The sequence below is a fragment of the Cavia porcellus genome, unplaced genomic scaffold (assembly GCF_034190915.1).
Source record: "Cavia porcellus strain 051 isolate PalLab524CR breed Dunkin Hartley unplaced genomic scaffold, mCavPor4.1 scaffold_8, whole genome shotgun sequence".
Lineage (NCBI taxonomy): Eukaryota > Metazoa > Chordata > Mammalia > Rodentia > Caviidae > Cavia > Cavia porcellus.
In genome coordinates this window covers 75,825,702-75,969,880 of record NW_026947491.1, presented here as the reverse complement: position 1 = coordinate 75,969,880, position 144,179 = coordinate 75,825,702, and the positions used below count along the sequence as shown (strand labels likewise).

At 35.1% G+C, this 144,179-nt stretch overlaps 1 protein-coding gene across 1 annotated transcript; it reads left to right on the top strand.

Moving 5' to 3' along the window:
- Positions 1-48,427: 48,427 nt before the first annotated feature.
- Slc6a15 (solute carrier family 6 member 15) lies at positions 48,428-105,245 on the top strand. Its single transcript, XM_063255229.1, has 12 exons — positions 48,428-48,587; positions 72,065-72,531; positions 74,527-74,684; positions 75,063-75,189; positions 76,276-76,457; positions 83,712-83,822; positions 86,682-86,923; positions 87,025-87,217; positions 88,701-88,893; positions 91,689-91,848; positions 101,857-102,019; positions 103,870-105,245. Exons 2-12 carry the CDS (start codon positions 72,243-72,245, stop codon positions 104,251-104,253), a joined length of 2,202 nt encoding a protein of 733 aa, XP_063111299.1. The 5' UTR covers positions 48,428-48,587; positions 72,065-72,242; the 3' UTR covers positions 104,254-105,245.
- Positions 105,246-144,179: the final 38,934 nt, after the last annotated feature.

Below are 144,179 nucleotides of genomic sequence, written 5' to 3'. Positions count from 1 at the left end.
AAAAAAAAAAACAACTTTTAAAATGCAATTGTAGGACTAATACATAGGAGCAGGTGATTCTGTGGCCCCAAGGAAGGTTTTGAAGAATTTGCATATAGGAGTAATTTATCTCAACATCAAAATCACAGAATAATCAAAATATGAAATTGTAGAAGCAAATTATAGAGAGTTTAGTTTTGGATGGGAGGATTTTTCCTTTTGTTCATCTATGGCTGCTTAGATATATTATGATATTGGACTCTAATTGAGCTTTGTATCTTTTCCTATCCTATTAATCTATAATTCTTTTTTTTTAATTTGGGCCATGTCTTATATTTTCACTGTATTATACAGTGTTATATATGTGATACAGAAGATGAACAAATTAATACTCAATGAACTTACACAATTTCTATTCAGCTGTCATTATATAACAGCTTTGTTCAACACTTTTCTTGTGTTTTATTTTTTGTAAAGGTTTCTCAGATATTGAGCAGTGTCAAACCCTCTGCTGCTTTTTATCTGGTCTGTCTCTCCATCTTATATTTCTAGGTGGCCAAGAAACCAATGTTTATTAATTTTAAGCAATTTTATGAGACCCAATTGTTAGCTATTTTTTCATTGCTGGCAAAAATACCTGACACCCTCAAGCTAAGGAAAAAAGGTTTATTTTAGCTCACAGTTTGTAGAAGTTTTAGTTCATAGCTGTCTGCTGGCTCCAAGACAGGGGAGCATAAGAGGAGAAACAGTCTGTGACACAGCAGGCAAAATGCAACAGTGTTCCTTCTATTTTATCTTTTTATTCCATCCAGGCTGTAAGCCTACACAGAATGGGTCTTCTTTCTTTAGGAAGTCCATCATCCACAGTCATAATTATGTGAGACCAATCAGTGCACTAAATAAGTATCACATATCCATGACCCGGTCAGTACCTAAGGCTCTACAGATGAGTGCATACAGCTTTGGGGAACATTTAAATATATGCAATAGCACCAGTTATACTAGATATAAAATTAAGCATATTCTTAGCATTATGATGTGCTCTCTATTTGGTAGAAAAAGTTATAATTAACATGGAGGTAAATTTCACATACTTAAGTATGTATTCATGATGTGTATACTGGCAGGAAAAAATACTGCTGGTACCAAATGAAAATAGAATGGGAACAAGACAGGTGGTAGAGGTCTGTTCTCATCAAAAGGAGAAGCTATTCAGTCTGTTCTTTTGACAGAACTACATAAGGTACCCCTTTCCGAAAGTGGCCAAAAGCCCAGGCTTTGATCTGCCTGTTGGAAGATCAGACTAATAATTTATGTGATGCAGCATTACGAGAGATATTTACTATTGAGTAGCAAATAGAAAAATGATTAAACTTTAACTTCGAACTTGTTCAATTGATGTTTAATGAAGAAGAAAAGATTGCTGATAATTTATTATATTTTCTTATTTCTCTAATTATTGTTGTTACTGTTTTGGACTTTCTAGCAAAATGTCACAGTTAGAAATGGAATAATAAAGAAAATAAAAATTCAAGCACAGTGTAGCTTTCATTTTACTTACAATTAAACTTGCTAGGAAAAAAGTCTAGCATTTCTGATTGTTCCTAAAGTTATTTTCTTGTCTACCTCATGAAATTTTATGCTGTCTTATCAGACCTGGGATCAGACCACTAACTTGAAATATAACTGTGAATAAAACAAGTAACTCAGCCTCACGGGATAACTCCATGGGAGAGAAGCACAAATTAAGCACAATAAATAACTAAATAATGTAATTCTTAAAAATGCAATAAATGTTAAAAGTACAAATAGGAGAAGTGAGAGGAATGTAATTTTAAGCAAGGTGGTCTAGGATGAGGGACGTTTTTCCATGGTAGAGTGACTGCTAGAATTCATGCTCTGCACTTCAATAAATATTAAAATAAAACAATACAATCTATGATAAAAGCAGAGTTGGAGGACGAGAGAACAAGAATTCAAACAAGAACGTTTCCGGCAGAAGGATCAGGCACTGCACATGTCCTACTAAGAGTGAAGCAAGCCTGGGGTATCCAAGAGCAGGAAGAAATGCAATGCCTTGGGAACTGAGTGATTACTAAAAAGAGAGAACTACACAAGCCTTGCTCAGTGTATTACAGGATGGAGGTGGAATAAATAAAGACATTTGATAGAGTTTGATTTTACAATGAATGAACTGGAAAAACACTGGAGTTTTCTAAGCATGACAGTACTTTCAAGATATTATTTTGGCCACTATGATAAATTAAGTGTAGAATGACAAGGGAAGCATCATGAGGCAGCTGAAGTAATACAGCTGAGAGACACAGGATTTCACACCAGGCAGTGGAGAAGGACAGGATGCAAAGTAAGTTCCTAGATGTACCTTGAAGGTTTGTTAATAGTTTAAATTTGGTTAAATGGTTTAATTTTCACTTAGCCATTAAATTCTTTTTGGGGGGCTGATTTTTGAGACAGGGTCTCACTGTGCGGTTCAGGCTGGCCTTGGGCTCACTTTGTAGCACAGGCTGGTCTTGAACTTGCCAGTTTCTATCTGCCTCAACCTCCCAAGTGCTGGGATTAGAGGAGTGCGCCACCACACCTGGTTTTGTTTAGCCATTAAATTCTTAAGGTGATCATATAACGCTAAATTGCATTGTCTCCTAAGTGGATGATGAGGTGCATAGTTTATCTAGCACTTTGTCATAACTATAATGTGTCTAGCTAATGTCCCTGTAAAATTGTACCAACAGGATACTACTGAGAAAAATTTTAAAAAGTATATCTGAGTTGAGACATAAAGACACAAAAATTAGTGTAATATATGTAACTTTTGATCTCACAAATTTTAAAGTTTATATACAATCAGCACAAAATGAAATGTCCAGTACTTTGATAAATGTAAACTCTATATCATAAGGAAAAACCAAATAATAAAGCTCCCGTATCTGACACCAACTGGACATATGTGCCTAGTTTTGACCTTCTTTTGGTAAAAATATGCATTTTAATTTTGATTTTGGAGAATGTATTTTTCCCTAAAGTAAGATAACAAATTGACACAAGTTTTGATTTCAATCTTAAACTGAAAATTAATTTACTTATATTAGCTTAATTTTACCTTTTTATATTTTTATCTAAACCCAATAATATGTTAAAATAATGCATCCAAGAAATCAGGGAATATTTCCAGTCAAAAGTCAACCAAAGGATCTTATTTGCATTATTGGAAATAACCACATATTTCATATACAGGCTTAGCCTACATGACCTTTAACTTGATATTTACATTTCATTGTAATTGAAACCAGGATTATTATGATTAAAATAATATGCATAATATTCTTAACTATACATGATAAATTTGAGATATTTAGGGCATTGAACACAATAATTAGAGATACGTTTTCATAGTACTTCATGTAACACAATAGTTAAGTTTAAAAATACTTTTGAAACATACACTTTTTCAAAATCTGAGTTTATTGGAAAATTTTATAATTGCTATTCTAAAAATCACCTGCTGCAAGGCTTATAGAATACATATTATGAAAAAATCAAAAAAGTATTTCATATATATCTTTCTAGGGATTTTTGGTTTTTCTATTTTTGCCCTTCAATTCCAAACCAAATATTTTTTTAAAAAAACTTTACTTTTAAGTATTTATTATCAAGTGGAAAATAATGCAAATGGCACCACATGGAAATGTTATAAACTTTTAACCTTCTCAACAATCCGGACAGTAAAGACTGAATGCGGTCTACAAGCGTCTGAAAGGCCCATCCCTATCTGCTTACTATGAAACTGTTCAGTGCATGCCTACTCGGACAGCAACTGGACTCACAAAGCTCACATAACCCTGCACACTTATTTACAGTGATGGGTTGCACAGGAGTAGCTCATCGTACTTGCAGGACCTGCATCTCTGCTAGGTAATATTTTCTTACAATTTCCCACCTTCTCTGAGAATGAAAATCACCCTGAGAAGAAACCCAAGATCGAGGTTTGTGTTTCTCTAATTGCGTAGACATCTCTCATGCCTCCAGATATTTTTACTTCTGAGACAGCCTGCAGTTCTGCTTGCCAACATGACTCTTGTCACAAATTTGTCAGCAGCTGGTATGATCATAAGCCAGTTTTTATGTAAATCAGTGATCTTTCTAATCAATTTTTAACTATAAAATTAAAATTTTAAACTTTTTGAGCAAATTATTTTTCAAAGAGACTAAATAATGTATCAAATCTATTGCTTTGGTTTGATTCACATTATACTAACTCTGATTTTAACAACTACTGGTCTTTCTATTATGCCAAATAAAGTTTTCTCATACACGTGTGTTTCATAAGGTGTGATACAGTTCATTTCTGTTGAAAGATTCATTTTACCTTCTTTGAGCTAATAGACCTAAAAATGAGACAATTTTATTCACTAAAATATAGTGATATTAGCATATTTTTGTACTACTGTTTTAAAGGCAGTATGTTCACATCAGTAATTTATTTAGAAAAGCAAAATACCACAAGATAAAATTGCTACTTTTAATTTCAATGTTAATCAATCCTTTTAGTTGCCTGAGCCAATGTTTTTTAAACTACACATTAAGCAACTATGAAGTGTATTTAGATTTTCTTTTATTTTTTTTTAAGTCATGGTCTCTCTATATACTTTAGGCTACCTTTGAACTCACTACATAGCCCAGGCTGGCCTTGAACTCATGATGACCCTCCGCTCCAGCCTCCTGGGTGCTGGAATTATAGGGGTCTGCCAGCATTCCTAGCTTCTACTTATTTTCAAAATGCAAGTTATTTTATTATTGTTCCCCACAATAACCAGTATGCTGAGGTTTAGGCATAATACTTATTTCTGATGAGTTCCTATCCTATGGTTGTACTTATGGGTATATGAAACTATTTTTCCTTTTTTTTTTTTTTTGCCCTGGAGCATAATAATACTTCAAAGATGAAGAGACTTGATTTTTACCACAGAACAAGGAAAAATCCTTATTGTTATATTTAAGTCTTGATAATACCCAATTTTTTCACAAACACAACTAGCTGTATCTTTAGGTTCTTTAGATCCACGGTGATTAGGAATAATTGTGAATTTAAAATTTCAAAGATCACGCAAAACATATCTGTCACTCAATATTATGGATACTTCAAACATATATCGACTATACTATAAAACATAAATATGTTAAGTTAAAATGTATAAAACTATTCCAGTCTCATCCCTTTAAAATTTACATTGTGAAATTAATCTTTACTATTGAGTTTTTTAAAGGATATTTTTGATAATCTGGGTAGTAGTTTTTATTAACAAATTTGCACTTTAACTTTGTATATCTGATACAGTAACAATTCATAGCTTGCTTTGGAATATACCAGAAGTCAAAATTTAAAAAATTGCGTTAGTACTGACACTATCACTTGTTTTTGTTTCCAGAGTCATTGTCCTCTTCTGGTTCCCTACATTTTTTTTTTTTTTTTGGTGAAACTCTACATATAGGCAAAAGCTTACCATAAACCAGATCCTTCATATACATTGACTGAATAAATGAGAGAATGAGAATGAAAATTATTTCTTTCCTTGTCATTGTATTAACAATGAATTTTTTACCGATAAATTATTATACTGATCTTTTTTTCACTGTAAACCTATTCACTATTACTCCTTTAATTTCGTGACATTTTACTTCTGTTAATTTTTTTCTTAACTCTAATGAAACCAACATGGAATCGTCAATGGAGGTCAATAGAATAATTTGTTTCTTTCATCTTACCTTCATTCTTCCCTTTCCATGATGATTCCTTCTCATAATTTCTCCTTCATTTTTTCAAGTACATTTCTTTTATCCTTGTATAAGTAATTGCTTAAGTTTAAAAAGCATGCATTCTGCTTGTGTACTAATGTTCTTCCACCCTTCATTCAAATTACTGTTCCTCTCAATATCTAGGTCAAACTGAATGTTAGCCTCAAAAATATTAACTTGCAGAAAGTTAGTGCAATGTGCATAGAAGCACACTTAGATTACTTATTTGTAATTTTACTCTCTACTACGTAGCCATGTGACTATTAGCAAATTATCACCTTTCTGACCTGCAGAGTTTTCAGTCAACTGGATCTGATTTCTGAGGTTGAGGAAGAATTTGGTCTGGAGGCTGAATATACTGAATACTGAACATACCCTGCTCTAAAAGTCAGATTAGAACCTTCTAGCTAGATGATAGTTTTGATGGACACACTTAGGAAAGGTGACACAGAGTATAACAACAAAATCCTTTCATCTCCCGGAAGAGAGGTTTGTTTTGTTTTGTCTGGAAAAATAAAGAAAGAAGCAGAAGCTCAGCAAGCCTGTTGGTTCTATGCCAAGCACTTGTGATACTTACTTTTTACAGCAAGACTTAATGGAATAGAAATGGAATGACTGATAAATTGTTTTCATTCATTATTAATGACTCATGAGTGGGATAAGCTTGTGCCTACAAAGAGAAGATCATTAAAGCATGCCAGAGGATAAGATCAGAATTGCCCATCAGAAATGCTAGATGTTGAAACACATAGGTATGAAAATCAGGGGTGAGAAACCCAGGATTCAGAAAATATTTCAGATTCTTTAAGTGCTTGTGTTCTATTAGATTATTACTTACATATACTCTGCCTTTTTCCTCCATTTTATGGAAGAAATGTCTTTTTCTGTCTTTATATGATGGTTGATCAAATGACTTGCTTCAGCCAAGAAATTATAGGCAGTTACAATAGTTTGCAATTCTAGCTCTGGCCCTACGGGTCATAAAGCTTCTCTTGGCCCTGTCTGCCTTCTGGCCTTTTGCCATGAGAAGTTCATGTTTGAGGACTACTGATCCCAGAGTGGCTGAGAGACATGTGAAGCAGTATTGACTGAAGTTAGAAGCAATGGAGCCAAGTCAGCTTAATAAGATAATTACCAAATGCAACAGAGATATGAAAATAAGAATTGTAGTTTTCACATTGTGAATTGGGAATGATTCATCTTACACAATTACTGCTGCAGTTATTGACGACTTTGTGCTAATAATTTGTTTCTCAAATTAGTACTATCTTCTAATTGAATCTTTCCGTTCTCTATTTATTTCTTCTGTGTTATAATATTTCTAAGTGTGATTTTTATTTTATCTGACAATCAAAAATGGACAGAGCTGTGCAAGTAAATGTAGAGGAACCCTTCAATGTTGATTTCAGCACAATCAAATAGAAGAGAATATAAGTGATGAGAAAAAGCAAAATTTGATATAAAAGTCTGTTTAGATGGATAGAAACTAACAGAGTTCAAAAATTATCCACAAGAGAAGCAAATAAAAATATCAAGTGATTACAATAGGACCAACTCAGGATAAAGTCATGTAAAAATATGGGAATGGAAAAAATTTTGGCAAAGCTGTTTTACAACCATACATTGTTTTATGACTCGCATAAAACTCATGTTTTGTGTATGATCCCAAAACCCTCACAGGCAGCTCAAAATAGCATCTTATCAAAAATGGTTATCCACTGCTTTTCCCTGAAATTGTGTTATTTTTCCTCTCTCTTCTTAAAATTCTGCAAATTAATTTGTCTGAAGTCCATCAAAGCACCAATACTTATGCACTACTAAATTTTAAAAATGTTGGAATCAATTTTAAAATGACTGAACATTGTTATTTTCAAAGGAAATATAATCTTCTTAGTTACACGTCCTACAACAATCAAAGTATTTCTAAGAAATACAGCCCCTCATAAGTGTGATTGGACTGTGGCATCTCAACTTAGAATAAAAATAGTCTTGTTTTTATTAGAGACCAGCTTAAGTAGAGTTTTATCCATGTAAAATCTGAAACACTGAAACTCACTTACATTTAGAACCCTTTCTTTTATAAGCTTGATATATAGCAGAAGCAATGTGTTTCTTTTCAGGTGTATTTTCAAAAGACCTTGGTGCTCCTTCCATTCAGCCCTTAGTTGATTCTCTTCCCCTTGTTTGGTGATGGGCAGTATCAACTTTCAATTATTCAGACTTTGGCAAATAAGAACAAACCTATAATCTTTTTCATGAAATACAATATAATTAAACTCAAATTTCTTTAGAATTTTCTTTGGTTTTGTGTTTCTCAGAAGTGTTCTTTTCCTAATTTTGTATTATTTCAAAATGTTAGCCCCTCTTCTTAAACCACTGTAAAGGTCACTCTGGTGCTAAATTATGTTTAGTGTAAAAAATAAACATATGGTTATTTGTCCAGTATTTTCTTCCTCAAACTCATTTGATTGCCTAGTTTTAGAGCCTTAAGTCCCAAATCTTAGCATTGTGATCAAGCAAATATTCAGGAGATGTTTTAATTGCTTTTGTAATCTTTTATCTTACTACAATCACTTTTTAATTTTCTTCTTATTGGTACAATGCACTCTCACAAGGCTATGCTTTTGTTAGAATTATTATCTTATTTAAAATGTCCTAGGGCCATGTCAAGTCTACAGCTTAGTCATTAAGGACAAAAACTCAGAAGCCAGGCCCATTTGGAGAAAATCTGTCACTTTCCATTAAACCAAATATGTATTTGCTGCTGGCACAGAGTTTCTACTCAGTTAATCCAAGCTGAATAAAAGTACATGTCCATAAATATGCAAAAAAGTAACAAATGTATTCAAACTATATGCCAGTTATCCACCTAAAAAAGTAAGAGTGGGCATTGGGTATTTGAATTCCTATGAAAGGATTACAGCCAGGTATGTTGGCACTTGTCTATGAAGCCAGCACTCAAAGCAGGAGGCAGGAAGATTACCTTGAGTTCAAGACCAGCCTAGACTATATAGCAAGCCTGAGGCTAGTCTAAACTACATAGTGAGACCCAGTTTTAGAGAAATAAAAGACTTATACTCACAAATAAAGATAAAAGAAATAGCAGGAAGGTAAACAGCCACAAGTCAGCTGCCGTGAGATTCAGAATCCAGATACTAGCACACAACAATTTGGTGGAGAAAAGAAGGAAGGAAATTGATCCTCAGGACTTCAGAAGGATCTGAAGGGAGAATTGGAATTGCCACAGAAAAAATAACCTGTGAAAGAAAATGCATCAGAATCACAGCACACTTCAACACAAACTCTTAAGTCAAAGGAAGCTTATAGTGAAATATTTAATCCCCAAAAGGAAACAATCTCCAACCCAGATTGATGTACACTGCAAAATTATATGTGAAAATTGATGGAGAAATAAGATTCTTCCATTACGAACACCTGAATAAGTTCACTACTTCCAAATCAGCACTCCAAAAATTCTAAGACATTGTAGAAAAAGACATTGAAGGCCACAATTCCATGAATCCGAATAGAATGAATCCACCAGTCAATTAAACAGAGATTAAAGAAAGAGAATGAACAATAGGAAAATAATATGACAAAGATAAGTCAATGCCTATCAGTAATAACCATCAACACGAATGGTCTCAATTCACCAATCAAAAGAAATAGATTGACCCCATAGATCAAGAAACCAGATACAACTATGTGTTGCATACAAGAAACACATTTAACTCAAGAAAAATTTATAGGCTGAAAGCCAAAGAATAGAGAAAAATATTCCATATGACAGCAACCCAGAAATCAATAGAGTTACTATTCTATTTGAAGTCAAATTAGATTTCAAGTCAAGATTTATCAGAAGAGGAAAAAGGTCACTGTATACTTGTTAAGAGAATAATAATTGTAAACATACATGCAGTAAATACTGGCAACACTGAACCATATAAAAATAATGGACCTGAAAAATCAGATAAACAGTAAAATAATTGCAATGGGGAACCTCAATACCCCATTGTCACAAATAGACCAACTCTGCACAATATCAAAAAAGATATATCAGAGCTGAATCAGACCTTTGCATAAATGAACTTAGATATGCACAGAGGATTCCACACCACAAGAGAATATACATTCTTCTGAACTTCACATGAGACTTTTCCAAATGAGATGGCACTCTAGCTCATAGAACATACTAAAGTGAATGCAAAAGGAATTGGAATTGTCTCATGCATATTATCAGGGCATAGTACAATTAAATTGAAAGTCATGGCAAAAGAAACTATAAAAATTGCAAAAACACAAGGAAATTAAATAATACCCTCCTATGCACCAAAGACCCACAGATGAATTAAAGAAAACATTGGACATTTTCTACAATTAAACAATCATGCCAAGACAGCATAATAGAGCTTAAGAGAAAAATGAAAGCAATTCAAGGAGATAAATTTATAGTGGTCAATTCCCCCATTGAAAAAACATGATAAGTTCAAATAATTCAGTGTTAAACGTCAAAGTATAAGAAAAACAAGAGCAATTTAAACCCAAAATATGTATATGTAAATTATAACTATCAGAGCACAAATTAATGCAATTAAGACTCAGAAATCAATACAAAGGATCAATGAATGGAAGAGTTTATTGTACAAATGATTAAATAAAATAGACAAATTTAGGTAACCTTATAAAGAAAAGAAAACATTCAAATTCATACAATTAGGAATCCAAAAGACTATCAATGCCTATCTCAAAAACCTGTTCTCTAATGACATGTAAAACAGAATAAATGATCAGATTTCTAGACACATTATCAAAGCTATTATCAACAAGTTATAACAATTCTAGATAACCCAATATGTAAGTTAAACTTAAGAAGTAATTAAAAATTACCAACATATAAAGGTACAGGTTGTAATGGATTCACTGCTAAATTCTACAAAACATTTAGGGATGACACAATGCCACTACTCCTGAAAATCTTTAATGGAATTCAAAAGGACGCATTACTCCCAAAGTTATTGCTAGAAAGAAGTGTTAACCTGATATCAAAACCAGAAAAGGATCAAGCCCAATAAAGAAAAAAAAGGCAATCTCCTTAATGAACATAGATATGCAAGTCGTCTGTGAGATACTGGCAAACACAATGCAGCAATTCATCAGAAAGATTATACAGCACAAGCAAATATGATTCATCTCAGGGATTCAGGCTTGAACACCTGCAAATCAATAGTGTAATACACTGCATTAAGAGAACAAAGGACAAAAAAACACATGATTTCATTAGATGCAAAAAGAGCATTTGACAAAGTCCACCCACTTATGAAAAAAAAAATCCCTACAGAAAACTGGGATAGAAAGTCTTTTATCTTAATATGATTAATACCTTCTATCACAAACCAATAACCAAGATTACACTAAGTGATCAAAAACTGAAAACTTTCACTCTAAATTCAGAGAGAAAGCAAGGATTCCATTATCTCCTCTACTGTTCAAAATTGTTCTGGGAACATAAGCCAGGTCAATTAGAGAAGAAAAAAAAATGATAGAAAAGAAGTTAAATTATCATTATTTGCTGATGACATGATACTCTACCTGAAGATTCCAAAAAGTCTACTAAAAAACTCATAGGTTTAATAACCTAATTCAGCAGCAAAACTCAACATTCAAAAATTAATAATATTCTTGTACATGAATAACCTCACTGAGAGAGGAATTGGGGAAAACACATCTTTCCCAATGGCATTAAGAAAACTGAAATATGTAGGAATCAGTCTCACAAAGAAAGTGAACATACTTTGCATTGAAAACTACAGTATTCTGAAAAAACAAAAAGAAATTAATTCAATTGCCAACTTCTTTTCCCTCCCTAAAGAATGAAGGTAGAGCTGAAAAATCCTGTCATACTGTGATCTAATCTAACTATACCACCATCTTTCTCTTGGCCAGCCCTTACTCTGCATATGTATAAGAGCCCGCCAAAAGTATTTTATTTAGGAAAAAAGCTCTATTACTCAGTAAATTTGAAGGAAATTAGGAAATCCTCATCAGGACTTGGAATCAGAAATCAAATAAACTACATATAGTACTTTAATGTTAGATGTAATAAACTACATAGTTTTAAAAACATAAGTTTAATGAATTACATAAGGTTAATAAACTACATACAGTAGTTTAGTGCTAAAGTATATACAATAGTAAAATCTTAAGGATAGAAACTAAATGATTGGTATGTCAGTGTTTGTTAAAACCTTCCTTAAATTTTTCTGTAGATTTGTAATATGCTTTCATATATATTAACCACTAATTTTAAAAATTAGAGATTAGCCTGGGGTATACCTCAGTGGCACAAGTGCCTGCCTGGCAAGCATGAGGTTATGAGTTTGATCCATAGTACCAAAAACATTATAGATTAAATTACTCAGGTCAATCACTTTTTCCTGATTTTCAAGTGATAATTTTTTTTTGTACTGGGAATCAAACTCAGAACCTCATGCTTGCCAGGCCGGTGCTGTACTGCTGAGTTAAATCCCCAGCCCTCAAGCATTTGTTTAAACTCTTCATTCATCAACATTTATTCGTTGACATTTTCTTATGACAACTTTTGATGCTTAAAATTATTATTTACTGTGAGCATGGCTTAAAGTGTTCTTATGTTATTCACTGAATTATTTTAATTTTCAAACTCAAAATTCCCCATAGTTAATGGGTTGGAGGTGTTTCATACTACCTCCTATTTCCTTTTGATATAACTCTGTCTCTTTGTAATCACTTCTGTCAAAATATTTTTCCAAGTTCATCTTTTATCAACTTTGTGCTGCACCTATATGCAGCCATTTTTTTTCAGAAAAAAAAAACAAAAAAAAACAGATTTAATGAAGAATAGCATTTTAAAACGATGTAATAGGAAGCTTTTTGCTAGCCCTGTATTTGCTTCTAGGCTTTTATATTTAAATAAACCTCATGAAAATCTACTAAATTATACTGCATATATATGTATATTTAAATTTTGCATTTAAATAATGAGTTATTCTGATATCTGCAATTTCACTCCAACGTAAGATTCTTCTTTGAGAAAATACTTTTCACACTTGCATATTTTAGCATGCTTCACCACTAGAGAAATGTTGCCTCTCAACATCAGTGTATTTCTGCATTATTCAAATTATATCATACACTATATGTATAATGCAATGGAGGACTTCTGTGGAAGATGGTGATGTAATCACAAGCAATTAACTCCTTGGATCTTCACTGTAATAATTAAATGAAATATAAACAAGGAGTTCCTGAATATGAACTGAAAACTAAAGATGATATTAAAAATCACTATAAATGCACCTTGCTAGGGGGCTAGATGGAGAGTCACTATGGAGAAATCAGATCACATGCTAGAATATGACAACATGGAGAGGGCCCGATGAACGGATATTGATTCTTATTGATTCTTATTCACCAAGGTGGTAACTGAAGGGGAAAATAAGACTAGGAAGAAGAAGGAAAAGTGCGAGTGGAGAGCTGAAGCCCAGCGCACTCCCTGAGAACCATTCCACACTGTACTAGGCACGTGGAGGATCCAAGGTTGCGCTGAAACAGTGGCTGCTGATAACGGGAGTCGGTGAATCCAGGTCCCTTAACAGGAGGATGCAGTGCAGAGTGCAGTGAGCAGTGGCTCCAAGGGGAAGAGCTATCTTGGCTCTTGGTGACTGCTGGAAATTGGGGCCCTGTGAAGCAGCCAAAGCCACCTGGCCATGCTGGAGGAGTCTGCAAGAAGATCATACACCAGGGTTCCGAAGCTGGACACCATGCAGTTTTCTGACCAATCTACGCTGTGCTGGGAGTGCAGTGAAGACATGCAGTACAGTGTGCAGTGGATCCAAGAGGAAGATCTGCACTGATTCCCAGTGAGTGCTAGGGATTGGGTCCCACAGCTGCTGTCACTAGCTGGAAGACATCTTGGAATTGGGCAGAGCCTGGCACCAGTGACACAGAGAGGACTGGTGGAGGACATCTTGGAGTTTGGCAGAGCCCAGCACTGCACTGACATCAGATAGTCATCCCTGGCACAGACAGCCTGGAGTTGGGAAGAGCCTGGCACAACAGTGACATTAGTCAGCTGCCCATAGCGCAGAGAGAACTGGCAGGGTCTCCTGGGGCTGAACTACGCCTCTGGTTGGGATCCAATAAGCAGGTACAAAATTGTCGTGACTCTGTGACATCCACAAGGTACAACCAAATTTGTGGATTTATTGGCTCAGAGGCTCAAGGCTAGCCTGCACTATCCCTGCATCCCTGAGTGTATCTCCTCAGATAACAGTAAATTGGGGAGGGCAGCAAAACTTCAGTCATCATGCTTCAGAAAGACTCTAAGCAATATGGAGAGGGCCAGAGGCCCCCAGGACACACCAGTCTGAAAGAAACAAGAAACATGACAAGAGATAGAAATTTTAAAAAATCTCCAGTAGGTGAACCTGGGAAATTAAGCCCAGGAAAAGTAAATACAGAAGAGAACCAGTGCAGTAACCATCCAATACTAGACACAGTATCAGCAGACATAAAGAAATACCTTTGTGACCTCCTAGATGAATTTAAAACTGTACTTCTGATCTGAGTGAGGCAAGGTATAAACAGATTAATTAAAGAAATGATAAGCCCTTCCCAAGAGACACAGATGGAAGAACAGAGGAAATCAGAAAAGAAAAAGAGACCTTTGATGAAGAATTTAAACATAACCTAGAATACATGAAAAAGATCCAAAGAAATTACCAGGAAACTAAAAACTCCATTGAAAACTGGCCTTGACAGAAACTAAAGTTAGCCTCTTGAAACTTGAAGAGAGATTTACATTATATGATTTTGAAAGAAAAGACCCTTAAAAATAATGAGGAACCAGAAAGAAAAAATGCAAAGGCTAGAAGATAACAAAAGGATACTAACTTAAGAACAAAGCACATGAGTGAAGAAGGAGGAGTAACAAAAAGTGAACTACAAAGAATATTCACAGATATAATAAAGGAAAACTTCCCAAGCATAGGAAGAAAAGAAATGATACCCAGATAAATGAGGCATACCGAACTCCAGCCACCTACAACCCAAACAGATCTAAATCCACACATATAATAATCAAGATTCCAGAAATCCAAAAGAAGAGAATACTAAAAGCAGCCAGGGAAAAGAAGCAGATTACCTACAATGGAAAAATTATCAAAATACAACAGACTTACCAACACAAACTCTCAAATCGAGAAGAACCTGCAGGGAAATAGTCCAAGCCCTGAAAGGAAATAATTTGCAAACAAGACTGATATACCTAGAAAAACTCTGCTTCAAAATGAATGCAGATATAAGATGTTTCCAAGACAAGAAGGAACTGTGGGAGCTCATGGCCACCAACACAACCCTACAGAGAGTGCTGAAGGACATTCCAGAGAGAGCGGAAGGGATACCAGGATTCCAGCAACAATGGCAGAGAGGCCTCAATGAATGGGGCAGACAGTGGAATGAGGGAGTAAGGTGGACAAATTATAGCAGTAAAGTGGAGTAGCAGAAAAGAGGTAGAGATGGTAAGCTATAATCTTTAATATAGATAGCCTTGATACACTAAAATAAAAAAAAACAGGCAGAGTAGATTAGTAGGTAGGCTCCATTGAGATGCTCTAAATGGGAAATATACTCATCCCAAAGAATGGTTAATAAACTGAAAGTCAAAGATGAGAAAGCAAAGCTATATGTGACAGGAAACCAAAGAGAAATAGGGACAACTCATCCACCAGCCGCAGATAGATTGGAAAGCTATGATACTTTTGGGCAATGTAGAACTACACAGCTGGAAGGAAGGAAAATACTATGACTTTAGTGAGTAAAGGAGTACAGCTCAAGATCAAGCTCAGGGCTAGAAAGGTTCAGCAACACTCAGATAGACAATGGGCTGGACCCCTAATCTAAAAATTAAAGGTGCTAGTGAGACCCAAAACATACAAAGCATCCTGAGAAGCGGAAAGGTGAAAAATAGCCGAAAAAAGGAAGGCAGAGGACATTGTTAATAGTGTATCAGGATTTAAAAGTCACAGTAGTCTTATCACTCTGTTTAGTTTGATTTTATTTTGTTCTAGTCTGGCCACTAAATATCAGGTTAGAGGGCACAGACCTCTAACCCAAAAATAGCAGGTTATACCATGGTAACTATCCTTAATTTCCTATTAACTTAAGCTGAAACTTTGTATTACTTACATTGTCTTACTATGACTGATCTTATTTGAATCTGGTTTGTTAGACCTCAGTTTTGCCTTGGCTGATTATATTTGAATTTGGTAAGCCTGATAGTATCAAGCCTAAAAGGAGAGGCAACTACTCTGAAGATGACAAGATGTAATAGACATCCATACCAGTTTTGATTTTTAACTGCTCTCAAATACCACAATGTTTTCAAAGTTGTGTTTTTATAAAAATCGCTATGTAATACTATGCTTAATTATATTAAGCCTGATGATGTTGACAAGTCTATTGAAAATAACAAAAGAAAGCATAATAACTATGATAGATCACCTAATATTGTGGTCTAATGTGTCTTTTTTTCATTGCATGTTTTTCTAGGAATTTGTTTTGTTGTCTTGTTATCATCTGCTTTTCCCTATAATACAGAGAGAATAGATATACATGTTGAAATTCACACATGGGAAGAATTTTTTTAAACTATTTATGGGAACAGAGTATATAATGCATGATGTAATGAACAGATACTCTGAATAAGAAGAGACACTAAGAAACCCAATGCTAATTATGTAACATTATGATATAAAATCTAGCAATACTATTATTCACTGTTCAGAGTGATATTAGTCCAGTCTCTTAAGTTCAATTTCAACATACATAAAGATAAGGACAGTTACTATGAAGAAAATGAGAGACATTATGGTAGTCATTATTGCATCATCCTCTAATGATTTGATTAGTTCTATAATATGCAGTATGTATTCAATGTGTGTGAAGATGGGGACAACTATTTGGAAGAAAACTAGAGACAATAAGATAGACAGTGAGGATCTCCACTGGACTTGCTTTGAAATCTGTATTTCTTTAAATTGTTTCTTTATGAACTGTTCTGTTTTGATATGTATAAGATAAAAATAATTGTGTAGGGCTGATAACCATATTACTAAAGCATTTTTTTTTTTGGATCATTGAGTAGAACTGTTGGCAGTGTCACTATTTGAATGTCACTTTGTATGCTTTAATTTTGTAACCCGAACAACTATTTCTAAAATGACAATATGTAACTTATCAATTAGTATTTCTTACTGTTTATTTTTCTGTAATTCTTTATTGTTTCTATCCTTTTTTTCTGTTTTTGTTCCTCTTTAAATAATAAAAAATAAAAATCACTATAAAGAACTTTAACAATACAGCAAAGAGAGGCACAAAGTAGATTCTATTCTCTCTGAAACTGTTTATCGTTTTAAAAAATAAAGATAAAAAACGTTTTATTTTGTATTTTTTGAGTCAATATCTTGCTATATAATTCAGGCTGTCTTGAACTCATTATGTATTCAGGGTTGGCCTCAAACTTTGGGTGTTCTCCCTATCTCAGCCTCCTGAGTGATGGGAGTGCAGGTGTGCAACACAATACCCTGAAAGATAAATCATTTTTTGAGTATCTCAAATGCCTGCTGTCCTGTAGGGCAATTGTCAAATTCTCAATGAACTATGGGGTGGAATTTCATGAGACAAAATCATTCTACATTGTTCTAACTGTTCTCAAACTGCTGGGTTCAAGTGATATTCCCACATCAGCCTTCTTAGTAGCTGGGACTACAGGCAAGAATATTTACTCCTGGCTTGAGCTTCCAATATAATTATTTTTTTTCCCAATTTTTTCTCATCCTCTTCCTTTCTCCATATTTCCATTTCTTAGTCTCCTTCCCTTTTGTAAAAGATCTATCTCTCTATTTCCTATTATAGCTCATCTATTAATATTTTGATTTCTAAAATAAGGGATGCCATGAGATTTTTTTAACTTTTGTGTATGATTTATTTCATGTAACACTGCACTCTCAAGGCATATCTATTTTCCTACAAATGATGCAAGATTATCCTTCCTTATGGTGGTGTACTATTGTAGTCATATAAATTTTTTTATCCATTCACCTGTTGAGATAGGTGGAAATTCCTTCCAATATTTAACTTTTATGAATTTTATGGCTACAAGCATAAGAATGCATGCATCATTGTAATATGGTGGGGTTTTTTAAATAAATCTTTTTGGAAGAAATCTAGAGGAGAATAGCTGAGTGAAATAGAATTTCTATTTCTAGTTTGTCAAGGAATCTTCATACTGACTTTCATACTGTTTGTACTAGTTTACATTCCCACTAACAATATAGAATGCTGGTTTCTTTTCCCTTGAAACTTCATCAGCATTTGCTATTATTTGTCTTCTTAATGATAGTTATTCTTTCTTGAGTAACATCGCATCCAGGTTTTGTTTCATTTCATATTTCTTGAGTGACCAGAGAGATTGAACAATTTTTAATGAATCTTTTTCAGAAAAGTGTCTATTCATTTCACTTGCCCTTTTTTGATTGAGTCTTTTTAAAGGTTCTTTATATGGGGGCTGGGGATTTAGCTCAGCGGCATAAGTGCCTGCTTTGCAAGCAGGCTGCTGTGAGTTTGATTCCCAGTACTGACTTTTTTTAGTAGTCCTCTGTCCAAGGAGTAGCTGGAAAACTTTATTCCACTCCATATGTTGTCTTTTCACTGTGTTGGTTGTTTCCTTTGCAGTGCAAAAGCTTTTTAATTTAATATGATCTTATTTGCTGATTCTTGATGTTATTTCTGTGCTTTGAGCCTCTGTTTAAAAAGTCCTGTCTTATGTCTTTAAAATATTTACCTATCATAATTTTCACATATTCTATTTTTAATTTTATTTGAAGAAAAACTAAACACAACAGAAAATAGGTAGAAATAATACATATGTTCAGAGAAAAAAGTAAACAGTAAGAAATCACTAGTTGATATTTACATAGTGTTGTTTTACAAAAGGGTTGTTCAAGGTACAAAAATGGAATATGTAAAGTGGGAATTCAAACACCAAGACAACAAACAGTTCTATTCGACTATCCAACAAAATCTTAGTGACATGGTTGTCAGTCCTATACACTTAAGCATACATGCAATTATTCATGTCTTCATTTATGTTTAGATTAAACAAACTAAAGCAGGTTAAAATCATTCTGAACAAAGAATAATAGTATTGCTGGATTTCACATCATGGCACTCCATGATCAGCACTGGGAACTGTAGTGTCTTTTTTTTTTTAATTTAAAACAAGACTAAACATAACAGAAAAATGGGCAGAAATAACACATAATTTCAAAGAAAAAAATAAACAGTAAGAAATCACTAGATGATGATTACAGATTGTCTTCTTATAAAGTTATTCAAGATACTAAAGTGGAGCATGTAAAGTGGGGATTCAAACAGTGAGATTGCAACCAGTTCTGTTCAACTATCCAACAAAAACTTAGAAATATGGTTATCAACCCTATACACTTAAACATACAGGCAGTTATCCATGTCTTCAATTATGGTGAGATTGAATAAACCCAAGCAGGCTAATATCACTCTGAACAAAGAATAATACTATTTCTGTGTTTCACATTATGACACACCAGGATCTGGCACTGGGTATTTTAGTGTCTGTTCAATTCATCATGTCATAAGATCAGTTCTCATAAGATTATACACACACAGGAGTCTTAACATGTATTTCTAACCTTTCTATATTAGAGGGAGGAACAAAAAAAGCAATGCAAAACAAAATATGTTCCTATAAATACATGAAATGAAATAAACATACAAGACCACTGTACAAAGAGTTCTAGCATGGTTCCTGTGTTGTCTCTTGTTATCTCCAAGAGAATTGGCTATATCATCAGACATAGTATAATTGAATATATCAGTACATAACAGTATTAATAAAAACACAACTTTGTAAATAGTATAGAACTTCAAAAACCAGTAGTTATCAAAACAGAATGTGTATTGCAGAGTCTTGTCATCTTCAGTGTAGTTGCCTATACTCTCAGATTTGATACTATCAATCATACCAGTTTTGAATAAAATCTTCTCTGTCTCATTTCTATTATGCTCTTTTTTGCCATCAGTTGTCTGTTTATCTTCCTCATTCTGTTTTCTGTTCCATTCATTGAGGCCTCTCTGCAACTGTTCCTGGAGTCCTAGTACTTTTCTCTCTCTGTAGAATGCCCTACTTATTCTTTGTAGAGTTGGATTGATGATTGTGAGTTTCCCAAGATCCTCTTTGTCTTGGAAGCATCTTGTTCCTCCATTAATTTCTAGAGACAGTTTAGCAGGCTATATCAATCTGGGATGGAGATTATTTTCTTTCAGGGTGTGGAATATTTCCCTCTAGGTTCCTCTTGACTTGATAATTTGTGTCAAGAAGTCTGCCATAATTCTGATGGGCCTTCCTCTACAGGTTATCTGTTTCTTGTCTCTAACAGCTTTTAATATTCTTTTCTTATATTGAATTTCTGGGATTTTGATTATTATATGCCTGGGTGTAACTCTATTTTGGTTGTAGGTGGCTGGAGTTCTGTATGCCTCATATATCAGAATATCATTTCCTTTTCCTATGTTTGGGAAGTTTTCCTTAATTATTTCTGTGAATAACCTTTGTAGTTTCTTTGCTTGTACCCCATCTTCTTCATTCACATTCTTTATTCTCAATTTATAGATCCTTTTGTCGTCTTCTAGGCTTTATATTGTTACTGTTTGTTTCCTTGTTATTTTTAAAAACTTTTCCCTTTCATACTCCCACATTGCAAAATTGCCCTCCAGCTTGGATAATCTATCCTTAGTTTCTTTCAAACTGATTTGCCATCTTTCCATAGAGTTTTTAATTTCCTGGTGATCTCTTTGAATCTGATTCATGTATTCTATATTTTTTAAATATTCTTCATCAAATGGTTCTCTCCTTTGAGTTCCTCCCTTTTTCCATCTCTGCTTGAGAGGTATTTAGTATCTCTTTTATTAATCTTCTTGTATCTTGCTTTATTTGGCTAAATATTTTACTTTTGAACCCGTCTATGTGGGTCTGAATATATCTTTTTATATCCACTGGCGCTGTGTCTGATATTCCATGTTTGCTGTTCTCATTTTCCTTTGTATTTACCTGTCCTGGGTCAATGTTCTCAGGATTGGGGCTTGGGGACTTTTTGTTGTTGCCTCCTCTTCCCATCGTTTTTGCTTCTTCAGGAGGTCCCAGTTTCTTTCATTGTTGATTACAATTCTTATGAAGCATGCTGGCTAGATGACCCTTCCCACTGTCATGTGCTAGTGAGTTGCAGACAGAGACAGCATATGCTGGCCCCTCCCCTCTGGATCAGTCAAACTGCTGTGGCCTGCACTGTATTATTTTGTACCACCTCCCCTCTAGATCAGTCAAACTTCTGAGGCTATACTGGGGTAGTGTGGTTAGTGTGCCACCACTGTAGGGACTTGATTTCGGATAACCTGTTGGGTCTCAGCCAAGTCACGTGACCCAGGCCTAACTCACTCTACCCATCCCATTCGGAAAGGGAACAATCGTCTGAAGTCACTGCTGCCCCTTGTATTTGCCAGTTCTGCCCAGTCCCAGAATGTTGTCTGCCAGAGCTCCCCTATTTATGGGTGGTTCCACTCCCTGTCACTCACCATAGTTTGATGTAGGCACTCTGCCAACTCAACTCTCTTTTCGGCTCACTGACCCCCAAACTCAATGTAACTGTGCCTTCAGTGAGTCGAAGTGGCAGGACCTTGGACAGCTCAGCAAGTCATAGTGGGACCTCGGCAAGTCACAGTGGGACTTTGGATGGTTGGCAAGTCGCCTTAATATCTTCTTGGGATGAGAGTTCATCTCCCTCTGTTTGGGACTCTCTGCTCTGTATTATGTTGAATTCTAAGTTGATTATCTCAGGGAGCCTCTGTAGCCAGTTGTTATCTATCCGCCATCTTTGCTCCTCCATCCAATCCTCTCAGCATATTCTTTCTGAAAACAAAATGCGTGTGAATGTTTTAACATTTAGATCTTTGACTCATTTTGTTTTTAGTTTCATACATGATGTGCTGTATCATTCTAGATTTAATCTTAGGCATGTATAGCTAGTTTTGCAGAACGATTTATTAAAGAGGCTATCTCTTGTCTAGCACATGTTTTTGTTTTCACTCCTTTGTCAGGGATCAGAGGACTAAGAATGTAGTTCAGTGGCACAGCACCTGTGAGTTTGATCCCTGGTACCAAAAAAGAAAACAGAAAAAAAATCAGATAGCTGAATGTACCTTGGGTTGTTTCTGCTTATTCTCCTCTGTCACACTGATTTGTATGACCTCTTTGAGTAGGTACCATACTCCTTTGTTTGCTTGTTTATTTGATTGTAGAGACAGGGTTTTGACACAATTCAGGCTGGCCTTGAACACATGGTGATCCTTGGCTGCCCAAGTGCTGGAATCACATGCACACATCACCACACCCACAAGTGCCCTGTTCCCTTGATCACTATAGTTTTGTAATACAATTTGAACTGTGAGATTGTGATGTCTTCTGCTTTGCTTTTGTTATACAAGATTCTACTTTCTACTTTAAGTCTATTCTGGTTTCATATGAATTTTTGAATTGTTTTCTCTAGATTTGTGAGGAATGCTGTTGGTATTCTGATTGGGATAGTTTTAAATCTGTATATTAGTCTTGAAAGCCTGGCCATTTGAAGACAGTAGACAACATACAGCAACTTTTAGACAGCTGAAAGTGTAGTTGGATCACATCCTTTACACTGAGGCAACAACAAAATATTCCTTTGTAACTTGTAAAACCCCTCCTTGTGAAAGAGAAGGAAGAAGGAAGAAAGGCCTGAAGGAAAGAAGGAAAAGTAATCAAATACTAATTTATGGAGTCACAAAGAGCAAAGCAAAGTGATCAATTAAATGAGGGAGGATATAAAAGAGTTAAGAAAAATTTAATAAATTAGGAAATAGCAATGTTAATAAAATATATACACATATTTAAATCTGGGTCCTTCTCCATGTAAGAAATTCTCCTTGTCTTGAGCATTTTAAAAATATTTTCATGATTTGTCTTATATTCTTACCTTTCTTCATCACCTTGATAAATAACCATGTATTGATTCCAGAATAAGAATCCACAAAAACTATGTCTGTAATGACACAAAACTACTAATATAGAAATTGCTATTAAAAAGTGATTTCTAATAACACAAAACTACATAACCAAATAAAACTACATAAAATAACACATGTAGCATTAGCTTGGGGTCAGGGAGTAATGAAACAGTAAAAATTTTATAGACTAGAAAATGACAATGGACACCATTCAGTAGTGAATGATTTGTTATCTACCACCTGCAATATTCCAGAAATAGATAACATATATAATCTATGGCTCTAGGAAAAGATTTTTAACTAAGAAACTAATAGAATTATTTGTACTGGTTACAGTTGGTATTTCCACGTAAGAGTGGAGTCTGAGGCAGATTTGTCTCAGTTTGAAGATAGCTGAAAAATAAAACTAGATATCACAGAAATTTCAGGACTTGCAGGATTTAGAAGTATAACTCCCTTTAGTTAGTCAAATGAGGCAGGGGAAAATTTTTTAAAATAACTTCAATAGGAAAAGTAAAGCCATGCTCATCACACATTTTGTTTTAGCTTGAAATTTAATTTACCAATTTCTCATTAAGTTTTTCATTTGGACAGGCATTTATCTAGAAAAAAAGACCAAAGGCAGTGGTCCCACAAATATAAAATAAATTCAAGCTATCTGTAATTAAATCTAAGAAAGTACATGTTTTAAAAATTATAAGTAGGGATATTAATATAGAGAGTTGGAAGAAAATGAATGTTTAATGTTTTGAAACATGCTTCTAGAAATATCATCAGATTAGTTAAAGATACTGAATCATTTTAGGCACAAAGACTTTCATTTTGGAGGCAGCCAAAATGATAATGAAAAGTTAGAAACTCATTAAAGAGGTGGGGGACCCAGAAGCCATGAAGAACAAATGACAAAAGATGCTAATTTCAGGCAGCAGAACCATGACTTTTAAGTAACATTTCATCAGTCAACATAAAAAACACAGCAAAGCGAGCTCAGCGGGACTTTGGTACATTACAGGCCACTGACAACTCAGAATATCAGTGTTTATCGTAGATCTTTTCCCCTTATTCTACCTTTTTACGTTGGTTTTGTTTGTGTTAGAGGGAAAACGGCTGAGGAATAGATAACTTGCTTCTTTATCTCCATGTCCCCAGATGACGACAGCACCATACCTGAGCCTGACCTACTTCAGACCACAAGAAGTGGCTGATGGGACACATCTCAATAGCAACTCTGTTTATAATTACTGTGAATGATATGGCTTCTCCCTTTTTCCTTCTGCTAAAAGCAAAGGTGGATACTGAATAAAGTTTATTCTTTCAGGAAAAGTTCTAGAACAAGGCACATGAAGCAAAATTAAACACAATCAAGAAGACAGCTGAAAAAAACCACTTCTACAGTTGTGGGAGTGTAATGAAAACAAGTAACAAATACCTGTAACTAATAGAAATACTTTAGGGGGCTATTTAGGCAGAAAAATCTCACTAATACACATTGTTATGGGCTGACCGGAAATTCAATGATTAGATATGAGGATTGGTGCTCTTACATGAAAAGATTCAAGAGTTCACTGCCCTTTCCTCTGGCTGTGTGAGGATGTACCACGAAGTTAACCAATTTCAGTTCAGGAAGCAGCTGTCACCAAAGACAAAACTTATTACCAGTTTGCTCTTAAGCTTTTAGCCTTCATGATTGGTGAGAAATAATCCGTTACCGTTTAAAAATCCCAGCCTATGTAGCTTGTTATAGCAGCATGAACTCACTAAAACACAAGCTATGGAGAAATTCGTTTTTAATATATAGCATAGTAACATTAACAACTCTAGGTTTAAGTTCATTTAAAATAAAAAATTTATGAAAAATAATATTCCAAAGTTATTAAACATTAAGAAGAAATCTAAACAGCTAGATTCTTTTTTAAAAAAAATTCTTTGATAACAAATGCAAAAGAATTATCTCCTCTATCAGGCCCAGATAGTTTTCCAAATTGATTTATTTCAATGTTGCTAGAAATATCTTTTCTACAAAAAGATATATAAATACTACTCAACAAATTATTAAATGTCAGGTTATTCTAATTTAGTTGGTAAAATCAACATAACATACTAAAGATATGTAATTTGAAAACTTACCTAAAACAAGAAGAGGAGGAAAAGAGAAGCGGGAGAAAAAGACAATTCATGAAAAAAAAAAATGCCTCTGTTATAGGTAAGGATACTTTGTACTGGACTGGTTGTTTTCAGTTTACTTCTGGTGCAAAGGTCACACCACACCTAAGAGTCACCTTCCTCGGAGGTTTCTTCATTCACATGAACATGCACGTGCTTCTGAAGACATCGGGGAAATGGAAGCCACTTTTCTCAGGTGGGGTCACATAGCCATGAAATGTCCCCTTGGATATACCTGTGAGCTGAAGAAATATCTCGTTACCACATTTCTTGATTCTTAAATTCCAAGGGATTGATTCTCTGCATATATGTAGCATTCCAGACCTGGACTTGGCTACTTCACTTCCTTCCACATGACTTACTTTCTTATACTGAATATCTTATTCCTGTAATATTTATAGTAACTCTGATCCCCTGACTAAACCAAGAGTAAATACACATATTCATACAGAATGGCCTAAGGCAGACATAACTTAGACAAGGGTATCTGAAAGTGATTCCAGATTGGGCTCACATTTAAAGGCATTAATGATTCCCCTGCCAGTGGTAAATGAGATTCTGATAAACTCTCTGTTACTATGAAAGAGACTAAGGAATAATGGCAAAAATTGAGAATGAGAAATATAATGGAGTAAGATTTGAGATACCAAACCTAAGCATTTTAAATATGTAAACCTCAATTGTAGATATTTGATTAAAGTTTAATTTTTCTGCCCCTACTTGGATACTCATGAATGCTATACCTCTTTTATCCATATAATAAGCTTTCTCCACTGTTAACACACATTCATCATTCATATTCTCTCTCTCTCTCTCCCTCTCTTTCTCTCTCTCTCTCTCTCTCTCTCTCTCTCTCTCTCTCTCTCTCTCTCTCTCTCTCTCTCTCTCTCTCTCTCTCTCTCTCCATCTCTCCATTTGAGACAAGTTCTTGCTATGTAGTTCACCCTGGCCTGAACTCACTATGTAGCTCAGCTGGGGATTATAGGCATAATGCTGCCATTCTCAACATCATATTGGAGTTTATTTTTACTCTTCTTGTTCTTGGTTTTTCTTCTTCTTGTTCATCTCTTCCTTCTTCTTCCTTCTTCTTTTTTGAGAGACATTTTTGCTATGCCTTTCAGGTTGGTAGTGCAGGCCAGCCATGAATCAGCAGGTATCCCTACTCTTCAGCCTCCTGAATGCTGGCATTACAGGTATGTGTCAGCACACCTGGCTAATGCTCACTCTTATACAGTGAGTAACTTTTTGAGTTTCTCATACAATAACCTTTTTCTTTTTTTTTAATAACCTTTTTCTTTAAGATCTGCCTGACTAGTTTTAAATTTTTATTGGTACATATTTGCAGCACATAATGCTTATATTCATGCTGGAGGAGGTAGTACATGGACATAACATTTCTTAATTCTTTTTTCAATCCCTTCCTTTATCTCTTGAGCCCTTTCATATATGGAGTGTACTAAAAACATTAGTAAAAGAAAAAACTTGTATAAATATTTGAATAATAAATTAATGCAAGTCACTTTGGGGCTGTATAATTACAATACGTTCTCAAAGTGGTGACCTTTAGGTTCCAGATGTTTATTAGTATAGCAAATTGCTGCTTGCATAACATTGGTCAACGTGTCCATTGAGATTGTGCACATGTGTTTTCAAATTCTTCTCTCTAAGAACCAGCAGTGAAGTGAGTTTTTTTCTAATACAACAGCCTCTAGGATCTCCCACATAAGGGAACACCATCTGTTGAAAAATCATCATATTACTTTTTCTGAAGTGTTTATATATATTTTTGGTGGACTCTGTATATATGAAGGCATTAATGATTCCACTGAGAAAGGTAATCAGATTCTGATAATCCCCTCAATATTAGAAGGCTAAAGAACAGTGGAAAAACTATAAGCATATGTTTATACACATAAATGTATATACTCTCTATATATTTATATACACGATTATATGACATGATGAACATATTCCTCGTAGGAACTTGATGCATGGACATAATAATTCACAGTTTGCCTTTTTAATCTAATTTCCCTCCACTGCCTCCCTCCTCCCTTTTTTTTAACATAGCATATGGTTTCCTTCCCCTATGTTAAAGATCCATCTTATTATTTTTATTTTCTTATTTTTTTACTTTTCACTATATTTATATCTAAGGTTTCTCATCTAAGAGAAGCCATGCAGTATTTAAGCTTTTGTGTCTGACTTACTTAACATGATGGTTGTGAGGTGCATCCATTTTCCAACAAGTGATTTGAGTTTACCCTTCTTTATGTCATTGTGTACAGATACCATATTTTCTTTACCCATTCATCCACTGATGGATATAACACTTTTCTAGTATGTATCTATTATGAATTGTGCTGCTATGAGCATGAGTATGCATGCGACCTATGCATCATGAAGCCTTTAACTGTTTTGGGAAAATACCTAGAGGGAGAATAGAGGGTAGATTGGAATTTCTATTTTTAACTTTTTGAGGAATCTCCATATTGATTTCCAGAGCAGTGGCACCAGTTAATATTCTTGTTAAAAATGTAGAATGGTTTGTTTTCCCTGAAGCCTCAACAGCATTTGTTATTATTGGATTTCTTGAAGACAGCCATTATTTCTGGAGTGAGAGAATCTCAGTGTTATTTTATTTGTTTTTATTTCTTGAATGGCCAGTGATTTTGAACATTTTTTCATGTACTTATTGGCCATTTGTGCTTCTTCTGAGAAGCATCTACTCATTCCAGATCCCCATGTTTATTTGGATATTTATACTTGAAATGCCTAATCTTCCTGAGTTATTTATATTCTAGATATTAATCTTTTGACTGAGGAGTAACTGAGAAAGTATTTTTCCGCTCTATAAATTGTCTCTTCACTTTTGTTTTTTTGCTGTGCAGAAGATGTTTAATTTGTTGTAATCCTATTTGTTGATCCTTGTTATTTTTTGTACAAATGGGATTTTGTTCAGAAAGTCTTTGCCTATTGCTACATCTTCAAAGTTTTACCCATTTTGTCTTCAAGCAGATAAGTATTTGTTTTAATACTTAAGTCTTCAATTCATTATGATTTTAGTTTCATGCATGGTAAGAGACATGGATCTAATTTTAATCTTCAGCATTATAGACAGACAGTTTTCCAAGCACGGTTTGTGAAAGAAGTTATCTTTCCTCTAGTGAAAATACTCAGTTGCCTTCTCAATGGTAAGGCAGTTCAGTGTAACCTGGAGGTTTTTTGGCTTCTTCTTTTCTACTTAATTGATCCACAAGTCTGTTTTTATGCCAATACCATGATTTTTAAAAAAAAATAAATATAGCTTTGTAGCATAATTTGAAGATGGGAGTGATGCCTTACATTTGTAGAAGCAATTCTAGGTCTTTTCTGGTTTTATGAGAGTTTTAGGATTATTTTCTCTGGTTCTATGAGGAATCCCATTGATATATTGATTGAGATTGCATTAAATCAAAATGATCTTGTATTAAAACCATTAGGTTTTTGTTATTACTGAAACACATTTAAATTTCCATTTTATTATAAATAATTTTTACTCAGTTACCTTTATCTAATTAAAAGGTACTGAATGATATAAAGAAATTTGCTATGTTTAGTAGGATTCTGTTTACGTAGAATGTACTCATTTGTAGATACATTGTATAGATTATTGTTGTCTAAACTTTAGTCTAGAGTGATGTTGCCTGGCCTATATACTGTTTAGGTACCTCTAGCTCTTATAAAACAGTTACATATCAATCACATAAATGCAAGCATGAAAAGAATTTACATCTCCTGGCTGTCTGACTCATGTTGGATTGGTATGCGCATCTCATCAGACATAGTTGCAACACAAACAAAGAAAAGTCAGATGCTTGATCCTGAAAATGTTTACCATAGTCAACAACTTTAACCCGGGAGTCACCAGTGAGATAAGAGGTTGAGTCAGTTTTATAACTTTGAAGCAAAAACACTTGGGAAATACAAAGATATTTAACAAATCATGAAGTTAGCAATAATCAGCATCATAGCTATATAGAAATTACACACTTAGTTTTTACTTTTGGGGCAAATTGTAGACTCCTAAAAGAGGATGTAACTGTACCAATAACAATTAAAGACAGCTTTATAGCACTTACAAATTTAGAAAATAATGTTTATGATTACAAATAGATTACTACCCAAAATACAAGAATATTTCATTCACACAATAACAAAATGTTTAATCGAAGCCAACTTGGACTACACAGTGAATTCAAGACCAACCTGAACTATGTAGCAACACCTTGTCTTAAAACAAAAATGTTTTAAATGGTAGGATTAGATTTAAATAGATGTTACAGTTTAATCATTTTATATGTCTAACATATGATGTATATTGCATAATAAAGAGTGTGTATTAGTTGCTTGGACTTTATTAAGCTTATGTAATCTTATATAAACTTAACTGTAAAGATTAGCCTCACAGTATACACACACACACACACACACACACACACACACACACACACATTCCTAAAAATACATTATGTCATAAACTATGGTAATTGTTTAAAAATTCATAACCTTATTATTGAAAATATTTTACAAATTAATATTTAAATACTCTTTAATTCTTAAAGCTCATTTTTTAGTAACCAAAAACTAACCAAGTGGTGGAAAACACAAGAATCTATTTTAAGCTTGTAGTGAGAATGTACTCCAATGATCTTTGCACTCAGGAGAGTGAGGCAGAAGGATCACTGTGAGTTTGAGACCAAAATGTTCTGTCTAGTAAGATCCTGTCTTTTAAAAACAAAAAAATTATGTTAGTAAAATATAGAAACTTTGCTTTTTAATTTAGTTTTGTAAATTTAATGAAGAACATCTCAATATCTTAAGAAAAACTTAAGCTTTGAAACTCTGTTTTAAATGTAGTAAGCTTACCCTTTTAATTATGGCTGACTTAAATATAATAACTTCTTTAATAATATGTGTTAGAGTATTCTACCCTAAAACTTTAAGAAAAAAACCAAAGAAGTTTCATCAGTAGATGAAAACTTAAAACACTTCTTTAGCAGCTACTTTTTTAGCCATAGAAGAGAGTTTAATCCAGAAGTTCCTCAAGCCCAAGGGGTCCATACTTAGTTTTCTCACTCTTTTATATATTTCTTTTCTTTTCTTTCTTTCTTTTGTCTTTTTGGAGATAGGGCCTTGCAAAATAGTTGCAACAGTCCTAGAATTCACTGTGTAATCTACCGTGGCACTGAGCTCACAGCAATTCTCTTGCCTTAACTACCCAAGTGCTAGGATTATAGGCATGCTCCACCATGCTTTAATTCCTACTAGATATCTTAATAACTACCTTAGGTGGCTTGTGAGAACCAAGTCATAACAGATAACACTTTCTCAAGATATACCTCTCATATGTAGATATATATATATATATATATATATATCCCTCATATGTATATATCTCATATATATATATATATATATATATATATCCTTCAAATATATATCTACGTGAAACATATGAGAGAGAGAAAAACTCTTAAATTATTGTACACCGACAATAACATATCACATGTATAAAAATAATTTTTATATCATCTTGGTGGTCTAACAACCTGGATGGAAACACGTTAGCAACATGGCTTTTAATATTATAGACAGCTAAGTGAGGTAGCAGTATTATAGGCAGTCAAACAGGGACAGGTCTCTAAGAATCAGTGTGGAAGATGAAAACACATTCAACTATGGGGGAAGTGCATTCTTGAGGGCCAGACCTCAAAACCAAAGACAAAGTGACTGCACCCACATTTTCCCCTAGGAATGAGCAGCAGTGATTGATATTCTAACTAGGTATCCATCACCTTGGGTGGGGGAGGGCCAGGAAGAGCTGCTGACCAACCTCTTCAGGCTTCCATGTGTGCTTGCTATGTGACTAGCTTCTCCATTTGTTTATTTTTTGCATTGCTGAGACCAAATACCAGCACCTAAGTTTCAAGGATTTATTTAGCCTATAGTTTTTAGAGTTTTTAGCTCATAATCATCTGGTTCAAAGGCAGGGTAGCATAAGGCAGAAGGAAAACAGTTTACGGTGGTGGGAGACAGCAATATCACAGAGAGAGCCTTTTTCAGTCCTTTATATTGTATACAGGTTACCTGCCCTAGAATGGGTATAGCATTCACACCCTTAATGCCAGCATTTTAATACCAGCACTGCAATACAAATCAAACACACACTCTAGATTTAGCTACCTCTGAAAAAATGTCATCTAAATCTTCATGAGGCTTTGAGGGGGCATCTAGATACAGACCATAATATTCCATGACTGGCCCTACAGAGGCTAATGTACATTCCTTTATGCAAAAAGCATTTAGTTCATCTCAAAAAGTTGCCAAAGTCCTATTTTCAGCTGAAAAGTCCAAGTTCCGAATTTCCTCTGAGATTTAGTGCAAATTTTAACTATGAGCTACTCTGCAAATGAAAGAAAGTTAAACACTTCCAATATTCAATCACACAAGATATACATTTCCATTTGTAAAGTTATAAATGGAAGAATGCAAAGGAATGGGAGTCTAAAATCCAGCAGGGAAAGTTTTAGTCCTGTAGTTCCATGTGCAGCATCCAAGGCAATATGTGGCAAGATATGAACTCCAAACTTGGGTAGTTCCACCCCTATAGCTATAGCTGGTCATTGTAGTTCCCATGGGTTCTCTCTTGGACTAGCTCTGAGCCCTTCTTGCAGTTTTCCTCAGATGACCCATGTTTCTGTCTTCTCCAAAATTCTGGGCTCTGCACTGCACATTTGTATTCATACTCACATCTTCACACCCTGCCCCTTCAAGGGAACACTGCCGGCCTCCCAGGTCATCTTCAGAAATCTGGGTAGAAGCCTTTCTGACCCCATGACTCTTCCATTCTGCATGCACCTAAAATCAGCACCATGTAGATGATGCTAAGATTTGCTGTCAGCTGTAACATTATCCAGGCCTCTCTCTCTCTTAGCTGTAGGGGTTAAGTGCCTGAATAGCTGAGTACCCTGAATCTAATTTTCAGGAAAAATTTTCTAGGCCACCATCTTTCTGGAACATGGTGCTCTTCAGCTTTCTTCTTAAAGCTTTACTTTTGCAATTTTAAAGCTACAAGGGCTAGAGGGCTGCTGCTTCATGTGATATCTTCAGACCAGTTTCTTTATTGTCTTATTCCTCCTTAGCAATCAATATCTCCTCTGCTCTATCTTTATTAGAGTTTCCATACTGGCCAAACACAATATTTTAAGTCATTCTACTGGGCTGTTTGCTATTGATTATCTGGATAAAAGCCTTTAAGAGGTGCCATGCCACCATCTCAACATTTGATTGCAAGGAAATTTCTTCTGCCAGATTACTGGTCTTAGTCTTATGAAAAGTCTCTGACCATGTGCAAATGCAACGAACTTTTAGCCAAGATGTAAAACACATCACCTGGAGATCAATACCCAACGCAGTCCTTTTTCCCACAGAAACCACCTGAGCCTGGTCTTTACCAGTCTTCTGGTCTTCTGAGCTCTGACCAGAATCTCCCATATAGAAGCTCCTCAGGTGTTCCATTTTACACTTTTCAGCTAGCATCTCCAAACCATTATAAACACTCCTCCCAAGCCATTCCCAAAGGCTTGTGAACCACATGGTCAGGTATAGTCACAGCAAAGACCCTACTTCTTTGGTATCAAAGTCTGTCTTAGTTACTTTTCTCTTATTGCTGAGACAAAATAACTAACACTCAAAGTTAAAAGGGTAAAAATTTATTTAGCTCACAATTTGTGGAGGTTCTAGTCAGCTGGCTCCAAAATAGGGTGGCACATGGCAGAGGGGCAACAGTCCAAGGTTTACAGAAGACAACAAAAGCATTCAGAGAGACAGAAAGCCAACAAGCCTCTTTCTGTCCCTTCTATCGTACACAGGCTACTGAGCTGAGTGTGGGTGTAGCATTCACACCCTTAACCCCAGCACCCTTAATTCTAGTGTTGCACTGTGACTCAATAATGTATTCTAGATTCAGCTACCTCTGCAAACACCCCATCTAAAACTGCATGAGACTTTAGGAGGGCAGCTAGACACAAAGCACAGCACCATTTGATACTTACTTAATTAATATGACCTAAGCAATTATACTTATAACCTGATTGATTGACCATAGTTTTGTCCAACCTCATGCCCCCCTTATGGTTTGCCACTGGATCAATGTAACTGTGTTAGTTACTTTTCTATCATTGCTGAGACAAAATAACTGACACCCAAAATCAATGAAAGAAAGGTATATTTAGTACATGGTTTGTGGGGATTTCGGTTTGTAATCAGCTCACTCTAAGGCGATGTGTCAGAATGAGGGGCAACTGTTCAAGGCTGCAGAAGATAGCAGAAGCAGCAAGAACAAGAGCAGGGGAGAGCAAGCCTCTTTTCCTTCCCTAAATTTTAAGTGGAGTATCTACTCTCTGGTGTGTGTACTTACACCATTTCCATGCCCTCCTCTTGCACAGGATGAGGATGTTTACAAAGTCAGGATACTGGCCCCTGATGAGTTGCTTAGTTAAGCTTCCAAACTCCTCAAATTGACAAAATGTATCCATCATTCCAGTTACTTAATGGCTATACTTGTAATCTTGTTAGTTGATTGTAACTTAGACCGGCCTCACTTCATATTTTTGCTTTATAAAATTCCCTTGAAAAATTCAGTCCTTAGCAACCCATTTGGGAGCTCTTCTGTCTCTCTTAGACAGAATCTTTCTTTCCCTAATAAATATATTCTGCTACTAACCTTCATTGTTCCTAGAGTTTATTTTTTGATTTCAGAGAATAGCAACTCCTCACACCAAACATCTAACAAGTTGGGAGTTTCTTTCCCTTGTGACATCAACTGATTTAAATTAGCCTGCTGTATCTGGGCTAATATGTTGAGTGCCTATTTATGTAGAAGCCAATTTAAGTAGAACATTATACTGAAAATTGGCAATGGAAGCATACATACTAACCTAGTCATATATAAATTTTATGCTATTGAACTTTGAGGCTTTTATACCTAAGTCATAGGTAAGCCTCAAGCCTATCAATCCTCATTCAGTAATGTTTTAAGTAAGTTTGGGTACCCTGAAAAGTTATACACCCAACCAGTTTTCCATAGAAATCTTAAAAAGAGCCAGAATTTTGGAAAGACAAAACTAAAAAGAAAAATAAAATTGGTATGTGTGAAAAAAAATCTTTAATGTAGTTAACTGTAGGTAGTTTAACGGTTATTAACACAGATAAAACAGGCAGGTGGAAAAGCATATAGGACATACAAAAATATTACTTTTAAATCAGGGTACACTCTTAGATGTATTTTCCAAGTTGAACTACAATAATTCTTTTGTAGTTATAAGTTTTAGCTCTAAAGAGAGCAGCCAGCACTTTTCTTATTGATCTTCAAATTAGCACTGTCTAGATGAATCATAACAAAGACCTCTTATAATAACACCAATAAGAATCAGAATGGCAAAGAAACAAAACAAAACAAAACCATGAAAGCCAAGATTGTTTTAAGAAAGACCTCAGGTTGATGGTTTATTTTAATCTTTAAATAACCCTCACCATAGCACAGATTCTCAGGGGCATTCAGTAATAGAGATACTACAGTAATTGTTGTTTTGATAGCCACAGTTGTTTGATAATCACAGCCAATAGCCAAAACTGTTGCTTTGATTGCTACAGGTAAATGTTCCCTCTAATTGGACAGACTTTTAAAGGTATGGTTTTCAAATTTATATATTTTCTTTTGGCAACCATTTTATTTTTCAGGGTGATTTCATGTGGTGTGTTCAGGGTGTGTTAGGTGGAAAAAGATGAAGTGACACGGCTTACATTCTGTATTTTAAAGCACTCTGTTAAGTTTGCATTCCAAAGGGTTAGGGTAAAACAAAGGTTTGCTGCAACTCCAATCTGCTCTGCCACAACTTGCCCTGCAACTTGTAGTTTCTCCTTTGAAAAAGAAAGGAAGGGAGAAGAAATGTCCCTCCTCATCTGTACTTGTTCTATCCCCGTTTACCTAAGCTGCCTCTTATGTCTGACCCAGTCCAGTGTCACCAGTGGGAAGCTGGAGGTGCTTGTAGAAATTGCCAGAACTAGGTCATCCACTTATACCGACCTCTGAGCTCCCTTTGTGATCCTGGGACCCCTTGGCTCATACTTAGCTATCAGTGTCGCCTATTTTCACCTTCAGGGTAATTCTGAGAGTAGAATGGTTTCTGGCCTTTTGATGTGTTCTAAAAAGAAATTGTGTTGAGAGAGGCATAGAGGTGGAGACCAGGGGCATGGCTATCTGCTCCCTTAATGCTTGTTTTGTTTAAAGCTGTTATTACACTCATGGATGTCCTCAGAAATGTTTTCTGTTCAATCAGTGAAAACATTTGTGCTGTAATGGTTTTAAAATCAGTCAGTTCTCCCTGACAAACTGGCATTCCAGAGAAGAGGGGAGAGAAAGAAAATGGAGATTTTCCTAATTTCTAATCCCATCCTCTGAGCACGAAAACAGACAAGTTGGGAATAAAGTGTTTTCATTTATTTTTTAAGAGTTTGAGGATTAAACTTGTGTGGTTTTTTAAGACTATGAACGTAGGGTAAATCAGAGGCAATAGGACATGCTAGATCTGAGTAGGCAGATGCTGAAGAGTCATAGGGAAGGGAAACTCACCATCCTGGTCACTTGAGATCCCTGGAATCTGGTAGTCAACTAAAAGATTCACCCTACACAAACTGAACTGCATACTTCTCAGGGGAGGGGCAATGGAGAAGAGATAGTGCAGTGACTGAGGGCCTGATCTAACATTAACTCTATGCAAGTCACAGGAACTTTATGCATGAGACTCATTGCTATTTCCCAAAACCTTACCACCCTAGAACAAATTAACAGGAAAAGCTTTTTTAAGATGGGTTTCTGGTCCTTAGTATAATATGTCTCTAAAGATAAAAGTTATAACTGACATCCACTATAATATCACTGTTTAGAAGGGAAGCACTGTCAAACAGAAAATTAACCCAATGATCAAGTGACCTGAACCACTTTTTGAAACTTTTCTGCAAAGAGAGTGTGTGAGAGAGAAATAAAATTAAAAGACATATTGGAGTATCACGGAGCTGGTCAAGATTCCCAGCTGCCTGTATGAGGGAGATAGAGAAGGATAAAATAAGAAACAGAGACAAATTTAGTAATGCATATTGAGAGGCAGGGAGCTCAGTGCCTCAAGATGGACAAAGACCCAGATACTCCAAACCAGCCACTATGTGTTGGGTATGTAGAGTACAGTGGGTATATACAATTATAGGAGACACTAGCAGAAAGTCAGCAGAGGATTCAGAGATCCATGACCATGCAAGCAATGAACAATCCTAGAATGACTCAAGAGCACTGACATGATCTTATGCTTAAAAGGATCTTACTCTGGAGTGCTCTTTTACATCTTAGTAGTCTTAATGGGTGGGAGAGAATGGCCATTCCAAGAGTTAGTGGGGAGTCTCAAAAGGGTGATACTGTAATCCCAAGCCTCCATTTATCCTTTAAGGAAGTATGAAAAATTAGCCATTGTGAATTCGTGGCCCTCAGTATTGAAGGTGCTACTTTTGAGCTATTTAGGGCTCACAAATGTACATGGTTTGGAGATAGCTTTCCTTGGTGACACCCAGAGATCTGTTCTCTCCCATAGTGTCTCAGGATGAATATTTCAATTGCAAATCACAGAAAGATACTTGCTTGACACTAGATAGACACATCCTTATGTGTGTCTTTGTGGAAGAGCATGATTTTGGGGTTTCTGGTAGTCCAGTGACAGAGGTATATGATCTCAAATAAATGCCTATTTTAAGTGCCCTTATGGAAAAACAATCATTTTTTAAAAGGTTCAGTAGTATCTTAGTTACCATTGTAGTTGCTGAGATACAATGTCTGACACCCAAAGTTTAAGAAGGAAAGATTTATTTGGCTTAAAGTTTGTTGATGTTTCAGTCCATAGTGAGCTGTTTCCAAAGTAGGATGGCATGGCAGAGGATTATCACAGAGGAGAAACAGTTAATGCAGGACGTAGCAAAGCAACCAAAGGAGAGCAACCACAGTACTTTCTACCCCTTATATTTTATATAGTAGTGCATAGCACTCACACCCTTAATCCTAGCACTGTTGATTCCGTACCATCATATAGGCTAGATCCAGCCACCTCTGATGAAACACCACCTATGACTGCATGTGACTCTGGGAGGACATATAAATACAAACCATAACAGGGAGCTGTTAGAAGCCACTGAACACATGTACAGGGCTGCAGCATGGCCAGGGCATGGCCAACCAGAGAACAGAGATGCAGGATAAGGCCACAGTTGAGGACATCTGGCTCCAACACCAATTAACAGATAGAGATTGAAGCTGCAGGCATTTCATCTCTTTAGTGAAAGTAAACTTGCAGACTTTCTCCTAAGATAATTCTCCTAAATTAACACAAATTAGCTCTTCTAAATTAGCATCCTCTATTACTTGGAAAAGTTCTTGAACCCACTGCCAAGGTCCTGTTCAGTTTCCACTCTAATACCTTCCTTGTCTAAAAACTAAATAAATATACCGATAAACATTCCTTGTCTCATCCCCCAGAGTCTTGAAGGGGTTTTGATCCTCCAGGAGCCCTAAAATCATACCACTTGTCTCATTTATTTAAGCCTTCACCACACACTCATTTGGAAGACTGGGGATCTTGGACAGGTCCCAAATAGAGAGCCTCCAATTAGAAATTGCAAAGAGAAGCATATTATTGTTTCTTAATATTCACAATAGCCATCTTTACAGAGGTGACCTGCCAAAACCTGTCTCATAATCTTCAATTTAATCCTTGGATGCACCTAAGAGTGTGAGCACAAGCTGAAAACCAAAAAACCCATCCCAAAGAGCCATCCATAAAAAGAGACCAAGTCACCTTGTAACTTCCAAACAAATGAAGATTAGAGTATGAGGGCCAGTTTACAAAATAGAAGATGTTCCATTGTATATATTCACCAAAATATTGTTACAGGCAGCGAGGCTAGTTAGAAATACAGGCAGACAGGATTAGTCCCTCAAAGAAGCTGGCACAGAAGGCCAGATGTTTGGTGACATTGGACAAGGCACACACCTCTTGCTGTGGGCCAGATCTCAAAACAGAAGGCAAAACACATGCAGCCATACCCTTAAGTATTATTTTAGGGATTAGATCCGGATCACCTTGAGAAGCCAGAAGTCACCATCCTAACCCCATATATGAAGAGTCAGTGATCTATAAAGAATGCTTGCTTGCTAAGTAATTTGCTTCCCCATTTGTCCCTGATTTGGTCAATTTTAGCTGAACAACTAAACTTATTGGTTGACTGTAGCTCTGTCCCACCTCATGTCCATCTGCCTTGAGAGTTCCCAATTTTAGACCTGACTCATCTTTTTACTTCATAAAAATCTCAAGAAAAGACAGAATCTTTGGCAATCACCTTGGGACCCTTTCTGTTTCTTTCTCAGAAGTGAAAGTTTCTTGCCCTAGAATAAGTTACTGTATGGCTATGGCAGTGGTCTAATGTGGCAGAAGGCCAAAGCAGGACTGCCTACCACTTCCTGCTTCTTCCTCAGCCTTAATTGCAACTCCCCTTCCTGTTTGCATGCAAAGAAAACTCCAATCAGCTCCTTGTGCCTCACCAATGCCTGCCCTAAGCACCACCCCCTAGTCAGAGATTATATATAGAACCCATGCCCCACATTCCAGCAGAGAAAGCCGGGCTAGTGGTGGTCATGGAGTTCTCTCCATGTCCTTGGAATAAAGGCTATTTTTACTTTATATTCTCTCTTTTATCGTGCCAAAAACTTTCCTGATGGTGCCTGTGTGACTCGGATGGCAGAGTGAGTAGCTCCTGGGGCTCCTCCCAATTTGAATCCCACTGTCTAAGAACCACCTTTTTCTTCCTCTTGGGTTTCCTGTTTCTGTTCCTTAGCAATCTTGCACCAGAAAACCCATCCTGCTGTCCCAGATCAGGGATACCAGTTTTCATCCTCCTTAGGCCATACGGCTTAAGACAAAACTGGTATGTTTGTTCCCTGGGACCCCATCCTGCACTCTTTGGTGACCTGGCCAAGTAGGATGGGTGTTGGGACTTTCCCTGTCACACTTCTAAAATAGGTGATGATCTCTTTTGTTAAGTGTGACCCAGGACAGCTTCCACGTTCCTTGGGAGAGCACTAAAACTCTTACATACTGGGGCAAACTTGTTCTGAGAGAGAGACTTATAATTAAGTCATGGGGATCACTTCCTGTCCCCCCAAAAATACACCTCTGTGTTGCCTGGTTTATAACCTTAGTGCTCTTGGCCTCTAGAAGGCTATAAAAACCAAAAAGCTGATCTTTTATTTATGTTTTGTCACAATGGCAGCAATTTTTCATCTTTAGGATTTTTCTCTTTAAGGATATGTTCTTCTCTCACTCTGTCTTCTATGATGGCTAAATACTTCTGGCTTACTCTGCTCCAGCAGGATCTCTCCCTTCCTCCCCACTGGACCCCTTTAGGTGAGGTGTCTTCTGCCTTTATGGTTCCTCCCCTGCATCTCTCATACCAAACCCTGCAGTTTTCTCAGCCAGAGGTTTCTATATCCCCTGTGCCATCCTCTCCTCCCTCACCCACAGCAGCTTCTAATCCTTAACATCTCTCCCCAGTCTCCAACTTCTCAATCCCCACCCCAGAAGCCTGTTCCATCTGAGGGTTCTTTGTCCCCTTCCCCAGTGTCGCCATTTTCTCTGCCTGTCTCTTGCATTCCAGCCATCTGACAAGCCACATGGTTGCCAGCAGTGATGTTGCTGCAGCTTGTGTGGAGGACAGCTGCCATCTTGCGGCCCTCTGCCACTTGGCAGGGTGCTGCCATCTTGCAATGGGTCTCAGTCCCACTTTGTGGCCCCTTGTGGGATCAGCAGCAGCTATCTGACTGTGGGTCACATGATGACCAGCCACCATCTTGCGCTCTCTCACTGTGTTACTGGCAGCAACGAGGCTTCTGTGGATCACACAGTGACCCACTAACAGCCTGTGTTTCCATGCTGAAAGTGGCCAATTTATAGCTAATCATCGGATAATTGCCTATACATGCCTGCCAGATGGTTGACTGCTCGGTGGCCACAGCTTGCTCACCCTCAATCTCTGCTTCCGCTTCAGGAACAGACTGGCCCCATCCCCAAGAGATTAACTAATATTTACATTTCCTTTTTTCCTTTCTGAGCTATCTCAGATTAGCCGTAAGTTAGGTTTCTTTTCTGGCATTCTTATTTCAAGAGATCTCTATTAATTGAGCTACAAAAAGATTCACACTACTCTATTTATTATAGTTCAAATTGGCCAAATATATTTGAGTGCACTCTGATTTATAAGATGATTATCAGTCATATATATATATACATATATATATATGTATATATATATATATGTTGTCTCTTTGTCCAGTCTGTTTATACTGTACAGATCGTCTGTCCATGTCTGTCCATTTGCCTGCTCTGTAAACAGTTGTTCCTTTTTATTTGAGCTCAACAATCTTGCTTCCTCCTCTTTTTACATTTTCAGATCATTTAATCAAATGATCTGATTTAAAAAACATGCTTCCACCTAAGTTGCCAGCTGGTAAAAATGATGCTAAAATTGATTAAACAAAATCCTTTGGGGTGAGGAGACATTGGACAGGACTTCAACTGATGAACAAGAAAGTGGCCACCTGGTAACTTTAATCAGCTCTTGTTCATTAATTGGAGGCCCCAATAATCTCCATAGTCTTATGGGAGACACCAAAACTAAACTTCATATGACTAAGAAATTCATTGTTGCTGATCTAATGGTATACTCATGCCTTCAAATGTAAAATTTGGATTGTTTATGATGGCAAGTGTTTTTCCTTACAGATCCAGGCATCTGCCTTTTTCTTGTGTTCCAGCCAGGAGATTTATGTCAGACCAACATGAGGTCACCAGTCAAATAATAATTTTTAAACAAAAATTTATATAATGTATATGTTATACTTAGATTTGCTTAAATAGTGAGCAGTCCAAACAATATCACAAATTTCTTCAGTTCTCAAATGTTAAAACATCCATGGTTAATAGAAAATAATAGTCCAGTTAATGTTCTATGTTAAACAGACTATCTCTACTGCACCACACTGTTATCAATCTTCTGGATGTTCAACAACTAAAATTAAGAGATAATTATAAATCCTTTTGGAGTCCTTTGGCCGGGATGCACCAGATATTTTCCAAAAACAGGTTAGATGATGCTTATTGGGGACATAATTAGCTATACTTAACTGGTGTTAAATGACACCACAGCTGATCCCTCTCCTAAATAAAAAGGTAAAATTAATAAAACAGGTCATCCTCTAAAAATCAGATGCCATTATACATTCTAATAGCATAAGAGGTACTTATAAAATTATAAAACCTAAATGTGTGTATGACAAATGAATGACATGTCAATATCTAAAATTTCCTGGACCTTATGCTCCATATGGGAAGCCATTGATAAAGTTATAATCATAAATACCCTGTTGATTCTATTATTTGACTCCTGCATACTTAATTGATTCTTTGCCCTTGTCTCCTTTAGACTTAAAGATACCTACCCAAGATAAAAATCAGATGTCTTGTGACTGTGAAGGAGACAGATATCTTCCACTGTAGGCCAGATCCCAAGACAAAATGCTAAACTTGGCCCTCAAACCCCACAGGGAGACCTTCTTAATATGGCTTTTTGTGTTTTCAACAACAGAGATAAAAATCAAAAGGAAAAATAACAATCTGATCTTTTTAGCAGTGGCACTTGGAGTTCTGAGACAAGGTAGAGCTGCCTGATCCCCTCCTAGACCATGCTTCAAGTGCAACAAAGAAAGACATTGATCAAGCAAGTGTCCCAACCCGGGTATTCTTATGGAGCCTTGTCCCTATTGCAATCTCAAGGGCCACTGGAAGAGCAACTGTCCTAGATGCCAGAGATCAGATAAGCCATCCTCTAACACTTTGCCCTCATAGGAGATCTCATCACCACCAGATTCATCACTGGCCTACCTACTTGGACTTGCTGCTGAAGACTGATGGGGCTTGGGGCCCACAGCCCTCCATTAAGGTAGCCTTCTCAGAGCCCCAAGTTCCACTGGAGGTTTCAGGTAAGGTATTTTCTGTGCTTGTGGACATCTATGTCCACAAGCCATAGTGGCCATATATAGTGTTCTTGCTGAGTTTTCAGGCTGCTATATTAAGTCCTCAGTCTCTATAGTGGGTATTGATGGCTAACCTATACAGCCTTTGCAGACAGGGCCTATTTCCATGCAGGTTCCAGTCTCCATTTTCTCTGGTTGATTTCATAGTTTGAGATACCTCCAATCCCATCTGCACCACCCATGCTATGACTATTTTAATATGTCTCAGGAATCCTTTAATTTTTCCTTGAATTCCACAGTATCCAATAGCTCCCAAACATTTACAGGGACTTAAACCTATAATTAAGTGCCTTTTAGACAATGGTTTTCTTAAACCTATCCATTCACTCTATAATACTCCCATTCTCCCAGCACTCAAGCCTGATGGGTCTTATTGTCTAGAGCAGGACCTTAGGGTAATCAATAGTGCTGTTACCCCAATCCACCCAGTAGTACCAAACACTTATACCATGCTCTCTTATATCCCCCCACGACTCACTTTACAGTTGTAGATTTTAAAGATGCCTTTTTTTAAACATCCCCCTACACCCTGATGATCAGGATTTCTTTGTGTTTACATGGAGTGATCCAGCCACTCTGAGGTCTCAACAACTTACTTGGACAGTGCTCCCCCAAGGGTTCAGGGACAGTCCTCAGTTATTTAGCCAGGCTCATTGCTGACCTTGCAGAACTTGATCAAAAAACCTAGCACTCTCCTTCAATACATGGATGATCTTCTTTTATGTTCTCCATCCCATACGTTAGCCATGCAGCATTCAGCTAGTCTCCTTAATTTTCTTGTCAGTCATGGGTACAGGGTCTCTCCTGTTAAAGCCCAAATAGCTTCCCCAAATCTCAGTTTTCTAAGTCTGTATCATCACTGACTCCTCCTAGTGCTCTTGACACATTTCATAAATTAAAATATAGTAGTAGTTGTTCAAATACAAAAGCTAGAGAAAGAAAATATATAAACTCAAAGAAAGTGAAAACATACATACAAAACCACCAAGAAAATAACATTTAAAAAAGTAAATAATATATTACCACTAACTCTTCAACCAAAACGTCTGTCTGAGAAGTCTGATAGATATTTAACATGTAACTGATTAAAATTACTAGAAACTAGAAAACTAATAGGCAGCTTCCCAACACCTTGAGAGTGAGTCAGTGCAGAAGATGACAGTGTACCAAAATTGTGGCTGTGGATGCATCCAAAAAAGGCAAGGTCTTGAGGATAAAGTCACAATAAATAAATTTGCACACTTCCTAAAGAATGAATAAAAGTTAGAGATTATACTGTAATTGGTATCACTTTTTTGGGGATTTACTGTAGACCATCACTAGAGGTAGACCATCCTCTTTCATCCACTAAGATTAAAAAACTCAGACTAAGACTATAGATTTTCAAATTCCACAGATTTCAACCTGCAAAACTCATAAACACTCCATATTTCCCAACTATGTGTGTCTCATTCTTTTAAGTACTGTACTCCCTTTTGAGTGCATCCTGTATCATTCTCAGTAAATCTTTCCCAGTCTTAACCTCCCCTGTCCTTGGAATTCATACTTCAGTTTCAGGAAAAATGCACTTGCTGCATCTGATGTCTAGCAGGTTGAGAATTATATCTCTCCTATATCAAAATGATGACGATAAAGTTGAAATGCACAACATTTTAAAGGACACATGTACAAATATATTCTAGATTTAAATTTGAAAGAAAACAGCTAAAAACTAATCTATTGAAACATGCTTCAAAAATAGATTTTTTTAATATGAAGTGCCAAAATGCACTCATTTACTTAAATAATTAACTTAAACAGATTAATAGGAAATAAGCTGAGTTAATTGTCTGACACCTCCACTCTTAGGTAAGTAATAATCAATTTCTACTTTGTGTTTTTGGTGACTGGATTCATAAGCTCAGGTGCATCTGCTCACCTGCTGACCAAATCAAAGTTTTGTCAGCCACTTAGGTGTATGTGCTTAGGTTTATTTGTTTGCCCCTGAGCAGATCAAAGGACATAAATTTAGGCAAAATGGAAAAATGATTTATTTAAAGCTATCTCTCAAGAGGTGGAGGGGCTCATTTGCCTCAGAGTGCCATGCCACTCTGTACAGGTTCGGTGGATCTTTTTTGACAAGGAACAGTATGAGAAAGACCACAGTACAAAGAAGTGACATTTTCAGCTCTGTCTGAACCCAGACCTCTTCCTTCCTTGCCTAAGGGAAGTAAACTGGGCTTAACCTCCAGGAGTCAGGATCTTCTATTCTGCTCATTCCTCTGGGCAGAGGAGAAAAGGGGCCTTCCCTAGGTCCGAGGAAGTCTGGAAGTTACTTGAGTCCAAAGGGAAAAATCTAATTTTTACAGTTCCATTTTACATTCTGTGCTTCCTCTATGTACCATGTGGTCAGTTCCACACAGCATCACAGAGAAAGCATGCAATGGCTGCTAATTGTGCAGATATCAGTAAACTGAATTTTAAATCTTGAAAAATACCACCACCAAAAAGAAAAGTGTAAGCTTTAGCTCAGTTGGCTCAATCACTTGCTTTTTAAGTGTGAGGTCATGAATTTGATCCCTGGTACCAAAAAAAAAAAAAAAGAAAAGAAAAGAAAAGAAAGAAAGGAAGGAAGGAAGGAAGGAAGAAAGAAAGAAAGAAAGAAAGAAAGAAAGAAAGAAAGAAAGAAAGAAAGAAAAGGAAAAAACAAAAGCTAACAGCAACAACAACAAAACTCCCCCAAAACCACAAAACAAAATCCTGAAAACCCAAATAGATTCATTTTGCCTGTGACCATGATTGAGGTTCTCAGATTGCTTTGGAAGAGGGCTATCTTTCCATTCCCCTTGACTGTTTTCAAAAGTGCCTTTTGAAAGAGTTTTTCCCTAGAATAAGTTACAGGACATTATGGTGGTGGTTCCTCATGGGGGATGCTTACCCTGACAGTTACTTCCTCCTCCTTTCCCGATTACAACTTCCTTCTTCCTTTCCACGGGTGCTTGAAGAAAATTCCAATCAGCTCCTCATACATCATCAGTGCCTACCCCAAGCACCACATCTGGTCAAAGGTCGCATATACTCCACACCCCCTTACCCTGTTAGAGGAGAAAGCCAAACCTTGCCCGTTGTGGGCTATCCTCTGTGTCCTCTAAATAAAAAGGCCACTTTCACTTTTTCTTATATTCTGCTTCTCTAGTGGGCCAGCACCTTCTTATCACCATGTCTTTGTGTCTATTCTATCCATTCTTGCTGTCCAAGTGATATAGGGCAATGAAACTGCCGACCAACTACATGTCCAGAATGAGTATGTATTCTCTAAATTGAAGAATGAATTTTGGAAACAACAGAGGTTAAGAGTAGGAATATTTATTGAGAGAAAGAAAGTTTCTGTCTGAGAAGGAGAGAGACAAAAGGAGTTCTGAGAGGGTTGCCAAAGATTCTGTATTTTCTCGGGACTTTCAAAGAGTAAAATCATGAGTTAAGGCAGGTCTGAAGTTGGGGAAATTTGGGAAACTCACAGAGCAAATGGGCATGAGTGGGACAGAGCTATAGTCAACCAATAGGATTAATAGCTCAGGTAGAATTGATTAAATTGAGAACAAATAGGGAAGCTAGTCACACAGAAGCAGGCATTCTAAGAGAGCAGTGAAGCTCCTCTAGGGATTGGAATGGTGACTCCAGACTTCTCAAGGTGATCCAGATTTAATCCCTAAGGATTATACTTAAGAGCGTGGTTACATTTATTTTGGCTTCTGTATTGAGTTCTGGCCCACAGCAAGAGGTGTATATCTCCTCCAAGGTCATCAGACATCTGGTCCTCTGTACCACCCTCCTCGAGGGCCTAGCCCCGTCTGACTGCCTGTCACATTTCTAACTAGTTCAGCTGCCTGTAACATTAGTACTGCAAGTTATTAAAAGTTTAAACATATTATTTTCTTTTTTCATTAAGTTTATTGGTACAACTTAGATGTACATAATGATCACATTCATCATGGGGAATTTGTACCTGTACATCGTGTATCTTGACTCCTCTTTCTCCTATTCCCCTCCCTCCCTTCAATCCCTCTTGCCCTCATTCTTTTTCTAATGATTTCTTCCTAGCTCACAGTATCTATTATACATTTTGGTTCATATACTTTCAGTGTGTCACACCAGAGAGACATTGCAGGTGTCTGATTGATTTCACTTAAGAACATACATTTATAGCTAACGGGATAGACCTTAAAACTATACAACACATTTCTGAAAAACTTGAAGTCTGAGAGTAGTAAAACTGAGTTTAATTCTTTATTTCATCATTGAACTTTTTCGCCATTTTTTTTTTTTTTCTGAGAACTGCCTTCCTCTAATCTCTAAATTACGGACAATCACCTCGTTTATTAGTTGAGAAGGTTAATAATACATGATAATGCTTCAGATACATAGTGGGAAGCTCAGTTACAGCGATTGCTTTCTCCTACTTCTCATGAGCATCGAGTATCAATGTTTATTGAGGACATTAGTACAAGTAGTTTTTTTTATTTGAGGTAGATGTCAAACACCAATGAAAAAGTGAAAGAAGGAAATACTTTCAATACTTCTTGGTGCTACTGTAACCCTTTCCCTCAAGCATACAGACACCCTTGTTTCTCTCCTGGGAGACCTTGCTATGGAACGATGGCACTATTTTCTTGAATTCTTCTGAGGTATGATTGGTAATATTTGTGCTAGATTTCAGTTTCAGTCTATGAAACATGCTATTTAGTGACATAAACATCTGTTTGTCATCAGTAAGTGAAGTAAAAACTGAACCATGTAAGATGTTCTGCACAAGGTTTATTGTAACCTTTTAATTTTTTCGTGGGGTGCACCAGCCAAAGAGCATTCATTTAGCAGTTGTAGGAAAGCACTAGCCAGGGGATCAGATCTAATTTATTTTTTCTTTTAAGCTTTTAAAGGTGGGATTTGAAGAGAGGCTGAGAAAAAGCTTTTTTGGCTGCTTTAAAGGGATTAGTAGTAATATTCTGACTTGAAATTTAGGTCTTGTGATTTCTGTCCAAGAGATTTTTTTTTTTTTACAAAAAAAATCGGTCTGCAGTGGCCGTATTACTTAATTCAATCTTGATTGGATGCAAACGGCTAAACTCTAAAGGATTGCAGGAAGGTGTAAATTCCCAAAGGTATTTTCTAATGATAATATTAATCATCTGGAATTTTAAATGTACTCTGCCAAGTAAATGAACCTTTTGTAACGTTTTCTAGGTTTTTGTTGTTGTTGTTTGCATTTTTTTTTCAATTTTGGAAAGTTTCAACCATCATAAATATAAATGAGGCTAGGCTTTGTGTTGAACAATGTATACTTAAGAGTTTCCCGTGTGGTTTAATTATGAACATGACTTAATTATCCCAAAAGCTAAGTCTCCTGGAAAAACCTGGGATGCTGAGGCACTGACAAAGTGTGAGGACCAGTTACCTAAAACAGCCTTTCAGTACCTGCTAGCATCACTCGCTGAGCTCCATCAGGCCACTCCTTGATGGGAAAGCACATGACTAAGGTGTTTTTTGTTGTTGTTGTTGTTGTTGTTGTTGTTGTTTAATGGCTGGTCTGGCCAAAAGGATGGGCTCACTCACTTCTAGTCCCTTACGGACTCTAGCATCCTACCCAGAAGATGCTTTTCTATTATACTTCCTGAGACAAAGGCAAAGGACTGGCAACTGGTGCCCACCTTTTGGAGTGCTTGAGGGATGGCAGGATGGCAAAGAGTTGGGGGAGGCTGTTTTGTTTTGCTTGGATCAGGCTTTCCCGGATCCACCCTACATCTAGGGGGCCCAGCCTTAAGCTCTGGGAGGACGCAGCAGGCAGCCGCAGTGGCCTCTGCGTCAAGGGATGGCGGGGAGGGGCGCTGGGGAGACGCGGCGCCCCGCAGCCGCCCCGCTCGCTGGCTCCACGCTCCCTTCCCGCAGACTGGGGCGGCCGCAGCGCGGGCAGGCGGGGCACGTGGCGCCTCCGTCACACCCCGCTCATCCCCACTCGCACACACGCAGGCTGGCGCACACCGAGCCGCGCGCGCACCCCGTGCTGCTGCCTTGGCAGACACCGGCGCTTCAGTCTCTCCGTGCCAGCCCGCAGGGCAGCGACCCTTCGTCCCGGCCCCGAACCTCGCTTGACTTCTCCCCACCCGGCTCCTCTGTGGGCTCCGTCACCGAAACCTGCATCCGATCCTTTGGCGTTTACCGCTGCTTGGAACCTGGGACCAGAACCTAGCGAGAGGAGCCGCTGACGGTAAGGGCGCTCCCGGGCTAAGGACGCGGCCAGTTGGGTCCGAGTTGGCTCTCGCCCCCCGGGAGTACGGGCACCAGGAGCCTGCCCAACAGATGGATGGATCTGGGGAGGGTTCGGGCTGCGCCCTGGGTGGAGGAGGGCGCATGGCTCAGGAGCCCTGGGAGGCGAGAGAGGCTCGGCGGGGGCCCCCTCATAGGTCAGCCCCCTGCACCCCGTAAAAGAGGCGCGAGGTGGGGGTGGCGAGGGACACCGAAAGCACAGGGTGGAAACGTGCCGCCATCCTTCCTTCCAGCCTTCTTCCCAGGGGTGGAAATTGCCCACGGCATCCCCGGGGACCCGGGGCTTTCCGAGTGGACTCTGGGATGGAGGTTGGGGTCTGCGGGTCGGGAAGGCCGACTGGAAAGTTGGGAGGGTCTGGAGGGAGGACGGCCGCGTCCACCCAGGTGAGGTGGAGGCAGAGCGCGCGCGGGTGGGCGCCGGGGCGGGGAGAGCGGCAGCCTGGCTTCTCATTCGCTGGTGCTTCCTTTGCAACTGCAGAAGGCGACTGTCGAGGCAGAGCGTTTTCACGTGACCTCGACTCCCCTCGCGGGAGGCTGCAGGCGTCCCGTGATAAACGGTGCCCAGAGCCAGTCCTGCGCCGCGCCCCGCGGGCTGCGTTTCTGCGCATCCTGGACTTGGACCGCGCCAAGCCCAATCTTTTCTAACTTTTGTTCACCTGGCTGGCCAGTGCGAGGTTGAGCCGGCAGACAATCGTGAATATAGTACAGTAGAGAGGATGCCTTTCACTCAGCTTACCCACAACCTTAAAAATATGAAGGAGCCTAAATGCACTCGAGGCGTCCCGGGCACAGACGTGGCACGACCAAGTGCAGAGACCCAGGCATCAGGAATCCTTTCTCTGTAGTGAAGCAGCGTTTGAGGGGTGCACGGACCAAGAGAGGGTGCGAATTCTCTTGCATCTCCCTCCCTCCGCAGCCCCGCCCTTGCAGGCAGCCAAGGAGTACGACGGGGCGGGGCCTGCACTCCGACGCGGTGACGTCGCAGTGTTTGGGTGCTTATGCAAATGAGGCTGCCACTGTTTCTATGGTCACAAGGTCTCGAAGGCAAACCCGTGGCTCAATCTGCAAGGGAGCTGATCACGGGTCTCTATGCGGGAGCTTGTTTAAGGAATGGGCCCTTTGGTATGTGCGCTCCACTAGGGCCCCTCCTCTTCCGTTGTAACAGCAACTTCATACCTGTCCATGCCTGAATGCATTTTCAGAATTCCAAGAGCAAAGTGTTTGCTTGGGGAAATTAGCATTCTCCGCCAAACAAACCAGTCGCGCTGCAAGCCCCACCCAGCCTCTTTGCTCCAAGAGCTCAGCTGAGATCCGGACCTGCTTAACTCTTTTGTGTCTACTGTTAGACCTGCCTAGGTGCACCGTACACACTGGATGGACTGAGTTTTTTTTTGAAGTGTGTGTGGTTTTCCCATATTAAATTCAAAATCAGACAATTTATATTATTCCACCAAATTGTCTTTAAAAAGATAGGAGTTAACGGAATTTTAAAGGATTTTTTTTTTTTTTTTTTTTTTACTGCTAAATACTTTCCCAGTTGCACATTGGAGACATATACGTGGTTACCCAATGAACAAGAAATAGTAAATTATTTTTAAATTAACTAATTTAGATATGTAAGACACTATAATACATATGAGGTAGATGCCTTATATTTAAAATAGCGATACTAGTTAGTAAAACTTAAGCTTCATAATTATAATACTTAAGCTTCATAATTATAATAATTTTCCCAGAGATCATAGTTCAAATTTTACTGTGTGTGTGTTCAAAAATCATGCTTTTCTTTTTATAAGACAAAACTTAAGAAATTTGCATTCTTTTAAACACTGAGGTTATCATCCAGGCAAATTAAAGCCATTCACTTGGAGGGCGTGGTGGTAGTACATTAATCTTGTAGGCGGAGGCAGGAGAGAAGACTAGAGTCTATTGCTCCTAAAAAGGAAATCCACAATAATTAGACTATTTAGTGAAACATAAAACTTCGTATTAATCAGCATTGACTTACCTAGTGATATATTCTACTTTGAGCCTTTTAATACCACATTATTGTATTACTTATTCAAAATATAAATTACAATATTATAAAGTAAAAATAACAAACACCCTTTCCACAGCAGCATTAAAACAGATGTCATCCTATTAACAAAATCCAAATCAGGATACTTTTCGATTCCATAGTTTTGTTGTTTCTGAGCTTACAGCAAAGTTTTCTGTTTCAATATTATGTTATAAAATTATATAGTAGCAACAGATTTAATGGTTCACCAAATATAGGCAGTTATGTCATATATTAGCATGAAAAATATGATTTTTTTTTAGTAAATGAAGTGCTTTTTTACTTTTTCTTTTTTAAATTTTAGTTTAAAATGGTCATAGAATCACAGAATCACATATAGTGTTAAGGAATGAAACAGTTTTTAATATGTGTTTTACCAAATTTCATGCATATATAATAGCTTGCAAATTATACTACATTATAACTATTCATAGTCTGAATGACAGGATATCAGGGCATGACAAAGCTGGCTGGGAAAGTAGGCGTGACCTGTTAATTACAAGATCTGGAAACACATGCAGAACAGTTCCCAACGCCCTGCCTGGGGACTTCTGGTGGGAATTCCAGCAGGTTTTCAATAGTATGAGTAGACCTGATGTCAGCTTGAGGAGTAGAATTCCAACACCATCCCTTAGGGCCTGGATGTAGACTTTCTAGTAGGTTTTCTCTAGATTTGGGCCCCATAAAAGGACACAGACACAGAGAAGAATTTGCTATGGTGTTGCTCAGATAGCGCACTCTGCATTCTCCAGAAGGTTCTTTTATCTTGGTTTTTCCTCTTTACTTAGCTCAGGTTCATGCAACAGAGCCAGGTTCTCCCTTACTCACTTGTACTTTTTCAAATAAGGCTGGCCACTGCTTTTTGCTCCACACAAGAAGATTCCAACTCCAGGAAAAGAGGTGAGGCGCCCAGAGCCAGGTAATGTTTATTTGGAGAGCCACATTAAAAGGAGCTGCCCCACAACGTTTTGGAGCCAGCCATGAGAACCAAAAGCCAGTAGATTCCAGTAACCAGAATAGGGATGCTGAGAGATCCTGTTACAGAACAGTTACGCCACACAAAGGTTTTCCATGCTGTGATTACCCAGCAACCACCCCTAACTCCTCAGGCAACCTCTCTTTAACTCTTAGCAACCTCTAATCTGTTGTCCATGTTTATTGCGAAGTTATTTTTTTTAGGAATACTATAGAAATGGAATCATGCAATCCACAATCTTTAGAATTGGCTTTTGTTAGCATAAACCTCATTCAATTTATTATGCATATTTGTAATTTGTTTCTGTTGCTCATAATATAGATGGATCAGTAAGCATTAACCAACAGACTATCCTATTTCCAGTTAATAACTATTTTGCATGAAGCATCTGCAGGCACTTTTGTACAAGATTTCTTTTTATCAAACACAAGTTTTAATTTATCTGAGGTAAATAAAGTTGTACTTACTGGGTGATATAGTAGGTGCATATGTAGTTTTTAAAGAACTGCCAAATGATTTTCTAGAGTATTTGTTCTATTTTTCATTCTTACTGAAAATAAGTGGATGATTGATTTTTCTCTGCACCCTTGTCAGAATATGACTGTCACTATATTTTAGCCATTTTAAAAGATGTAATGACATGTTACAAGTTTTCATGTGCATTTCCCTAATACATAATAATGTTGAACCTCATTTCATGTGTGGGGGGGCAGGTCTATATATTATCCTGTATTCAGTGAAGTGTTACTTCTTGTATTTACTCATTTTTCATTTTAATGTCCAATAGTTGTGCTGTTAGAGTTCTTTATGTGTCTCGTATACTAGTTCTTTGTCAACTATATGGTCTTCAGGTATTTTCTTCCAGTCTTTAGCTGGTTTATTCTTTCTGTTTATAGCTTCTTTCACAGATTAGAAGTTTTGAATTTGTTTATCAATTTTTGCTCTGAAGGGCCCTTCTTTTGGTATCATGTCTAAAATCTTTTTGCCTAGCCTTAGCTCTCGAATATTCCTCCAGTGATTGTTTTCTAAATTTTTATGCTTAACATAAAAGTTATGTAATCCATTTTGAGTTAATTTTTATATACTAATTTTATTCAAGGTTATGTTTTTGCTAAAAGAGTCCACTAGGTTATGGAACGCTTTGTTTTTCACATTAGTTTTGTATCTTTATCAAAAAGTATTTGGGAATATTTGTGTGCATCTGTTTCTGGATAGTCATTTCTATTTCACTGATTTATGTACATTATTACCAATTCCAAACATTCTTCATTACTATAGTCTTGAAATTGAGTAAAATTATTAATCTTTCTGCATTTTTTGCTCCTAAATAGTTGCAGCTTTTTGCCTCCTTATATGAATTTTACTTATTTATTTATTTTTTTGTTTGTTTATTGATCCCAGGGGTTGAACTTGCTCTTCATATGAATTTTAAAATAACCTGCTCTATGTAGAATTTTTGCTTGGATTTTCATAAGGGTTCTCTTTAATCCCACATATTTGTTAAGGAAATGTAGACATTTGTAAATAGTCCAGTTTTCTAATATATGGACTGCTTTTGTATATTTATATCTTTTATTGCTCTTAGTAACATTTAGCTGTTTACAGGACAAATATAGCCACATCTCATATATTTCATTTACATGTTACATTGACATGTACTTTCTTTGTTAGTGATTATAAATACTATTGAATGTGAAATTTCTATATCCACTTGCTCATTTTCTACCAATAGAAGTACAAATGATGTATGTATGTTTATTTTGTATTTTGTGACATGACTGAACTCATATATTCTCATAGATGTGTTTCATAGGATAGGATTTTCTAGATGATGAGAAATTCTGCTACTACAAAGGCTTTCATCATTTTGAGCTATATACCTTGTTTTTTTTCTTGACTTACTACATTGGTTAGACTTTGCAATATTCATAAGAGTATGATATTGCATATTGATCATTCTTACCTTGTTTCTGATAAGGACAATTACTAAGTCTTCTAGTAAATATGCTAACTATATATTTATTATAGATGCTATTTGTTTTAGAAAGTTGCTTTTTATTTCTAATATTTTATAATTTTAAATCATGAATGAGCTGAATTTTATCAAGTATTTTTCCTACATCACTTGGTATGGTCATGTGATTTTTTTCTTTAGCTTGTGACTATAAAGTATCAAATACTTAAACCCCACTTCGTCATGGTGTATAATTCTTTCTGTACATTTCTGAATTCAGTTCTCTAAGATTGTACAAATGAATTTTGTGTTCATATTCATTAGAAGATTGATATACATTTTTCTTCTTTGATACCTTTTTCGGTCTGATGTCTGGGTAATACTAACTTCCTAAAATGACATAGAAAGTGTTCCACTGTTTTCTTTTGTCTGAAGAGTTTTAAGTAGAGCTAGTGTTAAGTTTTCTTCAAACATTTGGTAGTATTTTCTACTGAAGCCATCTGGGCCTGTGTATTTGTTTTGTGCATGTGTTACTTTTCTCTTGTTGCTGAACAAAATGCCCAACACCTAAAATTAAAGAAGGAAAGGTTTATTTAGCTTACAGTTTGTGGAGGTTTCAGTTGATACTCACGTGGCTCCAAGGCAGAGTGGCGTGGTGCAGGGACAATAGTTCATGATAGTGGGAGACAGCCAAAGCAACAAGAGCAAAAAGGAAGGAGCACAGAGAAAAGACTCTTTCTCTACGATGTATTTAGGTCACATACTTTAGGGTGGGTATAGCATTCACATGCATTACCCCAGCATTGGACCATGAATCAATTACAAATTCTAGAAGCCTACTCCTATGACTGTACTACGATTTGGGGGTCATCCAGATACAATCCAGAACAGTGAGATTTTTACAAATTGTGTAGTTACACTTCTTAATAGATAAAGAGCTATTAAAAGAATTGTTTTACACTGAGTAAATTGTAGTAGTTAGCTTTGTTTTGTTTTGTTTAGGAACTCCATTGCATTTAGGTTATCAATTTTATGCATGTGGAATTTTCATTAGTATTTCCTTAAGATCATTTTGATATCTGTAGGTTTTGCAGTGACAATCCCTGTTTTGTTAATGATATACAAGATTCTTTAAATTTGATGTTAATCATATGGAACTTTATATCAGGCTAAATATGTCTCTGAAAGTTAGCATGTATTTTTTGATTAAAAGAAACATTGTTCAGATGTAGAGAAAATTATACCACAGCTTTTCCACATAGGTCTAGCTTCACTGCAACAGTTTCTTGAAAAGTATTTTAAATTTCAGTAACATATTTATACTTTTAGTTGAATTCAATACATATTTAAGTTACCGTTTTTTAAATAAGCAAACATGTCAGATATCTATTGCAACATGATTAACCATTCTGGCATGTAATAACTTTCAATAATAATCTCAGTGATTGCTTACTCTCCATTAGTACATGACTTGGTTGAGCCCAGTTGGTGGTTGATCTGTCCTAATTTGTGGTGGATGACAATTTTTAGGGGAATAGAAAGTCAAGTGTCTTTGTTATTATTCTGGAGGGTTTAACTCACGTGCTGCAGTAATTTCTGAGTTGTTTGAACTGTATTTCTCTCTTTTTTTTCTCCAAAACAGGTAAACTTTTTCCATAAATGTAGACTTCCAGACAACAGTGCCTTTTTCAGGCTAGTCTTGAAACTATTTTAGGGTCATTTCTGCTGCCATTTATTGACCACAACAAGTTCAATACTATCTCAGACTAAAAAGAAGCATTTGTAAAGAGTTGGGTGAAATTATTAGTGTTCATTTTTGCAAACAACCACCACAGCAAATGATTATGAAAGATCTTACCTGACATTATATGAAGTCTATGAAACATATTGAATACATTCAGTTTATAAGACATGGTAATACAAATGTATAAATAAGTACAATAAATAATAATATATGTTATGATAGTTTGTTAATAGCTCCTAAAGAAATGTCCACTTTCTAATCTCTGTCAACTAGAAGTGATACCTAACTTTAACAAAGTTCCTTTACAGATATAATTTTGTTATCAAGAGATTATTCTGGAATATCTCATGGGCCCTATGTGTCAATCCAAGTCCATAGAAGAAAGAGAGATAGAAAGGTTACATATGCACAGAAGAGAGTGAACAATTGACCAAGGCGATAGAAATTAAGTGATGTAATCACACGCCAAAGCATGGCAGCAGCCACATGAGTTTAAAATAAGCAGAATCCAAACATCTCGCTGGAGCCTTGGAAGGAAATGCAGACTTTCTAATACTTTCATTTTAATTCATTGAAAATGAATTTTGGATGCCTCATCTCCAAAGCCATGAAAATATATGTTTTTGAGTTTTATCTTTTTAATTTAGTTAAGATGTTTTATTAGCTTGTATTTACCATATGTAGTGCTCACTTTCCTCCTAGGGAATTTGTATCTATACATAATACATCTTCTTTCTTCTTTTTGTTTTGCCATTTGTCTCCCCTCCCTTCAACCTTTTTCCTTCTGTCCATTTATAGAAGCTTCAATTCCCTTTTCTCCTTCAAGTTTTGTTTTTTTAATTGGGAACTGAACTTAGTACCTTTGCTTACCAGGTGGGCACTTTCAGTCTGTGTTTTAGTCTCTTTTCCTTTCCTTTCTTCCCCCCACCTCTTGTTCCCCTTCCCAGTTTAGCATTTTTTTCTACTTCCCTATATCTGTCCTCTATTTTGCTCCTCGGGGTTTTTCACAAAAGAAAAATAATATGGTATTTAAATGTGTGTGTCTAGCTGGGTATGGTGGTGCACGCCTATAATCCCAGCATTCTGAAGGCTGAAGCAGGAAGACTGCTGTGAGTTTGAAGCCAGCAGCCTGGGTTACATAGTGATTCAAGGCCAGTCTTATACAACCTAGTGAGACCCTGTCACAAAAAAGAAAACATAAAAGTGAAAACCAAATCAAATCAAAAGAAAAAAGAAAAGAAAAGAGAATATCTTGTGTATTATTTATTTCACTTAAAATTATGGTCTCGTGGTACATCTATTTACCTACAAATGACTCATTTTTGTCCTTTATGCCTGAGTAGTACTCCACTGTATTAAAAACTGTATTTTAATCTATTCAGCTGTTGAGAGGCATATGGACTGTTTCCAAGATTTAGCTATTATAAATTGTACTGCTATAAACATGGGTATGCTTATATCACTGTGCTGTGTTACACTTTTGGGAAGGTGCTTAGACAGGAGAAGCTGTGTCAAACGGATCCTTTAGTTTCTGTGGGAATTTTTTTTTTTTTTTTCATTAAGTAGTCTCTGTACTCATTTCCATAGCGGTTGTACTGGTTTACACTCACACTGATAATGGAAACAGTTTCCATGTTCATCATAGCCTCCCTAGCATTTGTCATTGGATGATTTCTTGATGATAGCCATTCATTCTGGTGGGAGGTGCAAAGTCGGTGTTTTAATATGCATTTCTCGAAAGACAAGTGATGTTGAAAACTTTTCATATTGGTTTGCTCTTTGTTCTTCATCTGAGAAATGTCTGTTCATTTGAGATGTCCATTTTTAGATTGGGTCTTTGTATTAGGAGTTTCTGATTTTTGTTGTTGTTGTTCTTCATTTATTTTTGATATTATTCCTTTTATTGAGGAGTAGTTTCACATTCTGTACATTGTTGCCTCACTCTGATGGTGGTTTCTTTTGCTGTGCAAAACTTTTAGATTTAATGTGATATCAATTGTTGATTTTTGGTACTATTTCCTGTGTGACTAGGGCTTTGCATGTGAAGTCTTTGCCTCACCTATGTATTCAATAATTTTACCATTGTCTTCTAGCAGATTGTTTCTGTTTTTATATTTAAATTTTAATCAATTTTGATTTTAGTTTAGTGCATGGTTAGACATATGGGTTTTGATTCAATGTCTGGCATGTAGAAAACCAGTTTTCCCAGCACTATATATTAAAGATTCTGTGCTTCTTTTAGTGAGGATGTTTGGCTTCTTTGTCAAAGATAAGATGGCTGACTGTGTTTGGAGTTGCTTGTGCATCTTTTATTCTGCTCTCCTCTTTTTGGATCTTTTTAAAATTACATTGCCTGCTGTTTTATATCATGGTTGCTTGGTAATATAACTTCAGATGGGGATTGTGATGCACTCTGCCGTGCTTTTGCTATTCTGGGTCTCTTCTTGTTGTGTATGAATTGTAGGATTGTCTTCTCTAGTTCTGTGAGGAATACTGTTGGTATTTTGATCAAGAATTAAATCTGTGGACCAGTTTGGAGACTATGGCTATTTTCCCTATATCAGTTCTGTCTTCAAGAACAAGGGATATCTTCTATTTTCTGATATCCTTTTCAATCTTCTGTCACCTCATTTGTTAGATTGATTCCTATGCATTTCATTTTTTTTTGATACCACTGTGAAAAATGTTTTTCTAATTTCTCTCTGTGAGTTTGTTATCTGTTCACAGAAATGCTGTTGCTTTTTGATTGTTGACTTTATACCCTGCTATGCTACTCAATTTGGTTACTACTTCTAAGAGTCTTTTGGTGAACTTTTGGACCTTCTGTGTAAGGTACCATGGCATCAGCAAATAGTGATGATTTAGCCTTCTTCCTTTTCTACCCATATTGGTTTTATTTCTTTGTCTTGTGTAATTGCGTTGGCTACTGTTTCAAAAACTATTTTGAACAGAAGTGGAGATAGTGAGCATACTTGTCTTGACCCTAATTCTAGAGTGAAAACTTTTATTCTTTGACCATATGATGTTGGCTATTAGTTTGTCATAGATGGCTTTTATCAGCTTGAGATCAAGATCTTTTATTCTTATTTTCTGTAGGTTGTTTTTAATCATAAATGAGTGTTGGACTTTAGCAAATACCTTTTCTGTGTCTATTGAGATGATTGCATGGTTTTTGTCCTGAGCTCCCTTAATGTAGTATACATTACATTTATTGATTTGCTATGTTTAACCATGCCTTATCCTTGAGTTCAATTTTCTTGTTCATGGGATATAGCCTTCTTACTATATTGCTGAATTTGTTGAATTGTTATATTCTGTTTGCCAATATCTTATCGAGGACTTTTGATTCTGTGTTGTTAGGGAGATTGACCTATAGTTCTCTATTTTGGTTGGATACTTTTGTGGTTTCATAACAGAGTATTGCTTCCTTTCAGAAATGACTTTGGAGTATTGTTTCCCTTTCCATTTCATTAAAGAGTAGAATTAGATCTGTTAAAAATTCTTGTAGTGTTCAGCAGTGAATTCATCAGGGACTAGCCTTTTCTTTCTTGGTAGTCTTTTATGTTTTAAATTACGTCATCAATTTCATTGACTGATATTGTGCTATTTAAAATTTTTATATCTTGCCGATACAGCTTTGGTAATTTGTATCTATCTAGGAAACTGTTCATTTTTTCTGTGTTTTCCATCTAATTAGAATACAAGTTCTCGCAGTAGGTATTAATGATCTTCTTGAATTTTGCGGGTGATTTTACACTTTTTGTTCCTAATTGCAAGAATGCAGGTCTTTTTCCTTTTTTTCTTGTTTTTGTTACAGCTAAGGATTTGTATATTTTATTTATTCAAAGAACCAATTATTTAACTCATTTATTGTTTGTATGTTTTTTTTTTTTAGTCTCAGTTGCATTAATTTCTGCTCTGATTTTTAAAACTCTCTCCCTCAGAGGTGCTTTGTTTGAGTTTAACTTATTCGGTTTTTTAGAACACTGACCTTCAATATTAGCTTATTTATTTGAGCTCACTCTGTTTTTCCGATTTGGAAATTAGCTGCTATAAATTTCTTTTTATGACTGCTCTCATTGCCTCTTGTAAGTTCTGTATGTCATACTAGTGTTACCACACAACTGATGAAGCTCTCTAATTTCTTTTTCAATTTCACCTGTGACTCATGGTTACCTGGGAAGGTATTATTTAATTTCTATGTGTTTGTGTAGTTTTAGTGATTTTTTTTGTCATTGATTTCCAATGTAATTGCACTGTGTTTTGATAATATGTGTGGAACAGTGTCAGTTTCTTTGCATATCCTTATGTGTATTCTCTGAGTTAGTAAGTGGTCAATTTTGTAGAATGTTCCACGTGCAGCTGAGAAGAGTGTGTATTCTGTTCTTACTGAGTGGAAGACTATGTATCTACTAAGTCCATTTGTTCAGAAATTTTGCTCAGCTCTGGTATTTCTATGTTTATTTATTTATTTATTTATTTATTGTCTAGTTTATCTGTTTACAGTAGTACCTCAGTTCAAGAACTCAATTCTCTCCACAGTTCTGGTCTCAGATTGGATGAGAACTGAATCAGAGTTCCCCATGAGGTCGACACTGAACCTCATTATGCATGTCTGTAATCCCATACCCAGGAGGCTGAGATTGTTGTGAGTTTGAGCCCAGCTTTGGCTGCATGGTGAGATCAAGGTCAGTCTGAACTGCACGTGAAACCTTGACTCAAAATGCCACAGGGGGGAAAAATGAACTTAATCAACTTAACCTTTGAAATTTGATTCAGTTCTCATTAAACTTGGTTAGTGACCAGAATCCAGGAAATAATCAAGCTTGTGAACTTGTGAACGGAGACACCACTTTATTTGTGACTGTGGAATGTTGAGGTCTTCCTTCACAATTGCATTAGTGTTTATCTGGTTTTCCATATCCATTAGTGTTTTTATTTAGTATTTATTGCACATACATTTGGGATTATCATCTTATCTTTTTTTCTAGGATTGTTTCCTTAACAAGCATGTAGAGATCTTCTTTGTCTCTCCTGATCAGTCTTGGCTTGAAGCCTACTTTTTCTGGAAATAGAATAAAATAAATGAAGAAAAAGTGATTAGAGGCAAGACTGAAGGCCAGGAAGACTTCCCATGCTTCAAAGACAGTAGGGAAGGAAAGAATAAAGAAACAAAAGCAGGGACAAAGCAAAACAAAAATCCTGCAGTGTTCTCTCTCACAAAGACAAAATGAAACAGATAAAAAACAACAATAACAAACACATGCTTTAGAGAAAGTGAAGAACTTCCTCTGTGATTTCAAGCCTGTGATATTTTCTGGGGTCTTTAGTTTCCTGGCAGCGCCCAATTCAGGACATGGCTATGGTCTTGTTGATAGACTAAGGAAGTGGTCAGAGCCCAGGTCCATGCTGGATAATCCCAGATGGCCTGTAGTAAGGTTAGGCGGGATTTAAGGTGGAATGGTAGTATTAGGGCGTGGCATTGGTTCTGGAACTTCCAAATCTTTGGAAATACAGGCTGCACCTGGCTTCTTGTAGTGGGGTTTGGGGCTCAGTTATTTAATTAAAAACACTCAAGAGTGTCCCTTGCCAGGCTACCCACAGATCCGTGACCAAAGATGTGTCCCATGATTGCCTCTCACCCAGTCACAATAGTATTTAACCCTATGATCCCTGAGATGAAGCCGCCTACAGCTCCCAGATTTGGTTGGCCCCTCCCTAAAGTGGCAGGTGACCAAGCACACCCTCCAGGGGACATGCCACTGCTTAGACTGGAGTCATTCACCAGGAGGCCTGGAGCGCAATGTCCGCTGCTCTTTCCGCTGGTAGGTTTTCTCTGGAGGCCTCTGGAGTTGCTCACTTTCACTGGGGCTCTGTCACTGCACCTTCCTTTCTCACACCACAGGCCAGAAACCAGAAAAGAAAGTGCAGGTGGCCTTTCTCTTTTTCTGTGTTGTGTTCCATTTCTTCAGTTTCTCTGGCGCCAATTTTCCCTTCAGATCATTCCTGGGCCCCAGGGATCTACCACTCTCCTTTCCTTCCAGTGACTGTACTGCCCATTTTGTAGAGGCTGGTTTGTCACTGCTTACTGCTCTGCCATCTTCCTGAAGTATTTCTGTTGTTTTAAACATGTGAATTTGAAATAATTCGCTAAAACAGATTCCAGAAAGGAATACAGTGCTTACATTTGAGTTGTTTTCAATATTTGCAAAACTATAAGTATTCTGAAGATGTTTGCTTATTTAAAGACACTTTAATGATGTTTTAAATGTCTAGTTAAGATTTATAATCTGTCTTTATCTGACAGATGTCAACAAAATACACCTCAGTTTAAGGAAAGTACTTTTTGATTATAATTAGTTTTTATATAAGAGTTATTCGATTTCCAAAGAAAGTTCTTGTGCATCTTTTACCCAGCCTCCCTTAACATCATGTATATTGTAACATTCTAATCGCTAAACTGAAATCTGCATAATCCTTGGAGCTTTTGCAGATAATTTAGTGACTGTGTGTGTGTGTGTGTGTGTGTGTGTGTGTGTGTGTATTGTGTATGTGAAGCCATCTGCAATTTTATCAGGTATACAACCTCATGCATCCCTCACGACAGAGGAGATAACGGAACTGTATCATCTCCAAATTCTCCCCTGCTACCCATTACTGCACACTCACCTGGCTCTCCATCCCTAATTCTCTACAAACACTAATCATTGTTAATCTCAGTAATTATGTTTTTGCACAAATGTATAAATGGAATCACAAAATTCAAATCCCTTTGTAGTTGTAATTAATACTTCTTTTCACTCAGTATAATTTCCCTGAGGTTCATCTAAATTGTTACAGGTATCAACAGTTGTTTCTTTTTAATGCTGATTTCAATATATGGGTATCACACAGGTTGCACCTTGTCACCCATTGAAGTATCTATGGGGGTTTTTAGTTTGATATTATTATAAATAAAGTCGTGAGCATTTAGGTAAAAATCTCCTAAGATTTTACTTCTCTGGAATGTGTGACTCAGAGTACAGTTGGTGGTCCCTATTAAAAGAAAACATTACTAGTGTTGAAAGGAGCTCCCAATTAGTTTTTACAGTGTCATTAATTTCCGTCAACAGTGTATAGCTGGTCAAGTTTCCTCATGTCATCAATGTTACTTTTTTTACAAAAAGGTCAATAATTCTGACATTCATTAGTTATTCTAATAGGTGGTTACAGTTCACCTTTTTGAGAAAAACCCATTTAATAAAGTATGAATGTTGCTTTGTACTGTAATTTGGAAAATAATGTCTTCCCTTTGATTGGGTATGTAATTCTCATTTCTTAGATTAATGACAATTTTATGTGAAGGATATCATTTACAAAATACAGTATATCCTTATGTTTTAATTCTCATTGAGAAACATATTTTGTATTATTTGTCAGGATCATTATTTTGGTATATCATCAATTCTTTTATGCTTCTTTGTGTAATTATTTCATAATTATAAAGCCAGCAGCATGCCAGTGTTTCTTCAGTGCTGGAATATGATTCAGAGTGATTCATCATTTTGGTTTTATCCAGATAGTCTTAACTTCCTATCTCATTTATTAGAATTCAAAAAATATAGTCCACTGCATGTACAGTGAATTTCAAAATCATGCAGAGATTTATTTAAATTTAAGGATAATTTTTTCAATTCAATTTGAATTTATCAGTCGGGTAGTGATTTACTGATGATTTACTAATGTTACTGTGATTCACTGTGTAGTATTTAGCTCATGACAAATGGCAAATATTAGCTAGTTTTGAAAAGTGTGACGAAATCATCCCTCAGTTCTTAAGATGTGAGTTTCTGCCTGCTGTTTCAGATCTTTGTATGTTTTCCCTGAAAATTAAAATTTAATATGTTACAATTTTAAAGTGACTGTAATAATAGTTGGCAGTTAAAATGTGTTGGAAGGTGGAACAAGAATTGCCCAAATATTTATGTAATTCTGTTGTGAATATGTTAGCATGATTGGTTAAGACAAAATCAGAGAAATGATCTAAAAGAAGAAAATATAGATTGTTAGTACAGTGGTTTTAAGAGACAACAATGGAGTATCAGGAATTGTTCTATTCTAAATACTGGGTTTTTGTTTTTGTTTTTTCTGTCTTTTTTTAAAGACAGGGTATCTATGTAGTTCAGGTTGGCTTTGAGCTCACTTTGTAGTCCAATCTGGTCTTGAATTTGCAAGAATCTTCCTGCCTCAGCCTCCCAAGTGGTGGCATGACAGGCATGTGCTACCCCACCTAGTTTTGTTTTCTGTTTTATGAGGTAGGGTCTTACTATGAAATCCAGGCTGAACTTGAATTCACTGTGCAACACCAGGCCTGAATTTTATTCAAAAACATTTAGATAAAATGGACAGATTCCTCAGAAATGGTGACTTACCAAAATTAACATAGTAAGAAAAATAAATTTCTCAGTAGCTATGTATCAATAAAAGGAATTTTTCATTTGAAAATATTCCAAAAAAAATTAGGTGGCTTGATTCATGCTGCCAATCATTTAATGAAGAAATAAAATTAATTATAATACATATTGTCTCAGAAAATGAGAAATCATTTGAAAATTCATGAAGCCACAAAAACCCAAAAGCAAATTGTCAAAAATAAATTACAGACCCAGGTTCCCATTAATTTAGTTGAAAAAAAATCAACAAAATATTAACAGTTTTATTCTAGTGCTGTATTGAAAGGCAATGCGCATTGACCAAGAAGTTTGATTACCTAAATGAGAGATTGGTTTTATGTTATAAACCTAATCAATGTCATACTTTATATTAACAGGTTAAAAGGTTATATAACTTTTAAAAAGACAAATTGTGCTTCAAAATTCAGTACATTTGCTGCATACCATTTAAAATTTTATAAATCTCATTGAATTGAGCATAAAATGTAGTTTCTGTAAACTGAGAAAGGGTATCTATGAAACAGGATTCAAACAAAATAGTACTCACGTGAAATATTATTTTCCCAATACCACTGGGGGGCAGTTGAAGATGTCTGCTTTTAGCTAACTTCTATGTAATATTTTAATGGATAATCTAGCCACTAAGTAAATCAGTAGAAAGAAATTTTAGGTAAGTCCTTAGAAAATTGGGGGTTAAATTATCTTTACTCATGGATGGCTTAATTATATAAGTGAATATTCAGAGTAATCCAAACACCCACACACACACACACACACACCCACACACCCACCCACACACACACACAAAACACTTGGCATAGAATCCTGGCAGGACAGAAAGACTGTATTTAAAAAAAAAATCACTGTGTGCCATATTCTAATAAAAATAATTATAAATTAAATTATAAATAATTATGTTCACATCCTAAAACATAAACTGGTCAAAGACTAATTTAACAATAAATATTCAAGACTCATATACAGAAATCCTTGAAACGTTGTTGAGAAAAATTAAGCAGACATAAGTAAAAAAAAACAAAAAAACAAAAAAAAACCCACAAATTTCATTGCTTGCAGAATTCAATTTTTTTAGAGTCCACTTCTCACCAGAAATACAGAATCAGTTCAATTTCATTTAAAATTCTAATACCAGGAATTTTGTTTTGATTTTTAAGAGAAATTTTACTTCAACCTTTAAATGGAAAAGCAAAGATCTTAATTTAAAATAATCTGTAAAAAAGACACATAGACTAGTTGAAGTTGAAAACCACTTGAATTCAGAATTTATGATTTTGTTTTAAAAATTTTGTATTTTAGTTCTAATTATTTCAAAATGGATTTATATTTAAAAATTAAATGTGATTATATTTAAAAATTAAATTAAATGTAAAGCAATGTTGGTAATGGGAGAATTAGAAAAACATAAGTCCAAATGTAGCTAATATAAAGTTTGAACCCTATGTATTTATTTCATGTACACAGATGAATAGAATTAAGTGGATAGTTTTGTTTATCAGTGTGTTACTTAGAGTTATTTGTAAGTTGTGGAAACTGATGCTGGGTAACAAGTAAAAGGACAGAATATTGGCAGAGTTGCAAAGGCTCAAAGAAATAATGTGGTGCTCGGCAATGAGATGGAAAAGGGCAGGAATGAAAATATCTCTGCAATGCAGGAACCAGGATCCATGACTACAGTAGTAGTTACAGCCTGAGCATAAGACCTTTGATGGAATTGAATGAGATGCCAAAATTTGATCTCTTTGTCCCCTTGAAATTCACACTTCAGGGAGGAGTATCTAAGTAGACAAATGTAGACTCTCTTCAAAGATGGTGACAATCTTTTTTCTTCTCTGAATTCATGGTTTTTGCAATATGATTTTGTCATTGTTTCCATCAAGAATAGGGATTTATCTTTCTTCTCTTGAATCAGTTTTTTAGCTATGAAACTTTTGTGCTTGGTGAAACATTAGCAGATGTGATACACAGGAATTGATACACTTTTTCGTTGGCCTTACCTTTTTTTGCCTTAGTTGAAAATGTGAGCTTACAGTGTAATCAAGTTAGAGCCAGCGTTTGGGAGAGGCTGCATGAAGAATGAAAGTAAACTCTGGCTAAGAGCTCACCTCCTTCCAGAATGAGAGGTAGATCATTTCATTCCATCTACTCTCTCTGGACTTGATAGATGACTACAATGTAGGTGTGAGCCAAGGCACAACTGGGCAGAACAGGAGATTATCTAAGTCAAGCTTTTATTGCTGAACCAAAGATCATGAGCAGATAAAGTTTTTTTTTTTTTTTTTTTTTTTTTAACCAGGACGTTTTAAGGTGACATGGTATGCAGCAAGAAAAAGAGTGGTTACATACAAAAAAGTGGTTTAAAAACTCCTAAAACAAGTAGCACTGGTTCTAGAATTAATGTTCTTCTTAATATCACACAACACAGTTGTAGTATAATATAACCATCAGAGTCATGATGATAATAAAAGGTATAATGTATAATGTATTTTCAATGTGCTGGTATCTATGTAAGTACTGTATTACTTGATAAACATATTATTACCCTCATTTTATTAATGTAGAAACTGAGATACAGTTTAATAATTTAATAAGTCATAAAATCACAAGTGAGGGAACTATGAGGGGAATTCAAATAATATGCCTCTGAATTCAGGCACCAGTACATCTCTTTACATCAAAGCATGCCAGTTACTACCAAGACCCACTTACAGCTAAATGAGAAAGAAAATTTTAAAACATAAAGAGGTTGACCATAGTCTTTAGACCATGAGATTTAAACATTATTATTTCTTTCATGAAGTATAAGAACATTTTCATATCTTCTTTCCATTTTCTCATTTTGTTAATTATGTTCTTTTTAAATTTCAATTTATATTTTTTGACTCAACAATCTCTGCTGATTTTAAACTTTATTTACTTGCTTCAGTCACTTCTTAATTTGACATGTTCATCACTGAAGTCCTTATTTTCTCTCTGTTTAGCTGAATTTCATTTTTATGTAGCCCTGTTTCCTTGACTCTCATGTAGGAATAATTGCCCATGGATTGGAATAGTGGGGCATTAAACCAATGACACTGCACATGATGGAACATGCCTCTAATCCCAGAACTCAGAGACAGACAGGAGGATCATAAATTCAAGCCTAGACCAGGCAATTTATCAACATAACCAAACCCTGTTTCAAAATGAGAAACTAAATGAGCTGGGGATTAACTTAGTTCAAAGGCTCTACATTCAATCTTTGATGTTAAAACAGGGGAAAAAATGATGAGCATATATTTTTCTCTTAGTGTTTACAGATGTTGTCAAATACTCTATGGAGTTTTATTTTGCTTTGTGATTTCTGCTTGAAATACACAGAAACCCTTTATTTTCTGTATTTATCTTTGGTGTCATTGTTATGATTGGAAGGTATGTCTTTAAACAAAATCTACTTTAGGCTGTGTTTTATGTTTTGTGTGGATATAGAAACTAAGTTTTTTGGATCACTTTCATCTATTTTAGTTTCCACTAGCTTTTTGTCTATATTATTTTTAAATATATTTTCTTTTCCTTTTCAAAAAAGTATCACTAAGACTGTCCTTTATTTTCATTTTAGCTATTTCTACTGTAACTTTAATTCTTTGGGTGAGTTTTTCCATTTCTTTCCTGAGGTAGAACATCTGATTTTTCCTTCTTGTTGACTTTTATTTCACTTTTTAAAAAAATAAGTGATCTTTGTGTGACTCTAGAGACCTGTTTCCTGATGTGTAATTTATATAGAACATTCCCTTGTGCTTCTTTTTCTCTCAAGTGCCACCTATAAATTGACCGGTTATATGAAAAAAGTTATTTCTTCAAGACTATTCATCTTCAAATGGGGAAAGATGATCATTGCATATTTTAAAATAAAGTATTTTCATACAAATAGATGGACTGATGGGGAATTTCACATCTTTGATTCAGACTTATTTTATGGAATAGAGTTTAGCAAAGCTTTGTGGTAAAACTGTCAATATATAGTTTAAGTTTGTGATTGGTTAGAGCCATTCTACTATTGTATCACAAGATCATTCATAAGCCAATCTGTAAACATATGGCATGGTGTCATGTCTAAGATCCAGAACCCTTACACATTCAGAGGTGGGGATCTGGAAAATGAATTAGATTGTGGGGGCTCCATACTCATCAGTGAATTAATTGATGAGTTCATAGCTGAATGTGATATAGGAGGTGGGCCCTGGGGAAGAGATGGTTCACTCGGAGCATGATCTGTGTGTTCTTGTTGGTGATTGCTCTCTGCTCTCTGCTTCCTGGCTTCCATGAGTTGAGTAGCTTTCTTCTGGCATGCCCTTTCTCTTCTGGACCTGGCTTGCCATGGACTGAACCTACAGAAACCCTGAGCCAACTTAAACCTCTCTTAAATTGTGGGTATTGAGTATTTTGTTCTAGTCACCAGAAAGGTGAACATGTGCTAATAAAATTTAACTTACAAAACACAGACTGAGTGTTAATTTTCTCAGATGAAGTATTTACCTCTTTTGTGTAGTTGTAGGCTAGAGACCCTTACCAGATAGTGATGAAAATTAATTCAGCTTGTAGATACAGTTGAAGAGCAACAGTATGATTGCTTGTGCTGTAGCTGACTTATCAATTAGCTAATGCTGTACAGTTATTTGACACCAATTGAACTACCATCAATACAATGACCTATCGAGTACTTTTACTTTGTCACCCTCTACCAGATTTCTTTTGTCAACAATCCTGCTTTATCTCTTCTATTCCAAGATGTAGCTACTGTGATACACTTTTGACAATTGCCAGTCTCTTACTCACTTTTCATTCTATGCTTATGGTCTATAGTGATGGAGCATGTTCTTCAGGGAAGCTTTCCAATTCATAAAAATTGTTATACCTCAAAAAAGTCAGGTCTTTAAATTTTGAAATTAATTGGGCTTGAAAATTGTTTTGTCTCTACTTAGCTTTTACAGATATCTTCAGAAACTCAACTTACAAGTTGACCTTTGTAAAGTCTGAGCACAAGACACAAGTAAGTGTCTCTGCATAGTGAGTAAAGTGTCTTGGACTAAAAACTAACAAAAATATGTAATAGTGCCAAATATTTGTCTAGCTGCTAAAATTATACTTTTTTCAGTGCCATCATTTGATAGACCAGCTTAAACAATGAAAACATGATAAGACAAACAAAGACATTCTCCAGGCTTTCTGCCCAGACATGTATGAAAATTTGAGGGTTAATTGCAGGCTCTTTTCACACCTTTCAATGGTCACCTCATACGGGAGGTATAAACGTTAACAAACTAGGCAAAGAACAGAGAATTTAAAGGACTTTAATTGTAGGAGCATTAATGTTTTAAAATTTTTTAAAGTCAAGATTGGGCATATGCAGGGTGGTGTGGCCATAGATTGCTCCTAATAAAAGAGGAGCTCTGACCATAGGCAGATACATATTTTAAGTCCTTTTCAATATGTGCATTTTATTTTATAAGATTTTCTAAATTTTTGGGTTATACAGTGCACAAGTATACATTTAATAGCATTTAAAATATAACTTGTTTACATTTTGCTTGCATTGACACTGATTTTAAGTAAAAATATAGCTTCCTGATCAGAATTTTTAAATGTAAATTTGCCAAAGAATATGTCATATAGATTATTTTTATTTATTTTGTATGCAGAAAACATGCATTAGTATCCAGAAGTACTACTTTTTGTTTTGATTTTCTTATGTATTTTTTTCTTCAAATAACAAAAATATGTAAAAGAAACATAACAATTTCTGTGATAATTAATTTTGGGCAGGCTCATGATTAACAGTATCTTTTAAATTTTTCCTTTATAAAATGGTGGCTATTTCACTGAAGTGGTATTTCTAAATTGGGATACCTGTTTATATGGAGAGAGAGAGAGCATGAGAACATAGTAATGCTTGCTGAATTACTGAGAAAACTTACGTTGAGATACAAGGACCACAAGTCGCACAATTAATAACCAAGAGTGCTAGGCTATAACTCCAAGATTGTCAGATTAGTAACATTGCTCTAATCTATATGTTAATGTTTAGTAGGCCAAACACTCTTACCTTTAGATAATTCGATAAACATAGAGCTGTAAAAAGGATCATTTGTGTTTCACAAATGATTCTTTTTACATCAGATGTTTTTTTTTCCTTTTTATCGGTACCAGGGATCAAACTCACGACTGCCTGCTTGCAAGGCAGGTGCTTATGCCACTGAGCTAAATCCCCAGCCTCTTACATCAGATGATTTTTCTTCAGCTAAAATTATTTGGAAAGGTTGCTTATTTCAGTTTTTTCAATGGCTGTATTTGTTGATTTGCACAAATATTTATTGATCTCTTGATTAACAGATAAAATTAACTAATGTACTCTAATCCCAAAACCCCAAAGCTTGTGAAGTATTTCCCTGCGAAAATCTTGTTAGGCTGTTTTAAATAATCATTGTGAGAAGTTTTCTTTTACTCTAGAGATGTGTAAATTACTCATAATATTTTGGAAATGCTTCCTATTTAGCATTTCTTTCACAGTTTCCTCTTAAACATTGCCAAATTGTAAATAAACAAATGTTTGTTCTTAGGGTATAGATTTTAATTTTGGACACAAATAGTATCTAAACCTAAAAGCAACAAATTACATATATGTCAGATTAACTTTTCCCCCACTGGGGATTATTCAGCATTCTTCCCTCCCACCAGCCCCCAAGACAGAGTCTTCTCAGATAGTTCAGATCGGTCTAGAACTCACAACATAACGCAGGCTGGCCTGGGCTTGCAGCGATTCTCCTGCCTCAGCCTCCTGAGTGCTGAAGCATGCCCTGCACCCATGATTACCCACTGTTCTATCTTGCTTATTAAGCTTACAGTTGGGAGTATGAGAGCTGTTATCTTTGACTTCTTTTTTTGGAGGGGAGGGTACCTGGGATCGAACTTACAACCTTGTACTTGCCAGGCAGGTGCTTTTGTTGCTGAGCTAAATCTGCGGCCCATCTCAGACTTCTAATAGCAGTCCTATGAAGAAATTTTCTAGCCATGAATGGAAGCATTCTCAGGTTATGCTAGCTTGGAAGGAAAATATTCATGTCTATTTTTAAAAAATTTACATAATTGCAGTGTGTAATATTTACATTCCTTGTATGGAGTTGGTAGACATATCACGCTTCTAAATTCCTTTATCTGCTTTCTCTCTCCTCCCTTCTCCCCTCTCTCCAGCTCTTCATCTTTTTCTCCTTTAGTCACCTTTTAAAATAGCCAATGTCCTTGGCCTATAGTCATGTTTTGCACAGTTATTCCAAGTCTGAATAGAGAAAAAGATATGAGGTGTACTATACAAATAAAAAAGGGACAAAAATCCTAGGGATGATGTTTTGAGTGACTCAGGGACATTCACATGTATGTCAGTAATTTTTACTACCTTTCTCTGTTTACTCTGTTTCTTACATTTACCGTGGTGTCACTGTTTCTGCTCAATTCTCGTGTCCCTGCTTTCCAACATTCTTGATCTCTCCCACTGAAACAGTATTGGGTGATTTAAAATATGCAGTGCAGTATAATTATTTAAGATACATCTTTCTCCCTAAAAATATGTTTGTTTAAAGCAGATGCTATGTATTTCATTAATAATAGTAATGATTCTAACCCCTAAGATTGTATGAGTTAGTAAAGTGACCAAGTGGCCTGAGGTATGAGGAAAATACAACAGAAAAGATGATGTGAAAGAAATTCACAAGATTGTCTTGCAGGAATATATTTGATGGTGTCAAGACAAGAGGAGTAAATTAAAAGATCTACTTTAATCTTTAATCAAGAGGAGAAAAAAAAAAGAATTATGAAAAGACACCAGAACTTTAAATACTGATAAGTACAATATACATTATATCTGAGTTCAAATCAGATTTTTGCAAGAAGGAAAATGTTATGAGAAAATGCATATGAAGCTCATTTGTAGTTTTTGATTCTTGTATTTTTGGAAATACTAAGCTATGAAAAACCAAGCACAACTGGGTGTGGTGGTGAACACCTGGTTTGGAGGCTGAGGCAGGAGGATCACTGCAAGTTCCAGACCAGCCTGAGCTACATAACAAGGTCCAGTCTCAAAAAGGCCAAGATGATTCAATATTTGGCATTCCATAGAAAGTTTCTATAATAAAAATGAGCAAGAAAGGGTATGTATATGTAATATTTCCATCATTAAGTACTATCCCATTTATAATCTTACAGGTATCTACAGAATATTGGACATACTGATTCAGGATCCATAATCCTTTATCACCTTGAATCAAGGATTTAGGTGATATCCTCCTTGATCTTTACTTCATATCAAGTAGCATTTCTTAAGAAAATATTTAACATATTTGCAATAAAGGAGTCTTTAAGAATAATACACCCTGCACTTCAAATGCCTAAGAATAGCAAAGTGGTAAAAAGAGAATTAGACGATGAGGTTATTGAGTCTGTCAAGGACCTTCTTTCTAATGAAGACTCGGCCGAAGATGCTTTTAAAAAGAGTGAACTAATTGTTGATGTCCAAGAAGAGAAAGACACAGATGCTGAAGAAGGATCTGAAGTTGAAGATGAAAGACCAGCTTGGAACAATAAGCTGCAATACATCCTGGCCCAAGTTGGCTTCTCTGTAGGGTTAGGGAATGTGTGGAGATTCCCATACCTCTGTCAGAAGAATGGGGGTGGTAAGTTTCTTTGTTTATTTCATAATACTATAGTAAATTCTTTTTCATTGTTTCAAATGGCTCCCATAGCTGCTGCAATCTCGCTGTATTTGCATCGATGAATTCCTTTGCCAGGCTAAGGAGATTGAATTGTGGGAATTGAGCCCAGTTCTGTTTCCCTAGGAGCAGACAGAATGCTACCAACACTCAGGGATTGCTTAAGGGTTACACATTCTCAAAATTTTTCTGTGGAGACTGTATATGTCTTTGGATTTGTGACTGGAACTTTTTTTTTCTAACAAATATTGCAACCTTTTTGCCTTTCTGTGATTTCCTTTGAAGAACAGTCTAAAACTTCTAATATAAGACAGTATTGGTGAAGGAAAGAGAGTATTTTCTTCCTGTGACTTAGTTACTGAATTTTCAGTTGCTTAACTCTTAAAAAAAAGCAGAGCCTACACATAATTTAGGATGAGTATGGTCTTTATATGTGGACCAGAACTTTTAGAATGCAATAGAAAGAAGGTAACCACATGACTAATATGACATTTTTTCTATTTCACTTCTGTTATATCTTAAAACAATGTTCAGTTTTGATAAAATATTAAGACTAATTTTAAAAGAACTTAGCTTCACTCTCATTGATATTCTTGCTGTTTAGATTTGTGATATCACTGCCAAGGATCAGTTAGCAGCAATTCTCTTAAAAACCTAAGAAAGGTATCTAAGCAAAGGACGAAACTGTTTATGTGTCATATTATTTCTGTGGTATCAAACTGAATACTAAATAAATATTTGTTTTGAAATTTTATTAACATTAATTTTGTTTTATAACTTACGAGACACGAAATTATATTGGCTTTTGCCAAATCAATTAAATTTTAGATAATGAAATTAATTCACAGAAAGCTAGTGATTATATATTAACCACTATATTCAAGGAAATTCTTACATACAGTGATTATTATAGAGGTCTATAGGTACTGATATAAGCAATTTGAAAAAAAAATCTATTACTCTTTACTTACTTAACTCTTCAAGAATAATTTAAATAGCTTCCAAAATATATCCAGTAGCATGAAAGACTTATTATAAAATATGAAAAATATAATAAATGTCTCCATAAAAATAAGGAATTACATGACTGTTTCACTTAGCAGAACGTAGTTAGACAAAACTTCAGCTAAGAAAATTGAATGTGGCTATTTAATAATGATTTTCTTAGTTATTTTCATGTAGGAGGGCAAGTTTTACACTTATTTTTTTTATCCAATTAATTGAATCTAATATTTATTTTGCCAACCTATTTGATGCATTTTAAAGTCAATAGTGTACTCATATGTCTGTATTTGTGGTTTAGCCAGAAAATAGTTATTTCTTTAGGTATGGAAGCTTATTTACAAGAATAATAGCAGTCCAACACATTTTATAATAGACATTTAATATTTTACTTTCTCACTCATTGTCGATGCCTTCTTTTTATATTTTTGGAAAGGAATGCTTCTTGTATTAATGCATATAAGAAAAATGTCATTTGTCTCTAATAGATATTATTCTTCTTTTATCTTTCCATTGTTATATTAATTTAGAAAACAAAAATTCAGGTTTAATACTATAAAATGTCATTTAATCTGATTTGCTAGATTTGGAATGCATGATGTGAATAAGCGGATGTAATAATAAATGACTTCATAAATTTTTGCTTGAAAAATTTGTAGAAGTTTGTGATAATTATTTCAGCAAAAAATTAAAGGGTCAATTTTTTTAACATTCATAAAAATGTATCTAAATCACTTATATTATTTTATGATTATTATTTTACTAGAAATTCTTGTAGTAGTTTAATTCAGACAAGATCTTGAAAATACAATGTTAAAGTTAGATTTTCTTCAAAGACTTCTTTACTTGTCCCATAAGTAAATGCAAATATTTTCTAGCCTGAAATAATCAGAATTACTGTATTTTCTACTGTGACAACAGACAATATAACCTACCTTTTTGTTCCTCTCTCCGTAGGTGCATATCTTTTACCATATTTAATACTCCTGATGGTAATAGGTATTCCCCTTTTCTTCCTGGAGCTTGCTGTGGGGCAGAGAATTCGGCGAGGCAGCATTGGTGTGTGGAATTACATAAGTCCCAAACTGGGCGGGATTGGATTTGCAAGTTGTGTAGTAAGTTTTCTGGTGTGGTGTATGCTATACTATTTCAAAGAAAATTTGGAATGGAATGATTCATAGCTAAATGAAAGCCCTGGGTGTGTCTCCATGCAACTCTGTGATGATGTTTTAATGAATACTACTGGATTATACAATAATACACAATACAGGCTATAAATATTGTTAGAGTGCTGTTGTGTTAATGCATGTTCTAAGTCCTATGGAAAGACATTAATTTTAAAGAAATGATAACATCTTTCAAATAAATACAGTGAGAAGAATTGTTTTTAAAATCTAATGTTACGAATTTTGTCCATGCATGGAAGAAAGAGCCAAGGAAGGTTTGCTGTAATGGTATTATTTTGATTTGGTGTAACCATTTTTGTTTTGCAGGTGTGCTATTTTGTGGCTCTCTACTACAATGTCATCATTGGCTGGACTTTGTTTTACTTTTCTCAGTCTTTTCAGCAACCTCTCCCTTGGGATCAGTGTCCTTTGGTGAAAAATGCATCGCACACTTGTAAGAAATATACAACGCAGTATACTTTTATTTAAAAACCATATGATTGATAAAGGCAAAAACTTCTCAATATCTTTCTCTTTTAAAATAATATGGAAAAATCTTTCACCTTTATATCATAACAGGCACTTCCTTCTCTTTTAGGATTGGTGTACTATTCGAGATTAGTTTTACTAATTCTAAGTTACTTGTTGTGTCTATGACATTGTGATAAAATACAAGCTGCCATTGTAAGTTTTTAGAATCTTTTAGTTTGTACACCTTGATTAATAATGTAGAGTTTTATTACAACCTACAAAGAGGTGATAAAAATAACCTCTTTGTAGGTTGTAATCAAATACGTTTATGTCTTTAAATATTATTTTATATTTAAAATCCTAGAATATAAAAAACAATTTCCTATAGAATAAACTGAGCTATGTAGTTTAAGGCTTTCTAGTAGCCATATTTAATAAAAAATGCAGAAATGTTTTACTCAATCCAATATATTTGAAGCATCATTTTAACACATAATTGGATTTACCAATATTCTTTAATAATATTTATATTATAATATTTGCAATATATTATATATTATTTTTAAGCTATTTACATAGTTTGATATATTATTAATATAATATAAATATTTTCAATATGATGATATTAATAGTGCTTGAATTACTTTCATGGAGTACATCTTTAAATATAGTTTGATCTTACATTTATAGCACATGGAGTCACTTTGGGCTAGGCTTATGTCAAAAGTTCCATGCTCCTTGGGCATATTTGCCAGTGCTGCCCAGGTGTTAATCAGATAACTGAAAGTGCGAGGAATGACAAACATGATTTGTTTTATTTTCATGTGACGCTCACTTCTGCTTACTTTAGAAACTGGTAATTAAATATGAAAGAGTACAGATACCTTTTGGTGTGTCAAATCGCTCTGTTGAGTTTTTTGTTTTTAAATCTTCATTATGATTTTTAAATGCCACTGTGAAATCGCAGTGTTTTTCTAGACCTAAAAACTGATTCATGGGTTACTGGGGAAAAATCTCAGTTATAGCTCCTTTAGAGCCTGAGATGACTGCGTTGTCTTTCTCTCTCCAGATATAGAGCCAGAATGTGAAAAAAGTTCTGCCACCACCTATTACTGGTACAGAGAAGCACTGGACATTTCCAGTTCCATTTCTGAAAGTGGAGGCTTAAACTGGAAAATGACCGTCTGCTTGCTGGCTGCTTGGGTCATGGTTTGCTTGGCGATGATCAAAGGCATTCAGTCTTCTGGAAAAGTTAGTATGTTAGCGCCCCTCCTGGTTCTTCTAACTGACATTCGCAGTGCACCTTCCCCAGGTGTTACAGTTTCTGCACAAGCTGCTTGTAACATTGCATTCTAGGTGGTTAAAAACTGGTGAAAAGTGTTTATAAAAGTGTGTTTAAGGAAAGGACATAAATAAAGATACAAGTACTTTACAGCAAAATTAAATTTATTTTATAGTTTTCCCTTATTTCAACACAACCTTTAAATTTTTGTGCCTACACTTAAAAAGTTCTTTCTTTCTTCTATTTATCTGTTTAGGTTAAATGATTCAGTTCTGTGATAACCAGTTAGTTCCAAAAGTGGAAACTGGGGAAAGTGATAGAATGAGAGAAACATTCATTTTGTCATAGATCATTCACTCTTCTCTGCTGTAGATACCCTAAGGCACACTTGCAGAAATAATTTTAGAGTAGTATAGTGGTTTTTTTAATGTTTTGAATATCACCACGTAATTATGATAATCCCATCAAGGAATTCCAAGCGATATAAATGACTAAAGACAATGGCAACCAGGGCAAATTGAAAATTTTAAGAGGATGTAGTTGAAAAGACCTTAAGTAAAATCTGGACACCTTGGTTTCCTCTGTTGTTGCTTTGAAAGATGCATTCAGAAAATAATTATTTCGTATGTATCTTGCATTCATCATACATTTGTTTCATTATCACTTTTATTGTTCTAAAGCTTTCTGCATATCTTTTTACTGTTGGCCTTTCTCTCTGTCCCTTACTATTCTATATGTGATATTTTAAAACAAACTGTGATCGTAAATTTTTTCAGGTTAACTCATAGTCATAGCCCAGATAGAAATAATAGTAGTAGTAATAGTAACAATGAATGAGTACGGTAAAGATGATTCTGACAATTATTTGTGCAGCAATAATGATTGGAAACTAATGCATGTTTAATTCCTCTGGGTACTGATAATTACTTTTATGTTTTTAAAAGTAACTTTTTAAAAAGAAATTGTTACACTCAGATCCCTGCATTGTGAAAAAAAATTCAATAAACTATACAACTTGCTCCAAGTTTCATGGAAAGTAAGTTCTAGTGTTGAAAATAAAACACAGATATATTTATATCTGGAATCCATGTTCTTTTACTGAAGTTCTATAATCCATGTTCTTTAACTACTGTATTTATTACTACCAAATAATACATTTATTTGGTGGGGAAGGGACGCACAGAATTACGTCTGATGTTTGATTCCTGTTACTTTGTATTTAATTAAAAATACTGAAGGCTTTTAAACTTCTAAATTATAATTGATTTCACATTTACCTTCTTGCAAGGACCACTGTACTATGTTTTGTTGGAAAAAGTAAATATGATAACACATCTGTATGTTTGTACGTCTTTTGTAGATGTTATTTTATTTAATTATTTAACAAGCTCATACCATTGGTTTGAGTGTACATTCTATGTGAGATCTGCTTTGCAGTCTGATTATAAATAATGGAATAGATTCTTATGCCATATCTAACCACAGTGATGTGATTCCTAAAGTAAAAGAAAGCTTATCAGCTGTGGTTAGCCAAAGACATTCAAAATCCACTATTCTCGAGTTGTTTTACTATCATGTTCTGTTCCTGTGCTTTTTCTGAGTCCTTATCCTTATTCCTCCTCCTTATTTATTTTTATTAATATTTATTAACAGATTAAATATGTATGTATTTATGGGGTACAGAATCAGTGTTGCGAGTTTTGAGCACAATATGGAATAATTAAATGAAACTCACCTATCAAGCACTTCAAATATTTAACATTTTTAATGATAATATTTGACACTTACTCTCAGCTAATATTGGGGGTGTTTTTCTAATGCCATGTGGTATAAATTTATTAAAAAATAGAATACAATTTATACAATAACACAATTTATTATTATAAGGCTGTAGGGAGTTTATGGCATGTGGGCAGATTTGAAAGAAGAATATGTACAGATGGAGAAAAAGCATGCTGTGTAAGTAGTATCAATAAAAATAAATATCTAAGTCAGCAATTCTCAGTCCAGAACAGTGAACAAAGCACTAATAATGGATATTTAAGCACTAATAACTGAAAAGCTGTGTGTTCACATATCAAACAATAAATGCCTCTAAGCTGACAGTCATACAAAATCAGTGCAGGGAAATAATGCCAGGCTCATCTGCATAAACACTTCCTGCAGGATTTAACAATTGAAATAAAAATATGAATTAATTTCTTGTTTGCTGCATCATAAGACAGGCACAATCATGCATATACAGACGTTACTGGAAACTTCAAGAACTGAAAGAGGGTTACGGTAGCATCAATGTTCTTTTGGGATTTTATTGAAATTTTAATTTTCCCCTTTTTCTATGGAGAACAAAAATCTTAGCCCCACATGTAACTTTCAAATTATTCAATCAAAAGAATAAAGCTGTTCTGTGTGGGTTATAGAGAATTATAATCCAACACCAGGGGTTGTGCAGGGTGTTGTAGTGGTTTCAAAGAAAGGAAACAAAATTAATGGTCTCAGTCCAGAACTCAGCAACACTGGGAGGGTTCAGAGGATGCAGGTAGTACCTGTTAAGGTAATGCCTGCCCGGAGATGAAGAGTGGAAATGAAAACCTGTAAGCTTTCTTCTAACTTAAAGATAATATATATATATATATATATATATATATATATATAGATAGATAGATATTTTTTTTTTTTTTACTAGTACTGCATTGTCATTGTTTCTACAGTCATGCTGCATACTTTGAAAACATTAGCTTGGTTAATTTATCAGCCAGATGATTTGCATTGTATCACCATTTTACTACAAAGTCAGTAAGCTTAAAGGAATAATTGTGCAGAATTAAATAGACAGTAAGTGGCCAAAAGAGATAAAATTAGGAAACAGCGTGCTCAGAAAGAATGATTCTGAAAATGTGTATATAATAAACATATCCCTAAAAGGAGACAATCTAAACATTTTCTATATGTTCTGTATTTTTCAATAGTTTAGCAGAATGAAAATGTTTTTATACATTTTTTCAACAAACTAATTTCTACTACTGTTTATTTACTGGTAAAGGTGTTTCAGTTATCATGGCTATGATAGTCTCTATATTTCAATAAGTACAGTAATAGAAAGTAGGAACATATTTCATGTTTCCTTTCATATATATATTTCATTTTTGGAAAATGTAAGTGTCCTTCATTCTTTGTTTACTTATTTAATAAATATTTATTAAGCACTTGATGTGTGCAGGAAGCAGATCTGATTCTGGAAATATAGCAGTGTACAAAGTAGAAAAGACAATTGTTCTCTTTTTTTAAAGTTTTCATTTTAGTGACAGAGGCAAGTAAACAACAAATTGATGAAATGATCACAGGTATTAATGTATACAGTAATATGCAATGTCTATAATAATGTATATAATTATATAATTCTGGGTCACATTGTATACAGGAATGGTGTGTATACCTTGTTATATTGAATATGACCTATTTTTGATGATGATAGGCATTTTTTTTTTTTCTGGCACTGGGGATTGAACTCACGACCTGGTGCTTGCCAGGCAGGTGCTTCCACTTCTGAACTGAACCCCTGGCTCTATGACATTTTAAACAATATTATATGGCTGTCTATTTTTATATAAGATTAGAGCAATATGATTAAGTGCAAAGAATTTGTGTTTAAAAAGATTCCTCTGGAAAGTGCTGACTTTATACATATATTTTTAAATCTTGGAATTTAATACTTGAATATTTTGTGTTTTTACTTGCTCATGAAAGAACAGAATTGAGATTTTGACCTATTTAATATTACTTGTTTAAAATATTGTCTGTAATTTTTCCACTCTATATGCTTTCCTTTCCTTTTGGGAAGCTATGTTAGAATCTTATTACTGAAGCCAGATTAGTGTATTTAAGAACTCAAAACTGCATTTAATCAATAAATGAAAATTGAAATAAGTTGATAACATAATTAATACGTACTTTTAAGAATGCTTCAGAATAAATATACCTTCATTTTTTGACTTTGGCTTTGTTTTGGTTTTAGGGAATTTATAAAGAAAGAAAAAATAAGTTCTCTTTTAATGTTACTTTGGAATTATGCCAGTGATAGATGTGAGAACATTAATAGGCCACTCTCTCTGCTCTCACGAAAACCATAATTTAATGGTTCATGCAGATAATTACAACACAGTAAGTACAGTAATAGAGTCAAATAGAAAGTATGTAATAGCATAAAGACTGTCACGAGCATTAACCTGGATTTGGCTGAAGGTTTCACAGAGGAGGTAGCTTTTGGGTTAGAGTTTGATGAGTCAAGAGAAGTTCACCAGAAAGCTCAGAGGGAGGTCACTGTAGACCCAGAAACAACATGTGGAAAGCCCAGATAGTGCTGAGCGCTCCTGTGTGACTTCTACATATTAATTTATTTAGTTCACGGGAAACAAACCATGAGATATAAATTGATAGTAGGTATTGAAGTTAGCTGCGGACAATGATAAAATGATGAGCTCTTACTCAACAAAAACTGAGAAACATTTGAGGAGTTTTAGAATGGCACAATCAGATTCTGGAAAAAGTTGGAGGTTGGGTTTCTGGTTTGCAGGCCATAAACAGGAAGGAATACAGGAAGTTGTTGTGATAGTACAAGCTGATGTGTCATTGAGGATGTGAGATTTCTGTGGTAGGACGGATTTGATTTGCTAGTCAGTTGGTTACAGGACAAACAGAAGAGGGATATGGTAAGAGTGTTTTAGAACTGTCTTCTTTCATTATACTTAATTTCAAATTACATTGAAATACAGAAGTAAAACATATGTATAAAACAAGTAAAAATACAAATATAGATAGGTGTATTTGTATTGGAGAATTAAGAGTCTATGTTATTTTGGTATATAACCTTCATTTTTTACTTTTCTTTTCTTTTTTTGGTCTTTTTCGTTTTTATCGGTACCAGGGATTGAACTCAAGACCACACACTTTCAAGGAAGGCGCTTATGCCGCTGAGCTAAATCCCCAGCCTTTCATTTTTTACTTTTAAAGTTAATAGAATTAGTGGAAATTTCAGTCATTTATAAGGCAGCAAGTTTGAGTTTTGTTTTAAAAAAGCTACAGAGGTAAGATTTTGTGCAAAAAACTCATTCTTCTGAGTGACTCAAAATTTGTGAAGAATCACAATGGGTATAGCTTTAATTTAAGGGAAATCAAGGCAACTGACATTTAAAGAAGCAGAGAGAATGATAAAAGAAATACCCCATCTGAAAGCATTTAGTAAAAAGGAAATCAGTAAATTTATCTGAAGGCCTATAACAAAAGAATTTTAAAAATTTGAGATATTTTAAAATTACATTTTGCCAAAATTAAATTAAAATAATTTTTAAACATTGATTTTAATGTGATGTGGTTTTTTCCATATTAAGGGTTTTCCTTAGGATGCTGAAATATAACTGCTAAGCGGGAAGACTGGAGTACACAAGTACACATTGTCGTACTGCTTTATATCGTGTGTTGTTATTGGATTCAGTTTCTGACCTGCCGGAGCTGTTCTCTCTGTGACAGTATTTCCTCTATTTTTTCCTTCCTGCCTTCATTCCTCACTCAGTTACATATCATTTAGCTGGACATTTTGGCCAGTATGTTATGTATTTTTGATACAGGAGAGGAAGTGCTCTTGCCCTCACAGAGTTTCCATTCTGACAGAGGGACTGAAGATAAGTAAACCCCAAAGTGACATCATTTCAGCCATGCTAAATATTGTCAAAACAAAACAAGGTGATGTTATTGATTCCTTGGAGCACATTGGTGATATTTTAAAGAAAAATGTTTAGGCTTCTTTTGGAGGGCCAGGGAAGACTTCTCAGAGAAAAAGAAGTTGAGATTTGACTAATAAAAGGAGCAAGTTTACCTGCACATGGAGAAGAAGGGTGAGCTCCTTATACTCACAAGACAGCAAGGTCTGCAAGGTAGAGCCAAGCACCTGACCGTGGTGGAGGGGGCAGACTTTGCGTACAAGGCTTGGGAGGCCAGAGAAAACAACTTACTTTCTTTTCCGACAGAACTGGAAACTTGTAGTTAGGCAAGGAATGACTGAGCCTACTGATAGTTTGAAAGGTAGCAGAATATTGCAAATAGTCCAAGACTACTTCTAGATGTGGGGCCATTTTCTGATGTAAAGAGAACAGTTTTGGAGGAAACAGTTTGTGTCTGGACCTGAAAAATTTGAGAGATCTATTAGGCTTCCTCATGGTGATTTCAAGAGGGCAGTGAATATCCAGTTGGGACAGACCCTTCCGTGATTACTATTTGCTGAATTCTTCCAGTGAGTAATAAAAATTACTGAAGCAGAAGATAATACATTTACATTATCAGTTATTCAAGATGTAGAATAGACAGTATATGACAACTCTAAGTTTTATAAAATCAGAATGAAACTTTAGCTAAATTAAAACTTAAAAAAAAAAAAAGGAATTTGCCAGGGAGGCAGTCTTATTCTTTCTGTGCTTTTTTTTCTGAGGAATCAACAATACTCAAGCTACATCATACTTATGGACTGTTTCAAAGGAGATTAAATAATAATTAATATTGAGTTTGTCCTCACACAATGACATATTATTCAGCCATTAAACAGAAAGAAATTTTGTCCTTTGCAGCTACATAGGGATAGGATTGGAAGATATAAAGTGGAAGAAGCCTTCAACACGAAAACAGAGAGTGCAAGTTGTTACTCAAATGTGGAAGCTACAGAAATGGATCTCTAAGAAACAGAAAATAGAATAGTGGTCACTAGAGGCTGGAAGGGCAGGGAGGAGGGGAATAGAGAACAAATACCTACACACATTTAAGTAGGAAGAGTACATTGCAGTGTCCTGGCACAACGGGGTGCTGGTAGCTCACAACTATTTATTGCGTATCTCAAAGTAACTAGAAGGGCTTGCAATTTCACAACCCAATAAAGTTATTCTATTTAGTCATTACTCAATGTATATATGTTTTGAACTGTCACATTGTACCCCATAAAGATACATACTTATGTGTCAATTAAAAATTAAAAGTTTCCAGTTTTTCATTATACCACATATAGGATCTTAAGTCAAAGGCAAGAATACAAACTATTTTTAAAAGATACCTTTACAAGTCATTAGTAATATTTTTAATTGTTCGCCAAAGAGTGTTCACATGTAGGACAAAGCAAAGTCTTAACCATTAAAATACTTGTAACGTATCTTACCCATTTTATTTTTTGTTTTTCTTTGCAGATTATGTACTTTAGTTCTCTGTTCCCATATGTGGTACTAATATGCTTCCTAATCCGAGCACTGTTTTTAAATGGTTCAATTGACGGCATCCACCACATGTTTACTCCTAAGGTATGTAACACATTTCTGTGTAAGGCGATCGGAAAATGATTTTTTTTTTTTTTTTTTTGGTTAAAATGTCTACATGGTTACATTTGAGAACTTATATCTAAAATATATGTTTTAGGCTTTTAAATTATATTAATCTAGAAACATGAGAGTTTTTTTTTTATATATATTTGTAGTTAAATACGTGTCTTATATTAAATGGACCACTTTGGTTCTAGAGTAAAACCATGAGTGATTAAACTTCAAAAAACCTTCTTTTATAACAAATTAACTTTTAATCTTTATATTAGCTTTTTTTTGGTGCCAGAGATTGAACTCATGACCTTAGAATTTTTAATCTTCACTTACTCTCTCCCCCCTGTTTCAGTGGTTCTTAATCTTTTTGTGTCATGAATTCATTTGGAAAACCAAAAATAATTCTTCCTAAAGAAAAAAAAATAGTGCACATATTAATTTGTTTAGTTTCTCTGGAGATTGATGAACAAGTCACCTAAATGCATTATATTCTTAAATGTAGTCTTATTATATTCTTAAATATTGTCACATAGAAAATCAGTGATTTTTTAAATTTTTGAATTATTTTTAGGTTTTGTATCTTCTGAAATAAAAATTATAGTGATTAGCTTGGGAGCTTTTGTTGATACAAATTTAAGAATATTCTAAACAACCTCTGTAGAAGGATGAAAATTTAACCTGATATTCAGTTTAGTAAAGCTGAACTCAATGCTGTGTGTATAGAATATGTTCAATTAGCACTGAGGACTTGATCATAACTTAATGCTTTGATTTGCTAGGAAATGAAAATGAATTATAGGGTGTATATATTTTTGTTATTTAGTGAAATGAAGTTGCACATCACTGTTGGTTTGCTAGTAATCTCCCAGGCAGATACAAATGTACAGAGATACAGGGTACAATTTGAAAATTAGAACAGAGTTTGGAAGTCGAAAGGTGAATATGTAGCCAGTGTTATGCTGTGAATCGGGCAGAAGGACTTAGCTTCTGTGGAATTCTTTGTTACTCCTGCAGCTCTCTTGATACCAGGTAAAAGAAGCTGTGGTCTTTGCCTGTCTGGTGCAAAGTGGGTTTTCATTTTATGGCAGCAAAATGCCTACACTACCATGTGGTTGTCTTGTCTAGTTCAAAAGTCTTGCTTAACACTTAGTCCTTGGAACTATTCTACTAGAAAGGTAGTTTAGATTTATAAATTTCTACTTCATTTTAACTAAAATGTCTTTCAAATATTTACTATCAATTTTGGCTGTAATCTTTCATGAGTTGAAGACAACCAAATTCTATCTGAATTTCTGGAATACATCCACTTCATAAATTGGCAATTACATATGGCATGATTAGAAACATTTAAGGAGATATTTTAGAATTTGATATAATACTTCTATATGCTTCAGTATTTAATCAGTAGCATAAATTAGGATTTTTAGTAAAGAATAAGTATTGCTAATAGAAGACTGAATATTTTCCTTCAGTTCACTTTTCACTAACTGTTGGTAAGATTCTGTGTCACATCACTCTTGTTAGTGACAGTAATATAAAAATGATAGCATAAGTAATTTACCTTGAAATTTGCATTGTTTACACAAAGGAAGTAACTAAGCTTGTAAAATATGCTGAAACAGCTAATAGAGGTTTTAGTTCAGAAGTTGCAGGCTTTATGAATAATGTCTTTAATAAATAAGTTTTTTCTGCCATCTAGTGGGTAAAATCAGGAGGGACAGCTGAGTTTAGTGTAGAGATCCATTTATCCTAGGCTTACTGTACAGAAAAGAACACTAAATTATATGATACCTTAATACATAAATTACAGATTCATAATCATGCTTTATGAGAATGTTTCATAAATTTCAAAAGTCATAATAACTAAAATTAAATGAATCAATACATTCCCCATATGTGGGAAAATACTGAGTTTTGAAAACTATTTTCATATTTCGTTTCTATCCTAGAACTGCCATACTTAAGAATAATAAGTGATATAAACCATATGAAGTGCCTGTCAGTTTGCCTCTGTAGAGTTTATGGATGTGATCAGTTATATGGCACTTAGAGTGATGTGGGTTTAGGGGTGTCTTTCTCGTTACTCGCATTTTTCCACTGAGGAAGATAAAAGCATTTGCCATAAGTTGCAAGATTATTAAATTGTTTTATGGCAGAATCAGGATGTGAACTTTCAGATTTCATGCTCAAGCTATATTTACTATTATCCTCAATACAGACAACATCACTGCAGTATTAAAAGAGATAAAATGTCAGTTTTAAAACTACTGTTACAGAACTCAAGCTTAGAGGTTTAATGACATTTATGTAAGTTATGGTTAGTCTTAACCGTTCTATTGAAAATATTTGATTATATCATTTGCATACTTGATAATTATCTAAAAAGAAATGCAGATCTTTGAAATATGCATTCACAAATTGGATCTGAAGTATATGTCACAGATAAACTTCTTGTAATTTCAGAGTAAAGGTTTATGGAAAACTTATGAGTGAATGAATAATATTAACTGAATATGCAAAGTACAAATAATTACATTTTTCAGAGTATAATTATTATCTGATTAAGTCACTAGATTCCCACTAGAAAACATGAAACTTAAATAAGCATTAGTAAAATACTTATTTAGCTTAGTAACTATTTTATTTGCTTGGTAGTCTCTCCTTTTCATAAAAAAAAAAAAAAAACCACCAAGTAAACAAACCAAAAGTTTATTTCTACTAAAGAAAACAGACTATCTTCAAGGTTTAAACGTGTGCATAAATTTCAGTATAGTTATCCAAGCAATGTGCTAATTTGGATGAAGTATTACTGTGCAGCTGACTTCTATTCTGTTTAATTTCTAACAGCTTGAAATAATGCTGGAGCCCAAGGTCTGGAGAGAAGCTGCTACTCAGGTGTTCTTTGCCTTAGGTCTGGGGTTTGGCGGTGTCATTGCCTTTTCAAGCTACAACAAGAGAGACAACAACTGTCACTTCGATGCTGTCCTGGTGTCCTTCATCAATTTTTTCACTTCTGTCCTGGCAACGCTGGTGGTGTTTGCAGTTCTGGGGTTCAAAGCAAACGTCGTAAATGAGAAATGCATTGCCCAGTATGGATAATTAATTTCCATTAGCTTTTGACAGCATAATTTTATACAAAATGTGTGCCGTGAACCCCAAGTGCTCATTCTTACATTGCTCTACTTTTCAGAAACTCAGAAATGATCATAAAACTTTTGAAAATGGGAAATATTAGTCAGGATATTATTCCCCATCACATCAACCTCTCCGCTGTTACTGCCGAAGATTATCACTTAGTTTTTGACATCATTCAAAAAGTCAAAGAAGAAGAGTTTCATGTTCTTCAACTCAACTCCTGTCAAGTGGAAGATGAGCTAAATAAAGTTAGTAGGCCATGTTGGAGCAGCAGAATATTGTTTGTTTAAAATGTGTATCATCCAGCAGATTTGTTTCCGAAAAACGGTCTTCAAAATGCCAAGAGAATATTATGTTATTTCAGGCTTCACATTCTTCATTTCAGGGAAAATACTTTCTTATCAAGATTTTTTTTTTAACTTTACAAAGCAATTTTCACTCAGCCACACTAACTTAAAAGATGAATCAATAAGAGATTTTCATCATAAAATGATTAATGAATGATTGGTATAAATTTATAATTTGAACTATAATTCCTTCGTGTATGCATTACATAATTATTTTGAGATGTGGATGATATTTGAAATGGTCATTTAATAGTTGTTTTCAGCAAATCATGAGTAGGCACTCTTATTTTAATAAAGAATCGGAGAACAGTCATACACATCCTTTTATTGGCTGCCACTGGCCACTCTTATTGTTAAAAGGAAAAAATGAATACATTTGCTATTAATTACTTACATTATGATATCTAACTATACACCAGGATACACACAAAGCATTACATGCTTAAAATTATGGTCGAAGCCATCATTTGTGTAATGATCTTGAATTGTATAAGGAAAACAATTACCAAGTTACTCTTCAAAGATTTTTCTGAAAATTCTGATCTACTTGTCTTTATGAGCTGAAAAAATCAACTTGAAGTTTTGGTTAAGTTTTAGATTATTAGAACTTATTTTAATGAGCTGCATATTTATGGTACTTATAAAAAATAAATTCACATTAATACATGCTAGCAATTCCATTTCATTCTGCTTGATTGAAGAATTTATATTTCTATTCATTTCCTCAATATTAAGTAAAAATTCATTTGGTCTCTTTAAATTATGAAAACTAGTGCATCAAGCCAACATTTCTCAACAGGGAGATAAGAATACCAAATGTAGAAAAGTTAAGACAAAATAATTTTTGTATTGTTGAATATTGACTTTTTAAATCCAGCTATTTTGTTCTATCTTTTTAATTTGCATCCACATTTTTGTTTTAAATTAAAACAATTTGTTATTACTGTCTATATTTTAATGCCAGTTTTTTGAGCTACTTTATCTATAGGTAAGAAATAGATGTACATATATTTGTACATATGTTTATGTGGAAATAAATCACTATTTATACTCATAAACTTTAAGGGCTACAAAACTGACACGTATCTATCTGTTTATACAATTCCAAGATCTTTGTGAAATGTTTAGAACACTGCACAATATGATTGCATACTCTGTTCATAAGTTCTAAATAGCTTCACTCTTTATGTTACTTGGTCTAATTAAATCTGGATTCTGAGAGTGAGAAATTGATCTCATTAAAAGCTGATGTCAGCATGTTTATTTTCAGTGGTCTCTGGCTACCTGGCTATTATTTAGAAGTTTCCTTCCTCACTGTAACTGAGGAATAGAGTAGTAACATAGTATTGCTCTGTATTAATGTTGGATTTTCTGTATTTTACAGGCTGTTCAGGGGACTGGCTTAGCATTTATTGCATTTACAGAAGCCATGACCCACTTCCCTGCATCTCCCTTCTGGTCAGTAATGTTCTTCCTCATGCTGATAAATCTAGGACTTGGCAGCATGTTTGGGACCATTGAAGGAATCATCACACCTATTGTGGACACTTTCAAAATCAGGAAGGAAATTCTTACTGGTGAGCTTTTACCTAAATTTATTTGACTTTTCATTGAATTAATATAGGTTATTTTATTCTTGAGAGACTAGAGATAAAAATAGAAAGTTTAACTTTTGAATTTTAGTAGATTCTAATTATTATTTTTTTAAGAATAAAATCAAGTAAAATAAAACAGAATAAGGCCAATCAAAACAAACCAGTGTAAGCGACACAACTTCAAACAAATACAAAATCAACAATAGCTACCATAATGTCTCTTGTATTCAAAATAGCTGCAGATGCCTACAGATAATGAAAATCATATAGAACAGGATAGAAACAAATAACAATAGAATAATAAAAACAAAACAACAATAGAACAATAAAAGCAAAACAATGAATGCAATAAAGGACTTCAAAGAAGACAATAGTGAATCCAAAATGGCTACCATAATACATCTTGCTGTCTTTGAAGTAGTGGCCTATGCCTTCGGATATCACAAAATCACACAAAACAAAACAGAAGAAAACCCAACCCATCAAACCAATGAAAATGATACAGGACTTCAAAACATGATAGGGAATTAACAATGGTTACCACATTCAGAAGGTGATCCCCATTAGGTGCCACACTGGGTACCATTATCCTCTGAATAGATAATCAAACCACCAGCCCTAGATCTGCAAAGTCAGTGAAACACCAAATACTGCAAGCATTAATTTGCGTGTCACCTGAATAGCTATCATCGCAGCCTATTTCTCTGGATCAGCCTGTTGCTTACGTGTGTGTGTGTGTGTGTGTGTGTGTGTGTGTGTGTGTGTGTGTTTGCTGAAAAAGGTCTGTTCCCCAACTGGCAGTGGCCTGCACATGGCACTGGTTTGCAGGGAGGGCTTGCCTCTTGGTGAATTCTGGTTTTAGTCCCTCTAATTATTATCTTAATATACATTAATAATATCAAGCATATATTCAATAAATGTTATGTTTCATTGCTTATGTCACTATCACTATTCATTAAAGTAATGTCACAAATTACTGATTTTAATTTGATAAATATCTGTATCTATATCTATATACTGAATTCTGTTTAACAAAAAATGATGAACTTCGTTAACTTTTCCCAGAAAACAGTTTCTACATAAACATACCAGGATTAATATCCTGCCTGATGTAAAAGCTAAAAAGTTACCTTAGCATTCTTGTCTTTGCTCTGGTGTATCCAAACCATCCCTTTCTTTGTTACAGAGCTTGTAAACTTAATGGAAAAGAAACAGTGTAGAAAGAACTCACAGAGGGGTACCTGCTCCTTTGTGACATCTGAAAAATGCTTTCTGGCTTCTGTCTGGTAGGAGCCTGATGACCTTCAAGCCTAATCTGAACTGTGTGCTATCTCTCCACCTTTTATGTGCACTTCTTTTTTCTTCAGCATAGTAAGACTCAGAAGAGAACATTATGCATTATTTTTTTCTCTCACATCTCCAGTAAAATCCTGTCTGTAACATATACAATGCACTTTCTTTGCATTTGTCAAAAATTCTATGCTGCAGTTGGGAGAAAGTAAAATTCACATTGGCTGTGGAGTCAAACAGAATTGGCTGAAAATCTCACTTACTGTTACTTCCAGCCTGTGATTTTAACTGCTAATACTAAAATTCTTCAGGGTCATTTCTCTCATCTGTAAAATGAAGATTGCAATATATTGCTTAATGGAAGTGTTATAGAAATGAAACCTAATACTATAAATTGAAGGTATACTGTGACCAGCATAGTTAAATACAATGGGCTTCCAAGTAAATGCTACTTTTTCTTTTTCACATTATATGCTTACATGTGATACTCATTTCCATGTGATGTAACTCATTGCACTAGCATAGTGTTGAGAGACGGAGTTAATGCCTAGTGTACCCCGTAATTGTTGGGATTAAGAAAGCCTCACATGACTGAATCCATGTCTGCTTTGTCCTCTTGTTAATTGCTTTCAAGTACTGTACTCCTCTTGATTTTACTAACCTCTGCTAAAAGAAAGTGGTTGAGAAATAGAATGTAGTCTTTTTGTTTTAGTTTAGTGGACTTCTTTGCTAATGAGGAGGAAAGAATAAAAAAATTAATGAAAATAGGATAATAGCGTATGAATTCTAAAAGCCTTTTTCAGTTTTTGTAATAGCAGCTGTTCTGAATTTTTGCATCTGCTTCTTGGATCTTATTGGGGACATTTCCTTTAGATGGTTGTTAGTTGTTACTTTGATCATTATATTGCTCAATCTGTCCCAATTAGTTTCCACACTAACAGGTTGAGGCAAAGTTGTGCGTATTCATGCTGAGGCTAGTTCTGATCAGATTTTTCTGGTTGTACTTTAAATATTACTGTAATTCAATCAAATATAAAAGATTAAAAGTTTTATAATCTTATAAATGTATTAGTTTCATTACCAGTTAAAATTTCCATATAGATTTTAAAACAGTAGCAACTTACCAAAGGTGGGAATGGTCTAAGAATGTTTGCTTTCTACAAAGGTCAATTTGATATTAATAATAGTGATAGGAATAGAAGTTTGTGCTTTTCAAAATTCTTTCAATTTGGCCTCATAATTTGTGCTTGGTAAATGAGATTCCCCACTCAGGAAGATGAATTAATGTTTCATTGTGAATTTATATTCCAGCCTATTCTAAACCCAAGTTAACTCCCAATGTATAACATTCCTATAGTATAGGAAAGGTAATGGCTATATCATATTATAAAAGTTTAAAAAATTGTTTGAACATAATTCATAGTGAACTTTAAAATGTTTAACTTTGAAGATGGTGTCATTTGTTCCCATTTATTTCTTTCCCTTAGTTATCTGTTGTCTTCTTGCATTTTGCATTGGCCTGATATTTGTGCAACGCTCTGGAAATTACTTTGTTACGATGTTTGATGATTATTCTGCAACATTACCTCTGCTGATTGTAGTCGTTTTGGAGAATATTGCTGTGAGCTTTGTTTATGGCATAGATAAGTAAGTATGTTTCCTTTAATGCCTTCATTTTTCATCCCTATTTTGAAAAGATTAGCTGTCAACATTTATTTCATCTAGGAGAGGATAGAAATGAAGAGAGGGAATTTTTTTTTTTGCCAACTCAAATAGTTTAAAAGATCTTATTCATTCAACAATTTCAGTGAAGTCTACTTCTCTAGTGGGTGAATAGTTAAAATTCTATAGACTGTAATAATTCAGAGTTTTGCAGTTCTGATTTAATTCTGCTAATAAAATGGTAGCATTTAATTCTGCTAATAAAATGGTAGGATATTACCTATATTCCAACAACCGTGGGCTCTTTTGAGTTACCATTTTCCTGCATTTCACAAATAAGGAAAATCAAGCTTAGAGAAGCTGAGTGACTTTTCATCACACATGTGGACGGAAGCAGATCTCGAATTCATAGCCATTTCTGTTTAATTTAAAAACTTATCTTCTAATCACTTTGCTAAACTTTTATGAAAGGAGCATGTGCGTAATTCCTTAGGAAGCAGAACTGTTTGGGGAAATGATATACAGTATCATCTGTTATATGTACATATTATTTTCTGCATATAACCAATATACATAAAAGCTCTTGAAGGCTTTATCCAATATATTTTAAATTAATTGCCTCTAATTAACATACATCGCCTGTGACATAATAAAATCATTAAGGTTATTAGGTCTTTGTGCAAACCAGGAATGAATACAAATTAAGTGACAAGCAGAGGTCTCTTCAGTGACTTCAAGGATAATTAGTGTCAAATGATTTTATGTCGAAGCTTTATGTTTACTGTTAAAATATCCAGGCTCAAATGGAAGGAAACATATTTAATAATTGTGTACTGTGTAGTAATAGTAATGTAGCTGTGGGACAGGTATTAGCTCTTGTGCTTTGTATGAAACACTGTGTGGATGGCAAACATGCCTATGAAAGATGTTTCTTGTCACATGTCCCCAGGGAAATACTGACTAAAATAATAATAATACATCTACATGGCTACTAGAATGGCCAAGATCCAGAGCATAGCTAAACTGCTGGTTAGGATGAGGAACAACAGAAACTCTCACTGGTGGTGGAATACAAAGTACTATAGCCGCTTAAGTTGTTTTGGCAGTTTCTAAGTGAAAATTAAGATTTTTGTTTTTATCATGTGATCTGACACGTACAGTCCTTGGTATTTACTCAAAGGAATTGAAAGTGTATGTCTGCATAAATCTCTGTGCATAACTGTTAACAGCAGATTTATTCATAAATACCAAAACTTGGAAGTAATGAAGATGTCCTAAATATAGACCCAGGCAAAGGAGTATTACTCATAGCTCAAAAGGAATGACCAGTCGTGCCATGCAATGATCTGGAGGAACCATCCATGACTACTAAGAGATGGCTTTTTCTTGAATATCTACGTCATGTAGGAGTCTGCCAATGTTACATTTCAGAAAAGCCAACTGTGAAGACACTAGAAAGTCCAGTGACTGACCTAGGGGAAGGATGAATATGTGGAGCCCAAAGAACAATTAAACTACTCTGATATAATTGTGGATAGAGCTACTTATTATGTCTTTGTGTAAACTTATGGAATATAGAACACTGGAGGTGAAGCTTAAAGTCAACAATGAATTCTGAGGTATCATCATGTGTCAACATGGGCTCATCAGTTGTAGCATATGTATGGCTGATGGAGGATGTCAAGAATGAGGGAGGGACGGAATATATGGGAATCTTGACCATCAGATCAATTTTACTGTGAACCTAAAACTGCTTTAAAAATAGAGTAGGAGTGGAAAAGAACTGTGTGGTAACTAACACCACCCATGTCTTGCAAATGGGAAATGAGATCTTCCTAATTTAGGAGGACACAATGACTCAGAGGTAGAGTCAAGAGGTTTTGCCTGATTGTCATTTCAAAGTCAGGTGTCTTGATACTCAACCAAGCTACTCATGACTTCTAACTCGCACCATGATGGAATCTGATTTTGTTCTTGGACTCTTCTATGAATCAATAAGTTTACACAGCAAAGCATTTCAAAAGGCATGTTACAGAGTATCTTTTTTAAAATAATTAATGTTCCAAAACAGATAATCAGTACAGCAGTACTGGAAACAGAAGGATCCATTGTATTTCCATTCTGGGTGAGATAGTATGCTATGCATACATTGTTTATAAGTCTGACAACCATCTTCCAGCTAGGAATATGCATATATTTTGAATTTACCAAAGATGAAGTTCAAAAATATTAAGACATACATTAAAATAGTGACAAAACTATGACATACAATGAAATCTGTTACTCTCCAAAAATCATACTTTGTTTTGGGAGGTGGGTATAGAGTTCTCACATTTAATTATTTTTTCTTCTTTCAAGATTCTGGAGTGACTTTGTAGTTTTCCTGTTCACCTTGAGTAAATTTTATGAATGTAGTTCTACTCAGGGCCATCTGGCATTTTCACATGTTTCCACGGAGAGTAGAAAATCAAAACCCCAATTTTGGAAAGTGGAAATAATTCAAGTAAAAAAAAAAAAAAACTATTAGATCATGCCAGTTTAGTAATTAGGAAAAATATGGAAAATGGAAATGAGGATTCTGTGAAGCTGAAAATGATGGAGCCAGATTTTTTTTTTTTTAAGTTTCAAGGAATGAAATAAGAAAACCAAAGACACATGGGCATTAGCAAGAAGATAGCCCTGTGAATGGTCAATTAAGAAAGAGATAAACTTATTAAAAGAAACAGACTAGCAGAATGGATCAAGAAACAAAATCCAACCATATGCTGTTTACAGGAAACCCATCTAACCCAGAAGGATACTCACAGACTGAAAGTCAAAGGATGGAAAACAATTCTCCATGCAGCAGGAATCCAAAAAAAGGCAGGAGTAGCCATTCTGTTTGCAGACAACGTGAACTTTAAACCAACAATGACCATAAAGGACAAAGAAGGTCACTACATACTCGTAAGGGGAAAACTCCAAGAGGAAGAGATAACTATCTTAAATATATATGCACCAAACTCCAGAGCACCCAGTTATATAAAACAATTATTAACAGAAATGAAAACTCAAATTATCAGTAACACAATTGTAACAGGAGACCTTAATACACCACTGACACCAAGGGACAGATCAACCAGACAGAAAATGAGCAAAGAAATAACAGAACTGAATCACACCTGTGAACAAATGGGTTTGATAGACATATACAGAATGTTCCACCCAACAACATCAGAATACACATTCTTCTCAGCAGTACATGGATCATTTTCTAAAATAGACCATATATTAGCTCACAGAACATATTTAAGCAAATGCAAAAAAGTTGAAATCATCCCTTGCATATTATCAGATCATAGCGCTCTGAAATTAGAAATTAATGACAAAAGATACTGCAAAAATTCCACAAACACATGGAAACTAAATAACACACTCTTGAGTAATCAGTGGGTCACAGAAGAAATTAAAGAAGAAATTAAACAATACCTAAAAGAAAATGAAAATGCAGATACAACTTACCGGAATCTGTGGGATGCAATGAAAGCCGTTCTGAGAGGAAAATTTATTGCACTGAGTTCCCACATCAGGAAAACAGAACGAATACAAATAAATAACTTGATGCTACACCTCAAACAGCTAGAAAAAGAAGAGCAAGTCAAGCCCAAAGCCAAAAGAAGAGAGGAAATTATAAAAATCAGAGCAGAAATCAATGCAATAGAGACTAAGAAAACAATCCAAAGAATCAACGAATCAAAGAGTTGGTTCTTTGAAAGAATAAATAAAATTGATAAGCCCCTAGCCAACCTTATTAAAAAAAGGGAAGAAAAAGCTCAAATTCATGCAATAAGAAATGAAAAAGGAGAAATCACTACAGACCCAATAGAAATACAGAGGATCATCAACACCTATTTCGAAAACCTCTACTCTCAAAAGTTTGATAACACAGAAGAAATAGACAGATTCTTAGAAGCATATGAAGTACCAAAGCTAGATCAAGAGGATATAAAACTGTTGAATAACCCAATCTCTGCTAATGAACTTGAAAATGTAATTAAGGCCTTACCCACCAAGAAAAGCCCAGGCCCAGATGGATTCACTGCAGAATTCTACAAGAAATATAAAGAAGACCTAATGCCGACACTCCTCAAACTATTCAATGAAATTGAAAGGGAAGCAATCCTTCCTAAGTCATTCCTGGAAGCAAACATTACTCTAGTACCAAAACCTGAGAAAGACCCAACTATAAAAGAGAACTATAGACCGATCTCCCTAATGAACACAGATGCAAAAATCCTCAATAAAATATTGGCAAATAGGATCCAGCAAATCATCAAGAAGATTATACACCATGACCAAGTGGGATTCATCCCAGGAATGCAAGGATGGTTCAACATACGCAAATCAATAAATGTAATCCACCATATCAATAAAGCCAAAAATAAGAATCACATGATCATTTCTATAGATGCAGAAAAAGCCTTCGATAAGGTCCAACACTTATTCATGATAAGAACTTTACAGAAAATTGGAATAAATGGTCTTTACCTCAATATAATAAAGGCCATATATGACAAACCAACAGCCAGCATCATACTAAATGGCCAAAAATTGAAAGCCTTTACTTTAAAATCGGGCACAAGACAAGGATGTCCTTTATCACCACTCCTATTTAATATAGTACTGGAAGTACTAGCCAGAGCAATTAGGCAAGAAAGAGAAATAAAAGGGGTAAAGATAGGAAAAGAAGAAGTTAAATTATCATTGTTTGCAGATGACATGATACTCTACATAGAAGACCCCCTAAACTCCATTGAAATACTCTTAGATACAATAAATAAATTCAGTAATGTGGCTGGATACAAAATCAATACTCAGAAATCAATAGCATTCCTATACACAAACAACAAAATTACAGAGAGGGAAATAAGAGAAACTGGACTATTCACATTAGCAAGCAAAAAAATGAAATATTTAGGAATTACTCTTACGAAAGAAGTGAAAGACTTATACAGTGAAAATTATAATACACTGAAAAAGGAAATTGAAGATGATCTCAGAAAATGGAAAGACATCCCTTGCTCATGGATAGGAAGAACAAACATTGTGAAAATGGCCATTCTCCCAAAACTGTTATACAGATTCAATGCAATCCCAATAGAAATTCCATCAACATACCTTATAGATCTAGAGAAATCACTCCTAAATTTCATCTGGAACCAGAAGAGACCCAGAATCGCAAAGGCAATTCTAAGCAGCAAAGACAAAGCAGGAGGCATCACAATCCCTGACTTGAAGTTATACTACAAAGCAACAGTAATAAAATCAACATGGTATTGGAATCAAAACAGAGCCGAAGATCAGTGGAATAGATTAGAAGATACAACCACAACTACGAACACACTCAACCACCTTATCTTTGATAAAGGAGCCAAGCAGGTTCACTGGAAGAACGACAGTCTCTTTAATAAATGGTGCTGGAAAAACTGGCTCTCCATTTGCCGAAAACTAAAGCTAGACCCATGTCTATCACCATGTACTAAATTAAAATCTAAATGGGTCAAAGATCTGAATATTAAAACAGAAACACTAAATCTATTGGAAGACAAATTAGGTAGAAACCTTGGAGACATAGGAGTAGGTAAAGAATTCATGAACAGGACTCAAACTGCACGGGAAATACTTCCCAGAATCAATAACTGGGACCACTTCTTATTAAAAAGTTTCTGCATGTCAAAAGAAATCTGCAGCATAGTGAAAAGAAAACCCACAAACTGGGAAAAGATTTTAGTGAACTCTCTCTCAGACAAGGGCCTCTTGTCTAAAACATATAAAGAATTAAAGAAACTCAGACCTCCAAAATTCAAAGATCCAATCCAAAAATGGGCATCTGAGATGAATACCCAATTCTCAGATGAAGAAATGCAAATGGCAAATAAATACATGAAAAAATGCTCATCATCATTGGTCATTAGAGAAATGCAAATTAAAACCACACTGAGATACCATCTCACTCCTGAAAGAATGGCCAGGATCAAGAAAACCGACAACAAATGCTGGAGAGGCTGTGGGGAAAAGGGAACTCTCCTGCACTGCTGGTGGGAGTGTAGACTGGTACAGCCTTTGTGGAGATCTGTCTGGAGATTTCTCAAAAAGTTGGGACTGGAAGTCCCATTTATTCCAGCTATTCCACTTCTAGGCATATTCCCAGAAGAACTGAAAGCATCACACCACAGTGATATATGTGCACCTATGTTTATAGCAGCACAATTTGTAATCGCCAGATCATGGAAACAACCCAAGTGTCCATCAACTGAGGAATGGATAAAAAAGTTGTGGTATTTCTATACAATGGAGTATTATTCAGCTATAAAGAAGGATCACATTGAGATATTTATCAATAAATGGGCGCAGCTTGAGACCATACTCATAAGTGAAATAAATCAATCTCGCATGTGTGAATACCGAATAGTTTCCCTAATGTAAGTAATGATTCAAATATATAAAAATATGTGGTAATCATGATTCCCCATTAGGTGGCCTTGGAGCCTTATAAAGTTTTCACTCATTAATTAGAAAGGCTTTATTCTGGGCTTCTTGATTTGAAAATATTTGAAGCTAGAGTATATGAAGTTTTATCCAAATATTTCAAGGAAAAAGACACTATGGTAACTACTATTAAGTCAGGTTATATGGTGGTGAAGTACTAGGTTGTTGAAACAGTCATGCTGTGACCTCTATTGTTATATTGTTATGTCCTGTTTTATCTCAATCTCCCCCTTATTGTTTTAAAAAAATTAGTCATTTCTTATGTTTGTCTTAATTAAAGAAAAAATTCAAATAATTAGGATATATAAATAATAACTCTTTTTGATTTCCTATTAACTTGTTTTGAAGTCCTGTAGTACTCCCACGATCTTGTTTTGACTGATTAGACTCTGTTCCATTCTATATGGTAGTATCAAGTTTGAAGACATAGGCAACTACTTTGAAGACAATAAGATTCACTAAGATACCCATTCTGGTTTGACTATTGTCTTCTTTGGAAGTCCTGTAATGTTTACAATGCCTAAGTTGTATTGGTCTTGTTCTCTACTGTTTTGTCCAACTTTATAATATCTAATGAGATAGACAATTCTTTTTAAGGAAACAAGGGACAACGTTGATAACCATAGTTGATAAACTTGTACTGTGTTCTACACCATGTGCTATGTCTATCCTTGGTATTGACTGACAGCTTTGTTTTGCCATATTTGACTGTATTCTCCCCCCCCCTCCCCAAAAGTAATAAGCACTAAGGAGTAATGAAATCCAAAGTGTGTGAATTTTGTTGTAAAAAAGAGAGGGGAAGAAAAAAAAAAGAGCTCTAACGGATATAACAGCAAGTGTGTTTAGGGGTGTTAAATAGCTGACTGTATCAATGTTTGTGGATCATTGAACACAGCTGTTTGCAGTCTACCTGTTTGAATGTCCACCTTGTATTCTTTGATGCTGTGATTTGAGGAACTATTTTCAAGATGATAATATGTAATATACTAACGGGTGATTTCTTACTGTTATGTTTTTTTTTTGTTTGTTTGTTTGTTTGCTTTGTTTTTGTTTTGTTTTGTTTTGTTTTGTTTTGTAGTTCTGTATTACGTGTACCCTTACACCGCTTTGGTTTGTTTTGTGTTTTTCTCTTTTTCCTCTTAAATAAAAAAAAAAAAAAATCACGATGACAGAGATGCTGGAATTATCTGAAAAAAAAAAAAAAAAAAAAAAAAGAAAGAGATAAACTGCTGTCTACCACAAGGCATGTGAAGCATCACATCAGTAGGCAGGACACAGAGGACGTGCAGCTGGGCTTTTGACTCCTTCTGGACCAGCATAGCTGCTTCCTGCAGGGAGTGGCATGCTGCCCTGAAGACGTGGCCTGCGGCAGGAGAAGTTTCATTGCTTTTATTTCAAGGACAGCAAAGAGATCAAATGCGATAATTATCAATACTGCAACAGTCTGCTTGCCAAAATTCTTCAAACTAACAAAATGTAGTTTTCTGTCAAGACCTAAATGCTACACCCAATCAAAGGCGTTGGGAGCAGAACCCAAACTTAAAAGGACATTTGCTAATACAAAAGAGAAACAAGATAATTAGGAGGAGTTGGGCAGAAGGAGTAAATCTCATTCTGAAGTGAATCCTGGATTACTTTGTGTGTAAAGAAGGGGAGTGCTTATCCCTCCTTCCTAAACATGCAGGGAAATTTACTTCATTTAAATTACTTAATTTACTAATCTTGAGAAAAGTTACAATAACAAAAAAAAAAAAAAACAATAAGGAAAAGGGCAGTATTATATTTCTGCAATCATTCAAAGCACTCAGCAAAACCAATGACAGGGACTGAGGGTTTAGCTCAGTGGCATAAGTGCCTGCCTGGCAAGTGTCAGACCGTGAATTTGATCCCGGGTACAGAAAACACCAAAACAAAACAAAACAAAACAAAAAATAAACCAAATGACAAACTGACAGTAATTCAAAGTAATCTCAAATCAGTTTTCAAAACTGATAGATGCTATAAAAGGACAATGTAATACCAGAATTACTGCAAACTGCGAAATATAATAATTAGAAAAAAGAGGATATGTACACAAAAACAATAGAACTGAAGAAACAACTGTGAATAAAATGAAAACATTTTAGGAATGAAGATCAAATAAATGGAATGTGAATGAAGAACTACAATAGCTAATTCTTTGGGATTTAAAGATAGTAAGTAAGTATTAAGGAAAGATGAATGAATATGTATATATGTGGAGAATAAATATAAAAACTATAACACAAATAATGACCTAAAATAAGTAAAACCTTACATGTTGAAAGGACACACAGTGTTTAAAAACATAGTCATAACTGGCTTCCACAAGGACAGTGGGGCGTTGTCACTTCAAGAAAAGGCAGGGGAGGAGGAAGGAGCACCCATGAAGGAGCAAAGAAACAGAAAAATAAAATCATTTCCAAGAGAAAAAATGTGATTTTTAGTAGAGTTTTGGGACAGTATTACAATGTTAAATATAGCTATGCTATTCAAGGAAAGAAAATGTATTTTAAATCCAACCAGACTGACATTTAAGTATGGTGAACATAGCCAATTTCAACATTGCAAACCTTTAAGAAATGTTGTTATTATGTCTTTCCAAAGAATCTATTAGAAAACTAGCTTTAGACAACCAGAAAGTCTATAGAAATGTCAGTGGTGAGTGGGCAGTAAAGATTCATTTCCATGTAAGTATTAAGAGAGCGAGAGTTCTATGTCAGGGCTATCACACGTACTCTGATAGCATTAAAGTTGTACACCTAAAATGAAAGTTTTATCTTATGTAAGTTATACTTCAACAACCCCACCTTAAAAATTTCAACATAAATCTAATTATGATTTCTAAGTCTCTAAATCCAATTTAGGTGAAACAAGGGAATTGAATACAATCACGAACAACCCTGTGAGGAAGCTATTGGCAAAATCTAGACTTGGGAACTATAGGACAAAGTACCCAAGGAATTCAACAACAACACAAATTATTAATGAGGCCAAATTGAGAGAATTTTGAAAAGCATAAACTTCTATATCCTATCCCTATTATTAAAATGGGCTTGTGATGTGCTGATTTATTACAAAATATGGACTTTATTCCAACCAAAGTGAAATTTCAAAAAAATGCAAACATAAATTAGAGATATTTGATAGTATTGAAGAATTATTGTTATGTAAAGAATGATACAAAGATTTTTAATGCACTGCAGGAAATGTTCATAAAATAGGAATTGTAAGTAAAAGACTTTTCAATAATTGATTTAAGAGGATTTTTGCTGAATGATAAATGTAATACCAGTTTTATTTCACTTTTTAAAACGTTCTAGCTGATAAGTCATTTTCTAATACTGATTTTTGGTTCTGCATAAAATATCATGAAGTATTCATGGTTAAATCTCTTAAGGTACAGCAGTGTTAACTTGATGAAACATTACGTACTCTTTCATTCAGGTTTATAGAAGATCTGAAGGATATGCTGGGTTTTGCTCCCAGCAGATATTACTACTACATGTGGAAATATATTTCCCCTCTGATGCTATTATCACTGTTAATCGCGAGTGTTGTGAACATGGGATTGAGTCCTCCTGGCTACAATGCATGGATTGAAGAAAAGGTAAAATATGAAACAAGAATATTAGATTTTTTAAAAGGTTAAAGTAAACTATGTCACAAGTTTTTTTTTTCAGCAATTATTTTGGCCATTTATTGAATGGTGCTGCTTTTATTCAAGGACCTTAAGAATTATTCTTTATGCCACAAACATCTACTTTTTTGTGCATCATGAATTTCTCAAACCCATGCGGATCTCTGACCTTTCCCTTATTAAAGCAGAGACATTCATCTTATCACTGATGAGCCAACTATTAGATCCTTGACTCTAGAAAACAGAAATATTTTTTCTATACACATTTAAAAAATTGTATCTCTGAAACTACAAAATAGTGGACAAAAGGAATTAGCCATGTAAGCACACTTTAAATAAGTACATATTTTCTATCAGCAGCAATTTAAAATTCAAGGTGAATTAATGAAATTGTTATGCTGTATTATGAAATCAGAGTGTTTATTTTCTAAGATGCCTTTGTCCTTCGTCCTGTCATCAATAATTCTACATATTGTTATGTTGTTATGTCCTCTTTTGTCTCAATCTCTCCCTTTTTAACAAGTTATTTATTTATTATTTTTTTAATTAAGGGAAAAAATTATCAGGATATGTTACAGTAACTTTTTTGATTTCCTGTTTACTTGATTTAAAGCCCGGTATTGCTCTCACCATCTTGTTTTGACTGATTTTACACTATTCTGTTCAGTTTGAGAGTATCAAGTTTGAGGGAATTGGCAACTACTTTGAAGGCAATAAGATTCATTATGATGCCCATTCTGGTTTGACTGTTATCTTCTTTTGAAGTCCTGTAATGTCTCCAATGTTTAGGTTTTATTGGTTTTATTCAATTTTATTATACTTGATGATATAGGCAATTCTTTTTAAGGTAGCAAGAGGCATTATGGTAACCATTGTTGATTACCTTGTACTCTGTTTTTACATCATGTATTATGTCCATCCTTTGTTTTGACTAACTGCTTTGTTTTGTCACATTTGGTTTTATTCTCTTCCAAAAAAAAAAAAGTAATAAGAACTGTGGGAGTGTGTAAATGTTACTGTAAAAAAGAGAGGAAAAGAAAATGCTCTAAAGGATGCAACTGCAAGTGTGTTTAAGTGTATAAGATAGATGACCATATTTCTAAGTTTTTGTTGGATCATTGAATACAACTGTTTGCAGTCTCACTGTTTGAATGTTCACTTTGTATGCTTTAATTTTTTAACTTGAACAACTATTTCTAAGATGACAATATACAATCTATTAACTGGTGATTTCTTGCTGTTTATTTTTTTTGAAATTCTGTATTACTTGTACCCTTTTGCTGTTTTTTTTTTTCTTTAAGTAAAATTTAAAAAATAAAATTTAAAAAATAGAGTCAAGACTGAGACCTAAGTCTGTAATCTTTACTGAAATCTGTAGGGCCAGCTGTGCTTCAAAGTTTAGATTTTAAGATATTTAAAGAAGAATGGCAAATAGAACAGTTATTTATTGCTTGATAATAAATTACTCCAAACTTAGTGACTCAAAGTTGTGGTGCTTTCTGAGTGATCTGGAATTCGTTCAACTCAGGCAGCTTGGGGAACCGGTCTCTTCTCCCCTCTCCTCTTGGCTCTTCTCGCTTTCATTCTAGACTTCCCTGAACCACACTGGACTCAAGGAAGCCCTCAAACAAGCAGAAGCAAATCCTACGAGTTCTTCAAGGCCTAGTTTTGAAAGTTGCTAAATGTGTCTCTCACTGTTTTCTGTTCTTCAAAGCATGTCATAGCTTGTCCAGATTTCTTTGCTAGCAGACCTGAGACAAATGTAGGTTTTTTGTATGTGTGTAGGAAAATTATTAATAATTATTCTCTGGCCCTAACAGGCATCTGAAGAATTCCTGACCTATCCACTGTGGGGAATGGTTGTCTGCATCTCCCTGATAGTCCTGGCAATACTTCCTGTCCCTGTCATCTATGTCATTCGTCGGTACAACCTCATTGATGACAGTTCTGGTAACTTAGCGTCTGTGACATATAAGAGAGGAAGGGTCCTGAAAGATCCTGTGAACTTAGAGGGAGACGATGCAAGCCTCATTCATGGAAAGATAACAAGTGAAATGTCATCTCCCAATTTTGGAAAAAATATTTACCGAAAACAGAGTGGGTCACCAACTCTGGATACTGCTCCCAACGGACGTTACGGAATAGGATACTTGATGGCCGACATGCCAGATATGCCGGATATGCCAGAATCCTCTGACTTGTAGCCCGGAGGAAATCAACAAGCTGTGTCTTCGTTCATTTTATCAATGAACACTGGTTCTACTGAGAGAAGCATTAGGCTTCACTTATCAGAGGGCGATCTCAGGTGTTCTATGGCTGTGCTCTTTAATCCTAACAGTACGTATCAATTCAGCTAGAGCAGTCCTTTGGATTCTTTGGTTTACATTTGAGTAGAGAGGATTACATGCAAAACTTACAATGACTGAGGTCAATGATTGTCGGGATTTTTAAAAAGTACTTTTGGTGTATTTCCAAGTATTTCTATCTCTACAAAAACAGCTATTACCTCAGTTTCTAATAATTTCTGGATTTCATAGTATTGGCTCTTCAATGATGGTATAAACATTAAAATCTGTAAATCTGCCTTCAGGTTAACTCCCAGTATTACAATGAGCAGTTGTATAAATTGGTGCCTCTCAGCACATTTCCGTGAATATATTGTGTAGATAGGCTGTACTTATTTTGGTAGCATTGATACCTTCTTAGAAACTTAGCTGAAGAAAACTACAAAATATTTTCTTATGTAATAGTTGAATAGAGCAATAGTATCAAAGATAAGAAGGCACTAATGCTGGGATAAAAGATTAGATTTAGAGGTGACTGAGGACAATGTGAATGGTGACTGTATATTTTGTGTAAAATATATGTGTGAAGGTGATTTAAGAGTGAGTCACTCAGCACCCTCAAGAATTATGCACATTTTGAATTTTTCTTATGCCCTGTGCCTAAAAACCTACTTGATATTTATTGTGGTTTCCAGATTACTCATAGTATATTTATATAATATACTTGCAATGTATATAGATGTATATTAGTACTCTAAGTACTGATTTGAAAACTTGAAGCAAGATGGCATTTTATTTCATATATTTCTGTTTTGCTTCTGTTTTATGCAAAGATAAATCCTTTTTTAAGTGATTGTTAAAATTGTATGGCATTACATTTTAATCTACAAATAAACAAAATTTTAAAATGGTGTGTGTTTTCACTGTGATTTTGCTTGTTTCATCTGAACTGGATCATTTTGTATTTCAGACAGCACTTAATTAATCGTCACATTCCAAGTTGGATCAATAGATTGATAAATAGAGCTGCTACCACTAGGAATAATAGAGTATTATGGTAAAATGTTGTTTTAATGTAGTTTTACAACTCTGCAAAGATACAGCCTCCTGGGAAACCATGTGTACAGATCAATACTTGTTGCACCAGCATTGCCCCTGAAGTTAAAATATTGTAAATTTAATAAATGAAATGGTTGCATAAATGGTAATAGATACCACAGAGGATCACTATGTAATGAAGCTCTAGTACATCATACATTTATCACTGAGCCAAAACCCTCTTAACTCAATAATTGAGAAGTCTTCTTTTACTGATAACTCCTATTTTATGAAAAATTCTCTGCAGTATCTACGTGATTTCATAAAGGTTATGATCAGGACATTTTGCTTATAAATTATAAGACGTTGTCAAATTACCTGTGCCCTCAATAGAAATTATTTTATCTAATGAATTAGAATCTTCTGGGATTATGTGTAAGAAATAAACACTGTATAAGATTAGTTATGCTAATGTGCATTCTTAGTTAGAAATTGTGAGCCAAAAGTGAATGAAAAGCATGACAACTAACATATTAATCCTAATTGCTCACAAACAAGTTATAGTTGTAAATGACAGTTATCATTTGGGCAAAAATTACTTTGATGAGGAAAGGTTGGACTTAATTGTTTTAGTCACTTTCTCATCATTGGGACAAAAATAGCCAATCTCCACAGGAGAGGTTTATTTTCACTCATGGATTTAGGCCACATTCAGCTGACTCCAAGCCAGGAAAAGGAAGGCAGAAGGGTTTGAGGGAGAAGAAGGCTCTGATCTATGGCAATGAGGAAGCAGAGAGAAGGGAGCAGCCAGGAGGGTAATTTACCCTAGAGGTTACACCTCCAATGACTTGTCTATTCTAACTAGGACCAACCTCCCAACAGCATATTTAGCTGTGAACACATGAATGGATTAATTTGCTGATGAGGGTAGCAGCCCCATGATGCATCCACTTTTCAAAAGCCCCACTTCTGAACATATGAGACTTTTGAGGACAATCTAGATCTAAACCATCGCATTGATAATGTAAAAACCTTTGAGATGATAAATATTTTTCCTCTTGAGCTTGTTTTGTGGTTATTGTATTTCCTGAGCACCTTCAAAAGAGATTGTCTTCGTTACTTTTCTCTTGTTGCTGGGACAAAATACCTGACATCAAAAATTAAGGAAGGAAGGGTTTATTTAGCTTACAGTTTTTGGTGGTTTCAGTCCATAATCAGTTGGCTGTCAGGCAGGGTGGCATGGTATTGGTGTAAGACTTTAAGGCAACAGCCAGAGCAAAAAGAGAAAGCACTTTTGCCTCCTCACCCTTACATTGTTTGTTGGCTCCACTCCTGGGCAGGACAGTACTTACACCATTAATGCCAGTGCTGTACAATGAACCAATCACAGATGCTAAGTTCAGCCATATCTATGATTGCATGAGGCTTGGGGGGCATCCAAACACAAACCATAACAGAGATCCATATCTATGTTGGATGAGGTTGATTGAATACAATAAATAGAAATAGTGATTACAAGCAGTTTTTCATATATTTTGTTGTAAATTTTAGAGTCCTAAAGTTTTCACAAAAATTTAAAACTCATGAATTTCTAGATTTCTATTTGAAATATTAAAATAACACTTTTCAAAGCTACCTATTATTAAGAATAGATTTACCTTTCTAAATTGGGACTCAAGTAAAATACTCCAAGTGTGTGACTCTAAAATTGACTCGTAGTTTTTATGTCAGGCATTTCTATCTAAAATACTGACTTAAGAACACTTCTCGTGTTGACATAAAGAGAAAGAAGGGGTCAGAGATGTTCTAAATTCAATGCCTTTTATGTTCTACTGTTGCTCTCACACTAGGTCATTCCTACCACACATACACTATCATCACTGAAAATAAAAACTGTAGATTCATTTAAATGGCAATAAATGTGCCATTTGGTATCTGTGTGACGCACTACCACATGGCACCATATGATTAAGAGAAACTACCACCCTGATGAATGGTAATATCCCAGCCTGTTATGCTTTTCTCAGCAATATATTTTTCACAATATATTCAGTTTCATAATATAGAAGATACAACTTCTTTAGAAGGGATTGATATTTATATTACATGATATTTATATGACAATAGAATTTTTCAGAAAAAAAGAGACCACAATGCTAGTTTTAAAATATGTTTTACAGCTGGGTGGTAGTGCATGCCTATCGTCCAACTACTCAGGAAGGTGAGGCAGGAAGATCATCCTGAGTTAGACCAACCTAGGCTTCGTAGTGAGCTCAAGCCCAGCATCAACTGCATAAGGAGAACCTATTGTATTAAAAAACGTGGTTGCAATATCCTTCAAAAGAAGGCTTATAAAAACAAAACAAGAAAGTGTGGTATCACAGTATACCATGACCTGAGCATATGGGGTATATTTTTTCAATTTTCAAGCACAATTGCAATGTGGAATTCATTTGATCTACTCTCCACTGATATTTATTATGTCATTAAAAAGGTCAACAGATTTCATGCATGCAGATGCCTGGCTGTGTTCATTTTTGCTAGAACGCTCTTGCTTTTGTCAGAAATTCACTTCCACTATTCATTCATTTTAAAGTTTTATTTTAAATTGAAGAAATAGTAAACTTTCAATATGGAAAGTTAAATCAAACTCTGATGACATTTTAAAAATTAAGATATCCTAAGAGGGAACCCAAATGGTTCAATCTCTGGTAAATAAATCAAGTAGAAGCTTAATTATTCACTGTACACTTTCTTAATCACATTTGGGCAGGATCATTTGACTTCAGCCTTTTTGTAAATACTGTTGTCAGATTTAATTATCACTTCATTTTTTATTTGAGTTATTGTATTAAGCAAAACAATGTTGACATAACCACCAACCTATCAGCCTATCAGCCAGTCATTCTAAATAGAATTGTCTACATTCCATTTCTTTTTTCACAGAGCTAACTAGTAAAATAGTTCTAAGACTTAAGTGGAATAAATCTAAGTATATAATATATATCTTTCTCTCATGAATATAACTTGTTTTCCATTTTATTTACAATTCATCATAGTAACATATCAATAAAACATGAAGAGGTTTTTCTTATGCAAAACAGTTTAATATTTTCCTCCATGTTTTAATAAATTACTTATATTCAGGTAAAACCTAATCCAAGCAAATAGACAAGTTTATTATTTGATTAAATTTTTGTACTCATTTTACTTACAAAAAGAGCACCTCATTTCTGTCCTTAATGTGTGTTTGCTTTTTTTGTGTACTTCAGATGCTGAAATTTATTTTTTATTCTTTTCTGATTTTCTTCTTAATTAATTAACTTATTTATTTTTTCTTTTTAGTTTTATTTAAGGAGAAAAAGAAAAAACAGAAAAAGGGTACAAGTTATACAGAATTTCAGAAAATAAACAGTAGGAAATCACTAGTTAATAGATTACATATTGTCATCTTAGAAATAGTTGTTCAAGTTACAAAATTAAAGCACATAAAGTGGACATTCAAACAGTGAGACTGCAAACAGTTCTGTTCAATGATCCAACAAAACTCAGTAATATGGTTATCTATCTTACACACTTAAATATACATGCAGTTATATCCTTTAGAGCACTTTCTCTTCAATTCTTTTGTACAATGACAATTACACATTTTGGGTTTTATTACTCCCACAGTTCTTATTACTTTTTTTGAAGAGAATAAAACCAAATGTGACATAACAAAACAGAGTCAGTCAAATCTTCTTCTTAATTTAAAAGACAAAAAATAAACCACATGAAAAAAAAAAAGCAAAAGAGACAACAGCAAAATTTTTAAAACAATAACCATATAGGCTTTCAACACAAAATGATAGAAATTTAAAAATGGCTGTTACAGTGCATATTATTAGCTTCAAAAGAGTTGCTTTGATTACCAGATACAGACATGCAAAATTGTTCTAGGCATATGAGTATTAACTGTTTTTTAAAGGACCAATAGAATTAGTAGTATAGTCATCATAACTGTCTTATGTATATATACGCAAATTCACATCGCTGTCCTTTTCCCTTCCTTCTTTTCTCCTTTCCCCATGTCAGTTTTTTTTTTCCCCTTTGAGGAGTTACTTGTTCTTTCACAATATTTATTGTAGATTTTGGATCTTATTTACTCTTTCACTTTCTTACACTGGAGACAAGTACTAAACTTTAGGTTTTCTAATTTTTCAAAATTTCAATTGGATTAAATTAGACTCTTACAATGACTTCTCCATTTTCAGGCAGGGTGAGCTGATCCCTTTAGGGCAGGTGTCATGGATAGAAACTTCCAATTTTCTTCCTTTGCCTTCTCATACCAGGGATTTGCAATGTTATGGCTTGTGTTTGGATGTTCTCCAAAGTCTCATACAATTGTAGGTGGGGCTGTTTCACAAGTGGATCTAGAGTGTGCGATTGATTCATGGAGCAATGCTAGGATTAAGCACACTAGGATTTAGGGTGTGAGGGCTACTGGCCCTACATAGCCTGGAAAAAATTCAAGGGGTAGAAAGAGTAGTGGTTGTCTTTTGTTGCTTTGTTACCTTCTGCCTGGCATAAACTATTTCTTCTATGTGATGCTATGTTCTGTGCCACCCCGTGTGGGAGTCAGTCAGTTACGGACTGAAACTTTTGTAAACTGTGAGCTAAATGAACCATTTCCCCTTTAACTTTGAGCATCAGGTGTTTTCTGTCAGCGACAAAAGTAACTAAAGCAGGCAATGATATATAACAGTACATTTATAATGCATCTAGCAATAATAAAAATAATTTGGGTGGTTCTGCCTTGATTCTGAAACTTCATAAGAAATTTGCTCTACAGGAACACATTAGGTCTATACAATTAGGCAAACACTCTTCTTTGTTGTGATCATAAAATTGTAGGTTAAGTGTTTTGAGAATAGAGAGAAAACATTTTTGGCATTGAATGATGGCATTTCTGAATGAAAATGATGATAATTACTTGACAATACACTAAATAGAATTTTAAATTTCAACAGAGAGGTCAACAGGAAGTAACTTATATGCAACTAAGTTTTTGTCTTTAAAGAAAAAATACTGTCTGTAAAATATCATTAAAGAAAGATATGCAGGGGCTGGGGATTTAGCTCAGCGGCATAAGCACCTGCCTTGCAAGCAGGCAGTCGTGAGTTCGATCCCTGGTACCGGTAAAAAGCAAAAAGACCAAAAAAAAAAAAAAAAAAAAAGAAAGATATGCACTAGATAGAGAATCGCCCTGGAGGGACTTGAGCTTTGCTTTTACATGCCTTGATGCCTTTCCCAGGTCAGTCGGGTCTAGCAGCCCTACATATGAATTGTCATGGTTGACTTGGGTTTTGAGGAGAATGTTCAGAACCCAAACTGCACTTTATTTTTTAATTTAGAGAAAAAAAAAAAAAAGCAAAACAGAAAAAAGTGTACATATAATACAGAATTTTAAAAAACAGAAATCACTAGTTGATAAATTATATATTCTTATCTTAGAAGTAGTTGCTCAAGTCACAAAAATCAAAGCACAAAAAGTGGACAAACAATGACAGTACAAACCATTCTGTTTGATGAACTAACATAAACTTCCTGCACTTTTAAATAGTTTTCTTAGCTGCATTTTTTTCCTCTAGGAATAGAAAACAAAATAGTCAAATCTATATATTTTTTCAGTTTGTATTATAATTTTTTCTTCTGATTTTTAACATATTATTTAAAGTGATGGGAATAAATTTATGACAAAGTTTCTATTTATTTTCAAAGGTGATTCACTACATTTTACACATATAAATGCACTCATTATAAATGCCTAAGTGACAATGGAAAAACTGATTCACTCATCTTTTATCTTTTCATTTTAATAAGGATGTTTTCAAATGTTTGACTAAGATCTAGAATTGTTACCATGGTCCCAATACATTATGTAAACTTTCTTGGTGTTCACTTTGGTTTAGGAAACAAGCATTTTTCATGCTTATTTATTGGTACTTTCCTCTGAATACTAGCAGTGAAGCTTTGTATACTTTTGGAAAGATTTACTTACCAGATAAAAACAAAACACATTTTCTTCCAAATTTACACAGTAGCAGAGGTAAGCAAAACAAAGCCATAAGCCAAACAAAACAAAAGGAAACCAAACCACTTCACAGAATGTTACACATGGACACACCTTCCAAGGCAGCAAAACCTTTGCAAGACTCTGCATTCCCTTAGTTCCCTGTCCTTAGGAAGGTGACTCCGGTTCTGCAGGATAAGCTCCTGCCTCTCCTCTCCAGCAACTCTCTGCTGTAGCAGAGTCTACAGAAGCTGCTGTGCTTGCAGCCCTGTGAACCCTCTCAGTCACACCTAATCCACCTCTTTGTACCGCTATTCTCTGTGTCCACATTCCTCTCCGTTATTCCTTAATCTCTGGCTAGACTCAATTTACGTGGCATTTTCTTTGCCCTGCAGATGTGCTAGGCTTCCTCGAGTGAAAGCATTCTTTGCACGGTATTCAAAGCCCGAGTTTCTGACATTAGTTTGTAAGTTCCCAATCATCCCTTATGTTATTTTATACATAAATACTCCCAACATTTGTAATGGGAGACTCATTTTTTTAAAGAAGAGAAGGAGTAAAAGTAGGAAAAAATGTTAGATGAGGATAAACAAGGCCTCATCTGAACACCCATCCGTTCTTTAGTTTGGATGTTTGTCAGTCAAGTGTTTGTGGGTGGAAAGCTGGTCTCCAGAGAGGTAAGAGATGGGGGACCCGGGGAAGGCCATAGGTTGCTGACTTAGTGTAGCTTGAGAAAACTGGCTGTGCAGGAGCCAAACTGACCCCTCTCTACAATCAGCAGCCACTCATTTTGCCAATGGATCTTTCTCAGTCACAGAAGGACTTTCTGAGATGCTGTCTTCTGTACTGTGACGCAGACACGGGGACCTCAAAGTCTAAAACTATGAGCTAATCTGCATCTTTTTCTTTAAGAAGTAAATAGCCTAATGTCTTTCATTATAGCAAAGGAAAATCAATATGCTTATTATATGTTTATTATAGAATAAATTAGTCCACCTATTTAATTCGTTACAATTCATTAAGCTGATCTATAGTGGCAGGAACTGATGATCTCTAAATTCTCTCCAGGAATATCATGGATAAAAATAAAGTGTCATTATGTGAATCATATTGATCATGGAAATCCCATAGAATTTTTGGAGCTTGGTTTCCTGGCCTCAAAAACACCAGACATATCACTTAGCATAAAATGTCTTTGAGTAATATGTTTAATATCTCCATCCCTCCATTTTCTCATCTGAAGTCAGATTGATGTAAAAATGCAGTGGGTCAATGGAATGATATGCTTTGTCCCTAGAACAATACAAGTCAAATAATACATGTCTTAACTATGATTTTGAAGGCTTATTTTCCTCTTTATTCAGACTTTCCATCTTTGTTAACTACTCACAGTTTAAACATTAAAAGGAGCATTTTCCCACTCTTAATCTTCAGTTCTCTAGTATTATATTTCAATTTTCCTTTACAAATATTACTGTAATGGTAGCATAATTATAAAGGACATGTAATGAAAAGGAAATTTGTTGAAATTCTATATTGAATAACCTAGGAAAAGAAAGACAATTCCATAAACCCTAAAAGCATTTTCTAATAAGGAAATTAATCAAGAGAAAAAGAAAATAAACACACAGAATAAATAACAAAGAATTGAATCTGTTTAAATCACATTTCCCCACTTTAAAATGGATGCATAATGCCAGGTGACCTCCAAGCAGCTAGCAGGGACCTGAAACCAGTCCTAGGAGCCAAATGTGTGTGAGTTGATATCCAGCACATGAGGAAAACTTTGGAACATCACTCCCAGCTGGTAAGATCATGCCCAGTGTCCCAAATCCCTGGGGCACATGTGGGAGGTCCACCCTGCAGGCATAACTGGGCCACACCAGCAAAAACCTCCAAGCAGCTAGCAGGGGCCTGCATTCAGGAGCCAAAAGTGGGCCAGGTGATTCCCAGCACATAGCGAAAGCTTTGGTGTGTCTCTTGAAACCTGGAAATATAGGAAAATAACAAAATGAATGAACAAAATGCAATCTCAAACTTCTAGCCCAACCCTAGCTAGCCGAGGAGATATGGACATAGAACAAAATATAAGCCATATACCTGAAATTCCTAAAATGATAACAACTGGAGTAAAGAAACAACTCCAGGAAGCTATAAAAGAACTCAGATCAGAAATAACCTCCCAGATAAAAGAAGAAATGATAAATGTAACGAAAGAAATGCTGAACACATCTGAAGAAGACATAGTTAAAAAATTAGAGGAACAGTGCAAAAAGATGGAAACCCTGAATGAACAATACAAGAAACAAACAGAATGCATGAAGCAGATTCAAAGAGATACACAGGAAATCAAAAATTCTATTGAAAGTTGTCAAAACCACCTCAACAAAAGTAAAGATCGATTTCACACCTCAAAGACAAGATTGCAGATAGTCAACAAGAAAGGAAGGATCTTTTAAAAATAACCAGGAATCAGCAAATAATTCAATAGCTGTAAGATGCTGCAAAGAAAAACAACATAAGATTAATAGATATAAATGAAAAAGAAGGTGACAACACAAATGATATCAAGAGGCTACTTACAGAAATAATAGCGGAAAATTTCTCAGACGTGAGAATGGAAACTGACATATAGATCAGTGAAGCATATAATTTCCAAATAACCAAAACCAAAATAAAACTACACCCAGAATATAGTAATCAGCATCCTAGAAATGCAACATAAGAACAGAGTATTAAAAGCTGCTAGAGAGAAGAGACAGATCACCTATAAAGGAAAGCTTATCAGAATTACAACAGACTTCTCAACACAAACAATGAAGTCAAGAAGAGCATGGAGTGAAGTATTTTAGATCCTAAAGGAAAATGACTTCCAACCCAAACTAATGTACACTGAAAAACTGTTCTTTAAAATGGATGGATAAATAAGATACTTCCATGACAAAGAACAGCTGAAGAACTTCATGATCACCAAATCAACCCTGCAAAAAATACTGGAAGACACTCTATATAGACATAAGAAAAAAACCACTAAGCAAAGCAAACAAACACAGTAGAATGGTAAGGAATCAACAACAGAGAGATAACATGTCAAAAGTAAACCAATACATAACAGTTATAATCATTAATGTAAATGGCCTCAATTCACCAATTAAAAGAAAGAGTGGCAGAATGGATAAAGAAACAGCATCCAACCATATACTGAGTACAAGAAACCCATCTAACCCAAAAAGAAACTCACTGTCTAAAGTCAAAGGATGGAAAACAATACTCCATGCAACGGGACCCCCCCAAAAAGCAGGGGTAGCTTTACTGTTTTCAGACAATGTGAACTGCAAACCAAGAATGATCCAATGAGATAAAGAAGGTCACTACACGCTAGTTAGGGGAAAACTTCAAGAAGAGATAATAATCTCAAATATATATGCACCAAATTTGGGAGCATCCAGCTATACAAAACAAATATTAACAGAAATGAAAAATCAGATAAGCAATAATACAATTATAACAGGAGACCTTAACATGCCCTTGACACAAAGGACAGACAGACAGAAAATCAGCAAAGAAATAACTGAAGTGAATCACACCTGTGAACAAATGGACTTGGTGGATGGATGCATAGTGTTCCACCCAACAACATCAGAATATACATTCTTCTCAGCAGCACATGGAATGTTCTTTAAATTAGACCACGTACTAGTCAAAATACACAATAGATGTTCTAAAGGTGAAAGGAAAAATGACTAGAGGAGGAAGGCAATGGCCATTGTTAATCTACATCCTGCTTTTGAAACCCTGTATTATTTTCATTGTTCTGTTTAGCTTGGTTTTATTGCTTTGCTTGATTTTATCATATTTCATGGCATGGACAGCTATTTCAAAAATAACCAAATGTATTATAGTAACCATCATTGATTTCCAATTATGTTGTTTTGAAGCTTTGTATTGCTTTGCTTGCTTTATTTTGATTGATTTTATTCTATTTTGTTTTGTTTAGTTTTATTTTGTCTGATGGTATAAAAAGCAGCTACTTTGAAGATAATAAGATGCATTATGGTAGCCACTGTTGTATTCCTATTGTCTTGTTTTGAAGTCCTGTATTACTTTCATTGTTTTGTTTTGATTGGTTTTAATCTGTTTATTTCTGTTTTGTTTGATTTTATTATGCCTGATAGCATGGGCACTTATGCTAGAGGCATTATGGTAACCATTATCAATTTCCTTTTATCTTGTCTTGAAGCCTTGTGTCATTTTCATTGTTTTGTTTTGATTGACTATTCTATTTTGTTTTGTTTCATTATTATGTCTGATGGCATAAGCAGTTGCTTTGAAGATAAGCAGGTGCATTATGGTAACCATTGTTGTATTCCTATTGCTTTGTTTTAAAGTTCTGTATGGCTTTCATTGTTTTGGTTTTAAATGATTTTATTGTGTTCTGTTTTGTTTCATTTTATTGTGCCTGATGGTACAGAAAGTTATTTTGAAGATAGTAAGAAGTATCATGATAGCCATTGTTGGTTTCATCTTGTTTTGAAGTCTTGTATCATATTCATTGTTTTGTTTTGACTGTGTTTATTCTGTTTTATTACTTTTGGTTTAATTCTCTTCAAAATTAAAAATAAAAAAATATTAAAAAGAAAAGATATCTAAGAAATGATCGACAATAAATGATTTACTCATTTATTTACAAGAAATGTTGACTCAGTGCTTTCAGTTAATAGACTAAGAATGGTATTGTGCAAAATATTTTTGACTGCTAAAATGGATGCATAAAATCGCTGTTATTCAAGAATTTTCCACAAGAGGGCAGTAGCACATTTCCGTATCAATAAAAGATTTTTCAAGCCTTTTCATTTTATGCCTCAGGTAAATTGACATTAGTAATAGGCGCTTTGGAGCGTTATGCTTACATAAAATCTTGATATTTTTTTGTCTTAAAGCTTTATTCAATCTTTGCTTCCATGTAATTTTAAAGGAATGTATATTCTTTTTATTTCTATGTGGAAATAAGACCTTTATAGAATGTATAAGGATCAAAACTATTGGTTCTCAAAAGGAAAATAGAGATTAGTAGCCATTAGAGTGTTTTTTCAGAAAGAGGAAAGCATTAAGAAATCTGACACAACATACTGACATTACTGTAGAAATTGTGTACCTTAGCACATATTTTGAAACCACTCATTAAAATATATGTAAAGATGAGTTAGGCAGTGTTCATAGTATTGTTTAGGTATTTCTTATGTATGTGTATGTATTAGGTTACGTAAAATATCATGAATAATCTTTGCAAGTAAATAGAAACCCTTTGTAATGGGCTAGAAAAATAATTTCTATCATTTTAATAATATGTTCAAAAGTGAGAATTATTTTTCACAGCTGTTAATTTGTTCCTAAAGAAAAGTGTCTTCAGCCAGTTTAATGGAAACTGTAAAATGTATGATTATGATCCAAGAGATACATAAGACAAATCTGGACAGGTTAATGTTATAATATTTGCATGAATTAAATTGATAGCAACAGTAATACTACTACTCAATATATATTTCAGCTAATACCCTTTGGGTTAAGTGCCTGCTGTGTCAGTTCAAGTTCAACATACTAACTCAGTCTGGTCTCACTTGTCCTTCACAGCACACGTTCAAGTTAGCTGTTCAGTACTGGCATAAGCTTCATTTTACACCCCAAGACTAAAATCCGTTCCCCAAATCCACAAAGCTAGGAAGTGGCAGAATCAGGTCTCTAAATGCCTGAATTCTCAACCAGTCCCTTGGAATATAGAACCAAAAACTTGAAACAGACTTTTAAAAAGTGGGATATTATAAAAACTAGATAATGTTCTTCTATTTTTACATAATTACGCATCCATGTGTGAAAAAGACCCATTTTAAAGGTTAGTTGTATTTGTGTTAAAATTTATGAATTAAACTGAATTAGAAGATGGAGTGAAATTACATTTTCTTCTCCCTTCCTTTTTTTCTTCCTTCCTTCCTTTCTTCCTTCCCTTTTCATCCCTCCATAGATATTAAACTTTTATAAAGACTAAAGAAAGAGAATTTACATCATTTTCAGAAGAATAGACTTGGGCCATAAAATTAAGTGGAACCTCTTACATGAGACACTCAAAGTATAAAGAGCAAAATAAAAGATAGATGACAGGAGGTAGGAAGATAGAACTTTCTCAAGGGGAAGGGATTAAAAGGAGGGAGGTGGGAGATAAAGGGGGAAAGGGAACTAAGATGCCTTATGCACATGCACCATCTCCCCACAAGGAATGTGAGAATCATGTGCTGCGAACGTGTACTAATAAAAAAAAAATAGCTTAGACAAGGAAAAAAAAAAAGAAAGAATAGAGAAAAGGAATATGTACTTGCCCTAACTTTTCTTACAGAAAAATGAATAAATTTTGAAATGAGCACACCAGCAAATAAGCTTTGGTTTATAATTACCATTTTCACCAACTCTTCTTGAGGATGTGCTGACTTCAAGACTTGAGCAGAAATGAACTTAAGGCAACTTGTTGGTCTGGGAATAAGCAAGTGCACAAAGAATGAAGGAGCTGTGTCCAAAGAATACAGCAGCATGCACATAAATAAAAACTATACATTAAATGAAAGAGCACATTCTATTTTAAGTAGCACATTAACTAATAGGTGTAAAGGGAAACCAGAATGGAATAATCAGTGGTTGACCTGCATGATAGTAATAGTTAATTAATGCATGAATCATCAACAGATCTAGAAATTGGTGGATGAGTCTGGTGTGATGGCACATGCCTGTAATTCAGCCGTTAGGAGACTGAGGTAGGAGAATTGCCATGAGCTCAAAGCCAGCCTGGGTTGGTGAGTTCAAGGCCAGTCTGAACTACATAGTGAAACTTTGTTTCAAAAAGCCAAGAATAAAAACAGACAGACAAACACAAATGAAATTTTGCTGAGGGAAAGGATGCTTGTCAAGTCTCAAAGAGCATTTCTTCAAAATAATTTAAATCACTTATTACTGACATATATGTTAATTAATTAATTAATTCTACAGTAGAGAAAACTTCTATTTTAACCAACTAATTTTAACATCACATATAATAGGATAATTCTCCGTTGTGATATATTTTGAGAAGAAGACAAATCAATATGAAACCTCTACAGTGCAGCTCTCCTGCACTCTTCAAGTCTGTTGAAGTCATGAGATACAATGAGGCTGAGAAATTGTTTCCAATTTCACAAGATTAATGAGACATGAAAATTAATTGTATTGTACAATCCCGGATTGCTTCTGAATGCTTTAAAGCAGGTTATTGGGAAAATCATTGAGATTTGAATGGTATTTCAATAACATCTAATAACGTCTAATCAGTGTCTGATCAGTGTGAATTTCTCAGCCCTGACACTTTTACTGGGGTTATGAATGCATGTGTCTTCATTTGCAGAAATGTCTATGGAAGCTCTTAATACTATCTTGCAGTGTTTATATACATTTGACATTATTTTAGAATGAGAAGTTTCTTTGCAAACGCACGTGAGAAGTGTGCCCAGGGAGAGAGAATGGGAGATGGGAAGACTGGGAAGAAAGGCAGAGCAGACTTAGAGGTGGGAAGGGGCCTCTCACGCGGGGTCTTGGAGGGTAACAGCACTTTGATTTTATCATAAAAGAAAGTAGGGGCCCCAAAATTTTTAAAACAGGTGATTAGCAAGACCTGATTTTGTTTTAAAACTGTAAGTTGGGTGCAAATTGGTTTGAGAGAGGGGAGGTAAGGAGAGGGGTTAGAGAGAGACGGTGGAGCCATGTGGACAGGGAAAGCTTCCTTAGCTGGAGTGCTTGTGATGTAGCAGAAGAGGAGCAGATGGATTGGAGATGGACTTTGGAGGTGGAACTGAAAGCCACATATTGATGGATGAAAGGAAAGGTTATGGATGACTCTGAGCTCAGTAGCATCAAGGAATATGTAAATTACATTCTATTTGTCATTTTGAGACAAGGTCTTGCTATGCAGTTCAGGCTGGCCTTGAGCTCACTTTGTGCCCAGGCTGGCCTTGAACTTGAAACAATACTCCTGCCTCAGCCTCCCGAGTGCTGGTACTACAGGCATGTGCCACTATGCCCTGCTCATGAGCCTCTACATTGTAGCATTGAAGCATTGAAGCTAATGTAAGCTCTCCACGGAATTGCTACTATTACATTATCACATTTCAGATAATTTAACAGCAGTTCCACAGCCATTCAGAACACCCACTCTTTGGTCGCTGATAGTTCATAGAATTATATCATTAGAGTATTAAAAGTGATTTCTAGAAATGATTACTAGACTGCTAAAATAATATTGATTTTATTATATTCTGACAAATGTTCATCCCACCATCTCTAAGAATGTTTGAGACTGGAAATCTCCATTAATTTAAAAAATCAACAAACACCAATCTCTTATATTTTGTTTTTATGTATTCTTTCTGGTTCATTCAGCTTCACCTCGTCATTTATGAGGAAAGAGAAAGAAATAGAATTTTATGTTATTGTAGGTGAGTGTAAGCCAGTGTGACACAGGAAAGAGATTTGGATAGATAAACAGAGGATTTCTAAACCTTTACCAAAGCTCAGACATGGACTCACAGGAAATTACAGAAGCAAAGGTAGGGTAAGGAATTTGTCAGGCGTGACCACAGCTTCCTCCAGGAATTCCTGTGAACTGTTTTTATGGGGTGCCCAGGAAGCCTCCAGAAGCTAATGATCTCATTGCCTAGAATGCTGATGTGGGTAATCCCCAGCGGACGGCTTGGGTGGGAACCGTCCTTCAGAGCCCATGTAGTAAAGCCTGGAGTGCCAGCTTTTGGGAAGCAGTGGAAACTGAAGAAGTGAAAGTCTACCAGAAGGTTTCCTGGTCACCGGCATTTACCCTGAAGAAGATACAAGGTCCCCAACCCCTTCTTCTTAGCTTTCACATCCTGGCCATGAAGTGGACAGTTTGTCACACCAGCTGCCACTGCACACTGTCTCAATACAGGAACCAAAAACAGCATGGACAATGACGCATGGGCTGAACCCCCAAACCTGAAAGCAAAATAGCCTTTTCCTCTTCATAAACTTATTGTCTCAGGTCTTTGTTACAGTAAGGAAAAGCAGCCCTACCTAAGAGGGTTTCTGGTAGCCGTGCAAAACTCCCTTCATTTTGCTGCTTGTCTATTATACCACACTGTTGCCCCTGCCTTCCAAAAAAGTCTTCTCTTCCACCTGCCCAGCCGGAGGGTTTCTCATTGCCTCATGGACAAGGGGTGTGGGGAAATGTGGGTGTTAGTCATGTTTGAGAGCTTTGAAGGGTGATAATCATGCAGAAAATCAGCAAACAATGTGCATTCCTTCTTCCAGCTAAGAACTGAAAGTAATGAAGTTCCCTCTCTTATCTTTATTTTTCCAGAATCCTTGATATCAATATAATAAAGCTCAAAGTGAGCAACTCAGGAATCTCTAATCATGGATAAGAACATGCATAAGAGTTTAATCAGAATGGCAAAGGAATTATTATTGTACATTATATTTTGGCTGCAAAACGGCCAGTTGTGGTACAAATCTGCAATAGTGTGAAAACCATGGCATGGAGGAGAAAGCTCAGAGAATACGCATAATTCTCCAACTCTACATTCAGTAATGTCACTTTGGCAACTTGAAATTGTCACTTGTGTGACTGCTGATCACAATGGAAATAAGCAAATGCTGGGAATCGGGGCCATACATTTACTAAGGCTTCATGATTGGTTACAAAAAGCAGTACTAGACTAGGCAGGCACATTTCTCAAGCATGCTGGGATAACTATGTGTGCCATTGGTCCCCATCCGTATTACCATGTTAATGACTGTCACAAATAGCTAACTTTATAACTTAGTCCTTAAATTGTAGAGTACTCAGGTTGGTCTATGACTGAGTTTGGAGTAGTAACTCAGTATTCAGAGATAGATTCTATGACTGATTGGATTTTGTGCCTGCCTTTTTTAGAGTAGATAAGAATGTCTTCCTGTACATAAAGGATAATCAGTACTTTAGATGAAAGCATAAACTTGTTGTTGGTATCTGGGTTCACCAATATGTGGAGAAAAGTATGTACATTTTAGGAGTTACACAAAGGATTCATCATGCTGGTGATTTATGCACTTTCTTTTTCTTTTCAAATCAACACTTTGGTTCCATACTCAGTGATGCTAGTGTTATTCCTGACAGTGCTAAAATAAATAGCCCCTCTCTGTGAGGGCAGCATTTAGTTCATTTCCCATTTTTCACATCCTTCTCCTAACAGTCTCACATTGTGTGCTTGCAAGTACTGGTCCCAGCTGGGTAAGACCCTCTCCTTAAACAGATGGGCCCCAATCTCTGCAAAACAGTGAATCTGAGCTCGTAAGGTACCAGCACCTCTTATTCAGATGCCTCCCTTCTAGCTAGCTGAAACCTTGCTTCAGGGCAAAAAAGAAATACTGGTTGAGATTTTCTAAAATCTTCAGGACTCTTTTTCCAAACTTCTAAATTCAATAAACTCAACTTCAACATTCCAAATGGCAGCTTCTATCTTCTTTTTCTTAATATCTCGAGTCATCAATATTTTTTAACTGATGTTCTGCATTGTATTCTTTTTAAAGCAGCTAGTGTGGTTTCTTTTTTCTAAGTATATATTTATAAAAATGCTATATTCACTGGCAAACTAAAAATAAGGAAAGACACTAAAAATGAGGAATTTAGTCAAGTTTGAACATTGCAGTGGGGATACACATGCCATAAAAAGTTACACGGATGATCAAGAAAGCAAAGAGAGACAAGGTTTTTAGAAGGAAAATGAGGAACACGGGATAGCTGTCTTGATATGATCATCTTTGGCTATATTGATAATAACAAGAGTGATAAAGAGTGAAAAAATCGAGTACAATAAAAATATGAGTAAAATATGTCACAGCATAAACTGCTCAACATAACAGAACTTGATGAAATGGGGAAATTTATTATAGAAATAAAAACATTAGAGAAACAGAGATTAAATGCAGGAGTTGAGAAGAAATAGAGCAAAGGAGATAAAAATAAACGGTGTTCTTGGAGTCCCTGGAGCAGTTTAAAAACAGTTCTATCACGTTAGCACCATCACGTCACAAAAGAAAAGAAATATGGTAATGTAGAAAGAAAAGAGGGATGCAGAGAAGGCTCAGTGGTACATGCCTGCCTGGCAAGCCTGAGGCCATGAGTTTGATTCCTACAGAATCCAAATGAGTCTTTCCTAAAAGGCAGCTGTACAGATTGTAGACATGCAGACACATCACAGACATTCATCATCAATAAAGATCATTCTTTATTGCTGTATTTGGGGACAGAATGTTACATCTTCAGCTAATTTGGATTACTTGGGATCAAATTTTTAGTGTCCCATCTCCATTCTACCATTTCTAAAGTGGTCTACAGTTTAGTGGAACTTTTGTTTCTTCTTTTTTGATAGTAGTGAGAGCTGAAATGAGGGGTTTCACCCTGAGCTGCATCCACAGCCTTTAAATTTCTTTTTAAAAAATTTTCAAACAGATTCTTGCTAAGTCACCAATCCCAGGTTGAGCTTGAACTTGCAGTCTTCCTGTCTCAGCCTCCCACAGTGCTGGGTTAGAGGCATGTGCAATCACAGCTTGCTCACTGCAATCTGTTTAATGATTATGATCTAAAACTTTGAGGTCATTTCTCTATTCAGTATATGTTTTAGTTATTTTTGATCTTTGTTGCTCAGACAAAATGTCTGATGCCCAGCATGAAAGAAGGAAAGGTTTATTTATTTATTTTTTTTATAGTTTTAGTTGGCTCCAAAGCAAAGTGGCATGGCAGGGCTGCGGTTCATGGCAGCTGCAAACAACAAGGTGGAAACCGATAAGAGAGAGAAACACACTTTCTTCCTGTCATCACATAGTATGCTGACTCTTATCTCTAGGCAGATGTAGCACTCACACCACCAATTTGAAGGCTAGAAAACGAACCAGTCACAAAGGCTAGGTTTGATTGAGTCTGTAATTTATGAGGTTTGGGGACGACAGACATAACAGTATGCAATTATAGTTCTTTCAATGAGATATTGATATACAAAAGATTGGGAAATTTCAAAGGTATCATTGGTTTAGAGGTGGTTAAAATGAGAGTTGATACCACTTTCTGAGCTAAAATTAGATGAAGTGGTTTTATACTTCTCAAATACACTCATAAAAGATGTGATAGATCCTCATCAACTCCCACTTAACCAACTTGAATAGTTATGAAAGATTTGCCAATCTTGTTTAATCTATCTGATAACTATGGACTACTTCAAAATAAATCTTACACATCATATAATTTTATTTTAATTATTTTTAAAAATAACAATGTTGTACAAAGGCACAGATCAATCTATCATGCCTCTATATTATTTTCCTTACCCAGTCTTAGACTTATTTAGGTTCTATTCCCATAGGTCTTAGTCCTTACTCCTGATTAGAACACCACCCCCCTTTTCTAAAATTCTGAGCATTTCTATGATTCTCATATACGGAAGTTCTGGATTTGTTTACAGCCACATGACTGCTGCAAGGTAGAGAGCAGTTTGGCCTCTTTCATTACCTCTTCTTACAGAGAAACAGTGAGTCATGTTAAAAGGCAATCATAATTCTATTACCTCATCTGAGATGAGTTCAGTGAACAGGTGGTTGCCCCTGTTCCCAAAAAGCAATGCTAAAATAGAAAGTTACCATCACACATCAGAATATGCTTAATTTATCTTTTGGAGGGAAACATTTGTGTATTATAATCAATCAGCAAAAATCAAAATTTCTAAATCTCACACCATGAAAATAAGGGAAAACAACTTTTCCTAGCATGTTAATTTTAAGGAAATTTCTGTGCTGTTTTGAACCATTTAACTAATGAGTACTCAAAAGAACCAATCCTTCATGGGCAGAGTTCAACAACAGAATATATGGTCCCCTAGGTCCAGGTCTCTTTGTCAAGTTCCTAGACACTTCCTCTGACTTATCAACCTCATTTCTTCCTTTTATGAACTCAGCTTGACAGTACAGTCACTTGTAAGAATTAGCTCTTCCCCTCTATCTGTACAATTAGAGAGTTATAATAAGTGTATCTGAATAATTTCATAATTCTGTATCATTCTATTTAAAATAAACTTGCTGAGGAAACACAGAGAAGACTTAAGCAAAATCCTTCTAGATGAGAGATAGGACTTCAGAAGTACAGTATAGATCCAGATCAGATTTTGGCACTGCAAGGTTCATTACACACAGAGATCTTTCCACTAAATGTGTGGGGATGTGTGATTGTGAGTGGGCTATTACATACATACACTCATAACTGACAGTAATTTGTCAGTATCACCCATATGCATATGAAATGCACCAGATTTTGTATTGAGTACTTTGCCTACCAGTAGACATTAATTCTTCTTAATTTTCAAAGTATACGAAAAGGACTATGAATCAATGAGAAACAGTGGTAATTGCTGTTTATTTCCCAGATATCTGCACTTTGTAGGCTGTTTTTTCTATTAAAAGCCCTTTAAGAAGGAAAAAGTCCTACATTTACTTACCTTAGATTAGAGGGAATAATATGGATGCAAATGATTGGGATAAAATTATTCACTATTCTCATATAATAGTCACCTCTCCAGTGGGTCAGAGATTAAGAGTAGGAAGGCCTGGATTCCCCACTTTGTCTCCTTATCTTTCCATCTTATTGTAGATCAGAGAAGTATTTATCACAGACTAGAGGAAAGATCGAAATATTTACACCTAGAATCAAAATTAAGTATTTGATTATATGATGTTAATTTTTAAATATTAAACTCTTTATCAAAATTCATTTATGCCTTTATAACAATAGTTTTCAAATTTTGCTTTGATTAAAATGACTTTGGAAGCTTAATTATAGCTTCTTAGATCTCAGAAATGCAGCTCTAATAAATCTGAGACGGGGTCTGAGAATTTTAGCTCAGTGGTACAAGCACCTACCTGGCAAGTGCAAGGTCATAGTTTGATTCCCAGTACCCTCTCTTTTCTAAAATAATCTGACAGTGGCTCAGTGACTAACATTATTTTTAACAAATAATGAGGAGATTTTTGATGTAAAAGATCTATATCAATTAATGTGAGAAATAATCATTCTCAGAGTAGAAGCTTTAGTAATAAACTTTAACTGGTAATTGAGGATACAAAAAAGTTTAGAGAGTATTATACTTTGTATCTAGATGCCCCCAAAGCTTCATGCAGTCATAGGTGGGCATTTGGGTAGGTGGCTGGATTTAGAGTGTGTGATGCTAGAATTACATATGTGATGCTGGAATGGATTCACCATGTGACGCTGGGATTAAGGGGGCCCCACCCTGTGTGAGTGCCACTTGCCCTAAGAGCAGATAGCCTGGATGGAATATAAAGACCAGAAAGGGGTCAGCTTTTGTCACCTACTACCTGTCTCTTGCTGCTTTTTTGTAACTTTGTTGCTTGCTGCTTTGCTGCCTTTCACCTTGGCAAAATCTTTCTCCTCTGCCTGAGATACTCCTCTGACATGTCACCCTGCCTTGGAGGTAGCCTCTACAAACTGTGACCTACAGTACACTTCGTTCTTTAACTTTTAATGTCAGATATTTTCTCTTAGATATGAGAAAAGTAAGACAGTGATTATAAAGTATGCATTAATGATTTAGATGCACAAATCATTTCACTTTATCAAGGGATATTAGCCCCCAGATACAATGAAATACCTAGATCTAAATAATTCGACATCCTTAGATCCAACACACAGCCTTTGATTCATTTTCTTCCCCTGTAAATATGCTCCTGTTGTTTCCCTTTTCCCTTGAGCTTCATCTCCATAAAACCAAGTACTCCAATTTCTTAATAAAAGAAAAGAAGACTATTAGCATTTTCTGCTTTACTTTTGAGGTCCCGGGGCCCAAAAGCATGACTTCAACAAGAAAAATATTAACAAGAATGAAAACACATAAATTGTTAACTTAATAAATTATCCTGTCAACTGAGTAAGTGAACTGGTATAGATTCCTTTGATTACTACAATTTCACATCTAATATTTATTTAAATTTTATCTAGTAATGTAAGTAATCCATAAATAGTCTAGAAATATAGAAACTACTAAGGTAACATAGTAACTAATTGCATGTAATGTTATCAAGATGTATGTGACTTGGGACAATTTTAAGGGAAAGTTTTCAAAATACTTCTGCAATCTCAATGACAGTTTATATCTACATTTCACAGGCAAAATCCAGAAGCAACCATAGATGGAGCAATTTCCTAGAAAATACTGGTAGGAAGAAACATGACATAGAGGCATGTGGGAAATAATAATTGTTAAGATTTATACAATTATACAAAAGGTTTCTCTCTTGGCCGAAATAATTTAGTTTTCAGCAAGACAGCTGTATGAGAGCCCAGTTGCCTTCTGTGGTCAATAGGAAAATTTATGGCAAGTTAGACTTCACAGGGTACTGAAAAAAATGTATTATTTACTTAAATCTTCCGTAGTTGTATACTCAAATATTGTGCAACATTCATAAACTTTTATATATCACCAAGTCTTTGTTAGTTTAGATTATTTATTACCTTTTTAACAGCTCCCTTAAATTTATATCTTTTGGCATAGATTCAAAGTTTTTATGTTGTAGTCAGGGTGGCAAGGAAAATAATTATATATAGGATCTGTAATTTGTAGTATTACTCATAATGGTTACTCCAAGAATCAAACACATGAAGTATAGGAAATCTGTCCACACACTAAAGACCTAGAGAATCCTGCTGAAGGTGTGGATCCATGGTAATATTCTACATGAGTCCAGCTGAGGATCCAGAATTCATGACAATGCCTCCCCCAAAATCCAACTGGAGGCCTAGAGCCCACAACAATGACTCATATAATTCTGATTCACAGATCTGCATTGAGCAGGCCCAAAGGTCAGCAGTGGATGATAGAAAGTCTATACTGGCAGGGTGAAGGATCTGTGGCAGTGGGCCAAGGATTCTGCACTAGAGTCAAGAAGCAATGCTCAAAATAATGACCAAGGTTACCCAAAAAGTACCATAGCTATCCTCAGTGATAACAAGGTCCCAAACTGCTCCAATGCTGAGAACAGCTGACTTTACATCAGGAACCCAGCATGACAAGCTTTTAGAGATTGAACAGCACACAAAGTCAGGAAGTGATACTCAGTAAGGCCCAGAGCACCCCCAAAGTCAACAACAGTGATTCTTAGCAACAAGGTCCTGAGCTTTTTTGATGATAGTATCAGAGTTCATATCAAGGGATCCAGCATGACAAGTTCCTCCAGGAGAACCAACAGCTCCAAGCAACATCACCATTTAGGAGAACTCATAACAATACTGTATTCCTCTCCACTTCTCCTTTTAATGCTGGCAACAGTCCTCAGGTGGGCCATCTATTCTCAGCAACAAGCTAATTGAGTTCAGCTGGTGGTTAAGTTGACCATCAGTTTGCAACCCAGCACATCTGATATCTAGACTAACTCCAAGTCTATTAGGATCTTTTAACGAGATTTCAATTCTAAAGTTTCAATGAATCAGAACTATCAGGCATGAGTTGTTGAATTCCAATTTTAGTTAAATAACAGGACAAGTTCTAGTATATGACCAAATTTGGGAATTACTAAAATAGGACAAAAAGCTCTGTATGCCACAAAGAAGTTGTTTTCTTTTCAAGATGGTTTTCAATGCATTTAAAATTCCTTGATTAATCTATTCCCCCCAGTCAATAGGATCTTAATTATCAATGACTCAAATTTATGTATTTCTGGTCTTTCAAGAATCCATTTGAAGAAAAATTAATGACATTCTTCAGAATTGCTAAAGATTAGTCATAATCAATTAGAAAGGTTCTTTCTTCTGTGGTTTCTGTCTGAAACAGAAACAGTCTGTATCTCTCTTTTATAAAGTCAATTTAGAGGAGCACAGAGTTTTTTGCAGAGCAGTCAAATGAATTTTATGCACTATTGACAATCTTGCAGTATATATTAATCTTCTCTATAACTGTGGGTTAGACTCACAGTTACAGCTAAACTGACTTAAAATCTAATTTAGCTATTAAGAGAATTGCCTTGGTTTTAAAAGTGTGTATTTACTTTTGAATCCCAAGTATGCCAATAAGTCCAAATACAAATGTATGCCAATAAGTCCAAGTACAAATGTTAGATGATATTCTCTTCTTCCTCGTACCTTGTATTATTGTTTTAGAAAATATGGACTGGGTCACAGAACAGTTATTTCAGCAATTTGCATCCTAGATGGAAGATGAGTTAATAAATGATTAAGGAATATGTGTCTCTGAGAACTAACACTAAAGATTTTGCTATTCTGAACTCTCAGAATTCTAGTGAGGAAGAAGTTAGACTGCATGAAAAGTTGTCTGAAAATGGAAAGAAAATTTTGGAATTGGTGTGTGTGTGTGTGTGTGTGTGTGGTTTTGTTGTTGTCAGTATTGTTTTTAATTTACAATAAGCTTTTTAATGCATCCCTCAAAAACATTTTTATTGCTTTAGTTTTATGAAGCAGCAACTTGTTTCACTGATTTTTGATTTGCTGACAAAACTTTTATCATTACAGCTGACCCTGACAGCAGCGATCATGTTTAGTGCGCCATATTGAGTTGGACCAAATGTCATGTTATAAATAGGTCTTACCTTTTTCCCAAGTGAATTTTCATCCCATGCTATACAACTGGAGTTTTAATGAAGAAACACCTTCAACTTGAAAACTGTTCAGTATTAAATAAACTAAACATTTTCCTAGCTAGATGCTGGTGTGTAACCAAATGAAAGCCATTGGGCCTGGTTTCAATTTTTGTCAATCACTGACAGTAGTGCAGCGTGCTATTTCTGCAAACTACTCACTTTCAGTTGCAGTGCTTGAGACATAATTATAAATTGTTCTTTGCCATGAACTTGAAGAGAAATATGTGCTGTGATATATTTAGTTTGCCCCTGGGTGGTGATGTTAGGATTTTAGGATGTTACCTTGCCAGCTATGGAAATTATATGGGCATAATTATATATGGTTTTGAGGTTTATTATTTTTACTGGATGTGTTGCCATATGAAATGCATTTCATACTTCATAATGTATTATGTAGCTGTATATTTAATTCATCTCATATATTTGAATATATTTATATATGCATACCTACATACTTGTATGGAAAAAGAAATTCTGATCTCAGAAATATTTCTCATGTCTACTCACTGAAAAGAAAAAGGAAAAGATAACAAGATGATACAAAGTGTCACATTGTTTAGTGTCACATTGTTTGGTAAATCCTTCTAAATATTCCTCTCCAAAATCATTCATAGAAATTTGAACATTTTCTAATTTTAAGCGTGCAGAAAATGCTACTCATATTTCCAAACTACAAGAAAGGAGAATTTGATTTTAAGAGTTCTCCAGTGAAACTTTGAAAAAAACTTACAATAATTAATTAACAAATAATTACATTATTATAATGTCAGATTACCTGGAATTAGTATGATCGATTTCTAGGCATAGAAACTATTTTACAAAATTTTTCCAGGTTATAAAAATGTGGATGAGAAAGTCAACTGCATTTATACAAGATGCCTCACAGAGGTTTTTTTGGGAAGAGTATTTTATTTCCTTGGTCTGTGTTTGTTTCCATTTAGGAAATAGTCTGATGTGTATGAATATGTCCACACAGACCAAAGTAAATGCAAGTTAGAAGTTGAGTTGCTTCTCTCATGAAATACATCTCAAACGTGCAGGCACATTCATGTCATCTGAGGAGTTAAAATGTGGATTTTGATTTCAAACTTCTCTGATGGCCATGATTCTAACTAGCTCCTGGCTTCACACTGAATCACCGGGATTCACAGTGAGGGACCGCACTGCTCACCTAGGGGAGGGTTCACAGGCCCGTGTCCATCCACATGTGCATCCATGTCACTTTAAGGGGGCTTTGACCTTTGCACAGTGAATAAACACTAGCAATGATTCAGAGTCTCAACCAGGGAGATGAATCACTGACTGAGACAAATGGTTGTGTTTGCCAGAAGTTCATGTAAGTACATTCCTGTGCTCCTGGAAGGAAAATAGGGATTTGGCATGGAAGATCTTTAGAGGTCAAGAGGGAGATGGGGAAGAGATTCAGTCAGAGCAAAACCACCTCCTGCTTTCAAAACTTCTTCCTTTCCAAACCATGTGACATTGATTTGTGAGGCAAAAATGTGGCATAGAGTAGTAGACTTATCATTTAAAACAGAACCAGAAAGGTGCAGTAGTTTATACAGTCCCACAAAGCCTAGATTTCCCATCACGTCTCTGAAAACCTCTCGTAGTGTTTATGCCTGTCCTCAATTCTAGTGCAGACACACTTGCCATTTAATGACATCGTCTTCCACTTTGAAACTAAGCTTTGGATTTCACCTGTGACCAGTACTCTCTTATCCCCAAGTATTCCATGGCTAGATTTCTTACCTCTTTTATTTTTTCAATCACAACGTGTCTGCTCTACGTGTTATCCTGAACACCTTCATTAACTAGAAACTTTCTAACTTCTCCTCTGATTTCCCTTATTTGCATTACTTTTAAAACCCTATATTGTACCCTTACATATTAATTATTATGTTTTATAATTTGGTTTGTTTTCATCCCTCTTCCCAACATCACTAAAGGATAATGGTGGTAGAGATCTTTGCTTACTTGTTCACAGGTACTGTCAAATTGCTGAAACTGCTATCCTATGTTAAATGTTTCACGGATACATGACTTGTACAAATCCAGAGATCACTGCAAAATTTCCCATGACATTTCCACTACCTTCAGACTTCTTTCTTGTCATGATCACTCTTTATTGTATTAATCTATCATTTTACCCTATTATATATTTATCTTAGTTACTTTTATTGTTAGTGAGGCAAAATACCTAATATCCAAATGTTAAAGGAAGAAAGGTTTATTTTGGTGTACAGTTTATAGAGGTTTCAGATCATAGTCAGCTGGCTCCAAGCCAGGGTAGTAAGGCACAAGGGCATTACAGAGGAGAAACAGTCCGTGGTAGTGCAGGCAGGAGGCAGAAAAGCACCAGAGGGGCAGAAGTAGCAAAAACAAGCCTCCCTTTCCCTTTTATCCCATCCAGCCTACAAGCTCTTTGGGTGATTATTCACACCCAAGACATGATCTTCCCATCAACCACACCCAGAAATATGTGAAAACTATCAGAGGATTAGTTTAGTACCATACACTCTAATATCCAGGATCACACATTCTAGACCCAGCTACTTTAGAAAAACCCCACCAATAAGTACATGAGGCTTTGGGTAGACATCTACACACTAGTCATAACAATATTCATTGTCTTTCTATCCATGCAGGCACACACACAAACACAATTTTCTTTGAGTACAGTATTAGAACACAAAATCTTTTAGGACCATGATGGTTTTTCAGAAGTATCTAGTAAGCAGATAAAACATAATAAGTGGGCAATAAATATTTGATGACTTTTGATTAGGAGTAAATTGCAAAGATATCTCAGCTTTTCTGTATTGCTGTAATGTAGTAAATACTTTCTGTTTCATGGTTCTCTGGGTAAAAAAGAAAAATTGGTGTTGATGGCTGATTTAGAGCTCTTTTATTCCAGTGAGCAAGGGCAAACAAATCAGTTAGACGTTTATCCCCAACATTAATGCTACGATACTTTCACTGAGCAAAGTTTAGAGTGTGATTATGTCCAGTTGGTTGCCTTGCCAGAAAGCATCCAGGTATTTACATTCTTCTCCCCTTGCAATCCCATTTTCTTGGCCTCAAAAATCGCATACCGAGAATTCTACTAATGATGAATTGGCACTGTAGAGACTCTGGCTCAGCCCAAGGCAAATTCACATAGCTGGCTAAAATAATCACATGATGGAATGTTGTTTTTCTAGTTAAATATAACCGTGGTCTATCAGAGACTCACTATTTCATAGCTGTTTATCTTTGATCCAACAGGGCCTATATTTTCCACTGCATAGCATTTTACCAACCCTTTAGATGTGGAAGCTGCCTACACTGACCTGGCAAACATAAAGTGACGATCCCCAGATGTGTTCAATGCACTTGAAGCTGACACCTATGCATTCTTTTGTGACCTAGGCCGCCTGGTTCTGTTGATTAATTTGCCAGGTTGTGGTGTAGGACACCACACTCAAAGACTTAACACACTGTGCATTTGTTGCTCATACCGATGTGGTTACCTAAAAGGTAGGCATAGAAAAGTAAAAGGTGCTCCAATTTCAACTTCAAATTAAATAATATTATTTCCAAAGCTACCATAATGGTTAAAACCAAAGTCAGCCTTTCAGATTTGACAGGGAAAGATTTACAGGCAAGTCATGTTTGATCCCTTGCTTCTTGCCTGGTAATTTGTAGTAACTTTAATTAGTCATTCATTATCAATTCACTGAAAAGTAATTCATAAAGCTTATAATGCATACATAATACTGTGCATAACATTTAGGAATGAAAGCATCAACAATCCTAATTACACAAAGTATTGTAAAAAAGTAGAAGGTAAAAAGGACAATGAATGTAGTGATTATAATGAATTAAGTTCAATTTGACAAACATTTATAAATGTACCCATCCTATAGTAAATTTTAACACCTATGCCTGCACTTCGGTGAATGATGGTTTGTTAGAAAACTATGCCTATACATCAGGTAAACATTGTATTTGGGAGTTGGATTTAGAAAAATTGTAGAACTTCAGGAATAGAAACTAAATCTCATACACGTTACTACTATTTCTTTACAAAGGAAGAGCTGACAGTGAACAAAGAGATAAGGAATCAATTAATGTTTACATTCCAGTACCATTCATGCTAGCCTACACATACAATAATTTAAATATCCATGGGCCAATGCATCAATAAAGAAATGTAGTAAATATACACAATAGAGTAGTTGAAAAAGAAGTGAGTTCTTCAATAGGTAATGCATGAGTGAACATGAAGCACATTATACTAAATGAAACAAACCAGAAGGAGTAGCATAAATACTATACCAGTCCATTTATGTGAAGCATCTAAAATAGCTAATCTGATAGAACTAGAAATTAAGATGGTGTTTCAGACTGAGGAAAGAGGAAATAGGATTAGCTACGGCTCAGTTGGTCTAAAATTTTAATTATAACATGACTAAGTTCTAGAAAATGGCTGTATTGTGTTATTCCTATTGTTATTTAATTTATTTATTTAATTTACTTATTTTCTATATCCGGGATCAAGCTCACCACCTCATGCTTGCCAGTCATGCACTTATGCTGCTGAGCTAAATCCCTGACATGGGATTTATTTTTTTAATACAAGGTCTCACTATGCAATTCAGAATGGTCTTGAACTCACTATGTAGCGTAGGCTGGTCTTGAATTCATGGCAATCATCCTGCCTCAGCTTCCTAAACACTATTACAGGTGTGCACCACCATACACGACACCGTATCTATTTTTAATAGTAACATATTGTACACTTAAAAATGTTAAAAGGACAGCTCTCACACAGAACAGTTGTACTGCAATTTAATGATATATTTGTAATATACTTTTTGCCAGGATGCATTAATATTTTGCAATGTTTCGTGATAGAAGAGCTTACAAAAGTAACTAAGTATCTTTTCCACTTACAGCTTATAATCCTTACAAAAATTGGACTTACTAAATGGATCTTTTCTCTCTGGGTATGATGGTGGACACCTGTAATACCAGCAATTGGGAGGCAGGAGGATTTCTGTGAGTTTGAGGCCAGATTGGGCCATAAAATGAGTTCAAGTCCATCCTAAACTTCATAATGCAACGCTGTGTCAAAGAAAGAACCTCATCTCTAAGGTCTTCAATTACTCACATTAACAAGCCTGCCACAAAAGAAGACACGGGAATTGGACTCCAGCTTCTTGCTAAGTATAAAAAAAATTATTTCTAAGCTGCCATGCATTCCTATATGTTATAAATGCTTTGTACTGGAGGGGAGTCAGATGAGAATTAAAATAAATTGTCCTGCTTTGTTTGGCTTCCCAGATGACTATTAAGAAAGCTTTTCAGAGGGAGAGTTCATCTTTATGTGGCTTGTCTAGGTGAGGCAGGACAAATGTCTTGCCCTGGATCACATACACAGCATGCCAGAGTAAACTTATTCCCTGCCCTCCCTTCAAAAGAAATCTATAGACACAACAAAATGTTCCATCCACCTGACGCTCCCCTAGTAGTGGGGTAGTACTTTTTTCTTCTCTGAAATGTCCCACATTCCTTTGGTCTTTTGGCTTTCTTTTAGAGTTTCATTAATGGAGCTATAAACAACTCTAGATAACAAGAAGACATCAATCTTGAAACATTTCACCATTGCTAAGAACTATTTGTATTACATTGTGGGTGATGATAGTGTCAGTGAAATTAATCATAAAATAGAGGAGCTCCCAATTTCACACTAACTCTTGAGTGTGGGGTAGGAGCTGGAATTTCATGGAATTTTGTTATGGTTGTTATTTTTCATGACTAGCATGCAGGAACCATAATTCAGAGTGCTAGAAATTCTACAGTATTTGGCAGTATCCCATAGAAACAATAGTTTTATTGTGTTCTTCCTGATTTTAAGAATTTAAATAATCATTCTTACACAATAAAAACTTATTCAAAATCATTTGAGAACAGAATCATCCTCTGTTATAATATAAACACAAATAACTTTTTGTACAACTTTAATATACAGTCAATTGTATAAGAATGCAGTTATTATATACATCAAGAGAAAACTGTATACTGTTGTGTTTGGTAATTAAACAAAGTTATTTCATATTATAGGAAATAATAACAACAGCAATTCACTGATACTCTTTAAGTAGGCAACGTACACACTGTGGTCCCATATTGGGTGCGGTGAATCCACTGATTCTACATATGGCATGATCTTTACATGGGCACAAGTACACTTGATGTTCTTCAGTGTTGACTTCGAACATTCACAAGGAAAGGAAGTGATCTTCTTTTATAAACTATTTCACTTTTATTTGTCAAATGTCAACCTGGATGAATTAGATAAATTTGTATTTAATTGTGCCTAGGTAGATCATTGTTACACCTATGAATTTAATTTCAGAAAGTAATGGAATGTTAGAAAAACAACTTTGTGTCTGATAAATTTGAACACTGCTATATTTATTCACAAAAATTATCTGTTACATTTCTCTGTTAAAATCAGTTGAAAAATCCATATTTTGCAAAATGTAAACACTGGTAGATGCTACCTAAAAATGGGCAAAAATGAAAGTAAATTATGAGAAATGCAATGTATATCATTTTAAAGAAAAAACAAAGTGCCTTGAGAATAGGAAGGAGAACTATAAATTGAAGGATGAGTATAATTCAATAGCAGCACTAGTCTGAGGAGGAAGGGATAGTGAACACAAAAATTAGACTAAATATATGTTCAGGAAAAGAAAGTTAGACCTTTTTTTGGAAAATTATCTTCATGGACTATTTTTTTTTACTGTTGAATTTCTTGATGAACACAAATCACAGACAAAAATATAATTGGTAGCCTATCATTTATAGAAATGATATGCACTAGAAACAAATGCACTGGAAAACACTAAGAAACTCCAGGCAGTGATTTACACCAATCCCAATAAGATGTAAGTAAGTAGGAAGTAGAGAACTGTAAGACTCTTTTATATGAAGAGTATTTGCATATTTTTACAGGTTAGAAATTTAAATTGGGTTTCAAATGATTGTATGATTCTAATTCTATACCAGTTAAATAAACGGTTCTCTTGTCTTCTACATGTCAGTTCAGTACCTGCTGAGTTTATGGACAGACTCAAAACAAAACTTTAGGAACTCAACGTTGTCTGTGTTTAATCACCTCCGGTGCCTTGGAATACAAAGAGGATATGAGGCACAGTCTGGCTGACCTAAACAGGAACCACCTGTGCTCTGGCTGCTATCATAAGGATGGAGCACTTAAGTAATGGAGAGCATGGACTCGGAGCTTATAATAGGCAGACTCTTTGCCTTTCCCCAAAGATGTTGATGTTTAAATTCCAGAATTATGGATGGGTTCTGTTATTCAGGGGTAGGCAAAAGGCACAGAGACAAATACGTAGCTATGAGAGACTTCAGCTCAGATGTGAGGTACAAGAGACTTGAAACTAACACTGAGAGTATCTGGTTCAAATCATAAGCAGTGCTGCAGAGTAAGCAGTACTAAATTGCATTTTTCTTCTTTTTGTCATTTTTGTCAATAGAAAGGATGATAATAATACATGCCGTATAACAGTTGCAAGAAAGAAGTGGGATACGTGAATGTATTTCTGAAAATCACTAAAAATAGAGCCTGATACTTGGCACATGCTACATAAACAGTCATTAAGATTATTCACTTGTATTGGCCATTCAAGTAATCTCTGGAATGGAGAGAAAATTCTGGAAAAGGATCTTGGCTGTTCTGCTTGAAACATTCTGTAGCATCTTCCTTGCCTGTTCCCCTCTTCTTTGAAGTCCTTATTTAAACGTCACATTGTCACTGAATCACGTTTGACCCTCACCTCCAGAAACTTTTTGTTCCCTCAGCTCATATAATTCAAGGCACTTACATTTTCAGTCAGAGTAAATATTCATTTATGTCTTAATCTTCTTCAATAAAATAAGGGCAATATTTTTTCTTGTATCCTTTATGTCTAAAATAGAGCTTAGAACATAATTGGAAGTCTTTTAAATATTGTAGACTAATGAATAGATATATCAAACTTTCAGTTAATATGGGGCTTTTAGGTTTATTAAACCACTTTTATATTTACATCATATTGCCACCATCCAGTGACCTGATACATGATGCCACTAAATGTTTCTTGCTGTTGCATTTATTACTGTCACTGCCATTTGTCCTTTGTGCTTTGAACAATATATTGTTTTTGCTTGACTTGAAATTACCCGTGCTGGATTCTACAGCTGCTACCTAACCCATCTTTCTTAAAGCCATCTGATCTGCTAAGCATCTCAGGCTTCATGATTTTTCTTTCATTTGTGTTGCTAGGTCTGCACATCTCCTTTACGACATACAAAACTTGTGACTTGCCCTTACATACCCTGGAACTAATGGCTTCTCAACCTCCACAATCTTCCTAGCTGCATTTTCCACATCAGTCTCCTGAGGAACTCTTATCTCACTTTGCTAATTTTACATGATGGAAAAATAGTTTCCTGTAGAATTCTGTTAACTTGGTGGTTGCCTTCTATACCTTTTCAAGAAGTTCTGGTTTTCTCCTTAGAAACAAACACTGGATTTAGTTCTTTATTTTGTCAGATTATATAATGAGTCCTAAATTTTTTTTTTTGCTGAATGAATTAATGAAGAAGCTGTAAAGATCAAACATATAGAAAGAACCAAACAACAGTCACCAAGTTAACAAAGGACCAAATGGAACTCATATTTCAGAAATCATTAGGTACATATAGAAAGAAGTCTAATAATTTTTAATGACAATTTTCAGGAAATGGTGATTGCTGTAGGTATGGAAAATAATATACTGAGACTGAATACTGAGGAGTTCTATTTAGTGAAGTCTGTCAGTGCATGGATTGGACAGTAAATGGAATTTTTGAGTACCTGGTTAGGGTGAAGGATTCCATTTAACAAGGCTTCTAGATGGATAGAAAAGTTAACCAGGTATGATGGGGAAAATATGATGGACTAGTTTTGGAATACATTATTTTTAAATAGAAAACAATATTTGAATATTAATAACAATGTTTTGAAAAGAGAAAATATATGCCAACTCTTAACCACATCTTTATTTTCAAGTTGGCAACTCCTTTGATGCTAATGTAATTTTGTTTATCCTTTCTCAGAGCAAATACAAAATTGCATAGCACTAATCAGTAAAGATTAGCTAATCTAAAATTAGCAACTCAAATGTCTTGCTTCGCCATACCTTTGACATCTTAAAGGAAATGTGTTACAATTATTATTAAAGGGCAGAGTCACAGAGCTCTGAAGCACATTTTAGGTGAAAGAGACTTTGAGGTAGTGAAGGGCATAAAGAGGGCATGAACTATTATTTCCCTTTTCGTCTTTCTTGAAAAAAACTAAACAAGAAAAAAAGTTGTCACATCTTCTTTCCCTGAATAAGCTGTTGAGGAACATAAATGTTAAGTTGAAATGAGCAGCTTCTTTATTGTGAGTTATTCTGGAAACTGGATAATGGGAAAAAATAGCTTTCAAAATTTGATCCCCTTTGGATCTGAGAAAGAGCTATCTTCCTACTTCCTGCTAACTCATTTTCTTTAAGGAATTTCCTATTATCTGCAGAATTTTGATCAAGCCATTATTATGCATTCTGTAAGATTTATTTATTATCTTAAAGATAAAATAATAAAAATGGCAATAAACCTGGGTCAAGACAGGATAGTAGGTGAGCTACAATAATTAATACATTGAGTATTGTTGTCTTTGTAGTACTTATTCAAAATACAAGATATAAGCATGATATCCTGTCCAAAACATATGATCACAGCACTGTCTTTTCAGTAAACTAAGAGAAACTAGCTTTGTAACTATTGTAAATATATTGTGCACAAATATATTATTTCGTCTCCCCTTTCTTCTTTTCACATTTCCCCTATCACAGTTTGTCTTTTCTTTTTAACAGTTTCTGCCCAATTCACAGTATCTATTGTGGACGTTATTTACTAGTTAGTTTGTCACACTAGTGACACAATGTGATGTTTACACATATTGATCCGATTTATTTCACTTTTAGTATGGTCTTGAGTTGCATCCATTTACATATAAAAGATTTTTGTTTATCCTGTGGCTGAGTAGTACTGCACTATATAAAAATCCCACATCTTTTTTATTCAGTCTTCTGTTGATGGGCATTTGGGTTGTTTCTAAAATTTAGCTACTACAAATTGTACTGCTATGCCCATGGTGCACATATATCTCTGTGGTATGATGTTTTTAATTCTGGGCAAATACCCAGAAGGGGGATAGCTGGTTTAAATGGGACTACTAATCCTAATCCTAATTTTTTTTTTTTTTTTGGATTTTGTACCAAGAATTGAACTTACAGCCATGCGCTTGCCAGGAAGGTGCTTATGCCCCTGATCTAAATCACTGACCACTTAATCCTAGATTTTAAGAAGTTTTCACACTGATTTGCACAGTGAATACACCAGTCTACACTTCTGTTAATAGTGGGGAAGGATTCCTTTTTTCCCACAGCCCCTCCAACATTTGTCATCAGTTGATTTAACCATTTTTTTGTGGGATGACATGGTATCTGAGTGTTGTTTTAATTTGCATCTCACTAATGACTAATGATGTACATTTTCATGTATTTTCAATTCATATTTTTTCATCTGAGAAGCATGTATTCATCTCAGCTAACCATTTTTGGATTAGATCTTTGAATTGGGGGGGTCTTATTTTTTTTCAATTCCTTATATATTCTAAATAGAAGTCTTTTGTTTGTGGGTCAACTGGCTACAATTTTTTTTCCGTTCTGTGGGTAGTCTTTTTCACTCTGTTGGTGATTTGTTTTGTTGTGCAAAAGCTTTTTAATAAGGGGGGTCCCATTTGTTGATTCATTGTAATATTTCCTTTGCAGTCTGGGTTTTGGTCATGAAGTCTCTGCCTATATCTATGTCTTTGAGATTTCTGCCTATTTTCTCTTCATATAAATTCAGGCTTTCTATTTTACCATTTAAATCTTTGATCCATTCTTACTTTAGTGGAGTGCATAGTGATGGACTCAGGTCTAGTTTTGGTCTTTGGCGTGTGTAAAATCAGTTTTTCTAGCACCATTTATTAAGGAGACTATCTTCCAGGGAGCACGCTTGTCTCTTTTGTCAAAGATAAGGTAATTGAGTGTATTTGAGAGTGTATCTGCATCTTCTATCCTCTTTCACTGATCCTCAGAACTGCTGTTTTCCAGTACTATGCTGATTTTATCACACTATTTTTGTTGTACAATTTCAGGTCTGGGATTGTGATGTCCTTTGACTTGTCTTTGTTGCCCGTAATTGCTTTCACTGTTCTAGATCTCTTCTTATTCCAAATGAAGAGTGTACACATTTTAGGAATTGCTTTTATCTAGATTTGTGAAGTACATAAATGGTATTTTGATTGGGATAGTGTTAAATCTGTATAGGAAGCCAATACCCATTCATGATAAAAAAAGCATAGAAAATTGGAATAGATTGTCTTTATCTCAATCTGTTAAAAGCCATCTGTGACAAACTAACAGATGATATTATATTAAGTGGTCAAAAACTGAAAACTTTTACTCCAAAATCAGGCAAAACAATGATGCCCATTATCACTACTCCTATTCAGTATAATTCTGGAAACATTAGCCAGAGCAATTAGATGAGAGAAAAATAAAAGAAACAAAAATAGGAAAGTAAGAAGTTATATTATCATTATTTGAAGATAACATGATACTCTACATAGAAGACCCCTAAAACTCCACCAAAGTAGGTTAATATCCAAATTCAGTAGTGTAGCAGGATACAAAGTCAATCCTCAAAAATCAATCATATTCATATATACAAGTAGTAAACTCACAGAAAAAGAAATTAGGGAAAACACACTTTTCATAATAGCAGAATGCTTAAGATCTTTACATCTAAAAAAGGATGTAAAGATCTGTACAGTGAAAATTACAGTACCCTAAAAACAGAGATCAAAGAGGATGTCAGAAAATGGAATGATATCCCTTGCTCTTGGATAGGAAGAAACAACAATGAAACTGGCCATACTCCCCAAATTGCTATACAGATTTAGTACAATTCTGTAAGTTTTAATACTGGCATTTTGTTGATCTCTCCAGATGGTGTCAACCAAACATTTTCTGCCAATCAGTAAGAGCTGTATTCTTTACTCAAGTGAATCTTACTCTAGACTGAAACTTTGAGCAATTGGGACTATTCTATCATACTTACAGAAATAACAACTAAGTTAATGCACAGATGAATAAACAGCATATTTATAACTGTTATAACTGTCCTCTGGCAAGAGGAGAGTCAGATGTTGTCAATTGTAAGACACATTCTAACTGAAGAAATGTTAAGCTGTTAAAAAGGTGCATAGCATGGTCATTGACAACTGACAATTAAGATAAAGTTTCATTTGCATGATTAATCAGTGGAGAATTACATGAACTTTCAATAAATGATGTTCATTAAAATAGGTTGTATCCTGCTTTCTCTGTTCACTATTTTTCGAAAGAATCACACTGAGGAATGCAGTTAAATCATTTACTACATAGTTTATCTACTCTAGGTAATGAGATTTAAGGCAGATCCATAAATCAAATGCAGACAGAATAATTTGGAAATTTTGGAAGCTCATATAAATGCTAAGACTTATTTTTTGTGTATATGGTAACCAAATCTCACTATAGGTCTTTCAAAATGGAACACTTTTTCTTTTATTGTTTTTATTTGCTTAGATTTATTCATTTTTACAAGTTCATGATATAAAATTCCATTCAGTTCCCTTAGGATTGGAAAGAAGATTTCTCTAAGGTCACAGTCTGAAAAATTACAGTATAATGTAACTTCATTCCAAATATATATGAACCTCAAGTTCTCATAGAAAAAAATCTGTTTTTTATTTAAACTGTATATGTACATGAGATCAGGGAAATAAATGTTATAAAAAAGATGAATTTTAGAAAACAACCAATGTCAAGTGGTATTTTTTCATCTCTAGAATGAAAGTATAACTTTCTGCTGTCAAACTTCAGTTTATATTTGTTTTGAAGTGGTATATTTGATCACAATTTATTTGAGCTTGAATATGTATACATACATATGTATAAATATATATATATATATATATATATATATAATTTATAATTTATTTCACTTGTGGGTATATTCCAAAATTACATTTCAATCTTAATTATATTTCAATTTTATGTGCTGAGATTTTGTCACCAGACATCACGCTAAAGTATCTTGTGGTGAGATTTTAGTTTGTTCTAAACATATTTCACACATGAGATTTTTTTCTCCTTTTTTTTTTTTGTGGTACTAGGGATTGAATTAAGGGTCTTTATACATTACATCAAGGCACATTGCAAGCCCTTGTATGAATTTTGGGACAGTGTCTCAATTGTCACTGAATTTTCTTGGTGAGGCTCAAACTTGCCATCCTTTTGCCTGAGCCTCCCATAATGCTGATATTGCAAACATGTGCCACCACGACCAGCTTAGCTATTCTTGTCTCTTTATAAGCTGCATTTCATTTCATTTTGGCAAAGCTGGTTCTGATTTGGATTTTATTTATTTACATTATACTATTTTACCTTTAAAACTTTTTAAGTTTATAGTTTTCCATTTTCTAAGTCTAGCCAAATATCAGTATTAATCTTAAAAACATGTCTGGACTCTTTTTCTCTGTGTCTAACACTTTTTAACATTTTTCATCTGTAATAACTGATGTTGTATAGTCCCTGCACAGGAGGGTACTCAACAAATAGTGATTACATGGTAGAATTGCTTTAAAAACCAATCCAATAGAACACTTTTTCTAAAATACACTCAAGTATTTAGAAACCTATTGACTAACATTTGATTAATTTTTGGTAAAATTTATGTGGAAAAGATTGATAGATTCACTCATATCTAAATTCTTGGAACTAGTTATATAAAATCAATAATGACAAATTGGGGGGGTTACTGATTTCACTGTAATAACTTTACATAATTCACATATTTTCCTATTAAATTTAGAGAAAGTCACATTCCTATTAAATTTATAGAAAGTCAAAGAAAGCTTTGAAGATTTTATTTTATATTTGAGATTGCTCAAGGAAAAATATTTAGCTGATGAATTCTCATTTTAAGTAATTAGTCCTAAAATCTTTATCTGTAAGATAACAGAGAGATTTGAACCATAAGAGCTTTATATTAGGCAGATGAAATATTTCCAGTTTTAAAAATTGAGAGACTAAGTGATTGTCTTGATCCTGGAACTTCATACATTTGGCAAAACAAAAAATTTATCACTTTCAATCTTAAGGCACTAATGGTCCATAATCTTTTAATCTAGTATTTTTAATTTTTACAAAAATCAAATGAATAATTATAAATGTTATTGAAAATTGCACTGTGTAACAGTATGCTTTTTTCAGGAGAAAATATAACCTATAAATAAATACAAAATTGAATTTTACCTGTGGTTTTGCAGATCCTTTTGGGCCAGTCAGCGGATACTAATCACAATCTCAAGGCAAACTGCATAAAACTGTTACCTGAAGACAGGACATTGTACACAAATGGGCAGATGCAGAAGGGGAGATGAAAATTGCCAGAAGAAAATGACATTAGGGGCGTGTCCCATTTTTACAGACTTTATCTGCAAGGCCAGACACCTTGCTATATACTGTGGGCCAAATAAAAATATCTTTTAAAAGAAGACATTTTTTTCTTTCAGTCTTGAGGAACAAGAAAGAGTTCAGGATCAAACATATTGGAAAACTGAGGAGAAATCCTGGAAAGAGTGATAAATTCTCCATATAAACTCTTCTCATATTTATGGTTCATTCCTGAAAATGCACAGGAAAGACTCCAAACAGATCAGACAAAGCTGCATTAACTGAGATAAGATTTAATTTTTTTTCCCATTGAAGGGAAACACAATTTGAAAAATTGAACCCAAAAGTCCATCATCTGAGGAATGGATAAAAAAAAGATTTTTTTAATG

Coding starts and splice junctions, on each gene's coding strand:
- Slc6a15 (XM_063255229.1), top strand. CDS start 72,243: ATGCCTAAGAATAGCAAAGTGGTAAAAAGAGAATTAGACGATGAGGTT. Junction 75,190..76,275: donor GAAAAATGCATCGCACACTT/GTAAGAAATATA, acceptor TTCTCTCTCCAG/ATATAGAGCCAGAATGTGAA. Junction 86,924..87,024: donor AATGAGAAATGCATTGCCCA/GTATGGATAATT, acceptor TCTACTTTTCAG/AAACTCAGAAATGATCATAA.